Raw genomic sequence first — 144179 nt, 5'->3', positions numbered from 1 at the left:
AACACTGCACATGTTTTCAGACTTTTTAATATATTGTTCATATATTTTTCTTATTATTCTTCAAAAATATTATTTGTATATGGGACAGCTTTCTGGAATACGGACAAAAAAAGATAGTAGGAGAAATCTTGGCATTGTAAAAGCAAAAGATATCAATAAAAATTTTTCTACAAAAGGACCATGCAAAGAGTCATAAATATAATAGTAAAAAAATAGCATCTCTGTTAAATTAAGTGATTTTTAAATGGGCAGGGGTTTGACAAGGCATCTGTTTTATAGAATCTTTTATTTGAGAGAAATTCCTATCAGTAAAGCTGGACAGCTTTCAGCCAGAAAAATTTTACATAAAACTAGATTCCATAATATTATTTATTAAAATACTGAGATTCTATCCATATCTAGTTAATTGTAAGCCATAAAGAGTTATACCCAAATGAAAATATCCAATACTGGATTTGAACTACTTTGGAGAGCAATTGGGAGACAGTAATTTGTTGGGATACAAATGGCATCCATTTCCCCTTTTGCTCTGTCCTATTTCCATTTCCCTCTAAGCTCATGAAAGCTCTGCCATCTTTGGAGAAGTCATTAAAAATTGAAGGGAAAGGATAAATGAGTGTAATGGAGATCCCTTATCTGAGATCTATTTGAAAGATTTAGTACAGAATGCCTGGGCTAATGTTCCATTCTAGTACTTCATTGTGCTGGGGAGATGACCCAGACACTCTAAAGGTTATGCCATCTGTATACAAACTCAAGTAGTTCCCACTGGGCTGGCAAGACTTCAAGGATGTGTGGGCCTTAAGGTGAACTATCCATTTGCCATCCAAAGACCAGCCTGCCTAAATAAATTTATAGAGGGCTGGTCACCAGGCAGTTGTTTATCAGATGGTGATTTTGATAGTTTATGAAGTCATAGAATAAAGGACAGTAGTTTATGGCCATGAAGATAGCTCTTAGATATATGAAATCATGGATTTGTTAGAAGTATTAGAGCCCTGTCATTGTATATAGCAAGAAGAAGTGAATCAATTCAGTGAAAACCATTGTTTAAACTAGTTTGGTGTAATAATAGTTAATAATTAGCATTAAATAGTGGTTTAAAGTTTACAAAACACCTTATACATGTTATTTTATTTGATCCTCCTAATAACCCTAAGAGGTTGATGCTATTATTTCCATTTTATAGGTAAGGAAACAGGCACAGAATGGTAAATTACTTGCTCAGGATCATAGATTGGATTTTTCACTTTTCACATAAAAGGTTGTATTAGTACAGTGGCCCAGCAGTTAGCTGATGGTGGATTTTCTGCCTTCAGTGCTACTTCCTATAAGTGTGGAACTCTTTCTTTTGACTGTGGTCTGGAGTCCTATCTCACTTGGCTCCAGTCAACCTCCATCTTTCTTGAGAAGTTACAGTGACAGCCACAGATTGGTAGTCTTATCAAATGTATTCAAAATAAAGAGGGGCAAAATATAATCTTGTAAATTATCTATGCTCAGTTTAAGGGATGTAGAGTGGGACATTGTCCAGATGAAGGGAAAAATGTTACTAAATTTCCTTCACTGAGTGAATGAATGAATGAAAAAGCATTTAATAACTACTTACTATACCCAAAACAGGGTAGTTAGGTAGTTAGGAAGACTCATCTTCTGAAACAAATGAACAAGAATAACAAATGTGCGAGGTACTATGATGCAATTGAGAAGTAAGATTGTCCCTGATGTCAAGAAACTTACCCCCTCAGAGAGCAGCTCTGCACTCTGGGGCAGTGACTGCTTAGGAAAGAATGTGCTCTTTCTCCTCTCATCTCCTCATTTTTTGTAGGATAAAAATGAGTCTCACAGTAGGTGCAGGAATTGATAGGTGATGATGCTCTTGGCAGAAATTTGTAAGTTGGAGAGAAAAATAGATTTGGAGTACAAAAAAAAGTCTGGAGTGAGAGACAGGAGGTAGGACACTCTCCCTTGTATTTTGGCTGAGATTTGAAGCAAGCAAAGGAAGTCAGGGGAGTAGATGAAAAGATGAGAAGAATGGGCTGATTCTAGGTATGGGAGATAACCAATGAAAATGCCCAGACCAGGAGATGGGAATATTATATACAGGGAACAGCAAGGAAGCATTGTCAACATATTGCAGTGTGTGTGTATGTGTGTGTGTGTGTGTGTGTGTGTATAACAAGAGAGAAACTGAGAGAGAGAAAGAGAGAGGAGAGGGTGAGGGGAGGGAAGGAGGAGCCAGGGATGATACATAGGTTGTGAGCCTGGATTACTGGAAGGTTATAAGGGGGTAGCCTTGATGATAATAAGCAATTTAGCAAGTGGAGAGGGTTTAGGGGAAAATTTAAGGATTAAGTTTTGGGTATGTTGAGTTTAAGATGTTTACAAGATATTCTATTGAATTTGGCCAATAAACAGTTGGGAAATTGAGTCTGGAAGTCAGGAAAAAAGCTAGAGCTGGATAAGTATATTTGAAAGTCATCAGCACAGAGATGACAAATGAATCCAAAAATAGCTGATGAGATCATTAAGTAAAATAGAATAGAATGAGAAGTAAAGAGAAAAAAAGAGATGAGAGGAAACAAGAACCAGAAAGAGAAGAAAAGAGATGAGGAGAGGAGAGAGAAGAGAAGAGAAAGGAGAAGAAAAGGGAAGGGAAGGGAAAGAAAAGGAAAGGAAGAGAAGGGAAAAGAAAGGAAAGGAAAGGAAGGGAAAAGAAAGGAAGGGAAAGGAAAGGAAGGGAAGGGAAAGGAAAGGAGAGGAGAGGAGAGAGGAAGAGAGGAAAGGAGAAGAAAGGAGACGAAAAGAGAGGAGAGGAGAGGAGAGGAAAAGGAAAGGAAGAAGAGAGGACAGAAGAGAGAAGGGCCCAAACTAGAAATTTGAGTGATTTCCTTTAGTCATTAGATTTTACAATTAAGAGATTGCTAATAACTTTGGAGAAAGCAATTTTGATTGGGTGATGAATCAGAAAGCAGACTGTAGGGAATGAAGAAGAGAATGAGAGAAAAAGAAGTAGAGATACCTCTCACCGATAGAGAACTGGCCCTGAAGTCAGGAGGACCTGAGTTCAAATCTATCCTCAGACACTTAACACTTCCTGGCTGTGTGATCCTGGGCAAGTCAATTAAACCAAATTGCCTCAAGAAAAAAAAAAAAGAAAAAAAAGGAGATTTGGGATGATCTGCTGAATGAGAGAATATGGACTAATAGAAAAGACGACATGAGATTTTTAGTTTCTTCTAGCTCTGAATGGATGGTCTTGTGAAAGTCTTCATATATATATAACAGATATTCTTCTACCTCTGAAATAGTATTACAGATACTTGCCTATCTGATTTTTATTAAGTTAGAAATGCATTTCACAGAGACTTTGTGACATTCTTTTTCTTGACCACTTTCACGAATGTTGACAAGAAATGTCAGATGTCTCCTTGCAGTAAAGTGTGCAGATCTTTTTGAGTGTTATTTGTGTTGCTTCACTTCCTTTCAGTTTCCCTATGGGCCTTTTCACAGCTTGGGTAGTTAGTGGTAACTAAGTGATGCTGTAGGTAGAACACTGGAATTGAAGTCAGGAATGTATGAGTTCAAACATGACCTGAGATATTTAATAGTCGTATAACTCTGGGCAAATCACTTCAGTTTTCTCAATGTGAAAGGTACTATGTAGATAATGTACAATGTACACTGGAGATGTATAATGGAGATAATAATAGCACCTATCTCCTAGGATTGTTGTGAGGATCAAATAAGATATTTATAAAATGTTTGGCACATGGTGAGCATTTTATAATGTTTGTTTCTTTCCTTTTTCTTTAAGTCTCTACTACTGTTCAGTCATTTCAATCATGTCCAGTTCTTTGCGATCTCCTTTGAGGTTTTCTTGGCAAAGACACTGGAACAGTTTGCTATTCCCTTCTCCAGCTCATTTTACAGATGAGGAAACTGAAACAAACAAGTTGGGTGACTTGCCCAGAGTCACACAGCTAGTAAGTGTCAGAAGCCAGATTTGAACTCATGAAGAGGAACCTTCCTGACTCCAGTACCAGTACTCTATCTACCACCTTCAGTCTTTAGGCCTCTTCAAGTTGGTACTTGATGATCTTCAGTTTGGATTTTCAGTTTCTCTCAAAGGGATCTGTATCCTTCTTCCTGCAGAACTTTGGGATATGTTGAGATATTATTCCCCTTTTCCCTCACCTCCACCCAATTACAAGAAAGAAGACAGTTGGCATTCTCTACTTTTATTGATGCTTTCAGGCAAATTTGCCACATGAAATCCAGATCAATTCCTCACCTTTAAAAAAATAAAATAAAACAAAACTTGTAAGTTGTCTCCAGAAGAATCTTTTAAGAGTGTAAATCATGGGGCAGCTAGATAGGTGGTGAATTCAAATTTGGTCTCAGACACTTAACACGGACTAGCTGTGTGATCCTGGGCAAGTCACTCAATCCCAATTGCCTCAGAATTTAAAAACAATTGTTAATCATATATGGGTTCATCCATGGAGGGAGTTTCTACATCGGAATTCCCCATGATAAACTAGACTTTGAGCTTCTTGAGAGCAGGATTGTTTTTGCCTTTCTTTGTATTCCAAATACTTAGCACAGTGTCTGGCATATAGTAGGAATTTAATAAATGTTTCCTGATTTGACCAATGATATCGGAATTACAAGTTCAGACTAAACATCAACAACAAAAAAGACCCCAGCCCCATCCACTATTTTAAAGTAGTCAAAGACATATGTAAACACAAAGTCTAAATACTTTACAAAACAGCTTTCTCAAATGGTAGCTTAATTACAAATTTTTGCTTCCTTCAGTCCCTCGACAAATTGTCCCACTGAGAAATGATGCTTCAGATCACCTTACCTTGGTCTAGGCAACACTGTCCACCCCGTGGCCATTTCGATGAACTGCAGATACTAGACCTAGGTGGATATAAACAGATGTATTTGCACAAACTGCTTTGCAAAACCCCAACTCTGCCTGAACTGATAGCTAATGTCCCAGCTGGGATCTGCCAGTGATTTCACTGAGTAGCAGCATAGCTACCTCAGACTATTCTGGCTCTTTGGTTTTCTTTACTTTCTCCTTTACAGGAAGAGCCAGCCCCAGAGTTTCAAGGAAAACAGCCTAGAGCAGTGGTTGCTTTTGAAGCCGCCTCTCTTGTTCACCTCATTCACTTCAAACATCCACATCTCAAAGAGATGAAGGCCTGGTACAGAATCAACAATGCTTGCTTCCTTCTTTGGGCTTCCACTGTTTTGACAGAGGGTGACTTTTTGATTCCTCCTACAGAAGTCAGAAACTGATTGATTGTTTTCTTGAATGGAGAAAGCAATGGGAACAAAAGAGTAGACTCCTTGCTAAACAAGGTATTGTGAAGGAATGGGTTTGAAAGCCTTAAAACAAAAGGAAAACAAGAGGAACACACCAAAGTGAATACTTCTGAGACATTAGAAATAATAAAATTCATTTGGAAGAACAAAAGGTCTAGAATATCAAAGCAAGGAGGCCTAAAAATACTAGATCTTAAACTGTATTATAAGAAGTAATTATCAAAAACTGGTATAAAAAAATAGAATGGTGTATCAGTGGATAGTGTATACAATACACAATAGCAAATGATTATAGTAATCTCATGTTTGATAAGCTTTGGGGATAAGAACTCATTATTTGGCAAAAATTGCTGGGGAAAAAACCAGTATGGTAGAAAATAGGTATAGACCAATATTTTATACTGTTTATCAAAATAGATACATGACCCAGACAAAAAGGAATATATCATAAATAAATTAGAACAACAATAGAACATATCAGATTCATAGATAAAACAAGAAAAAACAGGAGATGAGAGCATTGTAGGATATAAAATAGATAATTGTAATTATTAAATTTAAAAAGTTTAATACAAATAAAAAGATTTCATATAAATAAAAAAATAGTTTCTTGGATAAAGGCCTTATATCTCAAATACATGGAGAACTTTGTCAAATTTACAAGACTATGCATCATCCCCCAGTTGACAAATGATCAAAGGATATGAACAGTCAGTTTTTGAAACAAAAAAACCAAAGTGATATATAAACAAATGCTCTAAATCATTACTAGTTAGAGAACTGCAAACTAAAACCATTTGGATGTACCATCTCATATCTATTAGAGTGACTAAAATGATAGAAGGGGAAAATGACAAATGTTGGAGGGGATGTGGAAAAACTGGGACATTAATACACTATTGGTGGAACAAACAAAAAGTATATTTGATATTACTAGGCTGACAAAGTGTAATTATTAAGTGTTTTTGCCTTTGTGAAAGAAGAAAAATCCACTGATCTTTAGAGACACTCTAACCTGGGGATACTACTTTTTGTTTTTGTTTTCTGTTTGTTTGAGTATTTTTTTTTTAAACTGGAGGTAAGGAGGAGGGATATTATGTTCAAATAGGTGTCAGAAATGAAAGGAAAAGAATTGGAATAAAGTACACAAATGATCTGAGTCTTCTTTGGAGTCATGAAACTACAAAGCTATATAGAGTGACAGAAATGATAATGAGGTAACATATAGGACAGCAGAGTTTGATTTCTAAATAAGAGATTATCATAAGGGATATGAAAGCTTATTATTTTCTTTTAAAAAAGCAAATTATTATTGATATCTAATTATCTTAGATATTATTGATATCTAATATTGATATTTGTCACCTATATATGCTAATATATTTCTCCTTCCCCTCCCCTTATAAGTAATATTAAAAAAGCAAAAAAAATTTTTTCAGTAAAGCTAACCAATATGAAAAAGTCCAATATTATGTTGTATCTTGTATCCATTGACTCCCACCTATTCAAAGAAGGGAAGGAGGTCTGGGAAGACTTAATGCAAACAGGCAGAGACAACATAGAAATAGGGATTCTGGTACTCCATGCAAAGTAAAAGAATTGCACCCCTCCCTGTACCCTGTCACCCTCCCCTCCTGCCCAAAATAACAGAGCAAGAAACATTATGGGAATAATAATTCTTTTATCACCAAAGACAAAGGTGAAAATGAAAAAACATTTCTAGCCAAATGCTTCATAGAATCATAGATTTAACACCAAAAAGAGCCTCAGAAGTAATATAGTTCAACTTCTTCATTTCAGAGGTAAGGAAACTGAGTCCCTAAGAGTCTTGGTGACTTGCCAAAATTACACAGGTGACAAAAAGGCAAGATTTTTACTGGGAGTTTTTGACCCCAAAGGCAAATCATCTTTCCACTGTATCACAGAGTATAAGCAGTAGGTTTGAAGGCCCTGAAGGCAGGGCAGTTGAACTGAGTGGCAGCAAGGCAACAGCTGCTATAGTAGGCTCCTTCCTATTTTGTAGCTAGAAGGCAGCTTATAAAGGCAGAAATAGCTCAAGCATCTGAACTGGTGTTAGACTGGCGTTCCCTTCCTGGCCCCCCTCCTCCTCATGATTATTTAATCTGTATAGACTTTGTATATATTTATATATGTGTATGTTTTTTTCCTCTTGACACATTGCAAGTTTCTTAAGGTAGAGACGTAATTATTATCTTTGTATTTCCATTGATTAGTACAGTACCTGGCATAGTACATAATAAGTGCTATTTGGTGGAAGGAAGGAAAAGTTGGGCAGTGATGACTCAGTATCACAAGGTCAGTTCATAGTCTCAGGGTATGGCTGTGCCTGGGGGTGCAAGAGCCTGACAAGGAACACCTGGCTTTCTTGATAGATAAGAATAATAAGTAGGTCTGGAGTTCAGTCTTCTCTTTCACCTATTACTATGCTCGAGTAACTTATTGTTTTGGGGCCTGTTTTTCTTCTAAAAATTCATTTCAGCAGATTTATTAAGCACCTACTCTATGCAATGGACTGGGGATAAAATACCAAAACAAAACCTTCGATTGTTCTCAAGGTACTTTCCTAGTTTAAACAGAAGTTCCTGGTCATTTGGAGGTATCCTCTTTCAAATGGGTTTTAGCGATTCCCCTGCTGAGACACTGAAGGGAAACATTCTTTAATTGTGTGAATAAGTGAATTTTGCCAATTGGGAGACAATTTTGGGTTGGCAAGAGGTGATGCTAATCGAATGATAAAAGGACACACAAGAGAACTTAAATGATCACTTAGCAGGACACCCTGTGCTCAGGGATTTGGTAGCCTTGATTAGTCAGATTGGATGACAGAAATAAAGAGCTGGAACCAGTGGATTGGCAGGAGAGTCTCAGTCCACATTGTTGAGACTATAGATTTAGAGTTGGTGGAAGGAAGAGAGCTTCAAAGGTCTCAGTTTCCTTCTATTCTCCCATTCATCATCAGAGAAAGGCTTTGTCCATTTTCTTATGGACTCTGTATATACATATGGAAGGGCATGTCACAGACTTTTATAGGAGGATGTTATGTACCAAATAGTATGCACCAATTGTGCCTCTTTTGTAAAACTAATTAAGTTTGGCTGATATCAATTAATAAATCCTTGAAGGGAGCACATTAATGGGGGCTTTTAAGTGACAGCATTAGAGACAATTCTCCCAACTTCTCTGAGCTCCTTCTATCACTTAGAAGGGAAATATAATTACTTTCTTATGGTTTCTCACACATAGCACACTATTCTCTTTTTCTGTATCTTTTTATACTGGCTGTTCCCAATGGCTGGAATGCATGCCCTCTTCATTTCTGCCTCTTGAAATCTCTGATTTCCTTCAAGACTCAGATCAAATGCTATCTCCTGCCTTTCCTGGCCTACCCACCTCATCATATCTTTTCTTCATAATGTTAGTTTGCAGGTTTTCTAATGCCCATATATGTGTTCGTATCTCTTATTTTAGAACACGGATTCTGTGAAGGCAAGAACTCTATTGATTAACACAGAGCTACCTTGAAATCTTAAATCATTATATAAAGACTAAAACACTTGAAATAGATCAGTGATTTCATCAACATGGATTTTCCCTTCAACCATGCATATTGCAATTAATTCACCTATAAGCATGCTGCCTGTGCTGTGTAATTCTGGTCCATAACTTTGCCACCTACTCTGCATGCTAAGCATCTCTCTTAATTTTTCTTTACACTTCAAATATTCCAGTAGTATACATGGCTTGTCCAATGATTATCCTTCACCCTCATGATATAGCCAGCCTTTATTTTTTATTGCACATACATTTTTTATTACATTCTTTACTCTCCTTCTCAATTGTAATGCTGATTGCATCAAGCTCCTGAACATTGCAGGACAACATAAACTTACTCCATAGTTAGTCTATAAAGAGGTTTGACTTAACTTTTCACACACAGACCATGACTTGAAGTTGAATTGGTAACCAATAGAGTTTGTCCCTTAGTATATGGACAGATACTCCAAATGGACCATGAATTGAGCACAGGAAAGAATGATAGAGAACAGGCTAGGGTGATTCTGGGAAATGGCAAAGTTATTTTAATGACTCCACATATTTTTTGAAACAAAGTGTCAACTTTCAATCTAACATTCTTCCAGCATTGTTATATGATTTCAAGTTATGGAATATTTCAGACTCAGAAGAATTGAAGGGCAACAGAGAAGTGTGTGAGCAGAAGGCAACCCATTATAAACATGGAATTATAGGAATATAAACTATTATTATTACCTTTGATTCACTTGGAGATACTGTCAATTGTTTCTTCCTTCTAGGCTTTTTCTATGAATTAGTGGTACCAGGCTGTGAAGAAATCTGGTATGTTTAACTTATAATTGCTGTGTGAAATGTTTTTTTTGTATTTAGCCTGTGGTGGTTGTACTAATAGTCACTCAGACAACTTATTAATATGAACCACTTGAGGCAGACACAGTGACATGATTAACTTTCCATGTAGATAGAAGAAGAGAACCAGGAAAAGGCTGAATGGATAAACTCAACCATGCTCCTGAGTAAGGAGGAAGCCAAGTGGACAAAGCCCACTGACAGAATTAAGACTATAACACAGGCTCCTGACTCCCTCCAGTGCTCTTTCCCATGTACCATTAAAAGAGTTGCTCCAAGGAAAACAGAGATATGAGGATTTCTGACCAAGATGGCTGCCAGAACAGAAGCAGACAACTGACATCTTGCTCTCCTACGCTAGCTAAAACCCTGAAATCTCTGTTAGATCAAATAATGATCAAGGAACATGATGATGATAAACTGTAATAAGGAACTGCTTCCCCAGAATAGCACAAATCCATGGGCAATTCAAAGGGGACCGCAGGCAAAGCACTACCGGCTCAGACAGACAAACTGGTAGCTTTCAAGTACGACCAGAAATGGATAGGAAACATGTTTGCTACAAGGATTTTTGTCCAGAAGCAGAAAGAGAAAACCCTACGATGGCCTCTTGGAAGGCACGAGAAAGCAGTTACTGCGCTGGTGTGGTTTGTAATGCTTAGCTGGGATAGTTCAGGTTCTGAGGACTTTGAGTTTCCTACCACTCTATCTTGAGAGACTGTAGAAGATCCTGCAGAACTAGGGCTATGAAACTCAGAGATTTAGGGGGCACAAACCTGGGGAGCATTGGTGACCACAAGAATCCAGGGGACTAAGAAGGGCTAATCTGGTCTCACTTGGGGCAGCAGTGGGGAAGACTGCCTTGGCAAAAAGCTGCAATTCTGGAACTAAAGCTGGGAAGATGAGAGAAGCAAAGAAGAAATGAATTAATATTAAAAATTATTGTAGATCTAGAGATAGCCCAAAATCCAGCCTAGAGAGAATAACTCTATAAAAAAATATAAGCAGAGAAAAAGACTCAAAATTTTAAAAATGAATTTTCTGGTGTACGGCGTTAAGTATGGATCAATGCCTAGTTTCTGCCATATTAGTTTCCAATTTTCCCAGCAATTTTTATCAAACAGTAAGTTCTTATCCCAAAAGCTGGGATCTTTGGGTTTGTCAAAGACTAGGTTGCTATATTTGTTGACTGTTTTATCCCTTGAACCTAATCTATTCCACTGATCAACTAATCTATTCCTTAGCCAATACCAAATAGTTTTGGTAACTGCTGCTCTATAATATAATTTTAGATCTGGTACAGCTAAGCCACCTTCATTTGATTTTTTTTCATTAATTCCCTTGAAATTCTTGACCTTTGTTTTTCCATATGAACTTTGTTGTTATTTTTCTAGGTCATTAAAATAGTTTTTGGGAGTCTGATTGGCATAGCGCTAAATAAATAGATTAGTTTAGGTAATATTGTCATCTTTATTATATTTGCTCGCCCTATCCAAGAGCATTTAATATTTTTCCAATTGGTTAGATCAGACTTAATTTGTGTGAAAAGTGGTCTGTAATTTTGCTCATAAAGTTTCTGATTTTCCCTTGGAAGATAGATTCCTAAATATATATATATATATATATGGTAAAAATGGGTTCATGACCTAGGCATAAAGAATGAAATTATTAATAAATTAGAGGAACACAGGATAGTTTACCTCTCAGACCTGTGGAAGGGGAAGGTCTTTATGACCAAAGAAGAACTAGAGATCATTACTGATCACAAAATAGAAAATTTCGATTATACCAAACTGAAAAGTTTTTGTACAAACAAAACTAATGCAGACAAGATTAGAAGGGAAGCAATAAACTGGGAAAATATTTTTACAGTCAAAGGTTCTGATAAAGGCCTCATTTCCAAAATATATAGAGAATTAACTCTAATTTATAAAAAATCAAGCCATTCTCCAATTGAAAAATGGTCAAAGGATATGAACAGACAATTCTCAGATGAAGAAATTGAAACTATTTCTAGTCATATGAAAAGATGCTCCAAGTCATTATTAATCAGAGAAATGCAAATTAAGACAACTCTAAGATACCACTACACACCTGTCAGATTGGCTAAGATGGCAGGAAAAATAATGATGATTGTTGGAGGGATGCGGAAAACTGGGACATTGATGCATTGTTGGTGGAGTTGTGAACGAATCCAACCATTTTGGAGAGTAGTTTGGAACTATGCTCAAAAAGTTATCAAACTGTGCATACCCTTTGATCCAGCAGTGTTACTACTGGGATTATATCCCAAAGAGATTATAAAGAAGGGAAAGGGACCTGTATGTACACGAATGTTTGTGGCAGCCCTTTTGTAGTGGCTAAAAACTGGAAACTGAATGGATGTCCATCAGTTGGAGAATGGCTGAATAAATTGTGGTATATGAATATTATGGAATAATTTTGTTCTGTAAGAAATGACCAACAGGATAATTTCAGAAAGGCCTGGAGAGACTTACACGAACTTATGCTGAGTGAAATGAGCAGGACCAGGAGATCATTATATACTTCAACAACAATACTATATGATGACCAGTTCTGATGGACCTGGCCATCCTCAGCAACGAGATCAACCAAATCATTTCCAATGGAGCAGTAATGAACTGAACCAGCTATGCCCAGAAAAAGAACTCTGGGAGATGACTAAAAACCATTACATTTAATTCCCAATCCCTATATTTATGCACACCTGCATTTTGGATTTCCTTCACAAGCTAATTGTACAATATTTCAGAGTGTGATTCTTTTTGTACAGCAAAATAACGTTTTGGTCATGTATACTTATTGTGTATCTAATTTATATTTTAATATATTTAACATCTACTGGTCATCCTGCCATCAGAGGTTAAGAGGTGAAGAATTGGAACAAGGGGTTTGGCAATTGTTGATGCTGTAAAGTTACCCATGCATATATCCTGTAAATAAAAGGCTATTAAATAAAAAAAAATGAATTTTCTGCAATAATTGTACCAACAGCTAGAAGAAATGAAATGAGTTTTTTTTTAACTATAATAAAAACTTTGAAGGACAGAATTAGTAAGATAATAATGTTTTAGAAAAGCAAATAATAAGCTTGCACAAGAATTGATGCCCTGAAAATTCGAATAGAACAAACTGAAATCACTGACTCCGTGAGTCAACAAGAAAAATTAAAACATAATCAAAAGATTGAAAAAATAGAAGAAAATATAAGATATCTGATTACAAAAGCAACTGACTTGCTTTGGACTCCTTGAAACCATGACAAAAAAAAAAAAAAAAAAAAAGCTTGGACACTATATTTCAAGAAATTATAAATGAAAACATTCAGATCTTTTAAACCAGAAGACAAAGTAAAAATAGCAATAATTACCCAATTACCTCCTTAAAGAAATGCCTAGAAGCAAAATACCAGAAATATTCAATATTTTCATTTCTCCTCTTCTTCTTTCTTTCTTTCTTTCTTTCTTTCTTTCTTTCTTTCCTTCCTTCCTTCCTTCCTTCCTTCCTTCCTTCCTTCCTTCCTTCCTTCCTTCCTTTCTTCCTTCCTTCTTCCTTCCTTCCTTCCTTCCTTCCTTCTTCTTCCTTCCTTCCTTCCTTCCTTCCTTCCTTCCTTCCTTCCTTCCTTCCTTCCTTCCTTCTAAATTATCTCCTCCTTCCCCCAATCCCCTCTCCTAGATGGCACGTAGTCCAATATATGTTAAATATGTTACAATATATGTTAAATCCAATATATGTACACATAATTATACAGTTATCTTGCTACACAATAAAAATCACATCTAGAAAGAAAAAAAACTGAGAAAGAAAAGAAAATGCAAGCAAACAGCAGAAAGAATGAAAATGCTATGTTGTGGTCCACACTCTGTTCCCACGGTCCTCTCTCTGGGTGTAGATGGCTTTCTTCATCAGTGAACAATTGGAACTGGTTTGAATCATTTCATTGTTGAAGAGAGCCACGTCCATCAGAATTGATCATTGTATAGTCTTGTTGAAGTGTATAATGATCTCCTGGTTCTGGTCATTTCACTCAGTATCAGTTCATGTAGATTTCTCTGAGCCTCTCTGAAATCATCCTGTTGGTCGTTTCTTACAGAACAATAATATTCCATAACATTCATATACCATAATTTATTCAGCCATTCTCCAACTGATGGGCATCCATTCAGTTTCCAGTTTCTTGCCACTACAAAAAGAGCTGCCACAAACATTTTTTTTTCAATTCCTCTACATTTATCATGCTGCAGAAGAAAAATCAGTATTTTAGCTCATTGTCCAGAGAAGAAAGCAAAAAGCTCATTTTAGGACATGTCCTAAGAACAGTGAATGGGATGATAACCTAGTTTCAAAGATGGAAAAACAACTGAAAATCATAGGCTGTCAAACTTGCAGCTTTAGAATGGAATGGATAAAAGGCATGGGATATTGAAATTCTCCAGTTTGTATTTATAGACCATTTTGGAAAATGGTAAAGAAACAAAAAATAGGAGGGCACAATAATTACTAGTGGATACATCTCATAGAATTTCAAAATTGGAAGGAATCCTAGTGATTATTTTGTATAACTTTCCTTACACAAATAGGAGCCCTTTATGAAATTCCAGATAAAGCCTTTGCCTGGATACTTCCACTGATAGGAAATTCATTCTCTCAAGAAGCAGATCATTCCATTGCTGGACAATTTTTTGTTTAGGTAATTTCTTCCTTTTATTGAAAAGAAATTTTCCATCTTAACTTCTGCCCATTGATTCTAGTAACATGTTCTCAGACTATCTGGAAGAAGTCTTATTCATCTTTTAATAATATTTCTCTCCAATTCTTTGAAGACTTGCCTCATGTTCTGCCTAAGTCTTCTCTGTACTAAACATTCCTTGTTCATTTAACAAGCTTTTATAAAAAAACAAAGACAAAAAAACCCTCATACTTTCCAAACCTCTAATCATCTTGGTTGTCCTCCTCTGGATACACTATAATTTATTAATGTCCCTTTTAAAGTCTAACACTCACAACTGGATATAATATTGAAGGATTGTAGCATCTAGGGAAATATAGTGGTGATTTTTTGGGGGGCTTCTGTTCTGGCAATCTGATTCCAAAATCCTCTGGCTTTGCCCCACCCCCGATCTAGGAATGCTATTGTTTTTATAATCTGTCTGATTCTGAATAGACCACTCCTCAGTTAGATAGCTTCTGGTCTGAGGATAGTCCCACAGATCAAATTCCTGAGACAATAGTGAACAGACCACTCCTTAATTCATTGCTGACTGATAATTTGGTCAGTAAGAATCAAATTCTAGAGACCACTCCTCTGGGCAATAGAATTAGCATGTCAGTGATAAAAAGCCAGATAAATGTGTCTCTTTGCTTCTGTTTCTCTGCTGAATTCTCTTGGAATTTAGTCCTCTTGTTATTGGTGTTACAATTACAGTAAACTTTGCCCCTTGATAAAGAAATGGGTTCAAGTCTGCAAAGACTTTTGAGACACGTTGTGACAATGGTCTGTAACTCCAAATTTTTGGGGTCCCCTTTCCCAAACACAACAATATTCCATATATGATCAGGTAAAACAGTGAAGTGAGACAGATCTCTCTATGTGAACACTATACTTTGGAAAATGTAACCTAAGATTGTTTGTCCTACCTTTTTTTTTTTTCCTCCTTTTTTTGAATTTATTTATTTATTTAATGTTTTCCCTTAGTTACATTTAAAACAATTTTTTTTTACATTTGTTTTAAAGATTTTTCAGTTCTAGGTTCTCTTGCTAATTACCACATGTGTAAACCACATGTAAAGTTATGCAAAACATTTCCATAAAAGTCAAGTTGTCAAAGAAAATATAGATCTCCGACCATAATGAAAATAAAAACTCTCAAGAAAAATTAAGCTAAAAATAAAAAGAGAGATAGAGAGAGAAAGAGAAAATGCCCTAGTCTGTATTCAGACACAATTCTTTCTTTGGGTATGGATAGGATTTTTCATCTTAAGTCCTTCAGAGTAGTTATTGTCCTACCTTTTCCAAAAATTATATCTCAGTGTTGTGTTATACTGGGCTTGTTTTTTAAGAGATTTCTTTCTCCCCACCTACCTTGTTCCATAAAATTCTGCTTTAAGCATGTGGGATGATTAAAATGTTCATATCCTTTTGCTTAGATATTTCATTTATTGGGCTTATTTACCAAGAATATCACAGATAAGAAGAAAATTCTTCTATACACTAAAATATTTGTAGGAGCCCTTTATGTGAAGGCAAGAATTGTAAATAAAGTAGAAGCCCATGAACTAGTAAATGACTTAACAAACTGTGGTATATGAATGCAGTAGACTTATTATGCTATAAGAAATGATAATAGTGATAAACATAGGGAAGCCTGGAAAGATCTACATGAACTGATAGAGAGTGAAGTAAGCATAGTCAAGAAATATAATATACACAGTAAATATAATAATGTAAATGGAAAAAACAATCACACATACAAATCAAAAATGAATATGTAAAACTATAATGAACATGTATGGCTCAAAAAAGAAAAAAAAAAAGATATGAATAGATACTCCTATCCTAACTCTTTGTAGAGGTGTTATGCATCCTTACACACATGTTAAATATGGGACATATTTTTGGAATTTTTTGGATGTATTGATCAGTTCTGGTGATCCCCCCTTTTCAGTCTTTTTTTTTGTCTTTAAAAATACTATTTGTTATTTTTGATTTTTCTTGGGAAAGGGGAAGAGAAGAGATGAGAATCTCTTTTATATCTATAGTGATGTAAAAACAAAGACATCAATAAAAATTTATTAAAATGTCATGTGAAAGTGAAGAGACAAAGACTGCAAGGTGGTTTAGTAAACAATTGTTCCTTTGCCATTCTGGTACACCCTGAAGGTGTTTTCTAAAGCCTTGAAACTCATCTTCTACAAGACATCTTCCAGGACTGAGTGAAGTAGCTTGCATATTGCATCACATTATAAGAGAATTGGGAGGGATCCCCCCCTCCCCCAAAAAAGAGCCTTCTGTAGTATCACTAAAAAGTGGTTATACACTGTTCATTTAAAATCTCCACTGAAGGGTAAACCAAATGGTACAATTGATAGAAAACTGGGCCTGAAGAAAAGAAGACTTATTTTCCTGAGTTCAAATCATGCCTCAGACATTTACTAGCTGAGTGACTCTGGCAAAATCACTTTGTTTACCTCAGTTTCCTCAATTACAAAATGGGGATAATAATAGCACCTTCCTTTCAGAGTTGTGAGGCTATAAATGAGATAAATAATAAAGCACTTAGCACAGTGCCTGGTACAGAGTAGGTCCTATATAAATGGTTATTCTCCTTCCCCTTCTAAGGCAGCCCATTCCTTAGATATTGAAAAGGTTAATTTTCATAAAACCAAAATAGGTTTCTTACAACTTCTACTCATTTTGCTCTTGGTTTATCTTCTATGGCCAAAGAGAAGTCTTTCTTCTACATGACTGTACTTGAAGACAGTTATTATGCCTTTATCTCTTCTCCATTCTATTGATCTCATTGTTTTTTGGTTCATCATTGAAAGATATGATCCTCAGTCCTCTCCCATTCTGGTTACTTTCCTTAGGGGAGGCTCCAGGTTTTCAGTATCCTTCCTAAAAGATGATGTTCAGAATTAAGCACAATATAACCAGATAAGGTCTGACTAGGGCAAACTAGAGTAGAATGAGTGAATTCCCATGTTCTGGCTCCTTTGTATCTCTAAATGTTGATCATGCAACATTATTGACTCATCTTGAGCTTGTAGATCTCTAAGACTCCTTGATCTTTTTCATACAACTATTTTCTAGGCATGACACTCATATTTTTAAAATTAATTATTTGAACTCAACTGTAATTTTTTAAAATTTCATTTTATTATTTTCTTCAATTATCAAGCCTTTTATTTTCTCTCCCTCACCCTACCTACCCTCAACATTTGACCTTTTCCTCTTCTGTCACCTTTATCAATCTGATGGAGTGTGAAGTAAAACTTCAGAGATGCTTTAGTTGGCATTTCCAATTGTAAAATTTTACATATATCCTCATGCATTATAATTTTATTAGATTTGTTAGAATGTTCTAGCTTACTGAAATCCTTAGCTACTGCTATCTTCTTTGTGCCATCTGTATAACACCTCTACTTTTCATGACACTAATTAAAATGGTGAGCATTACAGGGCCAAAAATAGATCTCTGAGGTGGTACTGAGAGAATTACTTCCAAATCATGAATGTAATTTAAGGAGAATTTAAGGGAGGGAATTTCTTTAAGGAAGGAGTGAGGTAGTGCAGTAGATAGAACTCTGGGCCTGGAGTCAGGAAGAACTGAGTTCAAATCCTTCAGAGACTTACTGGTGGCTTGACCTTGGGCTAATCACTTAATCTGTTTGCCTCAGTTTTCTCACCGGTAAAGTGGGGACAATGGTAGCACTAACCTTGCAGGATTGTGAGGATCAAATGAGGTAATATTTGGAAAGTGCTAAGCACAGTACCTCGCACATAGTAAGCTCTATATAAATGCTACCTGTCATTATCATTATTATAGTATCATTAATTTCAACCCTCTTTTTTTATAGATGAGGAAACTGAGTCACGAACAATGACTTTCTTAAGAATTCACAGGCAAGGAGTGGTAAAGCCAAGTTTTGAATTCAGTTCTTTTGATCCACCGATTTCCACTACATCCCAACATTTTACTCTTCTCACATAATGGATGTGAGATAAGTGAATAAAGCAGTAACATGTATAAAAGAAGCCACAGAGAATTCCCAGACCTTATTCTTGGACATTAGGTTGAATCTTCCTCACAAATTATATTCCTAAGTTTACTTTGAAGAAGCAAAATGACCTAATTTACTTTTCACCTGCTTCCCTTTTCCTTTCTCATCTCTAACTTAAGGGGTAGCAGCCAAATAGTGAGAAGGATGAGCTAGAACTGAAAAAAAGCAAAAATCGTGGGAGCAAATGTCAAGTAAAGGAAAGCTGATCTGTTCCTTCAGCAGCCCTAAGTTCTTATCTAATGAGTTCTACCCAGCAGACCCTGGGCTCTTATCCAGTAAGTTCAATGATGGTTCCCTTGTACAGTATCTGTGTTAGCATATTTGGGAACTATGGCTATGTGATGTGGTTGGACAAGGTTCTTTTTGTTCAGTTGTTTCAATCATGTCTGACTCTTTGTGACCTCATTTGGCAAAGATATTACAATGGTTTTTCATTTTCTTCTCCAGCTCATTTTACAAATGAAGAAATTGAGGCAAACAAGGTTAAGTGACTTGCCCAGGGTCACACAGTCAATACGTATCTTAGGCCAGAACTTTCTGATCCCTGGCCCAGTTCCCTATCTCTGAACCACACAACTGATCTAATTTAGTTAGGTTACCCTAAATCATGGGTTGTCTGAGTAAGAAGGTTCTAGTTCTCCTAATCAGGTCAAGATTGGAGGAATCATTAATCTGATCTCTGAATTCCTGTACATGAAATATGTTAGATTCTCAAATACCAGAAAACTGATCTTCTAGAAATCAATAGGAGAAGGTATTTACTGCCCCCCCCCAATACTGTTGTGTTTTGTTTTAATATTGCTTATGCTTAATGAGCAGGATGATTTCAGAAAAACCTGGGAACTGATGCAAAGTGAAGTGAGCAGAACCAGGAGAACACTCTATATGGTAACAGCAATATTGTAACAATGATTATTGTGAAAGACTTAGCTACTGTGATCAAGACAATGATTCAAGACAATTCTGAAAAAGACCCATGGTAGAAAAAAAAATGCTGTCAATCTTCAGAGAAAGAACTGATGTAGTCTAAGTACAGATTGAAATATAATTTTAACTTTATTTTTCTTGCTTTTTTTTTTCAACATGGCTAATTTGGAAATACATTTTATATGATTTCACATGTAAAAATGATATCACATTGATTATCTTCAATGGATGAGAGGAGAGAAATTTAAACTCAAATTTTAAAAAAATCATTTAAAATAAGCACTTATTTATTTTAAAAATTACTAACATTTCCCAATGTTTCCTCCTTCTTTCACTCCTGAATCTCTTATAACAAAGATTCTAAACCTGGGGCTCCATGAACTTGGTTGGGAAAAAAATATATTTTTACTTTCATTAACATTTAACTGAAATTTATCATCTTTTTCAGTTATTTAAAAACATTATTCTGATAAGGGGTCTGTAAGCTTCACCAGACTGCCAGTGTGTGTGTGTATGTGTGAGGGGGTGGAGGTGGGGGTGGGTGAAAGATGGTGGTGGAGGGGGGGCATGATGCAAAAAAGGCTGTTACTGTAATGAAAATGACAATTCTATTTACCTTAATTTACTTATTCAGTATTATGCCAATCAAAGTACAAAAAAAGGTTCTTTTATAGAGTCTGGAAGGGCAAAATGTCAAGAATATTAAGAGAATTAATCAAAAAAGGTTAACAAAGAAAAAAAGAAAGGGAGAAAATTTAGGATCCTCCAAATCTGACATTGCCTGTAGTATTCTGCTCACATAGTCCCTCATTTCAGAAAAGAAGAGAAGGAGGTATCATAGAAAGGATACTTCTACAAGGAAAAGGGATTGAGAGTAGAATCACTCAGACTTGCAGAATTATGTGCTTTGATAAATCAGCTCTCCCTGGATTCATCCCTTTAGGACTGATGGGATAATAAACTGGAGTGACTAAAGGTTAAGGGGATAGAGTATTTAGTAATATCTGACAATTGGTCTTGGGTAAACATATTGAAATCTTTCTATGATCAAAAATTGAGGTATCTCTAATAGGGGATGTTAGAAAATTAAAAATTCTAATTTTTAGAATTACCAAAAGTCCTGAATTACCCAAGTCCTGTAACCTGGCACAAGTAAAATTTAAGACAGACGACTAATTCAGAATCTTTGAGGTTGTCCATTTCCAATCCTCAGTGGTTTTCTTAGGCACAGATGCCCTCACTTCTGGGTAAGTAGCTAAAAGGACCAGACACACAGAGGGAGATCACCTCAGTGCCATGAATGCTCTGACCCTCTGGCACATCACGACTGTAGGACAGAGGTACAGCCCCACCCAGCTGGGACATCCCCAATTTTTCACTGCTGGACCTGGGCTTCCTGAACATGCTGCCAGCTTCCTCTGGCCTCTGCCTATGGTCTTCCTGTGGTCACTGTTCCCCATCAGGATTAAAGACTCAGCACTGGAGGTCATTTTATCTAACCCCTTCATTTTTACAAATGAGGAACCTGAGATTCAGATAGACTAATCAACTTGCTCCAAATCCTACAGGTTGTAAATTGTCGACGTGGGATTTGCACACAGGTCCTTCCGTTCCAAATCCAGTACTCTTTCCATTAGACCATTCCAAGTTGATGAATTCCATACTAGATTTGTTTTCTCTTTCTCCCTTAAGGCCTAGAAAGAAGTGCTAATGGAATCAGTTTCTATCTTTCATCAGCTGTTCTCTCAAGGCTGGGAAGGCATAAGTGTCTCAGGGAAGCCCCCAGGACACGTTCTGTTTATTGTCCAACTCTGCTGTACTTATCTGACTATATGGCTTTTGTGAAAATGTACTATTTTTAACCCTGATAATATTGTAGTCAACTCAATTTCTTATAGAAATTATGAATGTCATAAAAGAGATGAATGGCAGAATAATATTCCATTATATTTCCATGGATGTGAAGGAATGAGCGTCCAGACTCTAAGGATGGCACCCCCGTTCTGACAAGAACCAATCTGTCTTCCCTTTGGTCAATATCTCCTTTTTATCCTGCCTGTAGCATTTTTGTACATAGTTGTTTGCAAAGTGTTTCCCCTTTCACTTGAGAACTCTACGAGAGCAAGGTCTGTCTTTTTTTACAGTGCACAGTAGGGTCTTCATAAATTTTTGCTGATTCACTCATTGAATGCTTGCTAAATGTATAAGTCATTGAGCTCAATTACTTTACCACCTTATTACCTATGGACTGAGAGCTATAGAAAATAGAAGATAACTTGAGAATGGCACTAAATGAACCTGATATTCTCAGCTCTTTCCTGAACTGTTAATTTTCTTAGTGACAGACTGAATTTTGGAAACTTCCAATGAAGGAAGTGTGAAAAAGCTTCAAAACATCTGTATTTACATTGACATAAATGCTTTCTCTATTAGTACATATTGTCACCCCTTAGTGACAGTGAATAGAGTATTAGACTTGGAGATAGAAAGATCCTCAGTTATAACCTGTCCCAGACATTTCCTATGTGATCCTGGGAAAGGCACTTGATAATTGTCAAGTTTTTTTCTTCATCTGTAAAATGGGGATGATAATAGCACCTACCTAATAGTCATATTGAGAGGATCAAATGAGGTCAAATATATTAAACAATTTACAGACCTTAAACTACTTCATATATACTAGATATTATTAGGAGTGGCTAAAACAAATCATCACTTGGGGGGCCTATTGCCTTTCCAAATATAGGTAAGTTGGTCCTCAGATGACTCACTGCCCATTGCTACAATTGCTTTTACTTGAAACCCTTCCAGCTTTGAGGACCTTGCAGAACTCATACTCTATGCAATCAATAAATATTTATTAAGTGCTTACTATGTGTCAGGCAGTGTGTTAAGAGCTGGATACAGACATATTGGGGCTTGCTTGGAGCATATCTAGGTTGCCTAACATGGAGGGACCCTACATTCTGCATTCTACTATTATATAAGGGGGAGTAAACTTTTTTGACTGATTGTGTAGATGAAAAAGCTGCACCTTATGACTGGGACAGCTGCATTCTTTCTTGCCATGTGTAAAAAGCAAAGATTATACATAACTAGAAGGTGCAGTGGATAGAGCACCAGCCCCGAAGTCAGGAGGACCTGAGTTCAAATCTGGCCTCAGACACTTAACACTTCCTAGCTGTGGGACCTTGAGGAAATCACTTAACCCCAATTGCCTCAGCAAGAAAGAAAAGAAAGAGAGAAGGAAAGAAAGAAAGAAGGAAAAGAACCAGAAAGAAAGAAAGAGAGAAGGAAAGAAAGAAGGAAAGATAGAAAGAAAGAAAAGAACCAAGGCTTATGCCCACTCTTGCAATGAGGACTCAGAGTAACACATTTAATGGGAAAGTATGAAAAATAAATAAGCAACAAAATAAACAAGATTGGGTTTATAAGGTGACTTATTCCTGCATGATAACTCAAGGAATCTTTCTTATGAGTCTATGAGGGAATGAGCTAATTAGTAATGATTTTTGTGTTGGATCCCTGGAGCTGCCTATCAGTAAGAGGAAACAGCACTGAATTTTTCTGCTTGCCCTTAAAGATAAAAAATGTGCATTTGAATCTTGGCTTGGCTACTTACTGTCTAACTCTGGAAAAGTTACTTCATCTCTCTGATTCTAAGTTTCCTCTTTGAAATAGAAAGATTATTCTAGATAACCTTTGAGATCCTTTCCAACTCTAGCAGATGATCTTGTGATAATGGTGGGGACTGGTCAATGAGGTTGCAGTTGTTGAAATATGTGTAAACCATTAAACCTTCTGTCTAACACGTGAAACTCTAAAAGCCAGTGTTGACTGTGAGTAAAACTATGTGCTAATTAAAAGACTTTAAATTGACTTAAGAGCTGATGATTCAAGAGGCTTGGGGCCAAAATTAAGTTCACATACAAAAGGATCAATATACTTCTCCCTCAGTCCTTTTCCCCTTTTCCTTCCTAGTGGGAGGGAGGGAAAAAGTACAGTGATCTGCTAGGTAAGGAGAGAGGAAAGCATCTAATCTCCCACCTGGCTATCACATATCTGTGAATACATAGTGTTCTCTTGTGTTTACTCTTTCCTGATTTTAGGAGATTAAATATTTTGAAAGAGGACTCTCTAGGAGACTAATGAAGCTGGGACAACTATCAAAACCAGAAGTCTAACTGGCAAGTGGATCCAGTAACAGCAACAGTGGGGTCTGATGAGAACCAATGAAGTAACTGAGGGAATTTCTTGTCTCAGCCCGGGAGGGCATAATCCCATCAGCTGAAACATTTCACTTAACAATGAGCCAGTACAGTTTCCGTATTCATTGTGCTGTGTGGTATAAAAATTGAGTCTAAGCCTAATTTCTGCCAAATTGCTTTCCAATTTTCCTAGCAGTTCTTGTTGAATAGACAGCACCTCTTCTACTAGTTTATCTTCTTAGGGTTATCAAACATCTCCACTTTAATACATTTTAGAAAGATTTTCATTCAAAGAGGTTTTTTTTTTTTTTTTTAAATGGGTATGTGAAGAAAAGTTTGGTATAACTAAGGCTTTATTATAGCAACACTTATGAGCACATGCATTGCAATATAGTTGAAAAAATGTTACATTTATGTAGACAGAGTTTTATGGTTTATAAAGCATTTTGCATATGAATATTCTCTCATTTGATCCTCTCAACACCCTTGTGAGTAATGAAACAAAACTCCACTCATTAAAGAGTAGAGCTTATTAGTATACTCTTCAGACTTTCCCTAGCAAATGCCTGATGTAATCTCAGGTAATGAGTCACTTAACTGTCCTCTTTAAAGTTGCAAGGGAGTTCTAATCTTTCAGGTCCTCACAGTCTGACTAGTAATGAGCACTTAATATACTAATTAGGCAATTCATGTCTAATCTCAGAGATCAATGACAGAGTTTAGCATCTACTCACCAGTTCCAATTCTAAACAACTTTATTTGAAGTATTTCCTTTCAATCAGGAAGAAAGTAGAAGCTTTTACCTTTGCAGTTGTGATTCTAAAATCAGATATAGTTTTAAAAAAGCATTTATTAAGCACCTACTGTGTGCACAATGAGAAGCAATATGGCATTATGGAGAGAAAGCCGGCTTCAGGGTTAGGAAGGCAGATTCTTTCTCTGCCACATGTTGACTTTGTCACCAGGGACAAGCCAAGGAATAACTCAGGTGTGTGTGTGTGTGTGTGTGTGTGTGTGTCCACTACACCACCTCCTCCCTCCCTCACGCTCTTGAAGACAATAAATTGCAAAGTAGGTGTGGTCACCAATTTGCCTTGGTAGTGGCCATTTTTAATTTTTTACTAAGATCTCCCTAAATTGAGGAAATAAAAGGTCTATTGAAAAATTGCACACAGGTTTGAAACTGTCTCTAAAATCATAAAATATGTTTTGTTCTTGCCTTTTGTGACAAGTGATAGATAAAAAAAAATTTTAGCCTGGGACAAAATACGAGGGAGGGAGGATGGGCTTATGAGTACCATCATGATAGATAGAACCTTCATCCCCATAATGATTGGGGAATAAGGCAGATCTGGCAAATGGGTACCCTAGTGGGAGAGCAGAGGCTGGTGGAGTACTATTAGGCTAGCTATGGGGACAGGGACTGGCCGCTATGTTAGGATAGCATTTCTGTAGTTGGCTAAAGCGCACTCCTTTTCCCCATGTTGGTGTTTGGGGGCAAAGTCCCATTCAGCTTAGGCTAATTATATCTCTGCCTGTGACTTTTCTGTGCCCATTCAGAAAAATAGGAGACAGAGAAGTATCTCCCAGGTCCACTAACCTCCCTCCAGTTTTTTAACAGTTTTTAAGGATGGAATATAGGAGTTAGAGTCAGAAGAAATTTTAGAGACCCTTTATCTCAAACTTTTGTTTTACAGAAGAGAAAATTAAAGAAGGTAATTCACTTGCCCAAGGTCACATTGGTAATATTAGCTTATATTTATATGTACTTTCAAGTTTACAAAGCCCTCTGAATACTATCTCACAAGTCTCCCAATTACAGTGAGATGACAGTATTATTATTATTATCATTATTATTATTAACTTACTTTTATCTATGTAGGAAGCTCGGTGTAAGGAATTTCATTGACTGGTACACATCACCACCTTCTCTGAAATTTTGAAACTAGTCTTAGAGAATTATGTGGGAATTCTGAGAATTTAAATGACTTGCCTCTGGCCAAAATGCCAATAAGTGGCAAAGGGAAGATTTAATTGCAGGTTTTTCTGACTCTGAGGTCAGTGCTCTATAATAACAAAATTACTTCCCCAAGAAGACATTATGTATATTATTTTTGCTATTTTTCAGATTAGGGAACAGGCTGAGAGAGGTTAATGATAAGGATGATGATGATGATGATGATAACTAGCACTTATATAAAGGTTCTAAGATTTGTAAACTACTCCAGCATCTTTGCCAAGAAAACTCCTAATAGGATCTCAAAGAATCAAACATGCTCCAAAGGACTGAACAACAACAACAACAAGGTTTGCAAAGAGCTTTACATATATTATTTCTTCTTATTCTCACAACAATACTGTTAGGCACTATTATTATTTTATAAATGAGGGGATCTTGCCCATTGGGATCATGAAGCTACTAAGTATTGGAGGCAGGATTTGAACCAATAATGATAATAACAGCTAGGAATTGCATAGCACTTAAAGTTTGCAAAGTGCTTGACAAATATTATCTTTACCTTATGAGTAGGTAATATTATTATTTCTACTTTATAAATGAGGGAGCTGAGGAAGACAGTGGTTAAATGACATGCTCAGGGTCATACAATTATCTGAGAGCAGATTTAAATTCAGGTGTGTCTTAAAAAGTCCAGTACTCTGTCCTTGTTTGTCCTTCATTTTTGATGAGGACCAATGACATAATGGGCCGTCTTGGCTTTCGTGTGAATTGGATTTAAGTGAAACCTAATTTCACGAGAATTAGCAAAATCCAGTGGCAAGACAAAAGTCAAGACAATTGATGATGGTCAAAAGTGCAATCGATGACCTTGGTGTCTTTGATGTCTGACCAACCTCTTTGTGGCTGTTGTGACAAATTGTTCTCATCTCTCTCATTGGTCAGGAAGGGGTAAGTTTTCACATGCTTGGGGGTAGACCTTCTCTAACTCACTGAGAGATTTGAGACCCTTAACCCAGTCTGGTGTGTCTGCCAACATTTTCAGTGGGCTACGGCTCCTGTGCAAGCTACAGCTTTTTGGAAGTGTAAATGAGAATGGGGTAACAGGTGGGCACCAAAGCTGGATGGGCAGGGCTCAGCAAGCTCTCACACCAGAGGGCTTAGTCCTCCCCAGCATCCCACACACCTTTCACTGCACTTCTTCCTTCTCCAGCCTCCACCCCCAGAGCTCAAGATCTGTGCTCTGAATATAACAGTGCAGCTGATCATTCAGTAGTCATAGACATACTTGGAGCTGGAAGCCCATTAGGTTGGAACCACAGGGAGTTCTTTTTAAGAGATAATAGTTAAGTAGAGTTATCACAGAATACTGTGACATGTGGCCGGTGTGGGGAGGTTGTGGAAGGACTTAATGATAGAGGTCCAGTTTTGAAAACAGCTAGCTCAAAGATGGCATCAATCTAGCCAGGGATTCATTAGAAAGGGAGAACATCCCCTATCATCTCTTCCTTGGCAGTTTTAATTCTGCTTTTGGTTAAACGAGATTTTAGGTAAAAGGAGTCATCCTGGGGCCAATCGGCAGTTTTCTTTGGACTTGAGAACACTGTCTTCAGAATGGTTCAAATAGATGTTCTACTCTGTGTTTTCTAAAGCCTAGATGAAAGCTCTGGAGGCTTTGTTGACTCCTTTTTCAGTGTAGAACTACACCTGTGATCTTCCATCACACTATACCATAGTAAGCCATTTTCTTCACATCTCATTGATGTAAAAAATCTCTGGTTCTGAGGGAAGTGATGAGGGAAGGGGCGTGGCTTTAATACTTGAAAGATAACACAAACCTTCGAAATTATAGTTGTGGGTAACTGATAATCGATCTTGGCCCTGGGGAAGAGGTCTCTTTACAAAGGAGGAAGAATACATGTGTAGAATATTAATTATACTGTCAACTCAGATGATAGTTGTCTTAGAAAATGGCTTTTTCTTTCTTTTTTTGGCCTGTTAAAAGGGAAGGCTTGTTGGGCAAGGGAAGTGAGTGGTTTCAGAAATTCAGAAATTAGGGTAACAGAGAAAAAAGCCCTAAATCAACAAAATTTTAGTAAAAAAGGAAAATAACAAACAAAATTGTGGCTGAACTCCAGTGGAGGTACCAGGTATTTAGGGGAGGTACATATAATGAATATGAACTTCATGAGTATAGCTTGAAGATGTCTATATTATAGAGGAAAAGCAAAATATGATTGATAGAGGAAAGAATTTGGGACTCAAATCAATTCCTTGGATTTGGTATGCTTTCAAGTCTACCCAACCCATTGATTGTTGTAAGTCTGACCATGCCCACGTTTGATGACCGTGATTTGAGAAGCCTATAGATGGAGGTATATTATCACAGTGAACATTTCATAGGATAATCACCTGTGAATCTTAGATAATCTGACCGGGATCTTAATATAATGTTTTTATGGACCACAGATTAGGAACTCTTGATCTAATGGTATCATATCAGTCCCATTTATGGGACAGTGAAAAGAGTTTTCCATTCAGAGACAGAAGATCTGGAAAAGAAACCTAGATCTGAGAAGACTGAAGCTGTTCAACATGAGATTTCTTAGGTTCCTTCCTTTATCCTTCATAATTATTTTTCAGTGTTTTCATCTTCTTTCTCTTTTTTTTTGGTTACAGGAAAAATTTCCCTACTCATCAGAAAGATTAATCCCTCTTTCTGTGCCCTTGTTCCTGTCCTTTTTTATCTCCTTCAAGATCTCTCCTGCATCATTAATCAATGTCTCACCACTGGCTTCCTTCTATCCCCCAAAAAGTGTATGAATGCTATTCTTGTGTGAGAATCTGAGGCATGGGATTGAGGAATCCCGGTGATATGTACTCCACAAAAAAAGATAGTGAATTTTGCTGCAGAGAATGCAGAGGTGATCCTGTGTTTCTGAATAAGGGTAGAATTCTTTCAAGAGTTTCTAGGGAGATGTTTCACACACTCTTTAGGGGACATGTGGAACTTTTTGAGTGCAAGGACTTTTGCCTTTCTCTGCATCCCTAGCACTCAGCACAGTAGCTGGAACATAAGAGGTGCTTAATAAATGCTTGTTGACTTAACTTCAAAGCTATAGGCATAAGAAAAGCTGGCCTGTGTCTCTGATTTTCAATTTGTCTCTCTAGAGATTTTACCCTTGAGGGAGATGGGCCTTACTTATGCATTTAATTTTGTGTGTTTTTTTATATATTTTTGTCTTAGAACTTCTCCAAATTCTATTTGTTGTTTTATTTGGAAAAATGAATTTGCTTGCTGTTTGCTATTTGTGATGAAGATTTTGTGGTGTGTGTATGTGTGTGTAACCAGCATTTGGTGGGAGTTAGGCTGTCAAATGTATGCAAAGGTTTAGCAACTAGGGAAGTGACTTTTGTTCCGAACAAGATTCATATCCTTAGATCTACAGTGTTTGAGAGGATAGAGAGATATAAATCAAGTCTAATACCTATCTTGGAAATGGATAAGGAAAAAATAATTATTCCATTTGATCCTCACAATAATCCTAGGATTATATATCCTATTATTACCCTCATTTTACTGATGAGGAAACTGAGGCAAATAAGAGGTTACACAACTTATCCATGATCACTAACTAGTAAATATCTGAGGTTGAATTGAAACTTAGAATTTCCTGATTCTAGGTTTAGCACTCTAACCACTGTACTCCCTAGGCTCTCAAAAAATGTTGAATGAATGAAAATATGAAAAAAAGAGAATGAAGGAAAAAATTATTGAACTTTCAGCATGTTGTATAAAATAGAGATATGAAGTCAAAAGTATACTGGACTTTGGAGTTCAGACATTTGGGTTTGTATTCTAGCTCTGACACCATTTGTGTAACTCCTGAATAAGCCATACAATCTTTAGTCTTTGTCTACATGTGCAGGATTGGTATGAAGAAAACTACTAATAAGCTTTAAATAAAAAGTATCATATAAATATGATTTACTATTATTGATTTATAGAATAGAATATTGTACTTGCAGTCAGAAGAAGTGGATTTGAGTCTCATTTCTATCACATTGGGTTTCATTCTTTTCTTTAAAGTGAAAAAGTTGGACCAGATGATTCCTAATATCTTTTCTAGATAGCACTTTTCTGAGAATAGAAAAAGTGGACATTTCTTTGCTTGTTTGTAAGCAATGGTCAGTAATCTGTTTTCTTAAACAATTGGAACCTCCAAACCCAAAAATTTGATCTATTTTTTCACTGACATCCTGAAATACAGTATTTAATGATTTTCATTGATTGTACTAGGGAATGAATTTTTTTTTTTTTTTTTAACCAGGGAAACCCATAAAGGAAAGACAAACCCAAGATGGCTAATGATCTTTCTTCTGCAGTATAGTGGCAGAGGGGCAAAAAAAGGTGGCAAAGAGTGCTAAGAACTATCATTTTTTTACTTTCTACACATATCAACTTGACTACTGTGAGATCTTGTTCAGTTTTCTCTGAGAAAGAAATCAAAGAAATGTAACCATGTTTACAAATCTGCCTGTTACATATAAATGATGTTTAAAAGGCTCAGAGGGAGAAAAGGCGAAACTCTCAAAGCACTATTTTTAAAAAAAAATTAATTATGGACTTAGAGTCCAGTTAAAGTATAATCTTTAGTATAATAATAATAATGATGATAATGATAATAAAAATCACCCTGCTGGAAAATGCAGAGTTTCAGCAAAGAAGCCATCTTCAATGCAAAATAACTTTGACAAGGAGAGCTTCAAAGGCAGATGAATGAGTGACTGACTGCAGTGGTTACCGAGGTAACTGGATCTTGATTGGAAGGGGAAAAAAATCATAGGGAATTCAATCTTTGGAGCAAATAACATACTCTCATTAGACTGCTGGTTCTCTGAAGCCCAGGTCCCCTGTTTCTTTTGTCTTCTTAGTCCTTTTCTAAAAGAAACATTTTACAGTATAGGTTACTGAAAGACAGGTGGATGTAGTGATGAGTCCCAGATCTGGAAGCAAGGAGATCTGTATTCAAATCCTGATTTTGACTAGGTTTGTTACCAGAATCCCAGTTTTTCTATATGTAATATAGAGTGTAATAATAACACTTGCTTCATGCAATTATTGTGAGGATCAAATGAGAACTAGCAGATGCTTTTATTGTTACTCCCTGAGCTAAATGTTGTAAGTGGCTAATGAATGAAAAAGTGAAGACTGAATGTCTTACATTAGAAGTCTCCTAAGGATAGGAATCAGATCTTCTCTGTTACACTGCTATGTAACATAGTTGCTCTGGCCAAGCCTTTCTCAGGACTAGCCTTGTTATATTTTAACTCCTTAAGGATTCTCTTGTACTATGAGAAATTGTGATTTCTATTTTCTTGGTCATTGCCTTGAGTTTCATTCTCCCATTTATTGCCTATGCCTCTTACTTTTAGGTGTCAGGTGACTAGCAACCCAGACCCATTGAGCCATTTAATTAGCTTTTACAAAAGGAAATTTTCTTCAAATATTTAACAAGGAAAAAACATACAAACATTTCCCTCAACATTGGGAGGCATAATCTCCTTGTACCAATTTAGTCTTGGGTGAGATAAAATTAGGTTCACAGTTTACCTTAGTTTCTAAAAAGCATTAGTCTCATTGAGTTTAACTGCTGAGAGAAATGATTATTAATAACCAATGATTTGAAAAGATTCAGAGTTCTCCCTTTTTCTAAAGTCCTTATTTCAAAGTTTAGCCTTTTGAAAGATGTTACTGATCATAAGCTTTGATTAACTTTCTTATGAATTTTATTTAGATTCTAGCCAAGTGGGTAAGTCATTGTTTCTACTCAGCTTTGGGAGGTAGGGAGATCAGGGTGATATTCTTTGAATAGATTGTCCAAGGCTGGGGGTAACTTAGAAGTAACTGACATAATCAAAGTTTATTTAAAAATAGGTCCAGTCCCTCGTTGTAATAGTCATTCTTTCATTACTTGTTAACTAATCAGAGTTGATTGCCACCCTCTGTAACACTTTCCTTTCTAAGGGCTGTGAACCCACCATGATTGTCTTTGGCATTCAGGAGTGCCACTGACCTCTTTTTATTACAATGCTAGCATTATTAATAACATGACTAATTACCTACAAATTATGTCTCCAGCTTTTAAAATGTCATATTCCAAACCCTGATTTGACAAGTTCTAGCTTTTACCTGGCTGACATCCCCAACTCATGTTCCCAGAGATCTCTGCTGGGAGGTTTACCACATCTGGCCTAGATTCCTGGATCCTGCTAGTCCATGCTCTGGAGACAGATTAGTGTCCTTGACTTCTTGCACTCAGAATAGAAAAAAAAAAACAAAACCCAAACAAAATAAATCAAAGACTCAGGCCCTTTCCTTGAGAGGTCATAGATTCATTTGAGAAAAAAAATGACCTATGACTTCTCACCTTTAGCCAGTGATATGACTGAAGGAGCCACTTCCATCTTTAGACCTGAATATGGTTATTGCTAAGTCAGAACTTTTTAAGGGATACCTATAGTTTGGCTATGAAGTCAATGGAGAAAAAGTTGCTCCTAAACATGGGGTAAGCCAACAGAGAATGTATGGACATTTTTCCAGTTCTCTGTTTTCCCCAAAGCACTTCCCTCACATCTTCCACATGGATGGTGCCATTTTGCCTGGGCATTTGTCAAATATACCCCCATTACTCTAAAGGGCTTAATTAATATTCACTATGACTCTAGATGTCATGAAATACATACACACACACACACATATATGGAACTGAGAAAGTACTTATGGAATTGTTCCATATAATAAAAATAACACTAAGCTTTTTATTTCTGATTTTGTTTCCAGTTGTATGACCTTGGAGAAGACACGATTCTCTCTGAATCACAGAATCTCAGAGTTGGAAGGGACCTCATCAACATCTAGTTTAATCCACATCTGAACAAAAATTCCCTTCAAAATATATGTGACAATCATGTAGTTTATGCCCAAGGAATGTAAAAGGAGGCAATCCATTACCTCTAACACAATCTATTTGACCATTGGCTACTTTAATTATTTGGAAAAATTTTCCTCCTCATGTAGTATTTTTGTGGGGAGGAGAGTCCTTTTCTCTGCTGGCAGAGAGGAGCCTCTCAGACACTAGATGCACGAACTTCTGGGAAATATGGACTCCAAGAAACAGTGCTGTTTTCTTCACAACCAGAGAGAAAGTAAAAGATTCTCATGGGAGAAGACACAACATAGCGAGAGAGGTTGTTTTGTGTGAAAGACTTGAGTTAAGAGATAGATTTGAATTTGGAGCAAGAAAGTAGACTGGGAATGATTTATTGAAGGCAAAAGCTGGCATTGAGTTACTATTGGGATCTCTGAAGCAGCCAACTTTGCCTGTCATAAATAGCATGGCAGCCTTGTAATGTCTTAAGTAAAGGTGAATTTAGTCACTATTGAATTTGTCCTAGCAAGACAACTAAGACAGACTGTGTTGTTTTCTTGACCTTCCCCACTTTCTTCCCCTAGATAGTGAGTGTAAAATCTAAATCTTATCTGATCTTCTGGTTGTTTACTTGATAATTTAATTAGTAGTTTAAAGCCAGCATACTCTAGATAACAATAAGATCAATTTTAATAGTACTTGGTTTTGTGATTCTTATTGGTAAAGGGGAAATAGTGAATGAGGGATGACATGCAGAGATCAAAAGATAGAAAGGAAAAAGGTTGGAGCCAAAGTGCCACCTTATTCTAACTTGATTGAAATAATAAAGAATCTTATAATTTTGATGGGTTAATGTTTGTTATATTTCCTGAAGCAAGGCAAAATGGTCTTGGACCTCTTTCCCTCAATATTGTTGGCAAATAGAGTCTGAGTAATGAGTAAGTATATTAAAATGATGTATGGGAGGCTGGTTCAATAAAGATTCCCTCCAAATCAGGAAAATTCATTTCCTTCTTTTTTCTCTCTGTTTCTAGCCTGTTATTGAGTGAAAGTGGAATGCAAGTTGAAACTGGACCTGTGCTAGAACCAGCTCCAACTGGCTTAAGAGAATGTAGTTAGTGGCAGTGCAGGGAGTTGTGGGAACCCCCTCTGGTCAACGCAGGTCCAACATGAAAGAATTCACGAACCTGAAAAGTCTGACTGGCAAAAGGGAAGTTTATTCTGCTGGCTGAGAAGCAGTTTTGCTAGGAAGGCAGCCTTCTCAGTGACAAGGTCCTGGCAGAGAAATAACAAAGATTATCATTGAGAGGGTCTCTTTATAGTGGGCAGGAGTCCTGGCAGGCAGCTGTGCCAAGAAAAGAGGTCTCTTGGCAAAGCATAATCCTGCTTCGGACTTCTGCAAAAATTTGGAGTTCACAATGGTCATTTTATTGGCAGTCTGGGAGCAGGGCTTCCATTGAATGAAATTCCTTCAATGTTGTCACTGCCCCAGGCCTAGATCTCCAGATGAATGAGACCACTTAAGTTTGAGCTAAATAGGAGTAGTCCTGGGCCAATCTTAATGAAACCACTTAAATGCCCTGAAGGGGTGGGGGGTTCTCTGTCAAAGGAGAGCTTCAGAGCTCACCCCAAAAGTCAAGAAAGACAGTTTCAAGGTAATCCCCGTCAAATGGATTGTTAAATTTTCAGTGTTAACATTTATATCTTGGAAACTGACAAACCAGGGCTTGATTTATAGTTTTGCTTATTGTCTGGATTTTAAAAAGCAATGGGGAAAATTCAAATAATATAGATTAAAGTTTGAAGTGTGTCTTGCACAGAATTTTTTTTTGCTGAGAGCCAGTTGTTAAACATTTACCAGTACACCAGTGCTAACTTCAAAGGGAAGTCATACCCTTTGGAACTGATTAAGTTGGGAAAGAATGCTCTACCCACAGTCTGAAGATGGGGCTAGCTAAAGAGGGCATAGCTGATTACTGTAATATGACCTCTAACCCCAACAAACTCCTACATGTATTGATATTTAGCTCAAGTCTCTCTGTTTGCAATTTCTATTCACTGTTCTTATTTTTTTTTCTTATGGGACCAAAAAGAGCAAGTTACTCAACTATTCTGCTCCCAATTCTCTCTGCCATTTTTCTTACTTCTTAGATTTCCTCATATGAGAGGTCTTAATATAGTATGCTGTAAGTTATTGCTTATCCAAAGTTCACATTCTCCTATAACTATCTGATTTAGGATTAGGAAATACCTTATAATTCCTGTTAAAAGATGTCTATCTTCTCCAAATTGACAGAATCAATGAAGAAGACAAGTCAATCATATTCTTGGGTTAAAATAAAAATTGGACTAAGTTGAGAGTTTAAATGAAGATGGACAAGAACCAAAGCTAAATGATGAAAGCAACGCTATAACCTTTGATTTTCTGGTCTATATTTCTGGTTTTATTATATATATCTGCCAGCAATAAACCTTTCTGTGATTTCTGTTCTGTGATTTGCTAAATTCCAAAGCTATAGAAATCACATTCCATAATTTTTTATTTTTCTTGTTCTTTGTCTTCCTCTTTTTCCTTCTCTTCTTCCTCTTTCTCCTTTTCCTTTCTTCTACTTCTCCTTTATTTTTCCTCCTCTTCTCTCTTCCTCCTCTTTCTTCTTTCTTCTTCCTCCTCTTTCTTCTTTCTTCTTCCTTTCTTCCTTCCTTTCCCTTCCTTCCTTCCTTCCTTCCTTCCTTCCTTCCTTCCTTCCTTCCTTCCTTCCTTCCTTCTTCCTTCCTTCCTTTCTTCCTTCCTTCCTTCCTTCCTTTCTTTTTCTTTCTTTCTTTCTCTTTCTTTCCTTCCTTCCTTTTTCTTTCTTTCTTTCTTCCTTCTTTCTTCTCCTCCTCCTCTTCCTTCTTCTTCTTCTTTCTCTTCTTCCTCCTTTTTCTCCTCCTTCTCTTCCTCCTTTTCTTTCTCTACTTTCTCTTCCAGCAATTCATTTTGATCCAGAATAAAAGGTAAGAGAAGGAAACAAAGGCCATTAACAGCTAGGCTTGCTTTATTATCCATATATGTCAATAACTAAACCCCATGACTTTGATCTAAGAGTTTTGCCAGCAAAGAAACTTTGAAAAGTAAACCAAAAAAGAACTAAGAAACCCTGCTATCTCCATACATGTGCAAGGCTCTGTGGTAAGCAGGAAAGACATAAAGATAAAACTTAAAGACTCTCTGCCCTCAAGGAGCTTAAATTCTGCTGTGAATATCTAGAACATATACAAAGCAAATAAAGACAACATACAAAGAAAACAAAACAGTTTTCTACCATGAAAGAGAAAAGATTTATAGACAGAAAAATAAATCAAAGACCACTACTAGGTTCTGTAGTACAGAGTATCACCGTTGTTAAAGATCTGAGAGATCATCTAAGCCAACTCAGTACATGAACAAATAATCATTGATTGATTCTATAGGAAGAACCTTTTTCCTTTCTAACCCTCACTTAGGTAAGACAATAGAAAAGGGCATGGTGGGTATTTTGGTAGAAGGAATACTTACATTAGGAAGTCTGCTGTTTTTTGTTTTTTATTTCAAGACCCAAATGATAAAACTGATGGATGGTGGTATTAATAAAAACCTGTGTATTCATAAATCTACGCTGCCTTATATCGCTTTGGTGATCATATCCAAGGCATGACCAGAGTCTGTGAGGAAATCATAGCAGTGAGAAAGTGCTGTCAACAGCGAAGGGATTCCTCCTTGTTTGGATTGACAAACTGAACCCAGCATCATCAACATGTCTCCCTAAGCCTTGCAATCTTTCAGGTTGATACTAAGTCTTTTCAAGATCGGGAGACAAGCAAGAGGTGAGACACCTTGGATAAAACATTCTATTAAGGAGGGGGAAGGGTTGCTTCAGTTGTTCCAAAGCAAGATTTAATTCATGAAACACAAGGGTACAAGTGAAATAGCAACTGATAATGAGTACACAGCTAGTGATTTCCCTAATAAATTAACTGATGGATCCAGAAGGGTGTGCTAAGTATTTTTTTTTTTAAATGTTGACAAGAAGGAGCTATTTTGAGAGGAAAAAAATGTCCTTAAAGGGGATTGCCAAGGAAGAGAAATCAATTCCTGGATTTAAGACTGCTAAGGATGGACTAAACAGCTGTTAGGATCTAATGCTTCTGGTGATTTCAAATAGAAGCCTAAGTAAGTCTATCATTCTGAATATCCCAGGGCACTGAAGGGCTTTGGGAACAGCAATTTTCCAGTGGATCTGAATTCAGTCTTAAAACTTGGGTTACTATATCATATTTTGAAAACTGATATTACAAATTATCTTGTTCTACCTTGCATCCAAAGCAGTGTTGATTTTAAATGATGCCTCTGTTTATTTTAGGGCAGTTAGGTGGCACAGTGAATAGAATGCCTCAAGTCAGAAAGTTCTGGTTGAAATTTGATCTCATTCACTTCCTAGTTATGTGATCCTAGGCCAGTCACTTAATCTTATTTGCCTCAGTTTCCTCATCTGTAAAAATCAGTTGGAGAAGAAAATGGCAAGCTATTATATAGTATCTTTGTCAAGAAAACTCCAAATGGAGTCACAAAGAATCTAATATAATTGAAAAACAACTGTGTTTATTCTAAATCACTTGATGGCTCCTTTGACACTATCAAGGTCATTTTCTTGCCTCTCAGCATATCATTGTTCCCACTTTTGAGGGAGAGAGTAATGCAATCAAATCAACAGCCTATTTGTTTTTATCTATAATTCTATACTGTTCTTTGCTTTTCACCTGTAGCCACCACCTAGGAAGGAGTAGACACCCCAAAGAAACTTTGAAGGGTTTTTGATACTAGAGAATTGTTTGCCAAGATAAGAGAATTTATCACAAATTAACCTTGAAGGAGACTGTCTCCTCAATTTTTAGACTTCCTTGTAAGATTTTGGAGATCCTGTTAGAGATATTAATGCATCTCTAGGTGACAAAGTAACAAAGCATGTTTAAAGTATGAATAACTGAATCTCACAATGTCATATCCTCAGATCAGAAGAGAAAAGGAAATATGATAGATAAGACATTCCTCCTCAATTATAATTGAGATTGTTAATATAGGATTTAATTATTGGCACCAAAAGAATAGTATGAGTTTTGGAGTGTATTCTAAGCCAGCAATTTTCAAAGTATGGGACCCTTTGGGTCCTTGAAACCATTTCAAGGAATCTACAAGGTCAAAACTATTTTTACAATAATACTTAGATATTTTCACTTTTAATATGGCAAAATAAATAGCTATAACCTCTATAAATATCTATAATTCTATTTGTTGAGTCCTCAATAATTGAAAAGACTATATAGAGGTCCTAAAGTAAAATATTTGAGAGCCATTGCTTTAAATCATCAATAAAGATTTGTTAAGTGCTCATTTTGTGCCAGGCATTGTACTAGGTACCAGAGATACAAAGTGAAAAATGAAACAGTGCCTGCCCTCAAACAACTTCCATTTCATTTTGGGGAGTAGATAAGACATAAACCGATGCAAATTAATTTAAAATATGGCAAAGTAATTTTTGGAGTGGACATTAGCAACTGGGGAATTAGGATAGGCTTAGTATAAGAGTTAGTACTTAAGTTCATTCATGAAGAAAGTTAGGAATTCTATAAGTAATGAAAAATGGCATTCCAGGATTGGAAAACAATTTATGTAAAGACATGGAGAATAGAAATGGAATATCATGTATTTCAAATAGCACATAGGCCACTTTGGCTGGAATTGTTTGTTTTTCATTCTCAAAGAGCAGCATTGAAATCACAAAGGTGATGTCTTCACTTGCATGTGAATTAGATTTAAGTGAGGTAGAGCTGCACAAAGTTGTCAGGCTCATAGTCTCTTCCAGTCATTGAAGTCCAGGGCAAGACAAAAGTCAAAGAGACTAGAAATGGACTTGGATGCAATGGATGACCTTGGTCTTTCCAAATTAAGATTTTTTTCCCCAGTCTTCAATTTGTCTGAGGCAATATCTATTCAGTGACTAAGGGTTACATAAAGAATTGAGAAAAAAAAAAATAAAGTCCATGAAAGAGACTATTGTGCTATCTGCCTGGAAATATAAAATTGAAGGAACCAGATTGTGAAGAGATTTAAATGCTAAACAGAAATGTTTGTGTTTGCTCCTTGCTGCAGGTGGGATATTTTCAAGCTTCTCCAGCAGGAGGATGATGTGATCTATGCTTTAGGCACATCAGTTTGGCAGCCGTATGGAATAGGGATTAGAAAAGGGAAATACTGAAGTCAAGGAAACTAATTAGGAATCTAGTGAAATAATCCAGTAAGAGATGATCAGGACCTGAATAGGGTGGTGGTTGTGTGAATAGAGAGGAAGGGCATGGGTCCCAGAGATATTTTGGAATTAGAATTTGCAAGACTTGGAAAATGGTTGAATTTGGAAATTGAATGAGAAGAAAAAGTGGAAATTATGAATCTGAGTGATTGGATATATAGATGACTGGGTATATAGATCCAGACTATGGCTGAATATAAAAATTCAGTGAGTTGTCTGCTTAGAGGTGATAGTCGAACCCAAGGAACCTGATGATGATGATGATGATGGTGAGAGGGAGAAAAGAAAAAGAACACCCAGGATAGAGACCTGAGGTGTACCCACATATGTGGGGGCTGGGGGGGAGGAGGCAGAGGAATATGAATGATGATTCAAGAAAGGAGGCTTGGAAGGCTCAGCCAGACAGTGAGGATGAGAACCAGGAGAGAACAGTGCCATTACAATTCAAGAAGGAAAGACTATTTAGGAGAAAGATATGGTCAATAGTGTCAAACATTGCAGGCAGGTCAAGAAGAATGAGGCTATAATATCTGGCTGTTAAGATGCCACATGTATCCTTGAAAGGAGCAGTTTCATTTGAGTGATGACGTTTCATCTCAGTTGCATTTGTCAACGAATCTCATATAAAATGTATGAGAGACTTTTTTTTTTGGTGTTGAAATGTGTGGGAATTAGTGTAATTCAGTAGAATGAACTTTACTTTGGGACTCATGAGATCTGAGAACAGGATCCTAAACTTGTCGTGCCACTAAAAAACTCTGATTTGTACCAACTCATTTCAAAGAATCGTAAGATCATAGATTTGAAGTTGGAAGAGACTTAAAAGTCATCTCATCCATTTCCTTCATTTTACAGATGAGGCTGGGAATAATTAATTGACATGCTCAAGGCCCCACATTTAGTAAGCAGCAAAGATGGAATTCAAGTCCAGGTCTACTGTTTCCAGACCTAGCATTCTTTCTACTTCAGTTTGACAAGGGGAGCCCTGAAACTCTCTTTCTCTTTCTATCTCTCTGACTTTAGAGCTCTCCTCAGAGAGACCTGCCCCAGGGAATCAAGATAAAGTGGTTTCATTCTGTTATCTAGGTGGGGCTAGTTGAATACAGGACCACTCCTACTTAGTGGGAGCTGGAGATTCCAACTTGATTGAGTTGGAGATTAGTCCAGGGACACATTCAATTCCAAGATTTTCTATTCTGATTCCAACACAAACTGCTCCTAGCCCCCACCAAGAGCTACCCCCAGCTTCTAGCCAAGGTTTCAATTATAAAAAGAGGCAACTTGGGGCTCACTCCTTGTAGAAAGCCTAAAGTAGCTTGCTCAGCCACAACCCTCTGCCTGCTGAAATGATATTCTCTTTCAGCGTTACCCCTTCTTTATCTTTCTCTCCTATTTCCCTTATAAGATCTTATTCACCTCTCTTTGGGATTTCTCTGCTAGAAACATTATCTCTCTCTCTCTCTCTCTGCCAGGACTCCTCCACTAAAAGCTTTACTTCTCTGTCAGGATCTGCCACCAAGGAATTCAGTCTTTCTAGCAAAGGCTGACTTCCCAATGCCATTAACACACTTCTTTGTACCAGTCTAGCTTTTAGGGTTCATAAATTCCTTTACAAAGGACCTCTGCGCCGACCAAAGGGGTTCCCACAACTCTCTGCATTGCCACTGACCTCTTCAAGTTCTCTAGTTCAGTGAACACCTGTGAGACAGGAAGACCTGAGTTTAAAACTAACCTCAGACAATTACTAGGCAAGTCATTTGGCTACTATTGCTTCAGTTCCTCACCTATAAAAACAGGGATGAATAATAGCATCTACTTTCTATGACTTGGAGAATCAAATGAGATATTTGTAGAGCACATAGCACAGTGTCTTTCACATGGCAGACATTTACAAATGTTTGTTCTCTTCCCCCTCCCTCTTCTCATGTATAAATGAAGCTTAATTCATTTAAAATCTCTTCCAATCCTAACAGTCTAAGGTTATAAATTTATTTATTCTGAGGGAAATCAGTATCTTTTTCTTTTTTAATCCAATGTTGACCATGGACAGGTCTCTGTACTTCCACAGACATAGGTGGATAGATCCTTTGGGCAACATTTCTTCATGCAAAACAAGAGATTCCCAATATATCACTACTTTAACTGCTTGGGTGACATTTGGACCTTCCAGAACAAGCATGCCAGTAGTGGCAAGGGTTGCTTCTTTAAGCTCTGATTCTAGTTTGCCTTTCATCATCTTTAGCTCAGAGACTGAATGAGCTCTAAAATACAAACCCTTACTTCTTGAACCTTTCATTATTCAACAGCAAGTTACTGAAGGCCTTTAAGGTTAGAGAGACTTTTTAAAGGTTCTGTAAATCATTATATTTGCATAAAATGCTCACTTCAACTAAACCCTCTAAGCTTGCAAAAGGTATTCACTATTGAATACTAATTACTCAGTCTACAGAATGACAGAAAATTAGTACTATGAGGAATTTAAAAATCACCTAGTGTAACATTTTCATTTTAATAATGGAGGAAGCAAAGGACCAGAAGGTAAATTCACTTGTCCAAGAATTTTGCAAGTTTAGAGAGATGATTTCACTGGAATTAGATTTTTCCAGTATGGAAAATCCTTCTGCAAGTGCAGACTGCCGACTCATCTGCAACTCATAACCTTTGAAAAAAGGCAGTGAAAGGTTAGGTGGCTTGTCCATGAAAACATTGCCAGCATGTTATCAGAAGCAAGTCTTAAATCCTCATCTTCCTGGATTCAAAGCCAGTCCTCTAGTCACCAAGCCATGTTGCCTTTATTACCTAAGTTTATCATTTCATGATATTTATTTGTATGTCTGTGGATTGCCTTTCCCTGGCCTGCCACATATAGCTTGAAACTAGAAGTAGGGGATTATTCTATAAAAGCACATAGATATAAGTGAGAAATATTGAAAAAGATCACTTAGGATTTTTAAAAGGACTAAAGGAGACTGGACCCAGCAAAATTATTCCATGTAAGCTTGTGTCTTTTGGTTTTTTGGTTTCACTTTGTTTTGTCTATTAGAATCTGGTAAATACTGCGAGGGAGTCCTTTCTCCTCTCCAGGCTACTGTTCAATCTGTAATAGATGCAGAATTCTAAGAATAATCTTTTCCCCAAACCACTAATCTTCTTATAGGAAAAGAAATAAAGTGGAGAGCCTATAATATAATATATTGTCAAGCGAATTAATGTAAAACTAACAACTAAAACCTAGAACTAGGGAGCCACAACTTTGGCTGGGTGGCCAGGGCTCTTCCCCAAGGCACTGAACACAAAGGGTGCTGACAACCCTTAGCAACAGCATCATTAGCACAGAAACAGCTAACTAGATACTTAATCAGAAGAATGCTACTGAATGGTTGGTTAGGATATTCTCCCTTTTTTGTAAGTTTATTTATTTTTAATACACATTGCTTTATGAATCATGTTGGGAGAGAAAAATCAAAGCAAATGGGAAAAACCATAGGAGAGATTAAAAAAAAAAAAAACAGAAAAAAGAAGTGAATGTAGCATGTGTTGGTTTACATTCAGTCTCCTTAGTTTTTTTTCTGGATGCAGATGGCATTTTCTATTCAAAGTCTGTTGGGATTGCTTTGTCTCTGAACTACTGAGAAGAACCAAGTCTTTCATAGCTAATCATTGCATATTCTTGCTATTGTTGTGTACAATGTATTCCTGGTTCTGCTTGTTTCATTCAGGATCAGTTTATATAAATCTTTCCAGGCCTTTCTACATTCAGTTTGTTGATAATTTTTTATAGAACAATAATATTCCATTATTTTCATGTATCAGGTATGCTTCCTTCTAGTGATTCTCATGGCAGCCTCCTCAGAGATGTTCTTATGCCAGTGTTTCTCCCTATTTCTTACATCATATTCTGGTACCTTCCTCCCTCCCTGCCTCTCCACAAAATTTATGCCACTTGTTTCATGCAAAAATCCCCACCTATAGCTCTGCCTGCGAGGGTCAGAGAGATGGAGATGTTTCACAAGGCAGGGAGAAGAATGAGGATGAGCAATACTTACCTATCCCTACCATGTGGAAGCCAGAAGAGCTAACTTGTTAACCATGTTACAGTTTTTAGAGAAGATATATAAGCCTCTGATCTTTTTTCTTCCTTTCTTTTACTTGAATGGAATATCTATCACTAAAGAAGATTACTGGAAATTTCTTTGTCTCTGAATTGAATGTTTATCACTCCTTATCCCAGTAGAGTTGAAAATGAAGGTACCGCAAACCTTTCAAGATGCTCAGACATAACTCTTTGTATGTTTTCTCTTCCCACTGGACTGTGAGCTCCTTGTGGGTAGGGTCCATGTTATTATCTTTGTTTATATTCTTAGCCCTTGCCATAGTGCCTCCACAAACTAAGTACTTAATAAATGCTTTTTCGGAAAACATCATTGATCTTAATAAATGCTTATTGATAGTCTCAATGAAAGCTTGCTGGAAGAAATAGCTATTATTAGTAGTGGAATGAGAGGAGGTTGAGATGCCAAAAAAAAAAAAAAAAAAAAAAGACATCTTTTAGAAGAGGTATCTAAGCGGTGTAGGAGATAGAGCACCAGCCCTGGTATCAGAACACCTGAATTCAAATCCTGCCTCAGACAATTGACACTTACCATTTGGGTACCATTTAACCCTGATTGCTGCCGCCCCTTCCCCCCCAAAAAAAGAAGAAAACAAAATGAAGTTCGGAAGTAGACACAAGTAAACAAGGCAATTTTATCATTGCTGTGATAAATATACAAAGCTGAAATTCAGAGTTTTATATACAGCCTACTATTTTTAAAAACAGTGAAATGTTCATGTATGTTTATGATTTTAAGTCATATATGCATATATACATAGATGATCATCTCTTATATAATTATAACTTCAAATAATGTGAATTAAATTACATGCAACAACTTTAGAGGGTTCATTATTTGCATTAATCAGGATCTTTCTGTATATGAAAATGCAAATATACACATATACATACATATGCAGGCATTAAGTAAGTGGGACTGCGTTAAGGTATTATAATGAGTGCAAAGAAATGTTACTCACCAAAAGGCCATTTTTGGTTTCTGGTTCTGTGAAAACCTGTCTCCTAGCAGAACATCTACCCTACATTTTGCTTATATATAGTGAGCTTATAATACCCTTACCTGGAGGGTCCTGGAGATAGGGGAAAGGTAGCTGGAAATCCTCTACCAAGACCTTTCCTACTCTATCCTACCCTGCACAAGAAGCCAAGGTAGTTGGTACCCCCATTTCCACTGCCTAGTGCTCTCAGCTTGACGACTAGTTAGACTGATTTCCCAAGAAAGATTAGTTGAATGGAGCTGAGGATTGAATGTGCTTCCTTCTTTGGCAGAAGAGGTCTGACTTTGGGATGGAATTTCCCATTCTACTTCCAAGATGGTATTTCCACCTTTTGGCTTGAGATGACCCTTCCCCCAACCCTGCTATGTAGGAAGAAGGTGCCTCCAGCTGCTTTGAAAATTTACAGCTTTTCCCTCTGCCAGAGGTAGTTTTATGTTTCACAGAGCAGACGTGCCTGGCAGGATTTTACAGAGTATGTACAGCTCCCCAGAAGATGCTGTTTGCTGCCTGCTGTCTGTGGTGCTGCTGCAGGTAAGAGCGGCTCCCAGCTCGCCAGCTAACTGAGGGCTCCACAGGAACTTCTGACAGCCACTCTCCTCCCTTCGTTACCATGAACTTTGGTCACAAGTGTCCCATAGCCAGAAGACTGGTTATGACCAGTCCTTGATCATAACGCTCCTCCCTTTCCTTGTCTTCAGAAACTAATATCTTTTCTTCCTTTCAAGGTTAAAATCCATGTTGACTCACAATAATTTCTTGAAAAGAGAGAAGCAAGAGGTTTTTGTGGGGGATTTTAATGAAATAATCACTCTGGAGGAAAGAATTGGCAAAATAATACATAGTTTAAAGTACAAAGTTGTACCTGGACATCAAATAGCCCATTAGTCTACCTGCCATTTTTCTGACTCAATATCAGAAATTCTTCAAAACATGAAAGTAAAATTCAACAGCTTCAATGGATAGTTTTCTAACCTTGATGAAAACTATATTTAGCACCTTTTTTCAGATTGAGCTGTATGGGTATGTGTTGTTTTTGATAGGATTCACTACTAAGAAAAGTCCTTATTTCCCAGCACTTCTCATGTTAAATGAACCTCACTATACTCTAGAGCCTTTAATAATTTGAATGTTCTTGTTGGAGGTGGAGAAGGAGAGGGGGGCATGAAGGAGTTTCTATCTATGCTAAAAAAAAAAAAAAAAAAAAAAAAAAAAAAAAAAAAAAAAAGGCAAGGTCAATACACAGGGAATACTCAGCTCAGCCCCACCGGACCCTTTTTTAATTGATTTAAAAAAATTCTTAAATACCACATGGAATGAGCATTTTCATACACATCCAAATAGATCCTAATTAACACGAATAATCAATTCTTAAAACTGGTTGCATGTATTTTAATTCATATTATTTGAAGTCATAATTATGTAAAATATGGTCATTGGTTCCAGCCCAGTGGAAATATGCAGGGCAAATTCAAATAATGGAACTACTTCAGGGGATTCATTATTCACAGTAATCATAATCTAGGTGTATATAGTAGAATGAGAAAAGAGGATTGTAAATGAAAGTGCAGAACTATGAATAGTATACCTTGCTTTTTAAGTATATAATAAGATCATCTTGTAGGTTTCAAAACCGTCCTGCTTGTCTCCCCATCTTTCTTTTGTCTCTATTTTTTTAAATAAGGTGCTTCAATAATCCTCTTTTTTTCTTTCTTTTTTCCCCCCTACCCCATTTCTATCTCTATCTGCCCTCTAACTCATCTATTTACCCATTGTGGGCAGAAAAAAGCCCTTTTTTATTGAAGCTTTTTATTTTCTAAACATATGCAAGGATAATTTTTTACCACTGACCCTTGCAAAACCTTGTGTTTCAATTTCCCTCTCTTCTCCCTACCCCCTCTCCTAGACGGCAAATAATCCAATATATATTAAACATGGTAAAAATATATGTAAATCCAATACAGGCATACATATTTATAAAAAAGCCATTTTTTAAATAAACAAACTCAAAACAAATTTCCACATCATATCCAAGGTAGTATGTGTCCCTGTACATTTAGAGTCCATCTCTTTTCTGTTGCAGAGTGAGTAGTTAGCAAGCTTCATCTGCAATTCTTTTGAAATGTGATTTAAGGTTGCATTGATCAGAGTTTTCAAGTCTCAAAGTAATTTTTCTTTTGAAATGTTGCTTTGATTGTATAAATAGCTTTTCTGGTTCTTCACCTCTGCTTTTTTTCCAGCTCTAGGAGCCCTAGCATTTATTGTTCTTGTTCAGTCCTGCCTGCGTCTTCATGACAATATCTGGGGATATCTTAGCAAAGATGTTGGAGTTTTCCTTCTCCAGCTCATTTTACAAATGAAGAAACTGAGGCAAGCAGAGCTAAGTGACTTGCCCAGGTCATACAGCTAGTAAGTATCTGAGAACAGATTTGAACTCAGGAAGATGAATCTTCCTCACTCAAGCTCAGACACTCTGCCCACTGGGCAACCTAGCTGCCCCAGCATTTAGTGGGTAGTACAGTTTGTTTCAGTTTGAGAAAATGAAGATAATAAGATCATAGATTGAAAATCAGAAGATAGCTTAGTAGCCATTTAGTCCAATCTAGTCATTTGACAGATGAAGAAAGTGGGACATGGGTAGTTAAGTGGGTTATCCAGATTTGCAGAGGGATCAAGTAAAGATTTAAATACAGGTCCTCTGAATATGAAGGAGAGAGGTCTTTATATCCCAGGTAATGCCTTGAAGTGCAGAAGCCCTCAAATGATGTTTTGGCCAATGTCACAGCTCCAGAGAATAATGAATAGAAAGAGCTGTGGCACTTATAGTACAAAAGAAAAATGCAAGCCAGCTAATATTCCCTTGGAAATACTTCTGGAGCCAGGTAGTCATAGTAGAGTCATAAAATTAGATCCAGAAACCCTTCAGAGGTCACCCACTTTAACTTCTTTATTCTGTAGATGAAGTTACTGAATTCCCCCTTCCCCCCCAAAGTTAAGTCATTTGCCCAGAAGCTTGATTCAGGTTCACTGATTCCAGAGGAAGTAATCTTTCCACTGTTTCCTTTTGGTTTGACCTCAATGCCAGGGCTTCCCCATTTGGTTCCTTATGTGAATTGGGATAATGTGAATTAGGCCTGATGGGAATGTTTTTATCCCATACCAACTCTGATTCCATGAGTCTGATGTGCTCTCTTGTGGGGATGGGTCAATCAATGATTTCCTGTGAGAATTGAGATGGAGAGAGGAGTGAGATTCAAAGGAACATCATGACCTGCACTTCCAATTATCCTTCTGCACAGTTCAATTAACTCTCTCCTCAAAAAATTTGACTAAATCCAATAAAAGTTGATAGTTACCAGGCAGTTTGTCAAAGGAGGTGCATCATCCCACTTTTTGTTGTTTTGATAAGGGTTACTGGGCCACGAGGTATACTATACCTGCCTGGCTGCCACCTGTTTTAAAAGTTGTCTGCCCCTCAACCCTGGATAGTCCCTGCTTCTATTCAGCTGCCCACACAGCTGCTGAACCTATAAAAAGGTGATGGATGCCCTTTGACCTATTGGGATAAGGATCAAACTTTGTAAAAAAAAAAAAAAGTCAGAAAGAATCTCTTCTATACTACAGACATGTTTATCTGCAAAACTCTGATCCTATAACCCTGATTCTAATTCCTTCTAGCACGTTTTCCCTAATTCAGGCAAAATCTGAGTTAGGGATTTTATTGGGATAAAAATATAGGGATTAACCCACATATATGTAATCAAAACAAAGGCTCAGGGTTGAACCAATTTTAGATCCAAGGGGTAAATATAGCTTTCATCATCTAAATTAATTAAATGCAGCCTAATAGCTAAATGCCTAGATTGGGGAGCGATGTGTATAAGCCATTTAGAAGCAGATTCTGGCAGCATAGCATTGTCTTTTCACAGAATAATCTCCTTCAGCTGGTAATCTTCCTTAGCACTAGAGGTCTTCAGGCAGAAACTGGTTAGCCCTTTGTTAGGAAAGTCAAAGAACGGGATTTCTGTTTGGGTCTGGCTTGTGACACATGACCCAGGAGATTCCTTCCAATTTTGAGATTTTGTGATACAGAGAAGAGGATGAGATCAGATTTCTTTCCACATCTCTCTGAGGTCCATTCATTTAACCTTGGACACCAGGGAAAGGAAGTGTTGTGTGATTGACAAATCTAATTTAATGGGAGTGGCAGGCCAAGGAAGGGCATCTTTAATTATATGGTTCCTAAGAATAGAAGAACCATACCACCTCATCCAATTTTATGGAATTGTTTTTGCAACGTGGCAATGGAACTCAGCCACCAACCATGTGGGTCAGTTCCTCCTCCTTGAACATCTAGGTTAAGGAGACAACAGTAGTCGGAACTGGACTATTGACTTCAGGAAAAGGATTCTTAGGACAAATGACTCTTGTATATATCCTTAAAATATCCACAACCAAAGGCCATTTCCTCATGGATAGTAACCAGAATGTGATCTAGAGTTCATATGTAAGTCTTGTACCAACAGAACTTTCAGAAAGGCCTCTCCCCAGCTCTATTTTAGCCCAAATGAAATGTTTATCCCTCTTCTTTCCCAGAAAAAAGTTCCCTTATGATTATCCTGATCTTTTATCTGAAGGGTTTTTTTTTTTATTTAATAGCCTTTTATTTACAGGATATATGCATGGGTAACTTTACAGCATTAACAATTGCCAAACTTCTTGTTCCAATTTTTCACCTCTTACCCCCCCACCCCCTCCCGCAGATGGCAGGATGACCAGTAGATGTTAAGTACATTAAAATATAAATTAGATACACAATAAGTATACATGACCAAAACGTTATTTTGCTGTAGAAAAAGAATCAGACTCTGAAATATTGTACAATTAGCTTGTGAAGGAAATCAAAAATGCAGGTGGGCATAAATATAGGGATTGGGAATTCAATGTAATGGTTTTTAGTCATCTCCCAGAGTTCTTTCTCTGGGCGTAGCTGGTTCAGTTCATTACTGCTCCATTGGAAATGATTTGGTTGATCTCGTTGCTGAGGATGGCCAGGTCCATCAGAACTGGTCATCATATAGTATTGTTGTTGAAGTATATAATGATCTCCTGGTCCTGCTCATTTCACTCAGCATCAGTTTGTAAGTCTCTCCAGGCCTTTCTGAAATCATCCTGTTGGTCATTTCTTACAGAACAGTAATATTCCATAATATTCATATACTACAATTTATTCAGCCATTCTCCAACTGATGGACATCCATTCTATCTGAAGGTTTTTATAGTCATTCTCATCAATGATTTCTAGTATAGCTTTCCCAGAGGATTAGAATTCACAGTGTGAAATACATAAAAGGACAAAGGTGGATTTAAATATATTTTACACATGTTGACCTATTGCCCATTTTTTCAGTCAATTTTCAAGTTACAATTTATTCATTCAGTATATATTTTAGCACCTTCTATGATACAGGGCCATAAAACTTTATGTTTAATGCATTCAAAAATTGGAGAATTCAAGAAAGGATATTCCTTTAAATATGTTTAGGTGAGTTTTAGTGATGCTTTTTGATTTTGTATATTTCTACATTGTTTCCAATCCCCTTTCCTTCCACACTATGTGCCCTGCCTTTTAACAAAGAAAACCAGTTAAGCAAAAATAACCAATAATGTTCACATGTGGCAGTGTATATAAAATTATTCATCCTTAGTCTCCCTTTCTACCAAAAGGAAGGAGAACTTTTCCCATCTCTCAGGCTAAGATTAATACATGCAATTACCAGCACTTGTCTCTGTTTTTGACACTTAAAAAAGAAAACAGAGAAGGGGGATCTACACAGAGCTAGAATACATGTGAGGGGAACAGAGAGAGCCAATGGATCCTTTCCAGGGACACATTTGATAGAATGCAGATTTAATAGCTGGGTTAAGGACTAGATGTTGAGGAACTTGCGTTCTAGTCACAGTTATGACACTCATTATCTTTGAGATGTTAGGCAATGAATTTAGATTCTCTATAGTTTTGTTTTCCCTATAGGAAATGAATTCATTCTTATAGCAATGGGGGTAGCAGATTAATAAAATTACAGAGCTACACCTCTGAGATTTTTGGAATCTAGGAGCATATAAATCTAAGGCATTGATCCTATCTTACTGTCTTCAGTCTACAACCAGTATCAGAAGGCAAAATCTCCTTAGCATTTCTTACCTCATTTAGTCTCAAGAAAGTGACTGGAAGAGACTCAATATCAAGTCTCTCAAATTGCTTATCAGCTCCTGTTTTAACCTCTTTAATCTTCTTGTCAGCAAGCTTCATCACTGTCCAGTTAGCCTGCTGTCTTACAGCAGGGCAGATCCAATGGGAACATGATTTAGTTCTCCATTGCCTATAAATCTCTACCCTCAATTGGTTCCACAGGGTTCTCTCACTCATTTCCCCACATTAAGCACTGGACTCTTCACTGAATCATACTGATAAGTAGCTGCAAGCTCTGGTATGCTTTGGGTAGATAGTCATTTCCTGACATATATCAGTCCCCTTGCTTACAGGGCTTGCATTTACCTGCTCACCCTTGACAGTATTTTCTTCATTGGGGTCTAGGCAGCTAACTTACTTGCTTCTCCACTCTGTCAACTTCTTTGACTGAGCCTGGTCAGATGTTAGCTTTTGATCTTCTGGGTCTTGTTTTCTGGTCTTTGACAAGAGAAAGTCCTTTTGTAATCTCTTTCTGCTGACTCCCATCAATCACAGTAGTCATGAAATCAATGGTTAGCCTGCTAGGGTTGGGTGAACTGGGACTTTGATCCAAAGAATTGAAATGATTTTTTTCTTCAATTAAAACTTTTATTAATGCCTTTTGTAACCATGTCACAATTATTTCTGGAAGGGGAAAACTGTTTCCTTTTATTTTAGATTGAATCTTCTTTGTAACAAAGAGAAACAAGCTATCCATTCAGTAAAGTCAGATTCCCAATCTCTGCAGTCCTTAGACAGGTTACAACTTTGAAGTAAGAGAATGATCTTCCTTAGCCTATATCACATGAAAAAAGTGGCTTTCCTCCTTGCAAGGCAAGCAAGCCCCTCTATGTGCACAAGTGATTCCATTGCATCTGATTTTCTCCAGCCAGAATGTCACCTCTTATCACTGAAACAAAAAATCAACAAAAATCATAAAATGTACAGACCAAAGCAAATTCCCTCATTGGCCATGCCCCCAAATATATATTTCTCTCTGCATTTTAAGGTCATCACCTCTCTGTTAAGAGAAGAGTGGTATATTTTATCTTTAATTTTCTGTACTCGTGGTTTCTTATTGCATTGATAAGAGTTCTACAGTCTTTCAAAGTTGTTTTTCTCTATAATGCTATTGTCATTGTATAAATTGCTTTCTCAGGCCTTCTGAATTCTCTCTCAATCAGTTCATAGAGGTCTTCCCAGTTTCTTTGGAAACTGCCCATTTTTGTAATTGTTTGTAAATTTTTTATTTTTAAAATTTATTTTATTTTTATTTTTTACTTTTTTGTAATATTTTGAAGTACAATAATATTCTATTACATTCATATGCCATAATTTGTTTAATAATTTCTCCCTTTTTTAAGCTACAATGAAAAGAACTACTACAAATATACCTGTATAGGTTCTTTGCCTTTTTCTTTGTTCTTTTCAGAGCTTAGACCTAATACTGATATAAGTGCTCCAGAGAATATACAGTTTAGTAACTTTGGGAAAATAATTCCAAAGTGTTTTCCAGGATGGTTGGACCAATTCACAGTTCCACCAAAATTCTTTTTTCCCAAAATCCCTTGAACATTTGACATTCTTCTCAATGTGAGCTAAAAACTCATTTCTTACTGCACATCAATATTTCATTATATTCATATTTGACTGTTTTTTTTTTTTTTTTTTTTTTGGTCAACTATTCTCCAATTGCTGGATGCTCATTTTATTAATCTAGTTCTTTGCTAGTAGGAGAGATGTTACAACTATTTTGGGATATATTGAACCTTTGTTTTTAGCTTTGACCTTCTTGCAACATATACTTCATACAGGAATCATTGAGTTAAAGAGCACGAACGGTTTAGTAACTTATCATTAGTAATTCCCATCTCTCCATCTCCGGTTTAAATCCCATCTTGTAGATGGGCTCAGTAGAAATCAGGTACTATGAGAGGCCCTTTATCTAAATTTCCTGCCAATACTCCTTCTTTCCCCTGCTTGGCTGGTTGCTGATACTCCCTTCTTTCTCCCATACAAATCTACTTTTGTAGGAGTAGATCCAGAGTCCCCCCTCCCCAACACACCTAAAGCTTCTTATATTTTTAAGAAACAGGTATGTTTGTAGGCAGTAGGAAAATAGTCAAAAGACGGAGAGAGATTATAAGATTAGTGAAAGAGTGGGGAAAAATAAATGGGCCAAAAGTGCTGGAAGAAACAGAATGGAATGGGATCCCTTATAAATGCAAAGGGACTTGCCTTGACAAGGAGAAGGGACACTTCATGGGAGACAAAAGTGAAGAAATAAGGCATTTGAATATTGAGATAAGGAGAGAAAAGATGGGACTTTCAGCAAATAGTCTTAATTTTTTCAATAAAACATAAGGCAAATTTCTCAATTGAGAGGATAAGAGTAGAGGGAGCCATGGAGGTTGAAGAAGGATGATCAAAGCTGTTGTGAGGGCAGCTAGGTGGTGCAGTGGATAGAGCATTAGCCCTGAAGTCAGGAGGGCCTGAGTTCAAATTTGACCTCAGACCCTTAACACTTCCTAGCTATGTGACCCTGGGCAAGTTACTTAACCCCAATTGCCTCAGGAAAAAAAAATTTTTTGTTGTGGATGAGATAGTGTAGGGAGGTATAAGAAGTTGCCTTTTCACGGTGGGGTTCAGTTGAAGTCATATAACATAAATTTGTAGTGGACACAGTTAGCATATTTTTATTAATTTTTTTTCCTAGAATGTGAATAGCAGCAGATGGTAGGAGTAATCCAAGGTTGTGGCTTTTTAGGGTAGAATCAACAATAAGATGAAGCAGATAATACAGAGTTGAGTTGATTTATGAAGGGTGCAACATGGAGAAGGATCAACCTACCATTAGGAGGTTGAGGAAAAAGGGAAGAGGAAGTCATGGAAAAGGAGTAAGTTGAGAAACTGGGAAGTTCGGGTGCTTGTGGGATATTATTGTATATTTTGAAGTCCCCTATTATGAGGGCAGGAAAGACAGAATGACCTAGGACTGAATTCACTGAGAAAGGAAGTATAGTGTCCTGGAGATCAGTTACCATATTCTTGATTGAGCGATATTTATGGATTGAATGATTCTCAAAGGAGGAAAGGTTACTGAGTGATGATGGGGGAAGGAGAGTGGGAAGTGGCAATCAGAAGGAAGCAATATTACCATTTCCTCACTATGACAGAAAAAGAAGGTGAAGAATGAGTGAAAACCAGTGCTGTTAAGGGGGGGTCAGGGGAGCTATATCATCAAGAGGAAACCACATTTTAGAGCATGTAGGAAGATGGAGAGAGCAAGAAAGGAAAAGGTTGTAGATGAAAGCATGTCTGTTGCCTATGTAGCAGGAATTCCAGAGAGTATAGTGGAAGCAGTGGGTAAATGCTGAGTGGAATATTGGAGAGGAATAACAAGGGAATAAGTCAGGGATGGGGAATGGGATTTGTACAATAACAGCTGGGGATTCAGTCTTACTGAGAGGGGAAGACATGATTGAGTAAGAATATGTTAATCATTGAGAAATGAGTATAGGTATGCTATCATGGAACCTGGGAGCCACATAAATGTTATAGAGGCTTGAGGAGATAGTGGATAGTCTGGGACCTTCTCAGAATATGGGAGATCTAGGTAGGGACTCACCAATCATTGATTCAGGCTCAGAATGGAGTCTTCCTGGGGCTCAGGCAGTTGTGTAGGTAGAACAAGGTGGAAAGAGGCTTAAGGTAATTGGAATTATAGCAAGCTCTGGGAAGGCTGGTAACATGGCTGATCTAGTTAAGGACACTGCTCCTAGTGTGGGACCAGCTCACCTTGCTTTTTGCTGTTGTTCATGGCCTTCTAGTGCCCCATGCTCATGAATACCACTGTTTTTATCCCAGAGTCTTTGCCTCCTCCTTAAGGGGTAATGTGCTGGGATGTTTCCCTATGAAGCTTTGTGTCCTAAGTTCTGAGATCTCTCTTATCCCCCAATTGCTTGCCTTGGGAGCATTTTATGAAGCTTTCCCAAGTCACCCTTATTGGTAGCTATTGCAGCTTCACTTTCAGAAGTATCTACCCTTTGTTCAAAAATAGCTCCCTCCATACAGTCACTGAGATCCCTATATCCTGATTCTTATGAATGGTGATAATGAAGATACAGGAAAGTCCCCAGATATTCTCAATTAAGTATATCGAGAAACTGTTTCATTCTCAGTTTTCTGTCATAGACAAGTAGAGGCTTGTCTCCTCAGTTTCTTCCAGGGGTCTTGCCCTCAGTTCTTTGTTGTTAGATAACTTTTATTGATGAGACAAGAAATGGTAAGGGATAGCCCAAGTGGAAATTAGAAAACTGTTAGGAAGAAAAAGTATCCAACACAAAAGAGACCTTTCTGTTAAAAAAAACCAACTTTCACTATCTTTTATTTTTATATTACTTTTATTTCCAAATGTATTTCTCCCTACTCTCCTGGTAATAAAATCATCTCTGATAATAAAGAATTTAAAAAGAAAATTTAAAAAGTAGCTCAGCAAAACCAATTAAGTTATCAACCAAGTCTGACAGTATATGCAATGAGCAGCCCTCCCTATTCAACTCTATAATAAAGGAAGGGAGGTAATTTTTCTTATCTCTTCTTTGGGGTCAAGCTTGGTCAATGTAATTATACAGCAAAAGAATAATGATTTGTTTCCATTTTCAAAGAATATATTGTTTTCCTGGTTCTGCTTATTTTACTGCGTATCAATTCATACAAGTCTTCCCATTTTATTTGAATTCTTTACACTCCATGTTTCTTTTGGCATAGTAAGTCTATTACATTCATGTACCACAATTTATTTAGCTACATTATTAAGCACTCTTAAAGAAGGGCTTTGATTTTACAATCAATTCATCTGGTTTGCCAAAAAACAAAAGATTATACATAATTAACCAAATTCTACTATCATTGAATAATAGAATATTTAGGGGGGAAATGATATATCCAGGGGTATGGTAAAGTCAACTCTAATTGGCTTTAGACAAGCTATTGTGAAATTTCTAGCATGAGCATTTATATCTCAGAAGCTGGAAATCACTACAAATCAGGGCTTGATTTATTATTTTGTTCATTATTTAGACTTAAGAAAGTGATAATTTTGTTGTCCAATTGTTTTAGTCATATCCAACTCTTCTTAACCCCAACTGGGGTTTTCTTGACAAAAATATTGCAGTGGTTTGCCATTTTTTTCCTGCAGCTCATTTTAGGAATGAGGAAACTAAGGTAAACAAGGTGAAGTGACTTGACCAGAGTCACACAGCTAATAAATATCTGGAGCAAGATTTGAACACACAAAAAAATAAGACTTCCTTAATTCAGGCTGGGCACTCTCCCACTGTGTCACCTAGCTGTTTCAAGAAAATATTAATAATTCAGATTAAATTTTAAGTGTATAGATACAATTTTCCCCAAAAAGTTCAGGTGCGAAACATTTCCTAGCACACCCTTGTATTGCTCTATGAATACTTTTTAAGTTTAGCAGAAATGCAATAAAAGGCTCTGGGAATGAAGCAATCATCAGTCTGGATGCCTAGTGACTGAAGGCTAGCTAATGATGATGATGATGTTGATGATGATGGTGGTGGTGGTAAAAATAACAGTGGCAATTATATAATGCTTTAGGGTTTGAAAAGTCCTTTACATGCTTTATTTCATTTGAGTTTCATAACAACACCCTTGGATCCATCTCTAGTCATAGTTCAATGCATCAAAAGCAACCATGTTTCATAAAGTGCATAAGCTCTGTGATGAGTGGAGCTACATTTAATTTCACTACTCAAGGATCCATGAAGGATCCCATTCTATTGAGGTCTCTGGAGGGAGCTCATTACTAAAGGAAGTTTGAAGTAGGTAAAAGAATCATGGAAGAATTTCACAAAGGAAAAGACATTTGAGTTAAGTTTTAAAGGATGGATAGCAATTCAACAGGCTGAGAGGGACTGAAGGAGTATCCTAGGAAAAGGAAATAATGTAAACAAAAGCATGATGATAGAGGAATGTGTTATTTGGTGAGGGGCAGAGAATTACCTAAAATTTGACTTAATGTGTGCAGAGTATGTACAATGGAATATGAGACAGTTTGAAAGGGAGGCTGGCAGCAGATGTGGAGGAGACAGAAGAAATTGAATTTTACTCATTAGACCATAGAAAGTCACTAAATATTTTTGAAAACAGTGACAGAGAATCATTTTACAGATGAGGAAACTGAGCCTAAGAGAAGTGATTTGCCCAGAATCACACAGTTAGTGTCTAGGGCAGGATCTGAACTCAGGTCTTTCTGATTCTGTCCATTCCTCTAACCGTTCCTCTATTTATCTATTGATTCCTATAAAAGAGTTTTTAAAATTCAGTTTTATGCAATTTTCAGCTCTAAATTCTCTCCTTTCCATAATTCTTTTTGTCCCCCTCCACTGAGGACTTATACAAAGCCTATTATAAACATATACTATAAAGCAAAACAAATCCCCTAAATTCCTGAATTAGGCATGTCAAAAAAATATTCTTTAATATGTACTTTGGGCCTATCATCCTGCTCTCTGGAGATGAGCAGTATGTGTCATCAGGAGTTCTTTGGAATTGTGGTTGGTTACTGTGTGGATCAGAGTCCTAAGTCTTTCAAAGTTGTTGTTTTTTTTCATACTATTGATATTATTGTAGAAATTATTTTCTTGGTTCTGTTCATTTCATTTTGTCTCTGTTATTATAAGTCTTCTCAGGTTTTTCCAAAATAATTTCCCTCATCATTTCTCACAGCGCAGTAGTATCCCAGCATATTCTTATACCATAACTTGTTTAGCCATTCTCCAATTCATGAGCACTCCCTCAGTTTCCAATATTGTCACCATGAAGAGCTGCAATAAATATTTTTGTGCACGAGTCCTAGAAATATCAATCTGATATTTCTTGGAAGAGATAGCAAGAGTCAAGATGATATGGTACAGTATGAAGGTTTCAATGAAGGAGAAAGTGAAAGTAGGAAAGATTAGGGAAAATGAGGACTGAAGAAAAGGTAATTGTATCTCACAATTTAAAAATCATTATTCACCTCTGAGAGTAGTTTCATTGGAATACTAGAAACAAACCTAATTACAAGGGATTCAAGACACAATAAGGAATAGAAGCATAGAAAGTTTTTCCAAGAAGTTTAATTGTAAAGGGAAGAAGAGAATTCCCACATGGTAGATAGATAGGATAAGACTGTTTTAGTGAGGACTTTTTTAAAGAATGGGGAGACCAAAGCTCGTTTCTAGGACTAGTAAGACTTTGAAGAGACGGGGAAGATCTAGTGGAAGAGAGGAAAAGGGGAGAGAGAGAGAGAGAGAGAGAGAGAGAGAGAGAGAGAGAGAGAGAGAGAAAGATACAGACAGAGAAAGGAAACACACACACACAAACACACACACACACACACACACACACACACACACACACACACGTATTCTTGTGCTTCTTCCTGACAGTCACAGGTAGAGGGGATTGTAATGACTTCTTTTGGGGGACAAAAGGAAGGAAGATGAGAATGAAAAGTATTAAGAAATGGGAGTTACAGAATTAGAGAGGACTCACATCAGATGGCCTTAACCTGGAAGGAGATTAGGTTATCTGTTGAGGATGGAGTGGAGAAGGGGAAAGATGGAGGAGATAGCAAGGGCCAAAAGGCTTGCAACATATTTAGGGAATGAGAGAGGAAGAATATGAAGGTAGAGTGGAAGGACTGTCAAACAGAAGACCCATATGAGGTTGTGTAACAAATTCATTGTGGGTGAATTTTTACGGAATGTACATTTTTACGGAATGGGTCTGGTGGTGTCAGGCTGATTAGAATAGGGATGTGGATTGAGGAGGATGTATTCTTTCACATGTGAAATCAGAAGTTTTGTACTGCAAAAATAAAGGTATTCTCTCCTCTCTTCTGATTTCTTCTCTCCTCTCACCTCCCATCCAAAAATGTCCACAATGTAACTTTCAGTCCCTTTTCTGAAGTTCTAGGTTTTAAAGCAAATTTATAATACTGCCGAATATCCATCCTCCTTTAATATTTGAAAGATTTTTATTAATTGTATTTGTACAATTGTATCTTCAATGTATCTTCAAAGCTCAGCACAATGCCTGACACACAGTAGGACGAGGGATAGGGATCACCAATAATCCTGTGTGATCTCATTGATATAAGGAACTCCCAGGTCAGGAAACTCCTACCAATGTAGGTTGGCAACTTCTCTGCGACTTAGTGCATTGAGAGTTTAAATGACTTCCCAGTCTCACAGCGAGTATTTGTCAGACAGGACTCGAACTAGGTTTTCCTGGCTCTATTCATGGCACCATGCTGCCTCTCAGTACTTAAATGCTAGTTGATTGGCTGATTTTTATGAATACACTGTCTCTAGTTTCTTCTCCAACCAGTAGAGGTATTTAAGATTTGTAATAGTTATAAATTGATCCCCCTTATATTAAGACTTGAAGAAGAGGTACTTAGGTCCTGCCTTAGATCCCTGCTAGTTGTGTGGCCCTGAACAAGTCACTTAACTTTTCTCTTCCTCAATTTTCTTATCTGTAAAATGGGTATAAGACCAGTACTTGTCTCACAGGATTATAAGAGTCCAATGAAATAAAATGTAAAATTCTTAAAAACACTCTATGAATCTAAATATTATTATTATTATTATCTATTAATTGAGTTTCAATGTTAGTAATAATAATGAAAATGAAAATGTATATATCTCTAACACTTTATATCCTAATAAAGTATTCTCTTCCTTAGAGCCCTAAAGTTAGTGGTATGAATGTTATCCCATTATACAGATGAGGAAACTGAGGCTCAAAAATAGTAAAGCCATATGCTCAGGGTCAGCAATTAGTTAAGCAGAAACAGAACTACCACCAAGGACAGGTTCCAAGTCTAGTGCTTCCTCTTCTCCACCAAAGTGTTTCTCTTTGACCACATAAACAAGCATAGCATATGGACTCAGTTCTCCTTTGGCCAGGAATGTATTGCTACTATACTGTCCTGGGCAAAAAGAGAATAAACATGGAGGACTCAAAGCTTCTGAAAGGCAGTGAATCAGGGGGCACGGGGTAAGAGGAAGGGCCAGCATCTCCAATCCAAGGAATGGCCAGCCACACTACTTCTGCTGGGATGCCAGCATGCAATGCCCATGCAATGCCACTCAATCCATTCATGGTTGGTGAAGAGCTTTTCTTCTTTTTTTCCCTTCCCAACACACTTCATAAAGCCACAGGAAGCCATTGAGGGTGTTCTTCAGTAAGTCTGAGAAAATCCTTCATCACTCTCTCTGAGGATGGAGATGCAGGCTTGATTAACCACTTGAGCAAGCCTGGAGAGTGTACACAGGAGTGTTCCCCCAGTACTCCACTGGGGTGAAGAGTGAAAACAATGTCTTTGGTGCATTTCCACATGTTCTGGAAATCAAGTTCTTCATGCTTTCTGCAACATCAGCAGGCTCCATCCCATGATGCTATTTAACCCATTTTAAGCCTTGGATGTGCAGATATATATTAAATGCCAACAAAGTGCCACAGGGACTTTCCTTTGAGATGAAATGCCCTTTCTCAAAGCAGTGGTCTGACAGAAAGACTGCTGTCTGGTGTCAGACAAGGTTGACAGTTATCCTTTCATCTAATATAATGAAGTAGAAAGAAGCTGTGTGAGCCTTAACATCTCTGGGACTTTCCACCTCGGGAAGTTGATACAAAGCCAGGGGTATTCTTTTTTCATGTTATTTTATGACATAAAAGTAAGTGATATGCATGCTGAAAACACACAGTCAGAGAACTAGAGGCTGAGAAATGAGAAAGTTCCCCCAGATTGCATTAACATCACTTTGATCTACAAGGGCAGCCAACACATGGGTGAACTTGACTGTAGCAATGACTTCCTTTCCAATTCATCACATTTCTTACATTTCTTTTTTGTAATGCTGAGTCTTACTCTGAAAGTCTCTGTGTACCAGGGCAGGGAGATTTTGGGCAAGAAACGCGTATATTCCTTTAGAGAGTTGAATCATCTCAGACCTAACTGCTAATATTAAAAAAAAAAATTATATTAGCTATAATTGGACAAGAAGTAAAAAAAAAAAAAAAAAAAAGATAAGGACAGGAAACCTCAATGGAGAAAAGTAATAAAGAAATCAATCTGATTTCAGAGCCGTAGTTTGGAGGACTTGAGCCTTTCAGAGTGAAGCTTTCCTAAATTTTATACATAGTTTTGGGAACTTACATTTACTTAGTACTTTGAGGCTTGCAAAACACTTTCCATACATGATATCTTTCACTTGACCCTCATGAAAGCCTTGTGAAACAGTTGCTATTATTATTAATCTTCATTTTACAGATTCATTTTGAGGAATGGAAGGTCTGGGAGATTATATCATTTGCCAAGGATTACACTCCTAATGAGGTAGGGACCATTTCTGGAATAAGAGTCCTGGGCTTTGAATTATGATTCTTTTACTTTCTACTTTTCTTAGTCTCACTTTTATCATCAGTAAAATGAGGGGGGTTGGATAGTAGATCTGTCTAATCTCTATCCTAATGTAATACTCACAAGTGTCCATAGTAAAAAGTCCACATTTTGAGATGTGTACTATGGAAAAAAACTAGTTGAATTTAATTAATCTTACTTATATATCTCTTTGTACTAGATTTGTTTCTTGTAAAGATCAAAATGATTGGGTTTCTTTGTTTATGGACCTTTTCTGTTGACCTTTTTATGTTTAATGAGGAAATTTAGATTGTTTATATAGAGCATATTTATTCTTATAAATCATAAATTTGATTTATCTTCTGGGATTTCTTCTTATTCTCTTTGTTTGGGTTTGATAGTATCTCCATCTAAACCCATTTCAATGATTAAAGCCAATAAAATATTGTTTCTTAACCAAATATCTGAAGAAGGATTTAAATCCAGATCTTTCCAACACCAAGCCTAGCAGTCTGTTCATTAGATCATGCTGCCTGTCACTCTGTCATCGTTGAGATGAATCATTTTGTCCCTGTGGGGAGCAGGGAAAAAGATTTCCTTCTCCTCCATGGCTTTGGAGAGGACACTGAAGCATCCTATCTAATCAGAAGGGGAAAAGAAGACTGATCCTAGGATGTGGTGTTTTTCTTCTTTAAAATATAATATAATAATTGTTTTCTCTGGGAGCAGGTTTCTTGGGGAGGTTTTCTGGAGGCAGCCTTAGTTTCAGTTATAAGTAATAATCACCGAAATGCAGCCAGGTGTTAAAAGTTCAGATGTTTTATTGCTTCCTCTAAAATAGCCCGGTTAGTTTTTCTTAGAGGCCTATCTTTCTGCTTGGTTCCAAGAGCTCTTGCAGTTGTCCTTTGCCTCTGCTTTCTTCAGCCTCCAGCCAGCTCAAAGGTAGAAGATGGAATGAATCTCTCTTGCCTCTGAGAGAGGGCTTCTGGCTCTCAATCCCCAGAGTGCTGAATCTGGTTGCTTCTCTGAGAGAGGGCTTCTCCTGAACTGACTTGACGCTCCCCTCTCAATCTTTTCAGCTGAACTCCTGATTGAGCCTCTGTCCGCTTCTTATATATGATCTCCCAAAGTTACAAAGTTAACTTTGTGAATCTCCCATACCTGTGAATTCCAATGAATAAAGGTGTGTACACAAGCATTGTTTCTCAGTTCCACTCAGTACCTTGTTTCTTCTGACCCATAACATCTCCTTGTGGATCAGATCAATCATACTGAACCATGCTAAATTGGGTAATTATTGTCTCTATCAACTCTAATGACTTAACAGTTTGTAAGGATTCCAACACTAGGATTTAGAGAAGGAAGGAAATTTAAAGTTATCTGGCTCAGCCTTTTTATCTTGAAGTAAGATATTGAGGTCATTGTTTCCAGACTAAAAGTAGCCATAAGAATATGGCTACAAACTTATTCTATGAAAGTCTTGTTCTCTCATTGGAGCTTTATGCTAGTAGATGGATTCTGACAGGACCAGAAAAAAGGAATGGCCTTTGGGAAAATTACACCTATAGACCAGGAATCCCATTTTTAATTCCACAACTTCCAATCTACTTTCCATCAAACAATGTGCTTTAAGCATTGTCGGTGGAGGCCTGGACATTGTAGGATATCTCCTTTATAGATGAAGAAGACCAATATGTTGGACCTGGACACAGCATAATGCAAAAGTTTTTGCCAGAGAATTCCTTCACCTCTTATTTCAGATTTACTTAAAGCCAGAATGAACAGAGATGACCATAGAAATAGCCCATTTACTTTTCCTAAAGCCAACTCAACTCACAAGTTGCTATTTCCTCACAAGCTGGTCCTTCTGCTTTTTCAATACTCTGTTGTTTTCTTGTTTTTTTCCTATTCCCCTGACTTAGTATGCATTTTCATTTCGGTTTCTGCTAGGTTTTGCTAGGTTTTCTAATTTTTGGTTATTCATTTACTAGCCTCTTGAAGCTTTTGATTTATCTAAACCATATTGAATAAAATTAGGACCTAGATTTGTTTTTCTTTTTGATATGAGCAGATTAGCTAGAACTTACTCTGGAAGGAAAAGATATTCTGTAACTCACATCTTGTCAGATATTATAACCATATCTATCTAGTGTGTTTGGTCTTGTAATCCTTTTTTAATCCTGAAAAGAATTCTGTTTATGTCATTTAAAAATCTATATTTAATTTTTTTTCATTTTCCATTTTGAATTTAAATATAAACTAACATGAATAGTTCAGTATATGAAGAACAGAAATGAGGAATGTCAATAAAACTGAATTTTTGTTATGTAGATTTTTTAAAAAACAAAGTAAATTAAACTTTTTTACAAAAGGATATCTACTATGATAATATAGCAAGAACAAAAGTTAAAAAATATTTACTTTCTCTTCTTCACTTGTCCATATTCCGTATCAGAACTCTTCCATTATATAATTATGATTTTCCGGTAGCAGAATTCCTAGATGCTTTTATATGGGATAGAAACAGGCAAAGTATTTTGGGAATATGGCTGGACCTCTTACACATGAATAAGGCAATAATAATGTCTCAGATTTTGCAGGACAGTCCTACTATCAAGAAAAAAAAGTGTTCTTTTTATAAGACTTTGCGAATGAAATATTCTTTGGCAGATTTTGTGCCCTGATTTTGTATAAAAAATTATGTTGACTTTACCTATGGACTTACTAAATGCAGGATGAGCTGGTACAAATCCTTTCTGAGCTGATAAATTTGCAAGCTAGGCTTATATGAAGTGGAAAATCAGGCTGAATTCATAGCAGACTCTCCTATGAACCACATATTAAATTTTAATTTGTTTTAGAATGATAGAACTTTGGAGTTGGAAAGATCCTTAGAAGTCATCTAATCCAATTTTCCCCCTAACTTGGGAATGTCTTCTATAGCATTACTGACAAGTAATCTTTCAACCTTCCTCGAATGAAAGGGAACTGACCAGCTCATGAGGAAATCTGTTGCATTATTGTAGAGGTAAAAAGTAGGCAGTAAAACTGAAATCTGCCTGCCCATTCAACTGGCTTGCTCCCTCTGTCACAAAACAAAACAAATTATCCTTCCCTCTTTATTCTTCTTTCCACACTTCTTTAAGGTAACTTTTAATCTTCCCCTTGGGCTTCTCTTCTACAGGCTAGGAACCCTCATTTTCTTTGACAATTTCTCATACGATGCCTTTTTAAAGGCAATGTGGCTGTTCTTCCTTGGTTAAATTCTTTATGTCTGGTTCTCAAACTCCTTATTTGTTAAAAGTGGGGTTTAAATAAGATGGTCTCTGTAAACTCCTGCCCCATTAAACCTGAGGGTCCTAAGATCCCAGCCATCATGGTTGATTTCATCTGAATGTACTCCAACTTCTTTTCCTTAACACATGATAGCTGTGATTGATTAATTCGTTAATTAACTTATTTAAATCAATATTTATTGAACATGCATTTCAAACATTTATGTGCCTGGTAAATGTACTGTATTAGGTAGTGGAGGATATGCAAAGATTAACTAATGTAGTCTTATTTATGCATCCATATAGCAAATACTGAAGAGTCATAAGATACTTGCCATAGGGGATGAAGAGTTAGCCTTGGTATCAGAAAAGCTTGGTTTCAAATCTTTCCTGAGAAACATACTAGCAATGGCAAGACACTTAACCCCAAAGCACTTAACCTAGTGCTCTAGGCAACTGTCTAAGACTAAAAATTGTAGACAATTTAGTCTCAGAGTTGCATTAGTAAGGGGAATTTCCTAGTTTGGCAATCCTCTAGAGGAATGAAATTATAAAGTCATTTCTTTGTTGTTATTCAGTCATTTTGGTTGCCTCTGACTACATGACCCATTTGAGGTTTTCTTGGCAGAGATACTAGAATGATTTGCCATTTCTTTCTTCAGCTCATCTTACAGATAAAGAAACCAAGGCAAAGAGGGTTAAGTGAATTTCCCAGAGTCACACAGCCTGTGCATGACTGGGGCTCAGTTTTTTCTAATTCCTGTCCTGGAACTCTGTCCACTACACCACCTAGCCATACCTAGAATCTCCTATACATATCCATATTCAAGATACAAAAGAAATGCTGTTGAGGGAAGGAGAGTGTTTTTAGTTTTATTAGTGGCAATAGGGGAAAAAAACATAAAAAAGGGCAGGGAGACGGGAATAAATTGTTGCCATTTGAGCCACAGTACAATACTCCGTATATAGTCTGACAATATTCATAGAAACTTAGTTTAGATGTTCTTGTATATCATACAATTTGACCCCTACCAATCACCAATCTTCAAAACAAACTCTAAGTAACATTCTTGGTATGAGAAACTGGGGTCAGAGCACTTCCACATGGAAATCTCCCCAAAAGATGTGGGAAAACTGGGACATTGATGCATTGTTGGTGGAGTTGTGAACGAATCCAACCATTTTGGAGAGTAGTTTAGAACTATGCTCAAAAAGTTATCAAACTGTGCATACCCTTTGATCCAGCAGTGTTACTACTGGGCTTATATCCCAAAGAGATCATAAAGAAGGGAAAGGGACCTGTATGTGCACGAATGTTTGTGGCAGCCCTTTTTGTAGTGGCCAGAAACTGGAAACTGAGTAGATGCCCATCAATTGGAGAATGGCTGAATAAATTGTGGTATATGAATATTATGGAATATTACTGTTCTGTAAGAAATGACCAACAGGATGATTTCAGAAAGGCCTGGAGAGACTTACACAAACTGATGCTGAGTGAAATGAGCAGGACCAGGAGATCATTATATACTTCAACAACAATACTATATGATGACCAGTTCTGATGGACCTGGCCATCCTCAGCAACAAGATCAACCAAATCATTTCCAATGGAGCAGTAATGAACTGAACCAACTATGCCCAGAGAAAGAACTTTGGGAGATGACTAAAAACCATTACATTGAATTCCCAATCCCTATATTTATGCCCACCTGCATTTTTTATTTCCTTCACAAGCTAATTGTACAATATTTCAGAGTCTGATTCTTTTTATACAGAAAAATAATGTTTTGGTCATGTATACTTATTGTGTATCTAATTTATATTTTAATGTATTTAACATCTACTGGTCATCCTGCCATCTAGGGGAGGGGGTGGGGGGTAAGAGGTGAAAAATTGGAACAAGGTTTGGCAATTGTTAACGCTGTAAAGTTATCCATGCATATAACCTGTAAATAAAAGGCTATTAAATTAAAAAAAAAAAAAAAAAAAAAAAGGAAATCTCCCCAAAAGACCCAGAACCCGTGTTCCCACCAAGGATTGGGGATTTTCTCTCTTCATCCCTGGAACTAAAGTCTCTTCCTTTGCTTGTCTCTGGTGCCCCCAAAATATATTCTCTCTGCCTACTCCATGACATGCTCAATCAGCTATTTAGAATGTATTTTATCCTGTAGGGTAAGATCATGCCAGTGAGATCTAACTCTAACATGCCAGTCTAACAAAGCATCTTCCCAATGCACTTTCCCTCAAAGAGTTCTATTATTAATAAAACATGAAATCCTTTTTTTTTTTTTTTTTTTCTGTTTGCTCAGTCTGTTTTTCCCCCTTGCTCTGGATGACTCAGCACAGATATTTTCAGAGTTGGCTTGATTCACTGTAACATAATATCTCCTGACATATTTATGTGGAACTTGGCAGTTAGAATCCCCTCCATTCATTCTTATTGGACCTTCCTAACAATGTTGTCACACACAGAATAAACCTTGTCGGTCCTATTTTATAGAAGAAGAAACTGGCTGAGGGAGGTCAAATACCTTGAAGAAGATGGCAAGGTTAAGTTGAGACAGGACAGTAACTCAGGTGTTTAGATTCCAAGTCTGGGGATCCATTTAGTGTATTGTGATGTTTATCAGCATAGAACAGTTGGTGTTTCTTGATGTTTGTCATTAATGACTCATTTATCAACTTCTGTAGTAGCGAGGGAGCATGGTGGATAAAATGTGGTACCTGGAGTCAGGAAGAATTGAGTTCAAACCTGCTCTCAGGTGTGACCCTGAGTTCTTTTCATTGTACCCCACAATATTATAGACTCTCCATAGCTCTTTTCTATGGTTTTCTAAGGACCCTTAACTATCACTGTTGTCACCATCTTGGTGAGAAGTCCCTGGAAAGGGATGTGGCTTTCCTGGAGGGGATGGACAAAATGGATTTGGGACAAAACACAAGGTTTCTCTTAATTTTCATGCCCTGAAGGGCAAGAGGATGTTTGTGGGGATGAGATTGGGATTGTGAGTCCCCCCTGTTCCAAACAAGGGAAATTAGAAGAGATCACCTAGCAGGGAGAGAAAAAGACTTTGATAGTAGAAGGAAGGAGTTCTCAAGATTATGAGGGAAGGATATTTGAAATTTGTAGTATCTGGAAAAAAAGAGAAAAGAAGTTTTTAAGATTTGGAGGAAGAAGTATGAAAGGAAGAAGGAAAGGCTCCCTAGAATGAAGGTAGTTGTGGGATAGAGAAGAAAAGGTTCTTGAGGAGGATCTTCAGATTCAGTGATGAAAAACGAAGGAAGGGAACACTCTAGATTTGGAGGAAGTGAAGACTTGGAAGGGAGGGGGATTTTGGAGAGACCCTCATATTTTAGGAGAGCATGTTGTATAAAAAGGGGAACCCTTGGAATTTCAGACAAAATTCAACCTAACAGATATTTGTGAAGCACTTAATTATATGAGAGGGAAAAGAATATGTAGAATATGTGGATTATGTAAAGAGAGAGGGAAGAGAAGAGAGAAGGAATAATTATATGAGAGGGAAAAGAATATGTAGAATATGTGGATTATGTAAAGAGAGGGAAGAGAAGAGAGGGGGAAAGAGGAATTAAGTAGAAACAAAGAAGTTCTAAGAGAATAAGGACGACATTCAATTTGAGGGGAATACAGGGAGGAATTTGGTGGTATGACAGAAATATATAGACATTTCAAGAACAGGAAGACACAGGATACTCAAAATGAAAGGAAGAGCTTGGCTACTTCCTGGGATTGGGAATAGAAAAGAAAAGGAGAATTAAGAAAGAAGTTGAAAACAGGACTCTCAGGTTAGGGATAAAGAGTGAGAATAAAGGATCAGGAAATTTTAGAATAAGGAATTCCTCTTTGAATGATTGGGGAGGGGGGGAGGTGTTAAAGGTGACCTTTGAGATAAGGAGTTATAGGAACTAGAGAAGAAACACTCCCAAAATAGGAATAGGGGAAAAATTTAGGTATGAAAAGAAGAGTAACAGATTGAAGGGAAGTTGGGGAGAGATGAAAATTGTGTATAGAAAGATGACTTGGGATCTACAGAAGAAAAAGAAAAATGTTCCTAAGAATCATTTATTCAGCAATAGAATAGACCACTGTATGAGGGAGCAGTATTCCTCTTCTTGGACCTGGTATGGATTCTACTGCAAGCCCTCTACAATTTCCATTTTCTCTGGGAATCTATGATTTTGTGCCATCTGAGATACCCATAATATAGAGCACCATATCCAGCAAAAGCACAGGTGGCTCTCTGGCCAAACTGAGCCCTTTTATTCAAGTTTCCTTTTCTAATCTTTAGCCAACCCCTTCTTTTAAAGGTAATAGTTAAGGAAATTTTCTCAACTTCCCTCTATAACCATTGCTAAAGTGTTTATTGGTTGATTGAACTACTCTAAAAAGTCTTTTCTCCCCATACACCCAATTTTCCATTGTAGTAAAAAGTCTATCACCTATCAAATGAGAAAACATTTTTTTTCTATTGAAAATGGTTATCTGTTATAGTTTAAGTTGGGGAAATGTTCACCAATTTGTCCCCACGGAACTATAACATCTTACCATTAAATGAATATTATCACAATATCACTCATTTCTAGCATCTGAAATTAAATGGTGTTTTTAGTAGGAAGGACTTCTCATGGCTGATAGTCTCATTTTGTAATGTTCCTATTGGTTTTCCTGAAGTCTCTGGAGCAGCCTTCTTTTCAGTAATCACCACAAGAATAGCCAAATGTTAAAGTCCAATTTCCTTCACAGTCTAATTTTCTTACCTGGGGGCCTGGCCTAGCTTTCTTAGAGGCCTTGTGGAGTCTTGGTTTCAGTGGAGAAGTGCCAGAGGACAAGCCAGCCACCACAATGGATCTCTCTCTCCTTGGCTCTGAGAGCTTATTAAGCTCCTGCCTTCAGACTGCTTGTCTTCTCTGGCTCTGACCGAATTTGGCTCTTAGTCCCCACTTATATGCTCTACACTGAGTATAAACCAATCATTATATCACTAGGAAATGATTATTTGTTGTAATATTAAATCCATCATACTGAATTAGAGAACTATTAACCACCATGCTAAACTAGATAACTATTGTCTCATCAATTCCACTGACTTAACATCTTGTAAGAATCCTTGCTTCAAATACAAGATTTTGGCCCATAACATCATCTGACTTAGTCCTGAGTAAGAGCAGCTTCATTTATCCCCTTGTGAGTTAACAGTTCCTCATAACAGGAATGAACACAGAACCTGGGCACCTGGGAAGGTCAAGATGCTTCTATGAAAATCTAAATGGAAAAAGGCTTGTCAAAAAATGACAGTAGGCATGTTTGGATTAGGCAGTGGGTTAGCCTTATAATTGTCCTCTTTGAACCGCTATATTCCCTCCCGGTCTCTCATCTGTCACTTTACTTTTGTTTCATGCTCTCAACTGTCAAATGACATATGTACAACTTTGACAAAATTTTAAGAGCTACTGAATTATCTTACCCATTGCCTCCTTCCTGCTCCTCCCTATTATGATCCATATCAGTAATAAGATTAATTGTCCTAATACACATAATAAAGCACACAAATACATCTCAAAACTATGCCCAATTCAAAAACATTTCATGATTCTCTATTGCCTAAAAAGATAAATTTACTGGGACATTCCAAAGTCCTTCAAAATCAGTACCCAGAGTCTATTCTATTACCTTGTTCAGAGTAGATAATCAACTATTTCTTTGTTTGTTGATCTAATTTACATTTCAAGTTTTATTTTCTACCCCACTCCATATCCTTCTTTTTATAAGACTGATCTATTAATTATCCAGCAAACATGCTAGACAGTTAGGTCTAGCACAGAATGGAGTCGGGAAGATCTGAATTCAAATTCAACTTCAGAGGTTTATTAGCAGTGTAAACTGGGCAACAAAGTCACTTAATCTCAGTTTTCTTAACTGCAAAATGGTAATAATATCTTTCTCTTTCCCAAGGGTGTTATCAGAATCAAGTGAGGCAATATTCGTAAATAGCTTAGCAATTTACCTGGCACAGTAGACACTTAATAAACGCTCGTTTTATTCATTTTTACTTCTGTGCTACTGTATAATCAGTTTTGTATGCTTGGAATACTTTCTTAATCTTCCCTTTACTTACCCAAATCCTATTTGTTCTTTAATCACATGACTATCTTATAATAATATATATATGCATGTACATATATATATATATATATATATATGTATATATAATCATAGAATTTTGCCAGTGGCAAAAGTCTTGAATCTGGGATAAGAGAAAGTTCCAGCTCATATTGCCATGGACAAAATATTTCACTTTGTTGAGCCTCAGTAACACCATCTGTAAAATAAGAGGGTTGGATTATGTCTGAAATCTCTTCCAACTCGAAATCCCAGAATTTCTAAGTCCTTTCTATTTCTTGAAGCTCAAAGAAAGCTATTCCACCTTTCAATTATAAAGGGCACTTACTGTACCCACTTCCTAATCAAATACTGCCTTGCATGGTTAAATATTTTTACATTGCCTAATGTTTCATTGCTTCCAGGGCCCTTATTTCCAGGTAAGGAGTAGGACTCAGCAAATATTTACTAATTGGTGTAAGCACTTGATTATCAAAACTATGCATTAAACAAAAGCCCTTTGGTACAATTTGGAAGAATCCCATTCCTTTGTTAAAATACAACTGCTAAAGAAATAATAATAAAATGCAACTGTTTTAACTGAGTTGACCTGGTAAATTTTATCCCCGCAAGTTTTAATGGCAAGAAGGAGATGGAACTTGAAGAGACTCAATTCAGAATTGTGGAGGGAGAGTAACTTCTTGTTACTATACTTTTGCCTAAGCTGTGTCCCCTGCTTGGAATGCTTTCCTTCTCATCACCACCTCTTGGAATGCTTTGCTAACTTCAAGGCTCAGGGCAGGTGACGTGTCCTCCTGGAAGCCTTTCCTCATCCCTCTAGTTATTTGTGTTTTCTTCCTCTTCAAATTACCTTGAAATTATTGTATTAGAGCTTAAAAAAGAGGTGGGTACCCTCTATTTCTACTGGCTACTTATCTACCCCAAATCTGTTGTGGTGACGGGATTTCTGGGATCTTTGAGCCTTTGTCTAAGCACACCTTCAAAGCTGAACTCCCTTTAAAGAATGACACAGTTTTATGCTAGAGAGAGGGAAGTATTTAATGAGGTTCATCGTCATATGAATTATAAGGAATTCTTAATTCAGGAATGAGCATACAAAACCGTCAAAAAAGGACTTTAATAAAAATAGAATTCCTAACACTTCTTCTCAGATTGTAAAGTACACAATTATTCCTGTAAAGAGAACTTTACAACGCTTTTTAATTGATACCTTTCCAAAACCCAAGGTACTGCTTGTATATAAGTGAGTGCATGAACTTCTTGTCAGGAAAAGAAATGAGAGAAAAGGCTTCAAGTTCAGGTCCCTCTCTGCCATTCAACCCAGCTCTGGATCAAAATAAATCCAGGACAGCTAGCAAAGCCAGGAAGAACAGAAGCCCAGATCTCCTCTGGTTCCATCAGAAGGGAAGGAAAAGCAAGAGAAGGCCCAGTATTGCCAATATCTTCCATAGCCAGGAATAAAAACAAGTCGGAGCTAATCTACTAACATCCTACTCTCAGATGAGCCAGCAGGCAAGAGAGAGAGTAGGAGAGGTAAGCCAAACCAACCTACTCCCTCCTAGCTGCCCAGAATGGAAAAGGCCGGATGCTGCTCTTGTCAGCCAATCACCAGGGAAGAGAGAAAGGAGCCAGATAGAAAGTCTGTCAAAGTGAAGAGCCCAAATCCAGAATGTCTGACTATTACTTTCTGTCAAAATAGGCCACATGTTCAGCCAAGTTCAGGGCTATGTTAACTCTACTTCCAAGCATGACAATGAATGGCCTATTACATTGGAAGATCTTTAAGGACAAAGTTATTTTGCAATATTATATGAATAGAGAACCATCTTCCCCAATCTACATGACTCTTTGGGGGCCCTATTTCTGGACTGAAAAAGTTCCAACCCATTTGACAATGGAAAGATGCCATCAGGATCCTAAGACCCATTTGGATGTTTGCACTCTCTGAAATTGGGTAGAGGCAGTTAAGATTATTCTATTATCATTCTTCAAACTCCTGTTGGGAAGCAGTCATTAACTAAGATTTTGTGAAGGACAATGGAGTTGGAGACACAGCTATAAGGTATCAGCTCTTCACTATAATGTTCCCCCCAAAACTGGAAAGTTAGATAATTTATTTATTATAAATTATGGGAGATAATTAATTCCCCAAATTAGAGCAGATATATTTAATCATTTTTGTGCTATGGACTCCTTTGGTCATCTGCTGTAGATAGTGGACCTTTTGCTAGAATAATCTTTATAAATGAATAAAGTAAATAATAATAATCAGCATTTATAGAGTGCTTTAATGTTTACAATATCTTATTTTGTCCTTCCAACCATCCTAGGAAATAGAGGCTATTATTATCCTCATAATGAGGAAGAAACTGAGATAGTGGTTAAGTGACTTGCTCAAGATCACAATATCTGAGGCAGAATTTGGACTCAAATCTATTTGACTTCAGTTCCAGCTCCCTACATGTGTCACTTAGTTGCCTAAAATAAAGTACATGGGGTTGCTAAGTAAACCAACATATTAAATAGTTATATACATACATATATGCATATATTATTAGTGGTGGTGTTCTTTGCTTGGAAGAAGACCAATGACTTCATGAGGTGATGATTTGTGCATGAATTAGATTTAAGTGAGTCAGAACTGTGCAAAATCAACACTCTCTCTTCCAGAGTCATAGAAGTCCAGATCCAAGACAAAAGTCAGGATCACAGACAATGGCTTGGCATGCAGTGAGTGACCTCAACCTTTCTAAATTAAGGTCTTTCCCAGGCCTCAGTTTGTCTGAGACAATACCCATTCAATGATTAAGGGCTAGGTAAGAATTGGGGCAAAAGATGGCCTAATTCACCATACCATAAATATCAACCTAGAAGGGGAATATTCTCAAAGTTTCCAGCCAGAAGAGAAAACAATTGCTATTTATTCTCATCCTAAGCCACCAAAACCTAAATAATGAGCCAAGGAGGGGTGGACTGGGACTATTATTGACCATCCTATAAACACCAGAGCGATTTGGGTTTAAAGGTAGTCAAGTAGCTCCATTTGAAACACAAAGGGCTTTTTAAAAGCTTGTTTTTTGAGAGCCTGTATTTCAAGAAAACATAAAGAAAAACTGCACAAAACAAAAAATAAACATATATATACACATTAATACACACATATGTGGGCAATGGAAACTGAATACATATACAAACATATACACACAGCTTCAGGTATCAAAGCCAGGAATTGAACATAAAATTCTTAAAATTGAATTCAAGTCTGACATTTTATCTGCTTTGCTTCTTGGTGCCTTCTACATAATAGGAACCTACCATGGCGATCATAGAAAGGAAGGGACCATGAATGATTTAGCCAAGGTTACTGAACCAGTCAGTTAGAGTCAGGTCTAGAACTGAGCAGCCATGGCCCAGAAAAAAGACTGTGCATCTATAGTATCTATCAATTTATTTTTTGAACATAGGAAGAAATGCTTTCTACTGGCTTCCATAAAAGTAAATAGGATGGAAGCTTGTAAGGCTCATACAAGCAACATGGCTTTCATACAAGCCTGCTTTTTTCTGAGTGTTAGATAAGTCAGCGTGCAAAAGCATTTTTACATTTCCCAGGGGTTGTTCCTTTCTTTCTCAATGCCCTTTGCAAGATCACGAGGGACTTCCAGCTTTAATCCTGGCTATAAGCTTATCCAAGCTGTTATTCACTTTTCTTGTGGATGAAAAGCAGTCATATGCTCAGAATTTCAGAGCTGCTCCTTGCTACTGATCTCATTTGAGTAATTCTACTATAATCTGCTCCAGAATGTCTCCTTCAAAATAAAAAGTTTCAAAACACACTAACATCATACAATAACAGTTTTGTCAGCTGAGAAAAAGAGCATTCCTCTCAAAAAGATAAAAATACAGTTCGAGGTAGACCATACCCACAACTCTTAAGACAATAGCAATGAATTTACAAAGGCTGTCTTGAGCATATATTCTTTCAGCCAGTCAGTCAATAAGCATTTATTAAGTGTTTATTATGTATCAGGTACTACCCTAAGCACCAGGGATGCAGTCATAAGTGAAATAATCTCTGCCCTCAACAAGTTTACATTCTAAAAGGGAATACAACTAAAGAAAAGGATGGAGATTCAATAGTCAGAATTCAATTCAGTTCAGTTCAAGCCAAAAAGCATTTCTATTAAGTGCTTACTCTGGGCAAGAAGGGCAACCAGGTGGCACAGTATATAGAATGCAGGTCCTAGAATCAAGAATCCCTGAGTTAAAACCCAGCCTTAGTCACTTTCTAGCTGTTTGATCCTGGGTAAGTCATTTAACCTTGTTTGTCTCAGTTTCCTCATCTGTAAAATGAGCTGGAGAAGGAAATGGCAAACCACTCCACCATCCTTGCCAAGAAAACCCCAAAGAGGGTCATGAAAAGTTGTATGTGAATTAAATGACTGTACAACAAAATAGGCAAGGTACTATTCCAGGGTCTAAAGTAACAAAAACTCTCCCTTTTTACTTCCCTTCCTTTACACAGTTAGTTCTTCATGCTTGGAATGCACTCCCTTCTAACCTCCACCATTTAGGATCTCTAGCTCCAACCAAGGTTCAGCTCCCTTGCCACCTAAAAGAAAGAGCCATTTCCAGATTTTCTCAACATTAGTGTTCTCCACAAGTTATAGGATCACAGGAGCCTAGGACCATAGATCTAGAGGTGGAGGTCATTTTAGGGATCATCTGAGCCAGCCCCTCATGGGACAGATGAGGACACTGAGACCCAAAGTAATATAACATCTTGCCCAACGTGGTCACAGGTAGTAATGGTATGACTAGGATCTGGTCATCTGTCCCAAATCCAATTTTCATGCCATTGTTCCATACTGTGACCCTGTGGACTGACCTCTTTTCCTGGCAGACTCTTTATTTCCTATACCTAAAAAATTCTATGTCTTATTCCAATTTTGTCTTTTGCTTAGTCTCATAATTTCATGTCACCTCCCTCCTTGTGAAAGCTAACTTTTGAACTTGTTCCTGGGATCCTATTCCCCTTTCAACTTCTTCCGTGGTTTTGCTATCAAGCTAATTAACAGCCAATCTACAAACATTTTAAAGTTCTATGTCTCAGGGACTCTGCTATTCAAATATAAAAATGAAATAATCCCCACGCCCAAAGAGTTTATATTCTAATGGAACATACAAATCCATTCTCTTCATAAGTATATGCAGAACATATATAAAGAGAATAAATTGTTGGTTATTCTTTATTTTGAAGAGTGCCAAAGACGTCACTGGGATTTCTTGACTTGTGAATTAGATTTAAGAGGCAGATTTGCCCCAAGTTTTCAGTCTTCATCTTTCTTTCAGGGTCATCAAAGTGGAATGGTAGGACAAAAGTCAAGATGGCTGGTGTGTCAGTGAATAAAAAGTAGAAAGGCAAAGGAGCTTAATGGATAGAAAACTGGCTTGGGAGCCCCAGAGATCTGAGTTCAAGTTTTTCCTTTAGACACTTAATAGCTGTGTGATCTTTGGTCAGTCACTTAACTTCTTTGCATTCTAGGCAAATCTAATGCTATAAGTTGCAGAGAAACTGCTCACTTATATTAATGGTAAGACCACTCTCACCTAGGAGTTTCCTAGACCACTGAGATCTTGGGTCCAGCACCTATCCTTAAATACAAGGTAGTTGGGGAGGAAAATATTAGTTAGTTTTCCCCTGAATCAAAAATGACAGCAAATAACAACAAAACCTTTTCTCTACTATTTTTTAAGCTGTTGAAAGTTACCTTTTCTGCTTTTCTGCCAAACTTTTGGAAGAATAATATGTACTCCTTCCCTTCCTCCATTAAGCACTATACCTACTTACTCCTCACTATAATATAATCTAATTTCTGTGCCCACAAGACTACAAATTCTCTCCAGGGTCACATTGACTTCCTAGTTCCCAGTTCCACTGATGTTTGGAAGGCCTTGGCATTGTTCTCTGGAAGACTTTGGTACATTGTCTGTCCCCATTTTCTTGTAACTCTCTTGTTTTTTGATTTCTATGACATTGCTATCTCTTGATTCTTCTGCTGACCTCTTCAACTGTCCTTTGTTGGATCTTCTTTTTCCTCTGGACACTCATAGATGGATATGCCTGGAGGATGTGTCCATATTCTTTCTCTCTACATTTTCTTTAATGGACAACTCATCTACCTCAATGCTGATGTGTCCTGACACTTATGTTTGACTCTGATCACTTTTTTGGATTCCAGTTTCACATTTGAAGTTATATGTTGGACCTCTCTACAAAGATGTGTAACTGGAACATCAAATTCAATGTATCAATTAAGTATTTATTAAGAGATTACCAAATACAGTAAATACAATCATATTCACTTAAACATCCTTTTTCTAATACTTCCCTTTTTGTTTATGTCAACACCATCCATCATTCTAATTATTCAAAGTTTAAAACTTTAGTCATTTCTGACTTTTCCTCTTCTTTCACTCCATTAATTAATTGTTGAGAACTGCTAGTTTTACCTTCATAAAAGCTTTTTTATCTATCTACTCCCTTTCATATACACTATTTCTGCCTATGTTTTGTCTCATGTGGACTATTATTATGACCTCCTAATTGGCTTTTAACCCTCTAGAAAGAGTTCTTTCTAGGTTGACAGTCTAAAAAAGAGTTTCTAGGAGAAAATGCTTTCTAGGTTGACAGTTTAAAGAAAGAGTGTCTTGAAAAGAGTGCTTTCTAGACTGAAAAGTTTAGAAAAAGAATTTTTAATTTAGAAAAGAATGCAATCTACACTGAACACACAAAAAAAGAGTGCTTTCTAGACTATCTAGAAAAAAGTGTTTTCCAGACTAAGGCTAGAAAAGAGTGCTTTTCAGGGGAGGATTCTAGGAAGATTGCTCCCACAAACAAAACAAAATTGCACTTTAGGATCAACATAGACCAGGGCAAAACAAATAAGATTTGGGGCAGAACAGGGGTCCTCCTGGGATAACTGGAGAAGAATGGAAGAAAGACTACAGGATCCTGATGTGCAGTATAAACACCTCCAGGGTAGCTCCTCAAAAACAGCAAGTGAAGAGTCCTAAAGTTAGCTGGAGAATGGGGGTGGGTGGGTCTGAGTTTGGGGAAGATTGAGGAAACCTTGGCTGATAAGAAACAATAAGCCCAACTGTGCTATACAGACTCTGGCTGGATCGAGAAGGAACCAGCACAGCTGGTGAGAGCAGAAGCAGAAGGGCAGAGAAGCTGCTGGCTGCCAGCACTTGCAAGAAGATGAAGCTTTTGATTTGGGGTTCTAGGTCAGAGGGGAGAGCTGAAGTGAAGCTAGAGGAACCATCCCTCTCCCTCCCTACCCCCCAGGATTAGAGGTGCTTACACTAATAGTTCTAAAAAAATTAACAGGCAAAGAAGAAAGAACCCGATCATAGCAATTTACCATGGGAATAGGGAAGATCAGAGTTCATCAGAAGAGGACAGTGAAGTAAAAAAAAAGCCTCTTCTACTTCTAAAATAACATTCAATTTAAAGTTTTAAAGTAACATTCAATGTCTACCTGCCCAGATAGAATTTATACAGGAACTCAAAAAATATTTCAAAAATCAAATGAGATTGATAGAGGAAAAAACTAATAAAATAAAATAAAGTAAAATAACCATTCAAGAAAAATAAGAAGATTCTTTTTAAAAAGTTAAACAACTAGGAAAGGAGAGACAGAGACTTAAAGAAGAAAACTATTCTTTGAATTGGGCAAGAGGTAACCAGTGAAACTATCAGAGAATAAAAAAATTACAAAATAAAATATGAAGAATGAAAAAATAGAAAAGAATGTGAAACATAAGAAAAACAGCAGATCTGGAGAACAGATCAAGAAGAAAAAATACAAGAACAATTAGACTACCTGAAAACTATAACCAAAAAAAAAAGTACCTTGACACAATAATGCAAAAAAAAAAAAAAAAAATTCAAAGAAAATTGTCCTGATGTGACAGAAAAAGAAGGGAATGTAGAAATAGAAATAATAATAATAATATATATTGACAATCAAAATAACTAGGTCTAGGACCAAAAATATCATATCCAGCAAAACTAACCATAATATTGAATATTTTTAAAAATGCACATTCATTGAACTTGCAGATGTTCAGGATTTTGTTTCAACCAAACCTGATCTTGATAGAAAATTTAAAGCCAATATCAAAGTTTAATTTCAAAGGACTTAAACAAGAATAATTTTTTTTTTCATGGAAATGTATAGCAGGTATTTAAGATTGACATCAGTAACTGGGTAGCGCAAAAGAAAGATTGGCACAGAGTTGATTATGATCTGACTCTTAAAAGCAAAATCGCCTGGGAAAAGATTTTAAAAAGGTAATTATGCTATATAAATGAAATGCAGAGGAAGAACTGACACAAAGGCATTAGAGTGGGGAGGAGGACTAGTAATTCTGAAAACCTACTTACATCAGGAATGGGTTAAATAGGGAACTATAAATATTGACCATGAAGAATAAAGAAATAAGGTGGGGCCCAAAGGGGTATTTTAATTAATGAAAGTGAGATAAGCTCTGTAGATTAATGGAAATAAGATAAAGGGAGAGGAAAAAAGTGGGGGGGAAATAAGGGAGGGAATCTGTGAGTAAGAGGGCAAGGTAAGTAATAGGTAAGTTAAGGAGTAGAATAAAGTAAAAATCAGCAAGGGTAGGAAATAAAAGATATACACAAAAAATACAACAAGGATTAGTAGTAGAATTTATTAATTAAAAAATTAGGGCTGGTAATCATAAATCTCAGACAGAACCAACTTAAAGATTCAAATAAGAAAAAAATCTAGGTTATAGTATTATATTAATATTGTTTTAGATGCATGTCTACATATGTGTAAATGCAAATGTATATATGTAGATATATGTATGTGTGTGTGTATATATATATATATATATATATAAGTCTTTTTGACTTCTCCTATGCATTTAACACATTCTAGCAAATTATTTTTAATATTTTTGTATATATCACTCCTTTTCCTTCCTGTTCCATAAGCTTTTCATCATCTCATGAAATTGCAATAGTCTGCCTACCTACCTCAAATCTTTCCCTGTTCCAATCCATCCTCTATTCAGATATTAAAGTGAGTTTCCTAAAATATAGGTCTGATCATGTCACCCTCTTTCCCCCTGAACTCCATCTCTCAGCTTTGAGCATTTTCACTGGCTGATCTTCATGCCTGGAATGCTCTTCTTTCTTGCTCCAGCTAATGCCTTCCTTGGCTTCCTTTAAGTCCAACTAAAGTCCTAGCTTCTACAGGGAGCCTTTCCCAATCCCTCCTAATTTCAATGCTTTCTCTCTGTTAATTATTTTCTATTTATACTATATTTGGTTTGCATATATTTGTATATTGTTTTCCCATTAGAGCATAAGCTTCTTGAGGGCAGGGACTATATTTTGCCTTTTTTTTGATCCTCAGTGCTTAGCCCCGTGTCTGACACATAGTAGATGCTCAATAAATGTTTATTGATTAATGACAGGGCTTTATCTAATTTCATCTTTATGTTTCCAGTTTCTATTATTATACTTCACATATAGACATATGATCATTGTGGGTTGAATTAAATTCATTCTCTGCCATCATGCAGCTTGGTGCTGAGAGTTCTCTGAAATAAAGCTTTTCTGATAAATAATGGATAGCTGACATACCCATCTCCTGTGATGCATTTCCCCTAGAAATGCCCAGTTTCAGGAAGATCACATCTTAGCTAGTTAATTAGTCCATATTTTATTGTTGGTTTTTTCTGAACTTGTAGGGTGACTAAGAAGAAGCCCACAGGATAAAATTATCTCCATTCATTTGATGTCATTCAGATTTAAGAAAAATTTAAAAGGGCATCATGGCACTTATATTAAAGGGCTTTGTTATTCTTGCCTTTGAACTATGTTTTCTCCAGTTTCACTGTCACCTGATAAAGCATTGATAGTCATTAAGAAAGGTTGCCCACACAATTTAGTTTCAAACCTCAGGATGGGAAAATTAAGAAACCCTAAGAAACCAATACTCTGATGTTATATAAAAATGATTTATGCTTTGATATTTTGGTAGCTCCATAATCTCAATATCAATACCGTCTCCACTAGTGTAGATTATAATCCATCCATATCTTCTTATTAGGAGATAGCATGGTGCAGTAGACAGTGTCCTAGCCCTGGAGTAAGAGGACCTGGGTTCAAAGCTTGTCTTTAATGTTTATTGCCTATGTGACCTTGGCAAGTCACATATTCTTCCTGGACCTCAGTTTTCTTATTCATAAAATCAGGGCTAAATTTGGTGGTTTCTGAGTTTCCTTCTAGATCTATATTCTATGATTTCTGCCATGTCCTCCATAAAATATCTACCCAATGTGCTGGAGACCATTTTCTTGGTCTTTTAAAAAATTTATTTATTTTGTTCTATACTTGAGAAATAAAATAAGAATCTTTGTAACACAATAGAGCAGGGAAAAAAATATTATTGTATATGAAACTGCAAAGTCATTATGTGTAGCTTGCTATACCTTTAAAATATATAATAAAGTTTTCATGTAACTTTCTTTTTTTCCTTGCTTTCTTTCCCCATCACTCACCCTTGCCCTAGAGATGGCATTTCGTGCATATCAATGTGGCACATAGGCTATCTAATTCATCTCTTTCTCTGTATTTGTCAACTATAAATATGCCAAAACAAAAAGCAGAAAAAAAATGAAAGCCAAGTAAAAAAGAATAAAGCCTCACAATCACTTCACTTATAGTTTACAAAAATTGCTAAGAACAAGCCATTGATAATTCCAAGTTAATATTGTAAATAGTTCTGCAAACAAGGGTTCCTTGATCAGTTTTTGGAGTTTTAGACTATCCAGTCTTTTCTTCCTGAAAAACTATTAAAAAAAGTCTTCTCTTGAGCCAATACTTCTCTTTGGTGGCCTTCCTTTGCTTTCTTCCATTGGGAAAATGGGACTGGGCTAAAAATTTTATTTGACTCCACAGAAAATGTAGAAGAACCAAATGACTCATGGGAATCTAAAAGCAGGTGATAAACATATCTAAAACATGCACAGTAACTCTCTTGGAAGAAGATAAAATTGAAGTTGCTATTGGCATACTGCATTGGGATTTCCATGAGTTGCTAGATCTCCCAAAGTCTTATGCAGGAATTCTTGGACTTATCAAGACCCCTGAAATTTTGATTTCTTGCTCTCTGGAAGGAAAAACACTTGTGGGCTGGTGGATAGGCAGTCCTCTTGTTATATGGATAGATTGTTGGTTGGTCATTTTAATCATATCTAAGGAAAATGTAGTCAATCCCTTTATTATATGGATGAAGGAAACTGAGGATCAGAGACTTATTTAAAACATGTAAGAAGGGGCAGCGAGGTGGCACAGTAGATAGAGCACCAGCCCTGAAGTAAGGAGAACCTAAGTTCAAATTTGGTCTCAGATACTTAACACTTCCTAGTTGTGTGACTTTGGGCGAGTCACTTAACCCCAACCCCAATTGGCTTAGGAAAAAATAAACAAAAACAAAAAAATATATAAGAAGTAAGTATGTAATACATTGTTGGTGGAACTGTGAATGGATCCAGCCATTCTGGAGAACAATTTGGAACTATGCTCAAAAAGTTATCAACTGTGCAAATCCTTTGATCCAGCAGTGTTTTTACTGGGCTTATATCCCAAAGAGATCTTAAAGAAGGGAAAGGGACCCACATGTATAAAAATGTTTGTGGCAGCCCTCTTTGTAGTGGCAAGAAACCAGAAATTGAATGGACGCCCATCAATTGGAGAATGGCTGAATAAATTATGGTATATGAATGTTATGGAATATTATTGTTCTGTAAGAAACAACCAGCAGGATGGTCTCAGAAAGGCCTGGAGAGACTTACATGAACTGATGCTAAGTGAAATGAGCAGAACCAGGAGATCATTATACACGGCAACAACAATATTATATGAGGATCAATTCTGATGAACTTGGCTCTTTCTAACAGTGAGGTGATGAAGGCCAGTTTCAATGATCTTGTGATGAGGAGAGTGATCCCCCAGAGAGAGGACTGTGGGGATTGAATGTGGATCACAACATAGCATTTTTACTCTTTTTGTTGTTTGCTTACATTTTGTTTTCTTACTCATTTTCTTTCCTTTTTGATCTGATTTTTCTTGTGCAGCAAGAGAATTGTATAAATATGTTTACACATATTGGATTTAACATATTTTAACATGTATAATATATATTGAATTGCTTGCTATCTAGTAAAGAGGGTAAAGGGAAGGAGGGGAAAATCTGAAACACAAGGCTCTGTAGGGGTCACTGTTGAAAAATTATCCGCGCATAGGTTTTGAAAATAAAAAGCTTTAAAAATTAAAATTAAAAAAAGAAGTAAGTATGAGAAGCAGAATTTGAACTCAGTTTTCCAAACTCTAGAGTCAGACTTCTTTCCTTTGTACCATAATGCTTGCCAAGTTATGCAACTGGGACTTGAGCCCTGCTCTTCTGACTATGTGTCCATTACTCTTTCCATTATAAAAGATTTTGTGAGATACTCAAAAGAAATATGGGACCCAATATGGACTTTTTGTGCAGTTTTTTAGTGACAAAATATTTAAAACAACAAGAATAAACTTGAAAATTCATTAAATGGTCATTATTCATAGCTAAAAGTTTATTTTCCTTCTTTTTGGAAAATGGAAACTTTAGTTTAATCTTCTTAGATTCATTCAAAAAGGAGGATATGCTTATGAGAATCATATGGTATATTGACCAGAAAACATTGTTGTCTTCAACTCTGCCTGTTCTAGATAAGTGGAAATCCTTAAAAAGTTATTACATTTCAAGTGTGGAAGGATTTGTTAATGAAGGGATGTGGGAGGAAATACATAGAATCTCTTAGCTCAATACTGGCTACGTTTAGCTACTGGATAATAAATCCCCTGGCAAATACATCTTTCAAATACCACTTGAGCCCTGATATTTTTGAAGAATTAAATGATTGTTCTGAAATGAATAACCTTCTTCTGCTAGAAACACTTAATAGCAGGATTTGGGGGATATTCGATTAAAAGCAGTCATCCTTCAGTTTTTTCCCATAATGTTTTTGTTACGGACATAAGAAATGAATGCACTCCTAGCTGCTGTGATTGATTATCAGTAGTTTATATTCATGGCAGAAAGTGTTTCAACATTTTTCTCTCAAACTAGAGAATTGCTCAATGCCAGTTGCTTGATGAAAATTTTGTTTAATTCACCAAGAAATTCCCTAGTCCCCACCTCCATACCCTCTTTTCTCTCTCTCTCTCTCTCTCTTTCCCTCCCTCCCTCCCTCCCTCCCTCTCTCTCTCTCTCCCTCCCTCCCCTCCCTCCCTCCCTCTCTCTCTCTCTCCCTCCCTCCCTCCCTCCCTCTCTCTCTCTCTCTCTCCCTCCCTCCCTCCCTCCCTCTCTCTCTTTTCCTCCCTCCCTCCTTCTCTTCCTCTCTCCTTTCCTTTTCCCCTCTTTCTCTGTCTCTCTCTCACACACACATACACACATCCTAAGACTCTGGTGATTTGACCAGCAGCAAAGTACACTGGCTTTAGCCTGCTGGGAAGGCACAGTGAACTGAAAGCTAAATTGGGTTTGAATGTGATCATCAATAGCAACTCAATATTCACTGAATTTAGTAAGATTGCATATTTGTGCAAAAAACATGGCAAGAAAGAAACAAAGCTAAATTAGGGAGTGCAGAAATAGAAGGTTTTCTATGTTGAAAAAGTACTGCCAAATGCAGTTGGGTTTGATCTCTGGAAGTTACCAAGCTCAGCTGAATTAACATAGGAGAATTTCATATTTTGCTTTAATCCCACTGCTGCTGTCCTTTGCTTTTTGATTTGGCTTCAGCAGCTGCACTGAATCAAATTAAAGGTGTTGATTTTAGATGATGTCTTTAGTTATCTACTCTCTTGCTATTCAAGGATTCATGGCACCCTGCCATCCTACGCTCTTTCTCTCCATGCAATCCAAAGATGCCTTATTACATGAGACTTATGAATTCAGTAGGCTGCAGTACAACTGGACTAGTTCTTGATCATTAAGAAAAATTAAAGATAGTACAACAAATGGATAAAAGGCTAAGGAAAAGAAGAATCTGTTATCAGTCTAGTATTCACAGAATTCCCTACTCAGGGAGATCAATGGAATGCTGATGAAAGATGAGACAATAACATAAAATGCATTTGCTGAAAGATGTTTGGTCCAATTCACTAAGGTTCATTAAGATAGTCCAAGAGATCAGACACTTTGTTTCTGGTTTCTCATGAGGTGTTCACATTCAATAGGTTGAAGATTAACACACACACTTAATCATTAAATAAATAATAATGTAATAGATTGGTGGGAAACTAAGAATAAGAAAAGCCTTTATCAATTCAATGATAAATGTTTCCTATTATTCCTAGTGGAATCATGATTGTAGAAGAAGTCAGCACCATGGTTAGGGGTAATGTCTCTTGCTAATAGTATGAAAGCCTGGCAGAAGCAATAAAGCTACAGAGGGGTGAGCTGCCTTTTGATGACATTGTAGGCTGACTGCTGCTTTAACAGAGATTTTAAGGAGGAAAAATAACACGTTATCACCCTATGCTATCCAGCTTCTGTACCTTGCTGCAGTGTAGATTATTCACAAAATAATTTTAAGATGCAGGTGAGCCTTGAAAGCTTGCCAGTTTGGTGTCTGGGTTTCCCTAGGAGAAATATCCCATACATATTTCTATGTCTATCTCAAGGCACTGAGAAGTAGCCAAATGCTTGGTATCTTATGGCAGAGTTTGATACTATTCCCACATGGCAAGACATCAGTGTTCCAGCATGGACTGAAATTGTGATGAACAGGCCTTTCAGACAACTTCATTTACATTTCGGAGAGTCTACTCCCATCATAAAAGAGCATGTTTTAAGAGACCAGTCATAATAATTATTATTGTGAAAAAAAACATATAGTGATAGAGTGGAATGATTGAGTTTTTTACTTTGTTTTCCACTCTCTGGGCCCATGACACTACTTTTAAAAAACTTCCTGTCCTGACACTACAGTTTCTATAAAGATTTTGCTACATCTAGGTTCTTTTTAAAAAATTCTCTTTTGGGATTCATGTCTAGTAGTGATATTGTTAGGTCAAAGGATATGCTTGATTTTATAATCCTTTGGACATGGATCATATAGAAGATAAGCTCTTTGAGGGCAGGGATAGTATCCTTTTTGAATTTGTATCCATGGCACTTAGTACAATGTAGGCATACAGCAAATTCTTAATAAGTACTTTTCATTTATTCATGTGGAGTACAGTTTGGTTGGTTGTTTCCTTCCTTCTTGCAGATTCCAACCATTATGTTGGAATCAAGATTACCCTATATCCATCTCTGGCCAATCAGACCAATATGAGCTTGGAGGGCTCTACCACAGGTCAGATCCAAATAATCCACATAAACATTTGAAGTGAAGATGTCTCTAAATTTGCACATTTCTTATTTTTTTAAAATAATTGTATTTATTTGTAATACACATTGCTTTATGAATCATGTTGGGAGAGAAAAATCAGAGTAAAAGGGAAAAAACCATGGGAGAGAAAAAAAAACCCAGAAAAAAGAAGTGAACATAGTATGTGTTGATTTTCATTCAATCTCCCATATTTCTTTTTCTGGATGCAGATGGTATTTTCCATCCAAAGTCTATTAGGTTGCCTTGGATCACTGAACCACTTATAAGAACCAAGTTATAGTTGATCACACACATTTTTGCTATTATTATGTACAATGTATTCCTGATTCTGCTTATTTTGCTCAGCAGCAGTTCATGTAAATCTTTCCAGGCCTTTTTAAAATCACCTTGTTCATCATTCTTTATAGAACAATAATATTCCATTACCTTCATATACTACAAATATTTCTCTCTCTCTCTCTCTCTCTCTCTCTCTCTCTCTCTCTCTCTCTCTTTTAATGAGAAGACAAAGAAGAAAAAACTATAACCTGGCCACAGAAAGTTACTATGGGAATAAGTAAGACTGGGGTTCATTTTCAGAGGAAGATATTGAAGTTAAAAAAAAAAAAAAAAAAAAAGCTTCTCCTACTCCAAAGAATATACGGTTTCCTGCCCAAAAAGAATTTATAGAAGAACTGAAAAAAAATTTTTTAAATCAAATGAGAGAGATTAAGGGGAAAGAAGAGCAATACAAGAAAAATAAGAAGACTATGAAAAGAAAGTCAACTAACTAGAAAAAGAGATCTGGAATCTTAAAGAAGAAAATGACTTTTTGAAAATTAAAATTGGACAAGAGGAAGCCAGTGAACAAATAAGAGACCCAGAAATAATAAAATACAATATAAAGAATGAAAAAATAAAAGAGAATGTGAAACATCTTATAAGAAAAACAACAGATCTAGAGAACAGATTAAGAAGAAAAAACAATAGAATAATTGAACTACCTGAAAGCTATGACAAAGAAAGAAATTTGACACAATAATATAAGAAATAATTAAAGAAAATAATCCTGAGGTGTTGGAATCCTGAGGTGTTAAAGGAGAAAAGTAGAGATAGAAAAAATCCACCAGTCACCACATCAAAGAAATCCTACAAAGAAAACATAAAAAAAATCATTGCCAAATTTTGAAACACTCAGATCAAAGAGAAAATTTTATAAGCAACAACAACAATCAATCAATCAATTCAAATATATAGTAGATACAACAAGAATAGAATAGGATATAAATCAAAAGACCACAGCTTCTGGAATACTATATATGGATGATGAAAAGAACTAAGATAGTGGCCAAAAATGTCATATTTAGCAAAATAAAGTATAATACTGAGTGAAAATAAATGGACATTAAATGAACTCTCAATTTTCAGGATTATTTTTCAAACAAATCTGTACTCAATAGAAAATTTAATATATAAGAGCCAACATCAAAGACTAATTTCAAGGGACTCAATAAAGACAAATTGTTTTATATATGGAAATATAAACCATATGTTTAAGATTGACATTAGTAATTGGGTAGTCCAAAACAAGTTTGGGGTAGAACTATGACATGACTTTAAAAAGCAAAACTGTCTAGGAAAAGATAAAATTATGCTATATGAATGAGATGTGATAGCAAGAATCAACACAGAGGAATCAGATGTGAGAGAAAGCTGGTAGTTCTGAAAATCTCTTCACCCCCTCTCCCCCATATCCACACACTGACCTACCCATCCACACAAACATATCTACACACACCCCCACCTCCTCCACACTATATTCCAAGAAGGATATAGCACCCTCCAAAAATCTATAAAGAAATAAGGAGGAGAGGGAATAGGATAAGGGTGTGTAAATCACTGGAAGTAGGATAAACTGTATAGATTAATGGGAAAGAAATAAAGAGGAAGGGAAAAGGGGGATAGGATAAAGTGGGTTACAGAAGGATGTTTGGATTAATGGAAGTGGCATAAAATGTGTGGATTAATAGAAGTGGGATAAAGAAGGAAGGAAAGGATAGGGGAAGAAGAAAAGGAGGATCCATGGCAGGGGATGGTGCAGTGGGAAGGTTAAGTAGTAAGTAGCAAGGCAAGGCAACAGGTAGAAATGAAGTAGAAGAGTTAGCAAAGATAGGAAATAAGAGATATACACAAACAAATAATGATCAGGAGTAGAATTTATTGGAAAAAAAAGTAGGATAGATCAGATCACTTGCTGTTTTGGGGAGGAGGAAGTAAGGGAGGGAAGGAGAAAAATTTAGAACACAAAGTATGATAAAAATAAATATTGAAATCTACCTTTACATGTATTTGAAAAAATAAAATATTGTTGATTATAAGATTAAAAAAGTAGAGGCACTGACCTTGGACAAAGTCAAAGTTAAAAAGATTCAACCAAGAGAGAAATGTATATTATATGTCATCCATATTAATATTGTTTTAGATATATATGTGTATGTATACATATGTGTGTATGTGTGTATGTATATGTATACATAAATATATCCATGCTTAATTACAGCTTGCTTGGAGGAGGCAGGGGTGAGGAAAGGGAAAAAAAGAATAAAGTAAAAAGGGCACAGCAGAGAAGAAAAAACACCTACAAGGAAGAAAATATGGATAGTTATGAACACAATATCTTTATTATTATATATGCTTTTTTTGAAATGGAAATTTATTGTTACATATTTTGAATCTTCTCTAACGTTCTGCTGGCCACATGACAATGTTTTTGTTCATTTTTCGTCTCCTTAATTTCCTACTTTATTTTTTCTAATTTTGCATTTACATTTTAAATAATTATTTTAAAAAATAGTTTTTTAGCCAAATATATATTTGTCATTAAAAAATGGCTAGTCCATCAGAGCTGTGCTCTCTGCAGTGGTGTTTAAATGCAGGTAATTTTCAGAATCTTGCTAAGACAATTCAAATGGAAGTGATTCAGTTTCCTGACATGGAGCTGGTGTACTGTCCTGGTTTCACAGGCATACAACAAGTTCTGAAGACTTTCAATGTGGTAGACAGCTTAATGAGCCTTCTCTCCCACAATTTGCTTCACACCATCCCAAATACTGAGTTGACTCTAGCAATGTAAGATTCATCACCTTTGTACTTCTCCAGAAAGTACACTTCCAAAATAAGTGAACTTATCCTCAGCATTCAATATTTCTCCATTAATTGAAACTGATGGTTCACTATATGGATGCTCTGATGTGACTAGTGGAGAACCTCTGGTTGTTTTGGTGTTAATTGTTAGGTTAAAATGAGCACAAACACCAGAGAATCCATACTTTATTGCACCTCAGTCTCAGAAGCTGCATTGAGTGCATAATAATCTGCAAACAAACAAAAACCACGCACCAACTTTCCTTTTAGTTTTGTCTTAGCTTGTAGCCTTTTCTAGTGGATGAATTTATTTATCATCAGTATGGAAGCTTACCTTGAAGCTGCTTTGTTCTTCACTGAAGGCATATATAACAAAAACCCTGCATCTTTAACTTTTCCTTGGATTTTACTTCTGAACATACTTCAGTTCAAATTTGGCCTGAGATACTTGACATTTACTAGTTGTATGACCCTGGGCAAGTCACTTCACCCCCAAATGCCTTCCCCCCCCAAAAATAAGTAAAATGATAACTGAGTCAGAAGGGTCTCCTCAAGAACAGGTCATGCCAGATGAAATTTTATTTCTTTTTTTTTTTTCTAAGATTGTAGATTATAAGAATGCAGTAGGCATATGCATTTCAGATTTTAGCAATGCATTGAATAAAGTTTTGTAATATTTTGTGGAAAAGATTGAGAAATGTAGGCTAGATGAAAGTATAATTTAATGGAATGAGAATTGGTTGAATGACAAGATTCAAAGAGCTAAGGTTCAACATCATCTTGGAAGGGAGTCTCCAATGGAGTATCCCAGGGATTTGTTTTTTGCTTCATGTTGCTTAATTTTTTCATCAACTTGAGTAAATGCATTGATAGAAAGTTCATTAAATTTGTAGATACCACAGAGGCTGAGAAAAAAGATCTACTACATTATGTGGTTGTCAAGATTAAAAAAAAATCCAAAAACTTTGAACATTTGATTCATTGTGCTTAATATAATGAAATGAAATATAATAAGTATAAATGTAATGCCTTGTACATAGGTTAAAATAATTACTTTCATATCAGGGAAGATATCGTTAAATGACAATTTATCTAACCTAGAGCTTTAAGTGGACTATAAACCCAATATAAGTCAACAGTGTGATATGGCAGCCTCAGAATGGAATGTTGTTTGAGGCTTCATTAATAGACACATGGTTTCCAGGAATAAGGAGATGATAGTTCCATTGTGTTCAGCCACAGATAGACCACAATTACAGTATTGTATTTTGTTCCTTGCATTACATTTTAGGAAGAATAGAGATTTGTTGGAGAGACCAAGTAAGAGAAAAAGAATGATGAAGGACTTCATTCATGCCAGATAAGCATTGGATGAAAGAATTAGGGTTATTTGCAAGTGAAAGCTAAGGGATGACAGGATGATGATCTGGAAGTTTTTGAAGGATGGTCACGTAAAAGAAGAATTAGGCTTTTGCTTTTTGGTTTATGACAGCAGAATTAATATCAAAGGATGAAAATGGCAAAGAGGCAAATTTGGGCTTGATGTATTAAAAAACCCTCAATTTCTTAACAATGGAAATTGTCAAAAAATGAAATAGGTTAGCTCAGGAGATCTTCAAGCGAAGGCTAGAGGATGATTTGTCAGGAATGTTGTAGACATTATTCTTTCTTTTATTGCAATAGCTTTTATTTAGCCCTACCTTAAGTGTTTTTCTTATTCTTTTCTTATTCCATTCCATCCTCCCTTCAACTATCAAAGAAATCTTCCTCAAATCAATGTCTGACCATTATTGTACTTGTTTGTCTTTTATTCTCGAAGAAGGCCATGACATCATGGAGGTGATGCTATGACACATAAGTAAATTGGATTTAATAAGGGAGGGCTATACAAAGTTACCAGCTTCACTTTCTCTGACAGAGCCACTTAGGTCTAGTGGAAAGTTACAGATCAGGATTTTTTAATGTGTGGAAGAAATAAAGAGGTTCAATGTAGCCAAGTCTAATCAGAAGCAGTAGAAAACATGCCTTCTTTATCCCCTCTCCTCCACAGAGATGATTATGTTGCTGATTTTTTAAATTAAAGCTTTTTATTTCAAAACATATGCATGGATAATTTTTCAACATTGATCCTTGCAAAACCTTGTATTCAATTTTTTTTTCCCTTCACCTCTCCTTTACATGGCAAGTAATCCAATATGTTAAACATGTATAATTCTTCCATACATATTTTCACAATTATCATGCTGCAAAGAAAAATCAGATCAAAAAGGGGGAAAAATGAAAAAGAAAACAAAATATGAGCAAACAACAAAAAAGTGGAAATGCTGTATTGTGAACCACACTCAGTTCCCACAATCCTCTCTCTGAGTGCAGATGGCTCTCTCTGTCTCAAGACCATTGGAATTGGCCTGAATCACTTCATTGTTGAAGAGAGCCACATCCATCAGAATTGATCATCATATAATTTTGTTGTTGTTATGTACGATGAACTCCTGATTCTGCTCACTTCACTTAGCATCAGTTCTTGTAAGTCTCTTAAGGCCTCTCTGAAATCAAGCTGCTGTAGATTAGTATTACTAGATATCTGATCATGTAATTTCTTATTCAATAAAGTCCAAGATCAAGTATAAAATCCTTTTTGGCTATTCAAAGTCCTTCATAACCTGTTTCTTTCTGACTTTTCCAGTCTTCTTATACCTACTCCTCTCCTCATACTCTAGGTTCAGCATCAGTGACTTCTGTGATGTTCCTGGTGAAAGACTTTCCATTTCCAGATTGTAAATTTCTACTGGCTATATCCCCTATATCTGGAATTCTTTCTCTCTTCATTTCCTTCTCCTGACTTCCTTCAAGTCTCCACTAAATCCCTACCTTCTGCAAGAAGTCTTTTCCAGTCCTCCTTAATTTTAGTTCCTTCTCTCTGAAATCATCTCCAATTTAATTCTGTATGCATAAGTCTATGTTTGTCCATATTTCTATCTTATTTATATATCTACATATCTATCCATCCATTTATTGTGTTTGTGTATACTTGTTTGCATGTTATCTCCCCCATTAGAATATGAGTTCATTGAGATTAGGATATGGTTTTGCCTTTCATATATTCCACAGTACTTAGCAAGGTGCCTGATGAGTAATAAGTAATAAATAAATGTTTAATCATAATAACTGAAATTTTCAGGTATAGATTGTCTTATGCTGAAGTTGCTTTTAACTGTGAAATTGTGATCCAATGAGCTTTTAGTCTAACCTGCTCCTTTGACTAATAAAGAACTACAACCCAGAGAGAAAAAAGCCTGTTCAAGTCTGTGTAACCAATGAATGACAGAGGTAAGACTCGGATGTAGGTCTTCTGAATAGGTCTGTGTTCTTTCTACCCCACCATGTATCCATTTCCTTGCTAGCTAAGTAGTCAGCTAGTGTTTTTAAGGAATTCAGTATTTCTTGATTTTTCTTTTCACTCATTTAAGTCTTGATGCTACTGTGCATGACACCCTGAAGAAAAAGAACTGTAGGCAAATGGCAACTTTTATTTGAAATATGTAGAACAATTAAGGTTTAAGAATGGGCAATCCACTGTTGGTGGAGTTGTGAACGAATCCAACCATTTTGGAGAGTAGTTTGGAACTATGCTCAAAAAGTTATCAAACTGTGCATACCCTTTGATCCAGCAGTGTTACTACTGGGCTTATATCCCAAAGAGATCTTAAAGAAGGGAAAGGGACCTGTATGTGCACAAATGTTTGTGGCAGCCCTGTTTGTAGTGGCTAGAAACTGGAAACTGAATGGATGTCCATCAGTTGGAGAATGGCTGAATAAATTGTGGTATATGAATATTATGGAATATTACTGTTCTGTAAGAAATGACCAACAGGATGATTTCAGAAAGACCTGGAGAGACTTACACGAACTGATGCTGAGTGAAATGCGCAGGACCAGATCATTATATACTTCAACAACAATACTATATGATGACCAGTTCTGATGGACTTGGCCATCCTCAGCAACGAGATCAACCAAATCATTTCCAATGGAGCAGTAATGAACTGAACCAGCTACGCCCAGAGAAAGAACTCTGGGAGATGACTAAAACCATTACATTGAATTCTAATCCCTATATTTATGCACACCTGCATTTTTGATTTCTTCACAAGCTAATTGTACAATATTTCAGAGTCTGATTCTTTTTGTACAGCAAAATAACGTTTTGGTCATGTATACTTATTGTGTATCTAATTTATATTTTAATGTATTAACATCTACTGGTCATCCTGCCATCTGGGGAGGGGTCGGGGGGTAAGAGGTGAAAACTGGAACAAGAGGTTTGGCAATTGTTAATGCTGTAAAGTTACCCATGCATATAAACTGTAAATAAAAGGCTATTAAAAAAAAAAAGGGCAATCATCAGACATTGGCAATTCAGCCCATAAAAAACCAGAAAGACATAGATCTTAAGGTTAACATCATGTTTACCACTTAACATTTTATTAGCATGCAGGTTTTATACAAACTCCATTGCATGTGACCTAATTAAATAGTCTGAGAAATGCCAGTTTATTACTAATTCTTCTCGTGGTGTTAAAGACACAGCAGATAAAGGGGAAATGGGGCATGCTGTGAGGGATTACTTCCCATGATAGCGAAGGGGGCTGAATAACAGATATGAAAGCAGTAGGGAATGTGGCTAATTTGCTGTCCCGAGAACAAATCATCATCTTGACAATCCTGACAGTTACCCTGTGTGGCACTCTTTAAACTGACCTCCCTGATTTTGTAACCAACCTCTGTTGGAAATCCATCTTTCTCCCTCTGAATTTCACTCTTTTTAATACTTCTAGTTGGGCTTGGCATAGAACTTAAGTTTCAAGACTTGGATCCTGCCATCTGTTTCCTTGTAGAATATTGCTTCACTATGTTGATAGACTTTAATTACTAGCATCCATCCATTTGATTCCAACTTCAGTGTTAGACTGTTTTCAATAGCCTGCACCATATTGTGTAGTCTTTGTTAGGACAAAAAGATAATGAGATTAGAAATTCTTGTGAGGAAAGACAAGAATTTAGACAGTAGTACAAATGGATGAGTGATATAAATTTAAAACATGAGCAATTTATCATATGTAATGGAGACAAACTGCAACCATTCCCAATAAGATCTGGAGTGAAACAAGGTTGCCCACTATCACCGTTACTATTTAATATTGTATTAGAAATGCTAGCTATAGCAATAAGAGCTGAGAAAGAGATTAAAGGAATAAGAATAGGCAATGAGGAAGCCAAATTATCACTCTTTGCCGATGACATGATGGTATACTTAGAGAACCCTAGAGATTCTGCTAAAAAGTTATTAGAAATAATCCACAACTTTAGCAAAGTTGCTGGTTATAAAATAAACCCACATAAGTCATCAGCATTCTTATATATCACTAACAAAATCCAACAGTCAGAGTTACAAAGAGAAATTCCATTTAAAGTAACTACTGATAATATAAAATATTTAGGAATCTATCTGCCAAGGGAAAATCAGAAACTTTATGAGCAAAATTACAGACCACTTTTCACACAAATTAAGTCTGATCTAACCAATTGAAAATATTAAATGCTCTTGGATAGGGCGAGCAAATATAATAAAGATGACAATATTACCTAAACTAATCTATTTATTTAGCGCTTATACCAATCAGACTCCCAAAAACTATTTTAATGACCTAGAAAAATAACAACAAAGTTCATATGGAAAACAAAAGGTCAAGAATTTCAAGGGAATTAATGAAAAAATCAAATGATGGTGGCTTAGCTGTACCAGATCTAAAATTATATTATAGAGCAGCAGTTACCAAAACTATTTGGTATTGGCTAAGGAATAGATTAGTTGATCAGTGGAATAGAGTAGGTTCAAGGGATAAACAGTCAACAAATATAGCAACCTAGTCTTTGACAAACCCAAAGATCCCAGCTTTTGGGATAAGAACTTACTGTTTGATAAAAATTGCTGGGAAAATTGGAAACTAATATGGCAGAAACTAGGCATTGATCCATACTTAACGCCTGACACCAAGATAAGGTCAAAATGGGTTCATGACCTAGGCATAAAGAATGAAATCATTAATAAATTAGAGGAACATAGGATAGTTTACATCTCAGACCTGTGGAAGGGAAGGTCTTTATGACCAAAGCAGAACTAGAGATCATTACTGATCACAAAATAGAAAATTTCTGATTATACTAAACTGAAAAGTTTTTGTACAAACAAAACTAATGCAGACAAGATTAGAAGGGAAGCAATAAACTGGGAAAATATTTTTACAGTCAAAGGTTCTGATAAAGGCCTCATTTCCAAAATATATAGAGAATTAACTCTAATTTATAAAAAATCAAGCCATTCTCCAATTGAAAAATGGTCAAAGGATATGAACAGACAATTCTCAGATGAAGAAATTGAAACTATTTCTAGTCATATGAAAAGATGCTCCAAGTCATTATTAATCAGAGAAATGCAAATTAAGACAACTCTAAGATACCACTACACACCTGTCAGATTGGCTAAGATGACAGGAAAAATAATGATGATTGTTGGAGAGGATGTGGGAAAACTGGGACATTGATTCATTGTTGGTGGAGTTGTGAACGAATCCAACCATTTTGGAGAGTAGTTTGAACTATGCTCAAAAGTTATCAAACTGTGCATACCCTTTGATCCAGCAGTGTTACTACTGGGATTATATCCCAAAGAGATTATAAAGAAGGGAAAGGGACCTGTATGTGCACGAATGTTTGTGGCAGCCCTTTTTGTAGTGGCTAGAAACTGGAAACTGAATGGATGTCCATCAGTTGGAGAATGGCTGAATAAATTGTGGTATATGAAAATTATGGAATATTACTGTTCTGTAAGAAATGACCAACAGGATGATTTCAGAAAGGCCTGAGAGACTTACACGAACTGATGCTGAGTGAAATGAGCAGGACCAGGAGATCATTATATACTTCAACAACAATACTAGATGATGACCAGTTCTGATGGATCAGGCCATCCTCAGCAACAAGATCAACCAAATCATTTCTAATGGAGCAGTAATGAACTGAACCAGCTATACCAGAAAAAGAACTCTGGGAGATGACTAAAACCATTACATTGAATTCTAATCCCTATATTTATGCACACCTGCATTTTTGATTTCCTTCACAAGCTAATTGTACAATAATTCAGAGTCTGATTCTTTTGTACAGCAAAATAATGTTTTGGTCATGTATACTTATTATGTATCTAAGTTATATTTTAATATATTTAACATCTACTGGTCATCCTGCCATTTAGGGGGGGTGGGGGTAAGAGGTGAAAAATTGGAACAAGAGGTCTGGCAATTGTTAATGCTGTAAAGTTACCATGTATATATCCTGTAAATAAAAGGCTATTAAATTAAAAAAAAAAAATGAGCAATTTGAGTTATGCGGATGACTCTGCACATATTGTTGAATTCAATTTTCAAACTTACTACATAGATTACAAGAGAGTTCTAAGGAAAGATTTTGCTCTTTGGGCAGATCATTTCACTTTTTCTGGGTCTCAGTTTCCCCATCTATTAAAAGAAAATGTTAGAATAGGTAATCTCCCATAGGCCTTGGAAAGTAGGGAGTTAACATTTCCCCCCATAAATCCTTGCCTTGAAGGATTATATCTCTTTTTGACTGATGACTTGCCTTGCTGGTATTTTCTATAATCATGATTTTTTCCCTTTGTCTCAGAAAAAAAAAATTTCTTTCTTCACATATGAAAAATTATAGAAAACAGGGATGTCTCCAGAAATGCAGAGGTAGATGTAACCTCTTCTAAATTGATATCAACCAATTGATGACTACTTTGGGGTCCAAGTATTCAATATATTATAAATCTTAACCGGGCTATTGTCTAGCTTCTATCTATCTTATCCACAATAATAGCAAGAAATTCTTTGTCAAATGCCTTGATAAAATCCAGACAAATGACATCTACAGTATTCCTTTAATACATCAGTCTAGTAAATCCTGAAAGAAAATGAAGCTGGTTTTGAATGAATACTATCTTCCCACAGAGCCTTAAGGCTCTATATAAGAGCCTATCCAGTGAATATGAATGTCACATTGAATAGCCATTTCCCCAAACTCATATTATGTTTGTTTTAAGTTGAATCAGTTTATATTCATTTTTATTTCTCTCCATAAAACTTGTTAATCTGATTGGATTTTTGATAGAGCTATGTTAGCTTTTTATGATCACTGCTTCCTTCTCTAGATGTTCATTAACTATACTTTTAATCACATATTGTAGAATTTTACCAGGAATCAAAGTCAAGTTCATAGATCTGTAGTTTGTTAATTCCATTCTTTTTCCTTTTAGAATATTGGAAAAACAATTCTCTGCCTTCATTCCTGCTATACTTTTCTTGTTGCCCATAGTTTTTCAAAGATTATTGACAAATGATTCAGTATCAAATCCATCGTTACTTTCAGTAGTTCCTTAGGCCCTAGCAACTTAACCATATTATTCCTATTCTTTTTTTTTTTCCTTCTGAGGCAATGGGGGTAAAGTAGCCTGCCCAGAGTCACACAGCTAGGAAAAGTTATGTCTGAGACCAGATTTGAACTCAAGTCCTCCTGACTTCAGGGCTGGTGCTTTATCCACTGCTCCATCTAGCTGTCCCTACTCCTTTTCTTTTTAAAGTAAGGATTTTTATTATTGGCTAAGAAAACATTAGAATAATAGAATTGTAGTTTTTTTTTTTTTTAATATGACTATAGAGGGCTTTCATCTGAAAATTGTCTATTCTTGTCCTTTGACCATTTATCAACTGGGGAATGACTTGTATTCTTATAAATTTGATACAGTTCTATATGTATTTTAGAAATGACACCTTTATCTTTGTAAAGGTTTGTACTTCCCTTTTAATCTGTTTCTGTTGGTTTTGTTTGTGCAAAAACTTTTTAGTTTAATGTAATCGAAGTTGTCCATTTTACCTCTCATAATGATCTCTAGTTCTTCTTTGATCATAAATTCCTCCCTTTTAGTATAGTAGAGTTTTGATCAATGTTCTCCATCCCAGACTATTAAAATTAACTGTAAATTTGTTGCCAAATCCTGTGATTTTTCATAAATTATGAATATTTCTTTGATTGAGTAAGAAGAGAACACTATGATTAGACCACAGAGAGGATTTGACAAAAAGAAAGAACTTCTAAGGTCCTTCATTTATTAGAATAGTGGATGGCCTTGGTCACATGCATTTCTCACATGAATGCTGAATTAGCATTGTACTTTAAGTTTGTGCCTGCACTTTCCACAGAAGGTTTTTGAATGCATTTGTGAGAGAGTATGCCCTCAAATTACAAGAAGCATATTTTCAGCAACTATTTTTTACTACAGCATCCTAGTAAATGTCTTTGGTAAGAGTTACTTGTGTCAGTTCAAACAGACTTAGGATGGAAGATGCCTTCTGCTTCTGGGGAGAGAACTATGGAGTTTGAATGTGCATCAAAGCACAGTATTTTCACCTTTTGTTTAGTTGCTTTTTCTTTCTCATGATTTTTTCCCTTTTGGTCTAATTTTTCTTACATAATATGACAAATATGAAAATATATTTAAAAGTAATATACATTTATGACCTATATCAGATTATTTGCTGTTTTAGGAAGAGGGGAAAAAAATCTGGAACATAAAACCTTACAAAAATGAATACTGAAAACTATCTATATCTGTTATGGGCTAGAACTCTGAACTTGAAACAAAGGATTCTTACAAGGTACTAATTCAGTGGAATTGATAGAGACTATAATAGTTATCCAATTTAACATGGTTCAGTATGATTGATTTAATACTATAAAGAGATGTTATGGGCCAGAACTTGAAACAAGGTACTGAATAGAATTGAGAAGACAATGGTTAAATCTAGTTTAGCATTGATTTAATCCTACAAGAAATAATGGTTTCCTAGTGATATAATGATTGGTGTATACTCAATGTATATAAGCTAGAAGCCTCAGCCAGGGAGATTCAGAGAAATTAAGAGAAGCTGGCAAAGGCAAAGGACTGGCTGCAGGGGCTCAAGCTCTTGGAACCAAGGAGAGAGATAGGCCTCTAAGAAAGCTAACCAGGCCCCAGGAAAGGAGACAGGACTTTGAAAGAGACAGTAAAAGATTTGGACTTTAATCCCTGGTTGCACTTGTGGGGATTACTGAACTGAAAGGAAGGCTGCTCCCAGAGACTCTAAGAAAACTTAACAGAGAACATTACATTTTATAAAGAATATTACATATATATATATATATGTATATATATATATATATATATAATTCAGAAAATAAAATAGTTTTGAGGGAAAAAAAGAGTTAATTGTGTATAATGGCATGACTTGTTAATGGGAAACATACAATGGGGACTCATTATATGTTTAGGACTTTGAACCTTGAACTATCAGTCACTTTCTGGGAGCCCAATCTTCATTTATGGGTACAAGTGCAAGTAGTATCAAAGCTAATTCTCTGTCATGGATTATGATCCCATTTACACTAATCAATGGTCCATTTTTGTTCTGATCCCCCTTTTTGCTACAATACTACTTAAAAATTAATTTTTGTGTCCTTAGTTTTCTTTGCCAGCTTCTTATCCAGAGCTTTTGTGCCCCTGAAAATATTCTTATAGAAAGGTGCCACACTTTTATTCTACGTTACCTCCCTTGCTACCATCTTTTAAAAATATAGTGTACCCTGTGTATCTAAATTAATTTCTTTAGGCAACTTATCCCCTTTCCTCATCAGAATTGTTTCTCTTTGGGATTTCTTTCTTTCTTTCTTTCTTTTTTTAAAGAGCTCTTCACTCCTATTTGTGTCTGTTGTAGAAGTTTAACACAGGATCCTATTTTTTTTTTCTAAATCTTTTAAATTTTACTTACTCACAAAATCCTTTGGAAAAAATAACCAAAAATTGATTAAATATTCAGGATTATCGGACTCTTAAAGAAAATTTAACTCCCTCTCTCCATTTTATTGAAACAAAGGCCTGGAAAATGAAATGACTTGTCCAAGATTACACAGGAAGTAAGTGCCTAGGTATGTCAATGTTTGAACTCAGGTCCTCACCAACCAGATGTTTTGAAAGCAGTATCTGAGAGGGCGTGTAATGATAATGATCGTGGTAGTGATAGTGGTGGTGGTGGTGATGAGAGCATTTACTCAGCACCTAAAGATTTGTGATATGCTTTACATCTATCTATCTATATCTACATATTATTTGATTCGTATAGCAACTTTCTGAAGTAGGTGAGAAAAATGAAGCTCAAAGGGCTTAAATGTTTTACTCAGCATGTTTATTAATCACCTACTATGTTTATTAGGTACTATGTACACTTAAGAGCTGAGGATGCAAATGGAGGCAAAGGATAGTCTCTGCCCTCAAGGAGCTTACAATCTAAAGCAAGTATCCGAGGTAGTATTTGAGCTCTAGTCTTCTTCTTGACTCCAAATCCAGTGTGCTATGGATGATACGACCTAGATATCTTCTCAAACGGCTGCCCTATAAATGAAATGACCATTCTTGGGGGTTTTTTAGTACCATTCCCTAACCGTTCCGTTCACGTTGTAGCTTTCCCTATTAGAATATAAGCTTCTTTAAAAAAGAGACCTCCCCATTTTTGCATTTGTGTTTCCTACACAACACAATGTTCGGCATGTAGAAAATGCCAAATAAAATGGTTTTTATTCATTCATTTTTTCACACACTCAATCACTCGGCCATCAGCAATCTATATCAGTTGTTCCGTTTTGATAGGCTTGGGTTTCTCCGTAGCCGAAGTTGCGAGAGACGCCTGCCAAGCTCGCATGGGCTTATTTTAAAGAGCTGAATCCCACGCGGAAGGATTTCCCGTCAGTAAGTCCGTGGGATCCTGGCACGGTCCTCCCGGCACGGTCCTCTCGGCACGGTCCTCCCGGCTTCACTCGATGCGCTCGTGACAGCTCTCCCCATCCCCGGACAGACGAAGGCCTCCGGGGGCTCCGCCGCGCTCCGGGCGCTTGAAGGCTGTGTTGTGACTCAGCGCAGCTTGTTTCTCACTGGCCCGCTTCCCTGTCTCTGGAACCCCTAATTTTCCGCTGACCGCTCCTGCCTGGTTTAATCGCAGACTATGTTTCGTTCCAAATTTAATTAAAGGCAAATGCACGAGAAAGCCAAGCCAAAGTGCCATATACATTTCTTTCTTATTGGCTCTTTGCCTGGCGCGGGGCATGGCAACGGGCTGCAGAACGTGAGGGCCGGGAGGGAGCTCCCGAGAAGGCGTCTCTCCGCCTTCCCGGTTACGGGCCAGGAAACGGGCCCGGCTGACCCAGCCCGCTGGGGGCCGAGCCAGGGCTGCGCCCAGACCTACCGACTCCGACCCGGTACCTCCTCTGCGCTACAAAAGCGACTCGTCTGGTCAGGGGAAATGGAACACTTATCAGATGGTAACAAGCACCAAATGAGCATCCCTGAAATGTCAAAGGGAGGTCAGCCTTCTCATCTCTATCGGAAGATGCACATCAGCTTTAGTTGCATCTCTCCTGGCTGGGTGACCTTCCATTTTTGCTCTCCCCACACGATTCTCAGCAGATGTACAGTTTGGTCCGGACCATGACAAAAAGCTCCTAATTGGTCCTTGTCTTCAGGCCCTCCCTTCACCATCCAACCACCCCACTCAGCTTCAGAGTGATATTCCTAAAGTACATTTCGACCCTAACTTTCACCCACTGCTCAAGTAACTTCTGTGGGTTCCTGAGATCAAGGAACTTAGCTGGAATAGCAGAAATAAACACCATCAAGTAATCTTCCCCAAAGCATCCGTATTTTAGCTTTTTTTTTTTTTGGACAAGAAACAAGGAAAAATTAGCAATATTTTTGGAAACACTGATGTGGTGCATTGAGAACAGGGTTAGGGGTTTGAAAAATCACTTTTTTGTGGGGGAGAAATAGGGGAAGAAAATATAGGAAGCGTTCTGGAGAGTCATATGAATTTAAGATAATTGTTTTTAGAAAGAGATGGAAGAGTAGGAGAAAGAGGAGGAGGACAGGAAAAGGAGAAAAAGAAATATTCACTGCAGTAGCTTCAGTGACTTCCTCTGCAGTCTCTATGATAAAATACAAACTCTTCTGTTAGGCTTTTAAAGGTCTTCCCATCTGGATTCATCTTATCTTTCAGCACTTATTTCCTATTACTTCCCTTCACACACTCAACATTCTAACCAAGCAGCCTACATGCCGCATCTCTCACTGTCCCCCTCTACTTACTTTGCATATATCTTGTATTTATTTCTCTGTACAAATTACCCTGTCCCTCCTTTGATAATTTAAGTTCACTGAGGGCAGTTTTCTTTCATTTTGTTTTTATATCCCCCTGTCTAGTATAGTGACCATTTAACAAATGTGTGTTGAATGAAACTGAATTGTTTAGTTTAAATGGAAGCAATAGAGAGAACAGTTCTTTTTCTTTAGGCTCATTCACAAGAGAAGCACAGGACAATCACTGCTTTCCCTTCCCCAGAAGAAGGATTTTGGCTAAGCAGTACTTTTGGATGACCATCTTTAGGATAGCAACACATTCTCAGGCCACTTGTCTTAGTGTGGTAAAGTAGGGGAAAAAATTGAGGCAGGAAGTCAGGAGATCTTGTTTCTAAAGGCAGTTAGCTGATAGATGCAGTGGTCAGAGTGCTAAGAACGGAGCCAGGAAAACCTAAGTTCAAATCTCACCTCAGACACTTACTAGCTGTATGATTATGGGCAAAAATAAAGAGGAAAAAGGAGTTAGTAGTTTTAGGATAATGAGCATTGTATTTGGAATAAGAGAATCTTGGTTTAAACTTTGGCTCTGTGATTTAATATTTGGGTGACCTTACTGTTCTAAGATCTCTCTAGGCCTTAGCTGCTTCATCTGTAAAATAGGAAAGTTGGGTGCTAAATGACTTTTAAAATCCTTTCCTATTGCAAAAAATATTACATGACATATATTGAAAATATAACATTTGAATGTCCATGGGGATCTGATAGCCAACCTGCAAGTTCAAGGAATGTCCATAACACCTGAATTCCTAAGTACCTCTTCCAAAAAAGGGAAGAGATGGCCTTCAACTCTGAGTCAGAGTTGGAGGATTTATTGAAGGGGGTTGTTATCAGAGACATCCTGCCTATGGAGGGCACGGTCCATGGAAGGCCTGCATGAGATCTCAGAGGGATTGTGCAAAAAGCCTTGTCATTGACGTTGACCTTAACATTTGGCTCCGTGATTCAAAGAAACAGGCCCCTACTTATAAAGAACTATTACATATATAGATTTCGCAAATAGAAGAATATACAAACAGGGCGGGAATGCTGAGAAAATGGCCATGCAGGGTTCTGAGCTATCTTTCTAGGTATGGATTCCTGAAGTCAAGTAAGATACTACTATTGATTGTTCAGACTCTGCTTTAGGAAAATCAAGGAAGAAATCAAGGTGAGTAGAGACATCCTTCTTAGAAGAGGAAAAAAGGGACATAGACTAGAGGCAATGGCAATCTGAAAAGCATAACTTTAGAGACAGCTAACTTTTGTTATTAATATAGATTAAATGGTCACAACTGTATTGAGTGCCCCTAAGGGGAGAACCAGTTGTGGCTCCATCAGAAACTGATTTCCATTGAATTAATCAGGGGTTGGGGATTACCTATGGACTTAAAAAGCCTATGTAGTACCCCTTGCACTGTCCTCCGGGCCTTTCTGTCTGGACTTATAGGACCTTGTTCAATAGTAGCTGTGAGGACTGAAGATTTAGAGCAATGGTTCCCAACTTGGGGTACTTGTCCCCTGAGGAGTAATGAAAAGTTTGGCAATAGGGTACAGAGAATATTTAACAAGTTACTATATTTTCTTATTGAAATATTCCAAAAAGTAGTATTTAGTGAAAAAAATTGTGACTTTAATAAATATTTAATAACCTTATGATACTATAAATGTTATGAATTGAATAAAATTTCTTCATGAAAAATTAATCTATTTTATTTCATTTCATATATACAAATGTATGTGTATATATATTCATATGCAATACTATTATATATATTTATATATATACATATATTTTAAAATACTGTAGAATTTATTTTCTTTCACACTGAATGGGGAATAGAGGAAAGTTTTACTGAAAGTCAAAGAGTTTGAACACTGGAAAAGGTTGGAAGTCCTTCATGTAAAGTATCCTGATCTGTTGGATAATGAAACCCAAATGATAATTATATTCCAGTTGTTATGAGAGACATTTGTCAAAGATATATCTTTTCAGCTACTCATATCAGGGCTATCTGTGTTTCTGAAGGAATGTAAAGGTGTTGTTGAGAAGGCAAATGCCATATCTCTGATATGTCCAAGTACGGGGAACAACTCTGGTGGATTAACACTGAGACCAAGTCTACTCTGTTTGTAGCAGAATACTGCAGGCAGCAATCTGAGACCCAAATAGTTAGATGTGCTGACAATGTATACCTCCCAGGAGGAAGCTGACTTTTCTCCTACTGCTTTGGCTGCTCCAGGTTCCAGCTTCCCAAGACTATACCTGGAAGAACTGTAGCTCTGAAATTTATAGGATGCTCCTTGAATTCAGCCATTTTCTACCCTGCCACTGAGACTGTTCCACCTACTCCACCTCCTGTACTAAGACTTATAATCAAATAAAAACTTTCATTGGTTCTGGAAAGAGTTTGTCAGTTGACTGCCCTATTATTCTACCCATAATCACTGAAGTTAGCCACACTTCTTCATAAAGCACTCCCTTATAGGGATTGTCTCCCACCATTATAATGCAAGCTCCTTGAGGGCAAAGAGAGTCTTTCCAAAATTTAATATAATATACAGCATATAGTGATTAATGGAATTTTCCTTTCTTTCCTCCCCTTCCATTCTTTCCCTTCCTCCATTTTTCCTTTTTTTTCTCTTCCCTTCCTCTACCCTTACCTTTCCCTCCCTAATGAAATAGAAGAAGTTCACTGTTTCAGCTGGTGTGGAATATTTCATGAATGGATTATGGCCAAGACTTGATGGCTTAGTGTACCTGGATGATTTGCTGATTTTAGAAACACCTTGGAGGAACATGAGGAAAGACTGGTGAAAGCTTGAGTTATCTAGAAGGTTGTTTGAAACTGTCCATTGACAGGTGTCATTTTTGCAGAGTCCTGGTCAAGTATGTTAGTCACATAGCATTTCAGCAGTGTTAGTGGGCACTGACTCTGAGAAGATTTTATCACTCCTTAGCTGGCCATATCCAAATAATGTTCAAGGTACAAGAATTTTTATAGGTTTACTGGTTAACATTTTTAAAAATTTTGTGAACAATTATGCTGTTATCATTAAGTATTCTACTGGTTTCCATCTGTGGGCATATGGCTGAGAAGAAATGAAAATAAAAGATCAAGAAGGTCAATCTGAATTGACCAAATATACACCATTTGAAAGACCATTGAAATAAGAAACAAAAATAAGATTTTAAAGACCTTTTTTAAACTGCATTATGCATGCATCAATATAGGCAAGTTTTTAATGCTGCATACTGATATGAATTTGGAAAGACTAGGAATAAGTTTTTCATACTAGGTGAAAAAAATATATCACCAGTAGGGTATATTATGTTTTCTTCCCTCCTTTCAGACATAAACTTCCCTGATGTCATAGTCCCCTTTGAGAACAAAGGACAAACAATAACAACAAAGCAACCTAAATTCTCCTAGGCATGGTCTTAGGAGGCTCAGTTATGGAGTAGCAACAGCAGCATGAGAGGAGTCAGCTTCTTCATAGAAGGTGAAGAAACTCTTTATTTCATACATAAACAGCCTTTATTATCTTTGAAATAGATGGTCACTGAAAAGTCCTTAGGTTGTGTATTGAGTTGCCTTTCACTTTTTTAGTGTTGAGTAGAATGCTACCTGATAGTTTTGGGTAATGACACCATATAACTAAGTTCAACCTATAAAATATCTCAAGGAAGACAAATATTGATGTCAATTTCCTATCCTTTGGGCCTTGAGAATCCAAAGGTATTGTGGTATTTGTAGAAGGGGTAAAAATTATCTGTAATTATCAGGAAGCTCATTCTCTGCACATCAAGGTCCCCTTTAGATTATGATTTCTCATTAGATTGTGAACTCCTCAAGGGAAGGAACTGTTTTTTCTCTCTTTTTCTATTCCCAATATTTAACATAGTGCCTAACACATAGTAGGTACTTAATAAATATTGAAGACAGTTCAGCAGAGAGTCTGGGACTTCCACCAGAGAATGTACCATCAACAAATATGAATCTTGTTGCATGGAACCACTCTTTCTTGTCTTATTTGTTCTTAGGAGACTGATGGCAGGAAAAATTAGGTGATGGTAGTTATGACAATTGTCACAATCCTTGGGGAGTTAAACTTTATTCATCAAAAGGCATTTTTCTGATGAGGGATGGTAAAATTTGGAATTATGAGGTAGAATGTAGTACTTTTCTTTAATACCAGATATGGTAGCAGGAAGCAGTTGGTATTTTGTTTGATCACCATGAAAATTACAAGATAATGTTGGAAAGATAATGTTTCAAGAAAAAACTCTACAATAAACATAAAATAGATTCTATTTTCCCATGATGGCAGGAAATATTTATCAGAGGTATGAGATGTGCACAGCAGGCTCAAAGGAAAGTGCTATCAACTTATGCTGGAAGTGCACATTAGTAAGTCACTGGCATTTGTGCATATTGGTTTATGTCTTGTTATTATTGCTTATCTTTTGTTCTCAAAGAGGACTGTGACATCAGGGAAGTTTATGTCTGGAAGGAGTTAGGAAAACGTAATATATCCTAGTGGTGATATATATATATATATATATATGTGTGTGTGTGTGTATATTTTCATCCAGTACAATCAGGTATGAAAAAGTTTATAATTGCTAAAAGGACATGGAATTATATGGCTTTTTTTTTTTTTTCCTACCGGGACTTACTCTGACCAAAATAGATACTTTGAAAGCTAACCATTTAAGGCTTTGGTAGGAATCAATAAGTGTAAGATTTTATTTTACCACCTTGTGGAAACCCACAGCTTAAGTGTGTCCATTGCAATGATACTGCAACCAGATTAGCAGAAATTTCTCTGGCATCAACATGTGGTCTTTCAAGTGCATGTAACCAATATTGCTGAGAATATCGCCAAGGTTTAGACTATGTCTATTGAAACACCACATCGATCCTGGATGGGGGTCACATTTACCTCCTGATTATATTTTAGAGTTTCAGAAGATGGCGAAGATGTAGACATTCACAATCAGTATGTTTCTTGGATGAGCGGTTGGCTGAAGGAAGCATACCATATGGTGTCAACTCAGAAAAGCTCTGATAAAAAACATGAGATGGTATGAGATTTGAGTTTGATGTCAGGATCTTCACTTAAAGCACTGAGTTACAGAATCATGATGTGTGAGGACATACAAAGTAACTGACCAATGGAAAGTCATCCATACTAAATAGCTGGCAGATTAGGCAATATGTAAATCTACAAAAAAGACTCAGAGAATGATTGGGAATCTGACCAAAAAAAGTATCATAATCTATTGTCCACTGAGAATTAGGCTGAATTTCCTCATATGTAGGAAGAAAGAGAGACAAAGAGTTCCAACTGGATTGTAGGAAGAGTCAAATCATTCATTGCAGGGAGACTTTCTGAGCTAGATATTTATTAGCTTAAAAGATGATAAATTAGATGAAGAAGAAATTATTCTGGCTCCTTCATTCAGACAAGACAAGGGATTCTCAACTCAGAAGTTTCTTTATTGCCTTATGCCTCGGCCTGCGAGACCCTGGAAGAAAAGAGATATAAGGGCAAGAGAGAGGGGACATGCAGAAGAATGGAGACAAGACAAAACCATCTTATCAAGCCTCGTTTAATTAGTAGTACAGGTATATATAGCAATAGGAAAGGAAGCAGGGTTGTGCAAACTCAGTACAGGGTGGGGGTCCTAGACAAAGGGTTGGTTTCCCGCCGAAGGATGAGCTGTTCAGGTGTCTCTGGTTGTAGGAAGTTCCATGATGTGATTAGGGGATGCCTAGATATCTGCCTGTTCAAGGTTGGGGCAGTCTTTGGAATGTGACCTTAGTGCCGGCTCCCCACAGCCTTATATCCAAGGTGTAGAAATTCTTAGGAAAAAGAAAGCTTCCATAGAGCCTAGAGAGAGTGATAACTTGAGACATCCCCAAGCTTAGATATAGTGGAACCACCAGGGGCATTTGACTAACTTTACTTATAAGTATGTAGGAGAAGTTAGAGAAATAGTTACCCATGAAACCAATGATAGACATCATCAGAGTCCATTTGTGCCTCGTCTGTAATTGGAACATATGCTGTTTTGCACTGGAGATGACATGCTTGTTATTCCTTAGTATTTTATTACTCTGTTATACTATATATGTGTGTACAATGAGTTTTGACATGTGATCTATGTATTTGGTTATTATGGAACTGTGGTATGTGATGTAATATATGTTATTTTAACACCTTGTGTAAACCCACAACCTAAGCATGTCCATTGCAATGATATTGTAACCATATTAGCAGTAATTTGTCAGTTGGATATATGCCATTCCATATATTCTATTAACTATGAGTTATGTATTATATTTGTTACATGCACTATAATTTTCTGAATGCAGCTTAAAAGTGAATGTCATAAAGGGGTTTGCCAGTAATTGTTTAACAACTGGCTCTCGGGAGGCAAGAATAAGTAAAGCACAATCTGGGGTTATTAGGATGGCAGGAAATACAGATTTAGTAATTCTAACCGTAAATGTGAATGGGAGAACCCCCCATAAAGAGGGAGGCAGATAGCAGACTGGATCAAAGTCAGAACCTACAATATGTTGTTTACAAGAAACACATTTAAAGCAGGGGGATACATAAAGAGAAAGGAAAAGGCTACAAAATCTATTATGTTTCAGGGTGAATAAAAATAGGGTGATCCATTTTGATAAGCAAAAAGTAAAAAATTGATCTAATTAAAAAGAATGGAAGGAAACTACATCCTGCAAAGGGGCATCAATAAGCAATATCAATTTAAACATATATGCACCAATGGTATGGCCAGCTTCCTAAAGGAGAAGTTAAGAGGTTGCAAGAAGAAATAGACAACAAAACAATAGTAGGAGATCTCAACCTTGCATTTAAATTAGACAGATCAAACCACAAAACAAATAAGAAAGAAATTAAAGAAGTAAATAGAATATTAGAAAAATTAGGTAGTTGGGACTTTGGAGAAAAATTGAATGGAGATGAAGGGGAATATACTTTCTTTCCCTCAAGTTCATGGAACCTATTCAAAATTGACCATATTTAGGACATAAAAACCCTCAATTAAATGAAGAAAGCAGAAAAGTAAAGTTTTCAGATCATGATGCAATAAAACTACATTCAACAAAAAAAGGGGAAATAGACCAAAAGTAATTGAAACTAAAAATCTCATCAAAGAATGATTGGGGAAGCAGCAAAATTAAGATACAAAAAATTTCACCAAGATAATGACAATGATGAATATACAAAATTTTGGGATGCAAAACCGGGTAATAAGAGGGAATTTTAATCCAGAGGCTTACTTGAATAAAACAGAGAAAGAAAATTAATAATTGGGCTTGCAACAAAAAATAAAAAAGAAAAATTAAAACCCCCAATCAAATACTAAATTGAAATTCTAAAATTAAAAGGAGAAATTAAAAATATTGAAAGAAAAAATTATTGAACAATTAATAAAACTAAGAGTTGGTTTATGAAAAGCCAATAAAATGATAAGTTTTTGGGCAAACTGATTAGAAAAAGGAGGAGGGAAAAGAAATTAGTAGTCTTAAAAATGAAAAGGGAGAATTCCCCAATGAAGAGGGGAAATTAGAGAAATAATAAGGAGTTATTTTTCAACTTTATGCCAATAAATTTGATAACCTAAGAAATGGATGACTACCTAAAAATATAGATTCCCAGATAACAGAGGAGGAAGAAATTGTTTGAATAGTCCCATTTCAGAAAAAGAAATAGAACAGGAATTAAACAACTCCCCAAGAAAAATCCCCAGGACCAGATGGATTTAATGTGAATTTTACCAAACAAAAGAAAAATTAGCCCCAATGCTATATAAATTATTTGATAAAATAGGAATGAAGGAGTCCTACAAATTCCTTTCTATGACAAAGACATTATGATATAAACCAGGTAGGGAAAAATAGAGAAAGAAAATTAAGACCAATTCCCTAATGATATTGATGCTAAAATCTTAAAAAGATATTAGCAAAAGACTAAGAAAATCATTCCAAGATAATACACTATGACAAGTAGGATTTATACCAGGAATGGGTGGTTCAATATTAGAAAAACAATATAATTGGCCATGTTAAAACCAAATTAAAAAACCATATGATCATCTCAATAGATGAGAAAAAAGCATTTGATAAAATCCAACATCCATTCCTATTAAAAACACTTGAGAGTATAGGAAAAATGGACTTTTCCCAAAATAATCAGCAGCATCATTTAAAAACCATCAGTAACATCATATGTAAGGGAGACAAACTGCAACCATTCCCAAAAAGTTTGGAGGAAACAAGGTTCCCACTATCACCGTATATTTAATATTGTATTAGAAACCAGTATAGAATAAGAGCTGAGAAAGAGATTAAAGGAAAAGAATAAATGAGGAAGCCAATTATATTTTGCCATGACATGATGGTATACTTAGAGAACCCCAGAGATTCCAAAAAGTTATTAGAAATAATCCACAACTTTAGCAAAGTTTGGTTATAAAAAAACCCACATAAGTCATCAGATTTTAATATCACTAAAAAATCCAACAGTCAGAGTTACAAAGAGAAATTCCATTTAAAGAACACTGATAATATAAAATATTTAGAATCATCTGCCAAGGGAAAATCAGAAACTTTTTATGAGCAAAATTAAAACCCACTTTTCACACAAATTAAGTCGATCTAACAATTGAAAATATTAAATGCTCTTGGATAGGGCGAGCAAAATAATAAAGATGGACAATATTACCTAAACTAATCTATTTATTTAGGCCATACCAATCAGATCCCAAAACTATTTTAATGACCTAGAAAAATAAAACAAAGTTCAAAGGAAAAAAAAAGGTCAAGAATTTCAAGGAATTAATGAAAAAATCAAATGATGGTGGCTTAGCTTAAGATCTAAAATTATATTATAGAGCAGCAACAAAACTATTTGGATTCTAAGGAATGATTAAAATCAGTGGAAGATTAGGTTAAGGATAAAATAACAAATATAGCAACCTAGTCTTGAAACCCCAAAGATCCCAGCTTTGGGATAAGAACTTACGTTTATAAAATTGTGGGAAAATTGGAAACTAAATGGCAGAAATAGGATTATCCATTAACCCAGAACCAAGATAATCAAAATGGGTTCATGACCAGGATAAAGAATGAAATCATTAATAAATTAGAGGAAAAGGATGTTTACCTCCGACCGGGAAAGGGAAGGTCTTATGACCAAAAGAATAGAGATCATTACGATCACAAAATAGAAAATTTCGATTATACAAATGAAAAGTTTTTTCAAAAAACTAATGCAGACAAGATTAGAAGTAAAAACTAAAATATTTTTTACAGTCAAAGGTTCTTGAAAAGCCCATTTCCAAAATCATGAGAATTAACTCTAATTTATAAAAAATCGCCATTTCCAATTGAAAATGGTCGGATATGGAAAGACAATTTCAGATGAAGAAATTGAAACATTTCATATATGAAAAGATGCTCCAAGTCATTATTAACGAGAAATGCAAAAAGACAACCAAGATACCACTACCCACCCGTTTCAAGATGACAGGAAAAAATAATGATGATTGTTGGAGGGGATGTGGGAAAACGGGACATTATTCTTGTTTGGGGAGTTGTGAACGAACCAACCATTTTGGAGAGTAGTTTAACTGCCTCGTTATCAAACGTATACCCTTTGATCCAGAGGTTATACTGGATTATATCCCAAAGAGATTATAAAGAAGGGAAAGGGACCTGTAGTCAGAATGTTTTGGGATTTTTGGGTGGCTAGAAACTGAAATTGAATGGATGTCCATAGTTGGAGAATGGCTAAAAATTGTATATGAAAAATTATGGAATATTATTTCTTGTAAGAAATGACCAACAGGATGATTTCGGGGCCTGAGAGACTTAACGAACATGCTGAGGAAATGAGCAGGACCAGGAGATCATTATATTTCAACAATAATATAGATGATGACCAGTTCTGATGGATCAGGCCATCCTCAGCAAAAAAGATCAACCAAATATTTTAATGGACAGAATGAATGAACTAGCTAACCCAGAAAAGAACTCTGGGAGATGACTAAAACCATTACATTGAATTCCAACCCTATATTTATGCACACCTGCATTTTTATTTCCTTCATGTTAATTGTACAATAATTGATCGATTCTTTTGTACAGCAAAATAATGTTTTGCATGTATACTTTTGACAAGTTATATTTTTAAATATTTAAATTCTCTTCATCCTGCCATCTAGGGAGGGGGGGGGTAAGAAGTGAAAAATTGGAACAAGAGGTTTGACAATTGTTAATGCTGTAAAGTTACCCATGTATATATCCTGTAAATAAAAGGCTATTAAATTAAAAAAAAAAAAATAAACCTCTGACATTTAGGAAAAAAAAAAAAAAAAAACAACTGGCTCTCCCTGAACTATAAATAATATAGTTTAATGTTTAATATGCATTATTAGCATTTTCCCATCATTTTATTAAGTTTAGAAATCAAGAAAATAATAAATCACGGTTTGATTTATAGTGTTAGCTAATTTTCAAAGTGAAAATTCTCACACTCAAAATTTAACAATTGACTCTCCTGAGTTAACAAGAGCAAGTTTTTAGCATACTCAACCAGGTATCAGGTATTTCTCTATTCATTATGTTGCATATTTGGGATGATTGTGTAATATGCCAGTTTACATGATTTATTTTGCATATTCATAGATATAAACACAATTGGACATAAATGCAAATTATTATTAATTATCTCATTATGGAGAAATATTAAGAGACTATGTTTTCATATTGTCAAAATTCAGCACCAAAGTTAAGATCTTTTTGAAATGGTGGTGTTATAAAAGAACAGTGACTTTGCCTTCTTCAGTTAGCATTTGTTATGGTTCAACATTTATTTGTTAAACCAGGGAAGACTTCTGACATTTCTAAACCTAAGTCAAACAGGTGTCTGGAACAAAAGACTGCCATTCAGACCTAGTCACAAGAAAGTAAATCATCTCATCTCAGTTGGAGGGACTGTCTGGCTTTTGTTTAGCCATTCCTTAGATGGGTATGATGGTTCAAAGGTTCTAGCTCTCACTAAAAGAGCTGTTTGCAGGTCTTTGTCAGGGAAGAGATTTCTAATCATTGCACCCTCTCAGAGGGGAACTGAAGTGGTTAAAATGGATGACAGATAGACCTTAAGGGATGAAGTCCAGAAACTGGCAGCAGAAAGAATCACAAGAAACAACAAGACTAGCAGTGATTTCCACAGTAGAATAACTTGTATCAGAGATAACCAAATAGTGCATAGAGACATGGCACCTCTCAGAAACCAGATAAAAATCAGCTGAAAGCAGTAGGAAATCATTTGATTGTATCACTAGAGGACATCTGCAGCCCTGGAGGGAGAAGCTGACCTAATTATACCTATGCTCTGATTATTTATGTTTTTTCTGGGAGTGCCCTTTATGCATATCCCCTCTATGTATGTGTCTGACATTTAAAGCCCTTCATTACATAGCCCCCTCCTATCTTTTTACTCTACATTGACCTCCTGGTTTTTCATAAACAAGACACTTCATATTTTGGCTTTGGGAATTTTAACTGGCTGTCCCCATACCTGCAATGCTCTCTTTCCTTAACTTCACCTATTGACTTCCCTGGCTTTCTTTAAGTCCCAGCTAAAATCATGTCTTTTATAGCAAGTCTTTTCCATTTCTTAATTCTAGTGCCTTCTCTCTGTTAATGATTTCCTACTTATTCTATTCATAGCTTGCTTCGCATATATTTATTTACATGTTATCTCCCCCATTAGAGTGTAAGTTCCTTGAGTATAAGAACTGTCTTTTGCCTATTTTTTATATCCCCAGCACTAAGCACAGTGCCCAGAATATAGTGGGCTATCCCCAGCACGATATTTTTTTAAAATCGCTTTTTATTTACAAGTTATATGCATGGGTAATTTTACAGCATTGACAACTGCCAAACCTTTTGTTCCAATTTTTCCCCTCCTCCCCCCCACTCCCTTCTCTAGATGGCAGAATGACCAATACATATTAAATATATTAAAGTATAAATTAAATACAAAATAAGTATATATGACCAAACCGTTATTTTGCTGTACAAAAAGAATCGGACTCTGAAATATTGTACAATTAGCCTGCCCAGCACTATATTTTAATAGATATCAAACACTAGTGCAGTATTGGTGGAGCTGTGAACTAATCTAACTATTCTAGAGAACAATTTGGAACTACGCCCAAAAGACTACAAAAGTTGTTTTTACCCTTTGATCCAACAATACCACTATTAGATCTATAGCTCAGAGTTCAAAAATAGGGAAAAGAACCTATTTGTACAGAGATATTTATAGCAGCTCTTTTTTGTGGTAGCTAAGAATTGAAAATTCAGGGGATACCCATCAATTGGGGAATAACTGAGTAAGTTGTGGGATATGATTGTTTTGGAATATTATTGTCCTATAAGAAATGAGACAGGCTGATTTCAGAAAAACCTGGAAAGACTTGTATGAAATGATGCAGAGTATAGAGTGACAACAATATTGTACAATGAATAAATTCGAATGACCTAGCTATTTGCAGCCATACAGTGATCTAAGATAACCCAAAAGACTCAGGATAAAAAATGGTATCCACCCTCAGAGAAAGAATTGATATCATCTGAATACAGACTGAAGCATACTATTTTTTCCTTCTCTCCCTTCCTTCCTCCTTTACTTCCTTTCTCCCTCCTTCCATTTCTTCTTTCCTTACTTCCTCCCTCCTTCCCTTCCTTCTTTCCTTTCTTCCTCCTTCCCTCCCTTCCTTCTTTCCTTGTTTCCTCCCTTCCTCATTCCTTTTCTTCTTCCCTTCCTCCCTTGCTTTCCTCACTCTTTTCCTTCCTTCTTTCCTTGCTTTCTCCCTCTCTTTCTTTTTCTTTCTTCTTTCTTGCCTTTTTGTTTTCTTGCACAAAATGATTAATATGGAAATGTTTTACATGATTGCACTTGTATAAAACCTATATCAGATTATCATCTCAGGGAAGGAGGAGAAGGAGAGATAGAATTTGAAACCAAAAAAAAAAAAAAAAAAAACACCTGAATGTTAAAAAAAAAAATTTATATGTAATTGGGGAAAGAATAAAATACTATTTAAAAAATAAACCCTGATTGACTGCTTTGCCATGACCATAAGGATTGCAGACAGTTGACTCCTCCAGCATGTTCCCTGACCATAAAGGATTCCTAAGGGTATATCTTCTATGCATGGCTTGTATGTTCTTTGGTGATGAGGCAATCTGTGTGAAAGTACACTCTATATGCACATAGAGGGATTTTTCTTTTGTCATTTTATTTGTTGCACCGTTTGAATAAATATTTTTTGTTTGAACTACTACATTCTTTGACTAGTAAAAGTAAATACATTGCTCTGGTGCTCATGATCTATGGTTTTGAATAGATATGAACCTACCATATCTTTTCTGGGAGTCCAAAGTACAAGTGGTAGGTTTCTCAGGTCTGTATGTAATAGGTGTTTAATAAATGTTTGTTGAATTTAATTTAATTGAATAGCTCCATATCAAAATAAGGTAAGATATTAAATGAACATGTGTGTGTAAATGTGCATATTTCTGAGTGTGAAAGATCAATGAAATAGATAAATAATGCTTCAAAGTGAATTACAGTGGTAAAGGTAGTATTCTCTTTGAGTGTTTTCTAAACTGATGAAATCACAGATCCAAGAAAGAAAAAAGAGATAGAGAGAAACAGAGATGGAGGCAGATGGAAAGAAAGGAAGAAAACAAGGGAAAAAGAGAAACAAAAAAACAAGAAAGAAAAAAGAAAGAGAAAGGAAGAAAAAGATAAAGAATGGAGGGAAAGAATCATTTAATTCTTTTCTGTCTTTTCAGCTCCTGATGAATTATACCCCTTCCCTTTTCCTCCATTATTTCTTTCCAAATTAGGTCAGAAGGAGAAAGAAATAAATATATAGATAAGGGATTCTCTGAGTAAAAGGACAATGAGAAATCTTCTAGAAGAGGAATTCTCTTAGCATGTCCCCTTTACTTTGGGATATATGAGTAAGAGAAGATATGAACTGCTTAATTTGATTAGTTAGCCCTTCCCCATCTAGACTTTCCCCATTGCAGTTTTGATATATCAAGAGTTGGCATAAGAAATTAAATGGGAATTTTGGGGGAATTTTATGGAAGTCACAGATGATATATGAAGGCCAGCATATAACACTTAAAAGTTTAGAAACTCAGAAATATGTAAATATGTGTATAGTAATATATAATATTGATCTAAGTTTTATAATAAGTTACTGTAAACATTACATATAAGAAAAAAAAAAAAAAGATTTCTTTTCTGATATGTACGGAGGGCCAAAAACTTTTAAGCAGATTTTCCAGATTGTGGGGGCACTGTGCCCCTAATCTCTGTGATGGGGATGGAATGTTTATGAGAAAAAGCGCCTTGATCTCATATCTCAGCAGGTACGTTTTTTATTTATTCGTTTGAAAGTTAGTTTTAGGCCTGGGAGGGGAGATAGGTCAAAATACCTTTTTTATCTGTTTCTGCTGAAAGGTCATGTCAACTCTGTATACAGGTTTGAATTTGAGCTTTGCTTTCATCCACAATAGGATATTTGCTGATTACATGTTACTATTCTCTTTGATTCTGCAAAGTTTTGGCTGATGTTCTACATGGATAGTTCTTGGAAGCAATGTGAACAGCAAGGAGGGGAAATTGCTTAATGGAAAGAAAACAACTCAAAAACAAGAAATGTTAAATGGCTCCATTATCCAGTGGAGAATGCTGGGGATAAAGATGGTATTCAAATTGTTTTTTTTAATCACATCGATTCAACAAATATTTATTTAGCAAATTAATAAACTCTGAGGTACTACTATACACCTCTTAGATTGGCTAATATGCAGGAAAAGATAATGATGAATGATGCAGGGGATGTGAGAAAACTAGGAAACTGTTACATTGTTGATGGAGTTATTAACTGATCCAGTCATTTTGTAGAGCAATCTGAAACTATGTCCCCAAAGCTATCAAACTCTGCATACCCTTTGATCCAGCAATGTCTCTACTGGATCTGTATCCCAAAGAGATCTTAAAGGAGGGAAGAGGACCCACACATGCAAAAATGTTTGTGGCAGCCCTTTTTGTAGAGGCTAGAAACTGGAAACTGAGTATATGCCCATCAGTGGAGAATAGTTGAGCAAGTTATGGTATATGAATGGACTATTGTTATTCTATAAAAAATGAGCAGCAGGATGATTTCAGAGAGACCTGGAGAGACTTACATGAACTGATGCTAAGTGAAATGAGCAGAACCAGGAGATCATTGTACATGGCAATATCAATATTATAAGATGATCAATTCTGATAGACGTGGCTCTTTTCAACAATGAGGTGATTCAGATCAGTTGCAATGATCGTATGATGGAGAGAACCCTCTGTACCCAGAGAGAGGACTATGGGAACTGAGTCTGGTAACTTTGTTGTTATTTGTTTGCATTTTGTTTTCTTTCTGATTTTTTTTTCTTTTTGATTTGACTTTTCTTGTGCAGCATTATAATTGTGGAAATATATATATATAGAAGAATTGCCCATATTTAACTTATATTGGATTACTTGCTATCTAGTGGGGTGAATGGAAAGAAGGGAAAAAAATCAGAACACAAGGTTTTTACAAGGGTGAATGTTTAAAATTATCTATGCATATGTTTTGAAAATAAAAAGCTTTAATAAAAATATTTATTTAGAGTTTACTATGCATACAAATATTCTACTAGTGATACCATAAAGATGCATGAGTGAACAAATAAATGAAAAAAAAAAACATTTATTAAATGGGTACCGTATGCCAGACACTGTGCTAAGTGCTAGAATTACAAATACAAGCAATTAAGACAATTCTCGATGAGTTAATATTTTAATAGGGAAGAAAACACAGTTATATGGCTGTAACTTATGGATCAACACAGCTGGGTGAGACAAAAGACAGAACACTATTTAGATAGACTGGAACTCAAATCTGGTTTCAGATATTTACCAGCCATGTGACCTTTGAGACAGTCATTTAACCAGTATCTGCCTCACTCCCTTCATCTATAAGATGGGGCTAATAATAGGGTTGTTGTGAGATACTTGTAAAATGTTCCCTAAACCTTAAGACACTATATCTAAATGTTAGTGATTGTTATCCCTTGCCACCATTGTTTTTTATCTACAAAGAAGTAAAAATGTGGCTGATTCAAAGGGAAGAAAAGATGTATGATGGATAGATGTGGACTATAACAGTAATGACTTTCAAATAATAGTTACAAAAACACATATATGAATGGAAAAGGATGGGCCTCAGTTGTAAAGTGAGGGGCCACACATGAACAGCATAAGTATTGCCCAAGTGTGCAGATCATTTTACAAAAGTGATAGGAAGGCTTTCTTAGCACTGAGTAGATTTTCTAAGTATTTATGGAAGAACATAGATAAAAATTGTCCAGATAGAGAAAGCGAGCATATGTGATGGTCTGCATTGATAGGACTATTGTCACTAATGAGATAACACATCCTTTAAAGAGCAAAACAGCCAGTCAGAAAAAGATATTGATGAATCTTATCTAGTAAATGACTGCTGTAGTTTCATTTCTTAAATCATTACGGATCCAGATGTTTTCTATCCATTTTAGGCTATTATTATTCAGTTGAATCAGTTATTTCCGACTGTTCCTGTCCCCACTTTAGAGGGTGTTTTTGGGCAAAGATACTGAAGTGGTTTTCCATTTCCTTTTCCAGTTCATTTTACAGATGAAGAGACTGAGGCAAATGGGGCTAAGTGACTTACCTGGAATTACATAGCTAGAAAGTGTCTGAAGATTCATCTTCCTGACTCTAGGTTTTGGCATTCTCTCCATACTTCTCTCTAATTTCATTGATTCAGGGAAAAGTAATAATAATACCCCCTCACTTCCAGGACTAATGTAAAAGGCTATGTACAAATAAGGACTATCTGTGATTTCATTAATATAGGAAACTCTCAAGTGAGGAGGCTTCTTTGGCCAACGAAAGCTGCTACCTTTTCTATAACTTAAGAATCTTAGATAGTTCACTGGGATATCAAGAGATACATGACTAACCCAGAGTCACATAGCTAGTATATGTCAGAAACAGGACTTGAAGATGTTATAACTAGTTTTTGTCAGAAACACAACTTGAACCCATGTCTTTCTAGCTATGAAGTCAACCCTCTAGCCATTCTTGTCTTAAAGGACACACTATGTCTTAAAGGATATATTTAGGGACAATAATAGTCTATTAGAAAAACTGACATTTCATGAACAAATGAATGGGGACCACAAAAAAAGGAAGAAAGGGAAAAAACACAAAGAACAATTTAAAGAGGGAAGTTACCTTTGATTTGAATAGAATGAATCTATTTTTCAAAGCACATTTATCTACATTTTCTCACTCATTTGATGCTTATAACAATTCTAGAAAGCAGATTAAGGCAGGGATGATTACCCCTATTTTATAGCAAGGCAGAACAAGGATCAGAAAGGGTATTGCTATTGGAGTTCACATAGCTAGGATTTTCCTATTTTTACTGTGGTCAGTTTATGTAAGGGGTAATATGTATTGAGTTAATTTATGCATTGAGATTTCTATCTCACCTGAAGTCAGTTCATATATTAAGTCATCTTTACCTATTGACTTTCATTATAACTTAGGAAATGTGTTCCTATCTTTTCACAAGTCCTTCATCCAGAGCAGAGTAGGATTAAATGTAAATTTAAGTACAGTACTCAAGAGTAGCCATTAGTATGGGTGCTATTTTTAAAAATTTGAACTTGAATTCCAAACAAAATGAGTATTTCCATATACAGAATAGCAGAGGAAAAGAGACTTGTATATGAAATAGCTACTGTCTGGTATTTATAGCTTGTTTTTCTTTTAAAATATATAGTAAATTCAATAGTTACCTTTCAAAGTTCTCCTGCTTGTCTATCATTTACCCCCCTGACCTTCTTTCTGTTCTCTGCAGTGCATTTTTAAAAAAATGATCTCTTTTTTCCTTTTCTTTTCTTTTTTTTTTTGAGCAGGAAGTACCTTTGACTCAACTCCTTTCTCCCTCCCAAGTGTCCTCTACTGGGGGAAAAAAAAAAGAGAGACAAGCTGTGTCACACACTCACACAAACACAAACACATACACACACACACACACACACACACATACACACAAGCTATGTCTGAAAATTTAAGTCTTATTTTGCATTGAAAGTCCCTCAGCTATGTTAAGAAGTTGGGTCACATAATATAAGTGTTTTAAGACCTTTCCATTATATTTGTTCATAGATTTTTTTTTTCCCTTTCCCTATCAGGGACACTATCATTATTTGCAAAGAGCAGAAGCTGAAAAAAACATATTCAAAATGATTTCTAGTAATTGGAATGAAATAAATATTTTAAATAAGTGGTCCTTCCCTACCCCAGAAAAGCCTTTTTATCCTACAGGGCACTGGGTTTGGGAATACATAGTTGAAGTTAAGACATTGACTTGCCATCAAGGAGTTTGTAATCTATAATTAAATCTAATTCCAGTTGATTTGACAAATAGCAACTATAACAATTATAGAACTCTATTGTCCCAGAGAGAGACACCGCTTTTCAAGGTTCATATTTTGTTGACTTTCTATCCTGATGACTTTCTAAATGGAAAAAAACCAAACATGTTGTATTGAGCTGCTCCAAGTAAGATGGCATTGCCTGGTGTACAAGAGAGGTTTATTATGGAGACTGCTAGTCTGGAAGTTCCTCTGCATTCTAAATTGATTCTGCCTGAACCTAGACAGATCCATTCCAACTGATTATTCCTACTTAGGGTCTGGAATCTTATTGCAGAGAATTAGAGAATCAATGATGAAACATACTCCTTTGTTTGATAGAAAAGTAAGGTACTGTGGAGACAGAATTTTGCATACACCTTCAAATGCTACTATGCTGATTATTAAAAAGGAGAGTTTAATGGGGAGGGGGACATATCATAAAGTAAATGGTGTTAAAAAAAAAAAGGTAGCAATAAAACTTTAAAAGATGTAGGAAGTAACCATAATGTTATGTGAATATATATAATATGGAGACATTTCTGGGTGGTAGCAGATATATTTCTAAGAGGGGTATGATAACAGTGATGGGAAGAAGAGAAGTAAAGGATGAAAAATGATCCTTCAGGTATTTTTATGGACTTGGAGATTTCCTTTTTCCTGCTGATGAAATTGGAGCAAGTATTGTGACAGACCAGCAGTGATACAGCTTCACATTTCATCTCTCTTGCTAAGTCCTTGTTTGAGAATCAATAAAATGATGCTCTTTTAGTCAGATCAAAAAGGAAAAAAATGAGAAACAACACAAAATGCAAGCAAACAACAACAAAAAAAGTAAAAATATTATGTTGTGATCCACATTCAGTCCCCCAGTCCTCTCTCTGGGTGCAGATGACTCTCTTCATCACAGATCATTGAAACTGGCCTGAATCATCTCATTATTGAAAAGAGCCACGTCCATCAGAATAGATCATTGTATAGTCTTGCTATATAGCGTGTACAATGTTCTCTTGGTTCTAGTCACTTCACTTAGCATCAGTTTATGTAAGATTCTCCAAGCCTCTCTGAAATCATCCTGCTGATCATTTCTTATAGAACAATAATAATCCATAATTTATTCAGCCATTCTCCAGCTGATGAGCATCCACTCATTTCCCAGTTTCTTGCCACTACAAAAGTGCTATGGCAGCTTTTCTAAGGAATTTGGCTGAGAAAGGGAAGAAAAATAAAGAATATCGTTGAGAGAATGGTGGGAGGATTTTTAAAGGAAGGTAACTAGGGCTTGTTTATCCAGAGCAAAGATTTTTAAAGGAAGAGTGATTTATCCAGGAGAAGACAGGAACAAGTAGAGAGGGAGAAATTGAAGATTAAAGACAGAGGGAGAAGAAAAAGAATTATCTTGATGCAATGAGTGTTCAGTTGAGATTAGTTAACCTTTTGAATCAGTGTACAATTCTGAATATTATTATTCCTGTTCCTATTGAATAGCGGGAATCATTCAGGATCAGGGTTTGGTAAGTCATAAATAATAATAGAAGGGAATTAGAGATTTAAGAGTAAAAGACAAGATTTAGATTTGATTTGATTTACTAATGGGTTGAGATTGGAATGGAAAGAAGCCATAACCATTGTAAGGATAACAATCTGATAAAGAACTGAGAGGTGAAGAGATCGCAGATTGTGGTAAGCATGAAAAATGGGTTTAGGAGAGATGAAACACAGGAAGATAGAGAGTGGTAGAAGATTATGATCATATAATGAAAGTTCAGAATTCTTGATCATTGAAGTAGAATCCTTGTGTTTGGTGACAAGATTATAGGAATGACCATTTTTTCAGTGTAGCCACTAAGGATAAGAAGAGGAATTCATCATGGGAGTTGAGTGTATTAAGTAATTGGTTATTTGAAGGAACATTCACAAATATATTGACATTCCTTTATCAGAGAGGAAAGTTGGAATGGTGTGAGCTATACACTAAACTCACTGGAAAAGTAAGATTGACCCTGGGATTAGGAGATACCAGAATCTGAATTGGGCGACATGTTTAGATAGAGGAAAAGATACTGGGTGATGGTAGTAGAGGGGAAACATAGTAATGCCAAATAGAATAAGGGATATTCTGACTCAGTCTCCAGGATCAGTGGCGTGTGTATATGTGTGTGGTGGGGGTGCAACATGAGAAAATACAATCTGGAAAAGGAGGTTAGAGATACAGCACCATCCAGGAGGCTTGGTCTTGGGGAAAGCCACTTGATGAAAGGAACATGAGAGGAAGAGATCTGAAATGAAGAGAATTTTGATTAATTATAGAATGGGATTGCCAGAGAGTGTAGCAGGAGGGTAATGGCTGATAAAAATGGGACACTGAGGAATTAGGATTGTGGTGAATGAGGGTGAAAGAGAAGATTAGGAAGGAAAGTTGTCTCTGTGGAAATCTAAGATTAATTATCATAGACAGGAGATTAAAAGTGGATGGGAGAGGGCTAACCATTGAAGACTCCTGACATAGTATAAATGGATAGAAGGCTTTTTACTTATGAAAGCAGTGAGTGAAATATTATTAGTGTAGTGTGGTTACTGTCCTAACTTGATATCTTGTGTCCCCGGAGAGGAGAAGTATAGGGAGGTGGGCCAGCACACCTGGCATTCTAGGGCCTGTGCCCCAGAAGCAGCAAAAGCACAAGCAACAACCATAATAGCAATCACAACATACATTTGACTCAGTTTCTGGGAGTGTGCATGAATTATAATATTTAATACCTCTTCATGAATAATCATAGAATCACACAATTTCAAGAGTTGGGAGAGACCCTCAGAGGTCTCTAATCCAAGCTGTACAGGAATCACCTCTAAATATGCTCAAAAGTGGCAGACCAGCCTTCCTCGAAAGGCCAGTAAGTTTTTACAAGAGGAACCCAATATTTTTAAGGCAGCCTATTCCACTACCAGGCAACTCTAATAGTTAGGAAAGATCCTCCTCCCCACCTGAATGGGAAAAATAAACTCCCCCCTCCCTGTCATTAGCCATTCTGTATGCATACTGGAAATAGAGACGTTAGGGCAAATAGAACCTTTCTCTACCATACCCCTCCCCAGACTCCATTCTCTCCCTAGAAGGCATCACATTAATATTTTATTAGTGTTAATCTACTCTATTTTCCAACAGCTACTCTGCTTGGCTTGAACACTGTGCCCCACCCCAGGCTAAACTGATTACCTGAAATCTCATCAGCAAGCAGAATGACTCAGGTTTTGTTATTCAACACCTTTTCTCAGCTCACTCCCAGTTGTCTCTTCTCTGTGATTAGATGCTAGAAAACCAAGGACTAAACTCCTAAACTCTTCCCCTTAGAGAGGACTTATAACCTTCCAAGTAACTCAATCTGCTATTCCACAATTCTCTAGTTTTCTCCCAATAATACTGTACCTCTACTGGGTATCCCTCTCCATCCTTCCAGCTTCCTTTTGTCTTTCCAAATTGTGGGTTGTCTTTCACCAAATGATGGCAAATTCCGGAGGGTAGGGAATTATTATTCCTATTTGTGTCCAGAAGGCTTAGCGTGCAGAGGACAGAGGAGGAGCTTAATAATGTCGGAATTGATCTGTGTTACGCATCTAGGAACTTGTAGATAAACATGTTGTTTCCATATGAATTTTTACATTCAGAAAAAAAATAGAAAAGTGTGTGGGATGGGTGCTAGACCCCTTCCCCAAATTAACTAGTCAGAGACATCTTCAGGTACAAAGCGAAAGCGGTTGTTCAGTCCCTGCATGGAGAGGCCCAAGTACACCTGGGAGCCATCCCAGCTGCCAACCTGTGCTCCTCCACCTGACAAGCTGGGAGCAATAAAGCTGGTTAAATAGCAAAAGACCCAAGACTTTTCATTGGATAGACTAAAAAACCACCACTGACCAATGGTCAGTGTTGTATGTTTCCTGCGGGTCTCGTCACTTCCCATCACTGACCTAGGCCTTTGGAGACCTCTAGGCCTAGAGATGACGTGACTTCCTACAATCTGGGCCCAAGACCTGATCTTCCAGTTCTGGGAATGAGGATCAAGTGATTTAGGCCTAGTCTCATAGACGTCTTGAGAAAGCATCACCTGCCCGTCTCACTCAAAAGCTTGTTTTTGAATGGACTTAGCCTATAGAAGCACCTGGACAACTTCCACATTTAAAAAGAGTTTTAGGTAATGATTTTGTGGCCATCAGACTATTCTGTACTTGGCCACCAAATGTTGAGGGCTTGGCCACTAAATGATGGGCTATAGAGAATGCCCCCAAAGTACACTAGGGTTATGGTCGGTAGGATTTTAATGGTTTACACATCCTCCAAATCAAGGGGCAAAGATTCTATTACACTGCTAAGAGTGGGCCAAATCGACAAGAATTTGTAAAAAGGATAAGGGTTTTGACAATTCACAAGAGGGAAGACAAGGTCCCTAACAGTGACCAGGAGGATGACACAATCAAAGGAAAGACACTTTGAGGTGTGAGGTGGGATTACACCATTGACTGGCAAGCTAACCCTAAAAAAGAGTTTAGCTATAACAAGTCAATCAATGGTAGACCAAATTCATAGAGAAATTTAGCAAGGATCTACATTATGAGAAGAACTTTTATAGGGGAAATATAACCTCAGGGGTTTGACATCATAGCTTGGCTTTCGGATTGGATGCAGTAAAAGTAGGTTACCAAAGATCTCAAATCAAAAAGGACTACTTAAGAACAAAAGATCCACTGAAGGCTGAGATGATCCCATTAGTGCCCTGCCTGGTTGTCTCATGGAGTATTATAATCCTATCAATGTTTCAGGCTTTCTCTATTAATAGCCATCTGGATACCTAGGATTTGAGAACTTGGTGAGCTCCTGGCTGTATTAGTTCCCTCTATCTACTCTCCCATCTCTCCAGTTTTCATCCTAATCTTGCTAATCTTCAAGTCCAAGAATGTATAGAACAGCTCCCAGGAACAAGAAGAAAAAAGAAAAATAAATAAAAATCCTCTGCAGCCATTTAGGCATCTTTTAAAATGCTAATTCCTTGCTTCACATGGCTAGAAGCATGGAATTCACACTATTCAATTAAAGATCCAGGTGATAAAGCAACCTTGATTTGACCTGTCAGAACAAAAACAGAAATAGTAAACTAGGAAGGAAATGGGACCCAGAAACAGACAAGTACTTCCTTAAAGCCCATTTACTTTTGTTAAAATGGCCAACTGAGGAGACAGTATTACATATATCTATATATAAATATATACACACAAACACACATACACACATATAGTTGGGAAAATGCAACTTTTTATGCTAAATTTTGAAGAGACAGCTCTGCTACTTATAGCTTATGTAATCTTGTGCAAAACTTCTCTGGACCTCAGTTTTCTCAAATATAAAATGAGAAGTTTGGACTAACCATCCCAAAGGTCCCTTCTTGTTCCTTTGACTTAATAATTTAAGAAGGACTACAGTGAGGAAGTGACATAGAGAAAGGACTGGGAGGAGGAAACCAAGGTGGTACAGGTTCAGCAAGGCCTGAGAGTAGTTTGAAGTTCAGTAAAAAGGAAGAGGAACCATTTTCCTTTTGTACCACACATGTTTAAAGAGCCTGAGAGGCACATGGTTCCCCATAAGCCACCCATAGTCACAGCTCTGGAGTTGGGGAGAAGAGGGAGATCCCAATGATGAGGTTCGTGGCAGTGCAGAGAGCAATCAGAATCCCCTTTTTGGTTGGAGGCGCAGGTCCAATGTAAAAGAATTCACAAACCTGAAATATTAGTGGAAAAAATGAAGTTTTATTGGCACTAAAAGTTAGCTTTGCTAGGAAGACTAACTTCCTCATTGGCAAGGTTCTGGCAGAGAAATAACAAGAGGTTATCACTGAGAGGAAGGTCTCTTCACAGCAGGTAGGAGTCCTGGCAGTTAGCTGTGCCAAGAGGTCCCTTGGGAAAGCATAATTTCTTCTTCGGGCTTCTGCAAAGATATGGAGTTTAGACTAAAACTTCCAGTTGAAAAGAAAGCCAATGCCCCCAGACCTAGATACTGATCTTAGAGTTTCATCCACTCAAAATGAGGCCCAGATCTCCAATTGAATGAAAATCACTTTGAAGGCTTCCTGAATGGGGTTCTGGCACAAAAGAGAAGTTATTAAAAAATGATCAGGGAAATAGATATATTAGAAACAAACATTCCTATAGAAGTGATAAATAAAACCAAAAGTTCGATCCTTGCAAAGACCAATAAAATTGTGTAACCCTTAGTTAATGTTAAGAGAAATGAACAGAAAATCAAATCATCACAAAGCAAATGAACAAGGTAAAATCACGGTAAAATCAGAATAAGAAGACAAATCAGAACATATGATGTACAATTATAGCTAAGAAAACTAGGAATACAAAAGAAATAGAGGAATACCCTTAAAAATATAAAATATCAAAAGTATCGAAAGAATTGAGATCTTAAATAATCCAGAAAAGGCAATTGATACAGTTGTAAAGGTAACACCAATGGAAAAAACAATCCTAATCTTCATGGATTCACAAGAAAATTTCATCAAACTTTTAGACAACAGTTGATTTTCATACATCACAAATTATTTTCAAAACTTAATAAAAGTATCCTAACAGAATATTTTTATGAGATAAATATAGTTCTAAAGTCCAAGTCAGGAAAAAAGATAAAATATAGAAAGAAAAACTTCAGGTTAAATAAATAATGAATATTGACTCAAAAAACTTAAACAAAATTCTATCAGATTATAATGATTTAATCAAGAAAACATTTCTTATGACCAAATAGGACTTATACCAGGGATCACTCAATATTAGATAACATAATCATAGTAAAAATCAAGGCATCCAAAATCTCACTACATGCAGAAAAAGTCTTTGACAAAGTACAATTCTCATACTAAAAATCTTACAAAATATAAGTGACCTTTAAAAAAAAAATCACAAAAAGCATCTAAAACCAAAGACGTATTGATGGTATATTTGAACTTTCCCCAATAAACATGGGGTGAATCAAGGAATCCCATTTTCCTACTATTATTTGATATAGTTCAGGGAATGCTAGCAATAGCATGTAATGGGCTGAAACTGAGTTGATGCACTGAGGTCCGAGCACTTAAGGCTAACTACCAATTGGACAATACTCTATTAGCATATGCTTGGAGAAAAAATGGCCCTGCCCACTATTCTGTGCAGGTTTGATCTGTTGGCATATAGAGAGATTGAAGCAGGATTTAGAGGGTGGAGTAGAACAAGTGAGGTGGGTTGGGACTGGGAGAAGAAAGAGGAGATTCCTGTGTCCATGAGCTCTCCTCTCCCTTCGATAAAGAATAAAAATCAAGGACTTTTGCTTATCCTGACTCCTGCTGATTTTAAAGTATCCAGGGTGCTAACAAGATCATCACAATAGCAATAACATAAGAGAAATAGATTAAAGTTACAAAGATAGGTAAGAGGAGATAGAACTGTCCTTTTTGTTGATAGGAAACTATACTTATTTGGTGACGGTATGATGTTATACTTGAAAAATTTCAGGGAAATAGCAAATTTACTAATTTATATAATAGCTTCAGCAAAGTTTAAGGCTACAAAAATCCTTAATGATCAACAGCATTTCTATATAACAATAACAGAAGAAGCAATAATAAAAAGGGAAATTCCATTCTAAATAACTACAAATTACAAAACCCATCTAAACTAAAGATCAATCTACCAAAATATATGAAAAACTTGTATAGATTCAATTAAACAGTGCTCCTTAAAGAAATAAAACAATTTAAATAGGTGAAAGAATATTCAGTGTTCATAGTTAGGTCATGCCAATATTATAAAAATGACAATACTTCCAAAATTAATTTACACTTTTAATACTCCATCAATCAAATTATCAAAGCAATACTTTTCATAGCACTTGATAACTTAATAGCAAAATTCAATAGGAAAAAATGAAAGATCTGATATATATATCAAGGAGAATGATGAGAAGTAGGAGAATAACACAAATACTTCAAATATTTCAAACTGGGACTCAGTGAATAAAGAGCTAGACCTAGAGTCAGTAAAACTTATCTTCCTGAATTCTAATCTGGCTTTAGACACTTACTGGCAGTGTTACCTTAGGCAAATCATTTAACCCTGTTTGCCTCAGTTTTCACATCTGTAAAATGGGATGGAGAAGGAAATAACAAATCACTCCAGTATTTCTTGCCAAGAAAACTCCAAATTAGATCATGAAGAGTCAGCCACAATTAAAATAACAGAATAAAACCTCAAACCTTCTAAGTGAACAGTTATCAAAATTATTTGGTATTTTGAGGAAATTATAATTATGCTATATTATTTAATAATTTATTCTACTCTATAATCAACCCTATTCCCCATTTTGTCATTCAGTTAAAGTTTAAAAATACAGTCTCTCCCACTCTGAAACAGCTAAAAGATGTGGCTCAAAGGAAATGATGTTATCCTATACCCTTTCAACTAGTCCCTGGAACATTTGCTTGCTAACTAGTTTAACCTAAGACCATTCTTCTTGTTGTTATTGTTATTTGTGAATAAAAACCATCTTCTGGAAGTGACTTTCTTCAACAATGAGATGATTCAGACCAGTTCCAATGATCTTGTGATGAAGAGAGCCATCTGCTCTCTCTGTGGGAACTGAGTGTGGATCATAATATAGTGCTTTCACTCTTTTTGTTATCGTTTGCTTGTTTTTTGTTTTCTTTCTCATTATTTCCCTTTTTGATCTGATTTTTCTTGGGCAGCATGATCTTTGTCAAAATATGTATAGAAGAATTGCACATGTTTAACATATATTGAGTTACTTGTAGTCTGGGGGAGGGAGTGGGGAGAACGGAGGGAAAAAATTTGGAACACAAGGTTTTGCAAAAGTGAATATTGAAAATCATCCATATGTTTTGAAAATAAAAAGCTTTAATTAAAAAAATAATAATAAAAACCATCTTTGTCTGAGCCCTAATTCAAAACAATTCTATTGCTCTTGTCTCTCTTTGTGAAATCAGGGGTGAGTTGATTTCCCTCAAGGGGACAAATAACCAGTTAGTTCTGATTGAGGTGGTTCTGAGTTTCTGGCCAAGATTACTACAGGCTTTTGAAGCTCAAAAAGTAATTAACATATTAATAGTCAAAAGAGCACTATTATCATCTCTTGAAGGCCAACCCATTTTTCCTAGTTGTAATCAGTTGTAACGTTTTCCCAACCACCCAGAACTCTGCCTTCCCAGCTTCTTGATCTGAGGAAGCCATTCTGACCTAAAAATAACAGCTATATTTATCCCTGTTGATAAACTGTTATCTTGCTTGGAGAAATGTACCTCAGTTTGTCTTTGTTACGTTTTACTTGCCACAGTTTGTTGAAAAATAGAGATTGCTCAGTGAAACAAACTGGGCAAAGAAGAATCAGAAACAGTGAACTAAATAATTCATTGATTTGATAAAATTATTTAAAGCATAAAACAAATTCCATACACATTTACCAGCTGTGTGACCCTGAGAGTCACTCAATCCTGTTTACCTCAGTTTCCTCATCTATAAAACAATCTGAAGAAGGAAATAGCAAATCACTCCAATATCATTGCCAAGAAAACTCCAGATAGAGTCACAAAGAGTAGAACACAACTTAAAAATTACTGACCAACAAAATAAATTCTTTAAGAAAAACTCCTTATTTAATTAAAAAAAAAAAGCTTTCAAAATTGGGCTTATACCAACACTTTATACCATATTCTATAATATATTCTAAATGGATATACCCCATTAATATGAAAGATCATAAAAAATAAGAAGAGAAACAGATTATATAACTCTCATAACTATGCGTAGGAGATATATTCTTAACCAAACAAGAGAAAATAGCAATTTTAAAAGATAAATTAGATAAGTATGATTACTTGAAATTGAAAAGCTTCTGCACATACAACATTAATGCATCTAGGATAAGAAGGTAAGTGCTTGAATGAGAAAATAATCTTTATATCAGATTTTTCTGATAAGAGTTTGAAATCCAAGATACATAAATATTTAATATGTATAAGATTAATAGCCCTTCCCCAACAGACAAGTGGTAAAAGGATATGAATGAACTCTTCTCAAAAGAAAAATTGCAAAGTATTAACACTGATATGAAAGAATGCTCCAAATCACTAATAATAAAAGAAATAAAAATCAAAACAACTCTGAGATTTCCTTTCACACCCTGCAAATTGTCAAAAAATGAAAAAAAAAGGCAATTGTCAATATTGGAGAATTTGTGGAATGACAGATATACTAATTCATTGTTGGTGGAGCTATGAAATGGTAAAATCATTTAGGAAAGCAATTTGGAATTATGCAATTAATTATGCAAATAAGGTGACTAAAATGCCTATGTCTCTGAACCAGTGACCCTATTAGTAATCCTATACCTTAAGGAAACTATTGAGAAGAAAGTCCCCATACACACCCAAATATTTATAGGAGCACTTTTTCTGATAACTAAGAATTGGGGAGGAGAGGGGAAGCAGAAGAAGTATGGCTAAAAAAATTGTGATACATGAATGTGATGGAATAGTACTGTGTTACAAGAAATGATCTATGTCAATGATCCAAGACCATTCCAAAGGATTCATAATGAAAAATGCTATCCATATCCAGGGAAAGAACTGATGGAGTCTGAAAGTAGATTGAAGTATATTATTTTTCATTTTCTATATTTTTGTGGGGAGTTTTTGGCCTTGTTTTATTATACAACATGACTGACATGGAAATATGTTTTGCATGATTGCACATGTATAACCTATATAAAATTGCTTATCATCTCAGAGAGGGGAAAAGGAAAGGATGGAGGGAGACAATTTGGAACTCAAAATTTTAAAAATATGAATATTAAAATTGTTTTTTACATGTCTTTAGGAAAAATGAATTTATTTGGGGAAAATGATGTAGTATATACTGAGAAGCATGGAAAGATTGATATGCACTAACGTATAAAATAAGCAGCATTAAAGAAACAATATATACTGTAACTAAAATGATGTAAATTGGGGAGAATGACACAACAAAAACAATTTTAAAAATTAATGTATTAAAGTTACAAAGATCAAGAAGGACTTGACTATAGAGATAAGAGAAGAAACCTGCAACCTACTCCATTGTGAAGGTAGTATGTTTTACAGTTTTTACACATTATACATTTTCAAAGCTTTTCAGCATATTGATCAGTTATACTGATTCCCTTCACCTCAAAAAAAAAAAAAAATACTATTTGTTAAATGGGATGGTTCTCTGAGACGGAAAGGGAAACCTGGGATGACTATATGATATAGAAGACACAAGATATCAATAAAAATTTATTTTAAAAAAGAAACAGTCGCTAAAAACAGCCTCAACAAAAAAGAAAAGAAAGAAAATGGGTTCTTCTTTTCTTTAGGTTTTCAAACAGGTAACAATTGATTGAATGATCACTTGTTAGGTATGGAGAACATTCTTTTTTTCCCTTCTTTCTTTTTTATTATTCTTTTTTTTTTTTTTATTAAAGCTTTTTATTTACAAAATATATGTATGGGTAATTTTTCAACATTGACCCTTGCAAAACTTTATCTTCAAAATTTTTCCATCCTTCCCCCCCACTCCCTCCCCTAGATGGCAGGTAGTCTAATATATGTTAAATATGTTAAAAATATGTGTTAAATCCAATATATGTATACATATTTATATAGTTATCTTGCTGCACAAGAAAAAATGGATCAAGAAAGAAAAAAAAAATCTGAGAAAGAAAACAAAATGCAAGCAAACATCAACAGAAAGCATGAAAATACTATGTTGTGGTCCACACTCCGTTCCCACAGGCCTCTCTCTCTAGGTGTATATGGCTTTCCTCATCACTGAATAATTAAAACTGGTTTGAGTCATCTCATTGTTGAAGAGAGTCACGTCTATCAGAATTGATTGTTGTAGTGTCTTCTTATTGCCGCGTATAATGATCTCCTGGTTCTGCTTATTTCACTTAGCATCAGTTCATGTAAGTCTCTCTAGGACTCTCTGAAATCATCCTGCTGGTCATTTCTTACACAACAATAATATTCCATAACATCCATATACCATGATTTATTCTCCATTCTCCAATTGATGGACATTCATTTGTTTCTAGCCACTACTAAAAGGGCTGCCACAAACATTTTTGCACATACAGGTCCCTTTCCCTCCTTTAAGATCTTTTAGGATATAATCCCAGTAGAAACACTGCTGGATCAAAGGATATGCACAGTTTGATAACTTTTTGAGCATAGTTCCAAATTGTTCTCCAGAATGGTTGGATCCATTCAAAATTGCACTCTGCTCTCCAGAATGGTTGGATCCATTAACAGTTCCACTAACAATGTATCAGTTTCCCAGTTTTCCCACATCTCCTCCCACATTCATCATTATCTTTTCCTGTCATCTTAGGCAATCTGACAGGTGTGTAGTGGTATCTCAGAGTTGTCTTAATTTGCATTTCTCTGATCAATAGTGATTTGGAGCACCTTTTCATATGACTTGAAATAGTTTCAATTTCTTCATCTGAAAATTGTCTGTTCATATCCTTTGACCATTTATCAATTGCAGAATGGCTTGAATTTTTAAAAAATTCAGTCAATTCTCTATATACTTTAGAAATGAAGCCTTTATCAGAACCTTTAATTGTAAAAATGTTTTCCCAGTTTATTGCTTCACTTCTAATCTTATCTGAATTAGTTTTCTTTGCCCAAAACCTTTTTAACTTAATATAATGAAAATTTTCTATTTTGTGATCAATAATGATCTCTAGTTCTTCTTTGGTCATAAATTCCTTCCTCTTCTACAGGTCTGAGAGGTAAACTATTCTATGTTCTTCTAATTTGTTTATAATATTCTTTATGTCTAGATCATGAACCCATTTCAACTTTATCTTGGTATATGGTGTTAGGTGTGGGTCAATGCCTAGTTTCTGTCATACTAGTTTCCAATTTCCCCAGCAGTTTTTGTCAAAGAGTGAGTTCTTGTCCCAAAAGCTGGGGTCTTTGGGTTTGTCAAACACTAGATTGCTATAGCCATTGACTATTTTGTCTTGTGAACCTGACCTGCTCTACTGGATCGACGACTCTGTTTGCTTTATAATATAGTTTTCGATCTGGTACAGCTAGGCCACCTTCATTTGCTTTTTTTTATTTTTTTTAATTAATTCTGTTGAAATTCTTGACTTTTTGTTCTTTCAGATGAATTTTGTTGTTATTTTTTTCTAGATCAGTAAAATAGTTTCTTGGGAGTTTGATTGGTATAACACTAAATAAATAGATTAGTTTAGGGAGTATTATCATCTTTATTATATTTGCTCAACCAATCTAAGAGCACTTGATATTTTTCCAATTGTTTACATCTGACTTTATTTGTGTGGAAAGTGTTTTGTAGTTTTGCTCATATAGTTTCTGACTTTCCCTTGGCAGATAGATTCTCAAATATTTTATGTTATCAACAGTTATTTTAAATGGAATTTCTCTTTGTATTTCTTGATGTTGGATTTTGTTACTGGTGTATAAAAATGCTGATGATTTATGTGAATTTATTTTGTATTCTGCAACTTTGCTAAAGTTGTGGATTATTGCTAATAGTTGTTTTAGTTGATTCTTTAGGGTTCTCTAAGTGTATCATCATATCATCTGCAAAGAGTGATAATTTATTTTCCTCATTATCTAAGTCTAATTCCTTTAATCTCTTTTCCATCTTGTATTGCTAAAGTTGCATTTCTAATTCAATATGTAACAGTAATGGTGATAGTGGGCAACCTTGTTTCACTCCTGATCTTATTGGGAATGGTTCCAGTTTATCACCATTACATATGATGCTTGCTGATGCTTTTAAATAGGTGCTACTGATTATTTTAAGGAAAAGTCCATTTATTCCTATACTCTCTAGTGTTTTTAATAGGAATGGATGTTGAATTTTATTAAACACTTTTTCTGCATCTATTGAGATAATCATATGGTTTTTATTAATTTGGTTATTGATATACTCAATTATGCTAATAGTTCTCCTAATATTGAACTGGCCTGGCATTCCTGGTATAAATCCTACTTGGTCATGGTGTATTATCCTAGGGATGATTTTCTGTAATCTCTTTGCTTATATTTTATTTAAGATTTTTGCATCAAATAAGACAACTCTGAGATATCACTACACACCTGTCAGATTGGCTAAGATGACAGGAAAAAATAATGACGAATGTTGGAGGGGATGTGGGAAAACTGGGACACTGATGCATTGTTGGTGGAGTTGTGAATGAATCCAACCATTCTGGAGAGCAATCTGGAATTATGCCCAAAAATTTATCAAACTGTGCATACCCTTTGACCCAGTAGTGCTACTACTGGGCTTATACCCCAAGGAGATACTAAAGAAGGGAAAGGGACCTGTATGTACCAAAATGTGGCAGCCCTGTTTGTAGTGGCTAGAAATTGGAAAATGAATGGATGCCCTTCAATTGGAGAATGGTTGGGTAAACTGTGGTATATGAATGTTATGGAATGTTCTGTAAGAAATGACCAGCAGGATGAATACAGAGAGGCTTGGAGAGACTTACATGAACTGATGCTAAGTGAAATGAGCAGAACCAGGAGATCATTAGCAACGATACTGTATTTCAGCAACGATACTGTATGAAGATGTATTCTGATGGAAGTGGATTTCTTTGACAAAGAGACCTAATTCAGTTTCAATTGATCAATGATGGACAGAAGCAGCTACACCCAAAGAAAGAACACTGGGAAATAAATGTAAACTGTTTGCATTTTTGTTTTTCTTCCCAGGTTATTTTTACCTTCTAAATCTAATTCTCCCTGTGCAACACGGGAACTGTTTGGTTCTGCACACATATATTGTATCTAGGATGTACTGCAACATATTCAACATATATAGGACTGCTTGCCATCTAGGGGAGGGGGTGGAGGGAGAGAAGGGAAAAATCGGAACAGAAGTGAGTGCAAGTGTTAATGTTGTAAAAATGTATCCTGGCATGGGTTCCGTCAATAAAAAGTTATTATAATAAAAATAATAAATAAATAAATAAGATTTTTGCATCAATATTCATTAGGGAGATTGTTCTATAATTTTCTTTCTCTGTTTTTCTCTTACCTGGGTTAGGTATCAGTACCATGTCTGTCATAAAAGGAATTTAGTAGGAGTCCTTTGTTCCCTATTTTTTCAAATAGTTAATATAGTATTGGAATTAATTGTTCCTTAAATGTTTGGTAGAATTCACATATAAATCCATGTAGTCCTGGGGATTTTTTCTTAGGGAGTTGATTAATAGCTTGTTCTATTTCTTTTTCTAAAATGAGACTATTTAAGTAATTTATTTCCTCTTCTGTTAATCTGAGCAATTTATATTTTTGTAAGTATTCCTCCATTTTGCTTATCAAATTTATTGGAATAAAACTGGGCAAAATAATTCCTAATTATTGCTCTAATTTCTTCTTCATTGATGGAAAATTCTCCCTTTTCATTTTTGAGACTAACAATTTGATTTTTCTTTTTCCTTTTTAAAATCAGATTTACTAAGAGTTCATCTATTTTGTTGGTTTTTTCATAGAACCAACTCTTAGTTTTATTAATTAATTCAATTTTTTTTAACTTTCAATTTTATTAATCTCTCCTTTTATTTTTAGAATTTCAAGTTTGGTATTTGATTGGGGGTTTTAAATTTGTTCTTTTTATAGCTTTTTTAGTTGCAAGCACAATTCATTGATATTCTTGTTGTCTATTTTATGCAAGTAAGCATCTAGAGACATAAAATTTCCCCTCGTTACCACTTTGGCTGAATCTTACAAATTTTGGTATGTTGTCTCGTTATTGTCATTCTCTTGGATGAAATTATTAATTCTGTCTATGATTTGCTGTTTCATCCATTCATTCTTTAGGACAAGATTATTTAGTTTCCTGTTACTTTTTGGTTTATTTTCTCCTGGCCTTATATTGCATGTGATTTTTATTGCATTATATTTTATTCATTATAGTCTGAAAAAATGCATTTACTATTTTTGCCTTTCTGCTGTTGATTTTGAGGTTTTTATGCCCTAACAGATGGTCAATTTTTATATAAGTTCCATGAACCACTGAGAAAAAAGTAAATTTCTTTTGTCTTCATTTAATTTTCTCCAAAGATCTATCATATCTAACTTTTCTAACATTTTATTTACCTCCTTAACTTTTTTCTTTTTTATTTTGTGGTTTGATTTATCTAGTTCTGGGAGAGCAAGGTTGAGATCCCCCAGTAGAATAGTTTTGCTGTCTATTTCTTCTTGATTCTCTCTTAACTTCTCCTCTAGGAATATCCATGCTATGCCACTTGGTGCATATATGTTTAGTATTGATATTGCTTCATTATCTATGGTACCCTTTAGTAAGAGATAATTTCTTTCCTTATCTTACTTAATTAGATCTATTTTTGATTTTACTTGATCTGAGATCAGAATGGCTACCCATGCTTTTTTTTCTTCACCTGAAGCATAATATATTCTGCTCCAGCCCTTTACCTTTACTTTGTATATATTACTATGCTTTAAATGTGTTTCTTGTAAACAATATATTGTAGAATTCTAGCTTTTAATCCAGTTTGCTGCTTCCATTTTATGGGAGAGTTCATCCCATTCACATTCACTATTTAAATAACTAATTCTGTATTTCCTGCCATCTTATTTACCCCAGGTTATGCTTTTCTCTTTCCTATCCCCCTTCCTTCCTCCTCAGTATTTTGCTTTTGATGACCACCTCCTTCAAACAGTCCTCCCGCTTTAGAGCCCCTCTCTTTTTTAACATCTTTCCCCTAATTCTTCTGTTTTTTCATGTATTAGTCTTTCCCTTTCTTTTGCCCCTTTCCCTCATACTTCCCTATAAAGTGAGACAAGTTTCTTTGTGATACCAACTATGTCTGATATTCTCTCTTAGAGCCAAATCCAATGAGAATAAGATTCACACAATGCTCATCCCCCTATCTTCTTTCCCTCAATTATAATAGGGTTTTTTTTTTTTTTTTTTTTTTGCCTCTTTGTGAGATGTAATTTCCTTTATTTTTACCTCTTTTTTCCTCTTCTTCCAGGATGATCCCCTTTCCACCTTTAGTTTCTTTTTCATATTATTATAATAAAATCAAATCATACCTACATTCTCTAAGTATACTCATAATAGAAATATAGATCTCAAGATTATTTTTTTCTTTTATCTTTTTATGCTTCTCTTGAGTTCTGTGTTTGAAGATCAAATTTTTTGTTCAATTCTGGTCTTTTCATTAGAAATAGATGAAATTCACAATGTGTCTTCTTCTGGGAATGTGTTGCATTTCAAATATTTATGAATTCTTTGATTCCAAGATCAGAGTAGAGGCTTAATGTACTGTTGGTTTGAGAGAAGATCAAAGGAGGTCACAGAAAGCCATGTCTGCTCTCCACCATCTTGGCTCTGCCCCCAGAAGCACCATGGAGAATATTTTGGTTCAGGTAAGTTACTAGATGGAATGACCTCTGAAATCCTAACTCATAAATTCTATGATTCTGTGAAGGTTTCAGAGCTAGAATACTAGGGCACAGTTGGTTGAACACCTCAGATCAATTAGTTGCCCTCACAAATTCACTAAGATTATGAAAACTGTAACAATTTAATGGAAATTAATCATCAGGGATAGTGTTTAGCAGATAGAAAAATAGTCTAGGAAAAGCAGTCTTAGAAGACCATCAGAGATGTGACCAGAAAACAATGGCCTCCTTGAGGCAGGTACCCAACTTTTCTGATTCTAAGCCCAGTAATTTTTATACTTTGTTATGCTTTCTCTTCTCTTTCTTTTTCCTTCTCCTTATGGTAGGAGAGATTTATGGGCTCAGGATTTTCGATCTAGCAGATTCTTGAGCCCAACAAGCTGAAGACCATACTGCAAGTTATTCATAGGAATCTATGTCCCTGAAATTGTACTTTTAACTGCCTCAGTTTGCCTCTGTTTACTCCTCTTGGTTTTTTATTGTTGAGTCTTTTTTATAGTCTTGTCTGACCATTTGGGTTTCTGCTGTTGTTGTTGCTTTGGCAAAGATACTGGAGTGATTTGCCATTTCTTTCTCCAGATCATTTTACAGATGAGAAAACTGAGTTAAACAGGGTTAAAACTTGCTCAGGGTCATATAATCTGAAACCAACTTATATTCACATCCTTCTGACTCCAGGGCTGGTATTCTATCTACCGCTCCACTTAGTTGCTCTTCCTGTGTTGGTTTATATTTTAATAACACCTGGCTGACCACACAGACACAAGGCTCTGGGACCTTCACTTGTTCAGAGAATATGTAGTAACTTATGAGAATGTCAGCTTTTTGGGCCAGCTGTACTAGTTCTACCCAGACCTTTTTGTATTCAGATAGGACTGTGCACATCTGGCACTTGATTTCATCACTGTTATTTCAGAAATTTTTTTTTCTTCCTGTTTTCTATTTTAGATTATTTCCATTCTCTAGTGGCAAACTGAGATCATTATGAATCAATGTGAAAACACTTATTAAACATTTATACTATGTACCAGGCATTGTGCTAAGTCCAGGGGATATAAATTTGAGAAAGACAATCCCTGTTCTCAAGGAGCTTATGTTGTAATGGAAAAAGATAATACATATAAAAGAGCCAGGAAGAGGGAGGGATATATGTGAGACTCTACTTGTCATGGAAATGACTGGGAAATAACATGGCTCTGTGCAAGATGAGATGACATCTTGCTTATTAGAGCAGCATCCCAGGATCAGGGTGTGTAGAAGGGGGATGAGAAGGATGGGGAAGATGCCCAGAATGGAGGCAACATGATGTGGAAATGGCTGGGCAGTAGCAGAAGCCTACATTTTGGCATTTCTAAGATACAGTCATTAGAGACACATTTATATACATTATAGTTTCCCCCAGGATTTCCAATATGAACTGCAGGATTACCCATTCAAGCAGAGGTGGCTACCTTAGGGAATTACCAAAATTCTTAGCTTTAAAGTAGTGTTCAGTTACATTCCTAAAAATAACAAAATAATACACAAAAACCTGCCAGACATAAATTCTCACTGGAAAACAATAGATGTCTGGAGTAAAGCTATAATTCAAAGTCTAGAGGGATGTGTTTCAGTGGTGAAAGGACAACCCACATACCTAGCTAGCTTGGATCCTGCAAGACCCTGAGATCTGAGTTTCAATATCACTTCTGAGAGGGTGTTTTAGTGTTGTTTTTTAAAGGAAAGAAAAAGTGATTCAAAGCTTAGGAAACCCCTTCATCCCTCCCATCCTCCAGCAATATCCTCAGAATTCTCTGCCTCCCCAATATGAACGGAATTAATTTTTTATAAGATTATAAATTCCTTGAGGGCAGGGTTTATGTCTGTCACAAAAGCAAAGGATCATGGATGTGGACCTAGAAGAAATTTTAATGGTAATTTTGCCCAGTCTCCTAATTTTACAGATGAAGAACCAAGATCCAGATATGTTAAGTGATTTGTCTGAGGTTACACAGATGATAGTCCTTGCATTCAAAACTAGGTTCATATTCTTTCTTTTCAATAATTCTCTAACATAAGTTGTGCAAACACACACACACATGTGTATATACACATATAGTACATGCATGCATGTGTTTATATACATTTCTATAATATATAAAGAGACACAATGCATTTATACAAAACAGATATGTATATACACATGCATTAACCCACTTAGACACATGCATTATACATATATGTATGTATACATGTAGAGTTTTGGATTTGTGATTTCATTATTATAGGAACTGCTAGTGAGAAAGCTTTTTCCATCAATGCAGATGGCAATTTGCAGTCCTAGAAAGTTGCTTGGAGCATTCAGCGGTCCTTCCTTGCCCAGGGTCTCATAGTAAGTATGTAGCACAGTATTAGTTTTATTATCCCGTTTTAGAGATAAAAAACCCAAGGGTCTAAGACATACTGATCCATCCAATTTTACAAAGCTGGAAAGTATAGAGTGGAGACTCAATATAGGTCTTCAGTATTCTTTTTGCAGTCATTCTGTATGTAACACAGAGTCTTTCATATAGTAGTTGTTATTGTTCAGTTGCTACCACTTTTTGTGACCTGATTTGGGGTTTTCTTGGCAAAGATACTGGAATATATATATATTTTTTCCTATTTTCATCTCCAACTCCTTTGACAGATGAGGAAACTGAGGTAAACAGGGTAAAATGACCTTTCCAGGATCACACAGCTAGTCTGAGGCTTGGATTTAGGAAGTTGAAAGACTTCCTGATTCTAGGTTTGACACTTGAATCACTGTACTACCTAGGCACTTAGGACCTATGGACTTAGTATACCTTTACTATGACATAAGGAGATAAGCCAAGGCAACACCATAAACAACAGCAAAAGCTATAAAATTCTAGCTAGAGAACATGAATTGGCCTATGTGGCTTTTATCTATGGTCCAAAATATCTGTTACTTCACCCTCTATTTCCCTTTTCTCACCCCCTGTCAACCAATACCTTCCCCCCCAACCCCCGCCCAAACCAAACCAAAACAAAATCCAACTAATATTTATCAAGAAAGTCTTTCATTTACAGAGACAACATAGTATAGTGGATATAGCAGCATAGGGTGAGTCAGAAGGACCAGAGTTTAAATTCTATCCATTACTTACTAGTTTTTGACCCCAGGTCACATACTTAGCTCAGATGGCTCAGTGGATAGAATGCTAGAAGTGAAGTCAGGAAAATCTGACTTTGAATTTGACCTAAGACACTTATTAGCAAGTCACTTAACCTCTGTTTACCTTAATCCACTACAGAATTAAATGGAAAACTGCTTTAATATTTTTGCCAAAAAAAGCCCCCATGGATAGATGGTCCAAGGAGTGCCAAAGAGTCAAACATGACTGAACAGCAGCTATATATTTAACCTTTCTGTGCCTCAGTTTCCTCATCTGCAAAACGGAAGAGGGGAGAAATGAGGTTGTATCCTTCATCTACAATGCTAAGGTCTAAGCGTTTTAGAAACTATTTAGTAAATCCAAGGGAATGAAATCTTACTATGTTCTTGTGAATGAAGTGGCACAGAATCAGGATGCACTGGGGCAGATTTGGAATCCTGAAGCTGTTACTGCTTCCTGGGTGATTTAGAGCAAGTTTGCTAAACACTTCTAAAACTCAGTTTCCTTATCCGATAAATGAAAGGGGTAGACTTGGTAGACTTGATTAACTCTAAGGCTCTTTCCAGTTGTCAGTTATATGATGATAGGGACCATAACAAATATTGAATAAAGTAAGGCATTACTCTCCACTAGCTTAGTACTAGAAGGGAAAATGCTCTGTCCAGGTGCTCCTGCATCGATCCAGCAGAGGCCATTAACTGAGGAGTACAGAAAACATGTTGATTTGATGTGCTTCATCTTCACACAAGGTAAAGAATCAGCCAAGGTACAAATCACATCACTGGACCACCGTTTGAACAGTATCATTGAAAACTCCAGTTTTTAAACAAATGTCATCATTTGAATATATATTATCCAAGATTTATTAAAAATAAAATTAAACTTTTTTCAATAAATAGAAACATATTTTTTATCTTTCCCTCACTTGGGGGGAAAAGATTAAAAAACAAAAATTTTGTATCAAATAAGCATAATCAAACTAAATAAATCCTCTCATTGATTGTGTCCCCAAAGCACTTGTTTCAAACTGTACTCTGATTCCATCACCATTTTCCTGGAGGTCACATGTTTCATAATGGGTGCTCTGGAATCATCATTGGTTATTATATTGATTAGAGTTCTAATTTTTTTAGACAAGTAGAATTAAGTGATTTTCTGAGTCACCCAGCTAGTAAGTATGTGAGTGTGGATTTGAACTCAAGTCCTCCTGACTCTAACGCAGATACTCTATTCACTGCACCACTTAGCTACTCCCTAAAATTTTTTAAGTCTAGGATTCCAATTCAGAACAATGACAAATAAACAATGAGGTAACTCTGGAAAGAGTGCTGGGCTTGGAGTCAGGAAAATCTACATTCATATTTGGCTGTAGACACTTACTAACTAGCTAAGTGTTTGTCTCAGTTTCCTCTTCTTTAAAATGGGAATAAAAATACTTACCTCCCAGGGTTGTTGTGAGGGTCAAATGAGAATTATAAAGCATTTAGTACAGTACCTGGTATAGTTAGTAAGCACTATATTAAAAAGTTATTATTATTATTGTTGTTGTTAGCTCACTGGGAAGAAAGGAAAATGTCTATTGGCTTTAGACTGATTTACCTTTTGAGTGAACTCATGTCATCTGGGATTGTAGAAATATGATAAATGTGTTCAGATCCCAAATGGGATGGAGAGAGTATTTGTAATGACTCAGAATAAATATCCACATAAGCCAAATCTCCTGGAAAATTCCATTTTTCAACTTTACTTGTTTTGGTATAGACTGGGTCAGAAAGAACTCTTTAACTTGAAAGCCTCCGTAGACCTGTCCCACAAATGTCAGAAAGAGTCTCATTTCTATTAAATAATAAGAGCTAATGGTTCTCCATTTCCATGGAAGTTTGAACACAAGGAAATGGCCTTAAATTTTAACATGTGAAATTTATGAAGTTTGATGTTTTAGCTGGCAGATGGGGATCAGTGTCAAAAAAAGATTGAGGAGTCTGTCCCTGGAGATATTAAAGAAATAAGTAACTTTGTATATAATTTTTAAATCATTTAGGGATGAGAATTCTCTTTAGACTACATGATGCGGCTGGATTTACTATTTCCTAATGTCCTGTTTCACCTGTTTGTGCTCACATACTCCTCCTCCCCCTTCTATTTCCCACCTCTGGAAGGAGAGAAAATGACCTACCTACAAAAGGCTCACCAAATCTCTTATGGGAACAAATTCCTATTAACAAAACCAAAAGGGATTAGAAAGGAAAGACAGTAAATATCGAATTTTTTAAAGGTTTGCCTTAATTTAATTTCTTCTAGTCTCTGGCACAGAAGTGGTATTTATCATGACTGTGGGAAAGAAAGTCATGGGTTTTGGATAATTTTAAGCAGTGTTCTGCCAAGAACTAGACCTAACATTAATGTTTGAATTTAGCTTGGGTTTTCTGGGCTTCTGTAAGGTCTGTCAGGAAAGGAAACTGTGTAAACATATTAAAAGTGAGCTTACCCAAGGAAGTTAGTTTTTACAAATAAAAAAAGAACATGGAAAACTGAAAAAGTGTCAAAAGCCAGTCATCTCTTATTAGTCCAATTTTTGTTTGGTTTGCTGTTTCTCAACAGTACTATGTTTTCTGGCCACTCACAGCCCATTCAGGATATCCCCATTGATATGGCCTTTGACTCTCTTGAAGAACTTAGAGCAATTGCTGTCAGCAGACATGGAGATTTCATTTCTTCCTCCTCCTCCTTGTCTTCCTCCTCCTGTCTCTTCCTCCTCCTCCTTTTAATTAAGTGACTTGCCTAGGGTTACATAGCTAGTTAGTGTCTGAGTCTATATTTGAATTCAGGTTTATCTGCCTCC

The sequence above is a fragment of the Sarcophilus harrisii genome, chromosome 2, assembly GCF_902635505.1.
Source record: "Sarcophilus harrisii chromosome 2, mSarHar1.11, whole genome shotgun sequence".
Taxonomy (NCBI): domain Eukaryota; kingdom Metazoa; phylum Chordata; class Mammalia; order Dasyuromorphia; family Dasyuridae; genus Sarcophilus; species Sarcophilus harrisii.
This window is presented reverse-complemented; position numbering follows the sequence as displayed.